At 36.1% G+C, this 114945-nt stretch overlaps 1 protein-coding gene across 1 annotated transcript; it reads right to left on the bottom strand.

Moving 5' to 3' along the window:
• Positions 1-13366: 13366 nt before the first annotated feature.
• On the bottom strand, positions 13367-98717 carry BMT2 (base methyltransferase of 25S rRNA 2 homolog). Its single transcript, XM_027075307.2, has 5 exons — positions 98351-98717; positions 82266-82407; positions 67402-67572; positions 28309-28423; positions 13367-16606 (listed from the first exon to the last, which is right to left on the bottom strand). The coding sequence occupies exons 1-5, from the start codon at positions 98508-98510 to the stop codon at positions 15977-15979; spliced, it is 1218 nt and encodes a 405-aa protein (XP_026931108.1). The 5' UTR covers positions 98511-98717; the 3' UTR covers positions 13367-15976.
• Between the last annotated feature and the right edge of the window lie 16228 nt (positions 98718-114945).

Raw genomic sequence — 114945 nt, 5'->3', positions numbered from 1 at the left:
CTATAACTTTGGCTCATTGCACTTGTGGTATATTACATTTCTGACCATCCTTTTGGGATAGATTCCTAGATAGGTTAACTAATACGAACATTTTTAAGGCTCTTAATTCATACCACTGATTTTCTTACCAGAAAGAAACATTTTGTGGTCCCACTGTCAGTGAGTTAACTACATTTTTGTCAGCAGAGAGCTTTGTCTTTAAATTTTTTTCTTGCTAGTATTTCTTCAAAGTTTTGAAAATAATGCATTTTCATTACATAGATTCTTGTAATCTAAAGATGATGATAAAAAGTCTAGTGCCAATTTGATTCCCATTCTTTTGTAGGTAAATTGTTTTCTCTCTTAGCTTTAGGAAACTATCTTTATCCTAAATCTGAAATTTTGTGTGCTGATGTTTAGGAAAACCCTATATGTTTATTTAGCAATCCTTTTTTTATTGAAGGATTCTAATCATTCTTAAATTCTGGAAAAAGTTCATTATTTTTTTCAGTGTTTCCTTTCTTTCATTTTTTGTCTATTCTCTTATATGGAAACTCCTATTTCTAAGATACATTTGAGCTATATCTAATATTCATGTTTCTTTCATATTTTTTTACATCTTTATTTGTGCTCTTTTCTGGAAGAATTCTTCAGTTTAATTTTACAGCTACTAATTTACTTCTTAAGTGATTTTTAAAAAGTTTTCCTAGGCCTCTGTTTTTTCTTTTTCTTTCTTTCTTTTAAAAAAATCTTTCAAATAATCTGTTATCCTTTAATGATCTCTTTCTTATTTTATGGCATTTTTCTCCTTTGAGGATATTAAACAGACATGTTTTAACTTGTGTTCTGAATGTTCATTTTTCTTAAAAGCTTATTTATTTTGAGAGAGAGAGAGTGGAGAAGGGACAGAGAGAGAGGGAGAAAGAATCCCAAGCAGACTCCACACTGTCAGCACGGAGCCTGACACAGGGCTTGAACCCATGAACTGTGATCATGACCTGCACTGAAATCAAGAGTTGGACATTTAGCCGACTAAGCCGCCCAGGTGCCCCGAATGCTGTTTTTTTTTTAAAGGTTGGCTCCACGCCCAATGTGAGGCTCAAACTCACATCTCAAACTCATGACCTGAGATCAAGAGTCAGATGCTCACACAGATTGAGCCAGTCGGGTGCCCCACAAATGCTTACTTTATTCCATATCACCAGTTTCCAAGTTCTTCCATTTGTTAGATTCATCATCCTTCATGGTGTTGACTTTCTCCAAGTCTTGCTTGGCCCCAGCAGCTTCTTGCTGTGGTTTCAGAGTCTTCCTGGCTTAGACTTTGAGGCTGAAAAAGTTTTCCTTATTTTCTGTACTTAAAGAGGGCTTATAGTTCTCGGGAGACCTTCTAATGTTCAGGGCAACTCTACTTATATTAATGATTTAAAACATATTTCCTATTATTTCTCTGGACTCAGTGTAGGAAGAGGCTATTATTACATATGCTGAATAGGCCTTCTTGAATTTTGTTTTATATTTTCTGAGTATTACTTTATAGGAGATATATTCCATTAAAAAAATTGGCCATCTCACTACATTTTTTAATATTAACCACTTTTTTCTAAAAATAATGATCATTTATTTGCTTTCCATTTGTGATACCTTTTACTTTTGAATCCAGCTTTAAAGTATTGTGTAATAATTTTTGTTTAAGTAAGTGGTGAAAGTAGGTCTTGTTAGCATGTTCCTAACATGAATGGAAACAATTGTAGTATTTTCACTATTAAGCATAATCTTGATGGTTATTTTAAAGGGAATATTTAAAGAACATATTCTTTCATTCTTATTTAACATTGTGTGTTTTATTTCACATATTGGTTTTGAATTCAAATTCTTTTTAAGGGTCTTTTGAGATGTTCATATGATTTTCCTTCATTGATGCACTATGCTATGTTAACCTCTGATGCACTCATATGTTAACCTCATATTGACTACTACTATTTATCTATCTTTATAATTCTGGAATAAATCCTGATTGACCTTTTCGTGAACTATTAAATTCAATATTCAAGATTTTATTTTGGATATTGATATATTTTTTAGTGAGGAGTGTACATGGTTTTGTTTTGTAGTATTATCTTTTTAGGTTTTGGTATAACCTAAATAACCAATAACCAGGTTATTTGGTGTGGAAATCATCTTTTCTTTAAGTTTGAAGGAACTAAATCCTGAAGCATGTGGATCTGGAGGTGGTTTGTTTTTTGAAGGATAATTCTTTGATATCATAACATATTCTATGCTCATTGGTCTTTCAAATTTTTATTCTTTCTTGAGTTTCTTTTAGTAACTGATATGTTTTCAAAATAGGGACCCGTGAATCAAAATTTTCTGTTAGTTTAAAAAGTATCCTCTATCAGTTCATATTTTTAACTTATGGATTTAATTTTTAAGAAGCTATTTGATATCTTTTATTTTTCTGTTCCCCATACACTTTTCCAAAATATCTCATCCGAAATGTTCCACTAGTTTATTGTCCTCTCTGCCTCACTCCTTGGCTTAGCTGTTTGATATTTTTTATGAGAAGCAGTAGAGGGTAGCAGGTAGGACTGAGAGTTCTGGGGCTAGACTGTCTGAGTTGGATTCTATCTGTAATTCTGTCCCATGTGTAAAATGGAAGTAGTATTCACAGGGCTGCTATGAGGATTAAATGAGTTAATATATGTCAAGTATTTGGAACAATGCCGGACACTTAGTAAGTTCTTGGTTGTTAGCCATTTTCATTTTTATACAGATCAGTATAGCCTCTCAGGGCTTCATTCAGTTTTCCCCTTCTCTAATTTTTCAGATCAGCTGCTTAATTAATACCCAGAGCTCAGCACAGTGTCAGAAACCTTGTTAGGAAACAGAGGGAAGGAAGGCTACAAATACTCAAAATATAATATCCTTTCTTTTATCTTTGTCTCATCTAATTATAAAAATAAAGACAAAACAATAATTTTTGACTCTTATAAGTGAAGAAATGTAGTTCAGCTTTGCCTTTCTCCTACTTATCCAATGGTTACTTTCCCACATATCCTAAGAATGTAATAGTTTTCTTTGAATTTTGTAGTCTTTTTATGAAAATTATTTATTCTGTACTTATGTGGATTTATTCCCTTTCAGTGTTCGCTACCTTTCCTTTCATTCCAGAACCCAAATTATATCTGGCTAAGAACTATTTATATACATGGATTTTGAGATGCCACATACAACCTACTGAATGTTAAGTTGCACAGTTACTGCTTACATACTAATATTCTTTAATGTCCTTGTTCCCAGATGATCCTGATTAACTGCTATGTTTGGCAAGCACTTCTCTAGCCAATAGAAAAATGAACTAAACATTTAAGACCAGTGTGGGTAGAGGTGGAGAGGTGGTGGTGTGGTTGACCCAGATCTCTTCTCCCTTCGTTTGAGAGACCAGTGTTCTATTTCTCATCCTATATCTCTTTGCTTTATTTGAATTGTTTTAATAACTAGTCTAGTTCCTCCTGAATAGATTTTTTTCTAAAGTTCACTTTGGTCCTCTTTTCCTCTGCACCCTTAGTTAGATCTTGATGTTAATTTTGACTTCTCTGCAGCTGATTCCCAAGCCTATCCTTAAAGCTCTCCTGAAATCTGGCCACATTTTAAACTTGCCTGAATGCATTCCTCTCAGACCCAACTCCTCTTCTCACCCGTCCCTCATGTATTCTCTCCTCAATAGCCCTGGCTCCATTTTCCTCTGTTTCCATGTCTCTACCACAATTCATGCTGATTTCTTTTGGAAAGGATAATAGCCTCCAGCTTCTGGTTTCTGCCCTTCAGTGCATCTGGGTATCCAGTTAACCTTCGTAGGCCGTCATTCTACTATTACACAATGCTTAGGCTTAAAATCTTTCACTGATTTTCACTATTTTCACTACAGAGTCAAAATCTTTAGCCTGATAACCAAGATCGTCCAAAAACACTGCCTTAACTATGAAACTCTTAATTCCTAATAATTTCTCTTCAGTGCCCTAAACTCTATGAAAATGGAAATATTCCCTAATTGAAAGCCCTTATTTCCCCTTGTGTGTTCCTGTATCACTCCTCTACCTAGAATACTTCTTCCTCAGTTTTACTTGTTCGAATTTTAACTTTTCCTTCCAAGCCCCTTTCAAATACCACTCCCTCTAGGAACCTTCCTTGACTGCCCAAGTGGCGATATTTTTTCCTTTAGATTTCTCCTACATTTTATGTTAGGTGACTAAAGATACCTCTCTTTTTTGTATTTTCCTGTCTTTGTTGTTGTTTTGCTTTAAAATGCACAAACTATACTAATTTGCACAATGCAAACAATTTACGCTATACAGAATAGTATAGTTCAGAAGTTCACTTTCAGTGAGGGCATTGCCAAAGCCACTACTGAGACTGCAAAAAAGCAGTATTACCCTTTGATACACTGTATCCTTCTGAGTCCTGATTTCTCAAGATTCTGGCCATAGATTCTCAAACTGAAATCGCTTAGGAGCTTGTTAAAGATGGCAGGTGTCTGGGCATCAGCCCGGATGTACTGAATCACAATCTCATGGAAGTATCTCCTAGGAAGATGTCCTTTGGTCATTCTTTTTTTTTTTTTTCTTAGTACTTATTCATTTTTGAGAGAGAAAGAGAGAGAGCGAGAGCGAGCGCATGAGCAGGGCAGGGGCAAAGAGAGAAGGGCACACAGGATCCAAAGCAGACTCGGAGCTGATAGCAGTGAGCCTGATCCCCAGCTCGAACGCACTCATGACCTGAGCAAAAGTTGCTTGCTCAACCAACTGAGCCATCCAGGCGCCTCTGGTCATTCTCAATCATACTAAATTTTGTGAATCATTGATCTTACCCTTTTTCCATGAGTATCAGTAGGAGTTCTTATACAAATGTATAATTTTGTCTTTTGGTTGTTATGTTACTTCTGCTGTTATTTGACTTGCTTTTGTGTTTTTAGCAATTATCTTGGCGCTCAAAGATGTGCTCAAGACAGGACACAGAGATTCCTGTGGAGTTTTTGGTTTGTTAAAAAAATTTTAAACAATTGTATGGGATCAATGTACTATGTTTCATGTTGGCTATTTTTCTATTGAAGGACTTTTAGACTTTCTGGTTTTTTGCTTTAGATTTATGCTTCAGTGCAAATGTAAAATTTGCAAACATGATGATATGCTTATGGATTAGAAATTGCTGGATAAAGTACATATTCAGAATGTTTATATTGGTAAATTGTTCACCAAAAGGGCTTTATGAATTTGTAACAAATTTCTACCAGTAGTGAAAGAGAATATTCCTATAGCCATACCCATATCAATAGTTTATATTATCATTCTTTACTTGTCTTAAGCTGATGGATGAAAAATAGTACTTATTATTTTAATTTGTTCTTTTTACTCATTACTAGTAAGTTGAGCCCCTTGTCATTTTATTTTTTCCCTTATGTTAACTGTTCCTCTGTTTTGTTCATATTATCATTTATCGAATTGTCTATTACCAGCACAATCGACTTGTCCATTGTTTCTCTGCTGATTTGAAATGTCACTTTTGTTCTGTACTGAATACCTGTATGTACACTGGAGAGTTTCTGGACTTTATATTCTGCTCTATTAATCTTTTTTGCATCTATGCCATATTATTTATATTATTATTTCTTGTATGTTTTTATATCAATATCTTCTCTATTCTTTTTCTAAAATTTTCTTGCCCGTTTTTCTTATGAAATTTTAATCAGCTTATCAAATCAATACAAAAATCTTATTTGGATTTTGGTTACATTTTCTAAATCTTGATGTCTCCCCAAATCACAGACTTATCTCTGATATTTAGTCTTCCCATCAGGAATCTGGCAGTGTCTGTAGCTAGTTAGTCTTATGTTCTTTGGTAAAGTTTTAGTCTTTTCTTTGTGTAGGTCTCAATATATATATTTTAAATATTTAGTTTATTGCTAAGTATTTTTCCTAGTTTTTTGTGTTGTTGCTTATTTTTGCAACACTGAATGGGATATTTTTTCCATGGTAATAGCTAATTGGTTTTTTGATCATGTATAGGAAAGCTAACCTGCCAAACTTTCTAGTAGTTTTGTCATTTCTCTTACACATTTTAGTCAATGATATGTATAGACAATGGGTTTTATCTCTTCCTCCCCAGTATTAGACCTCACTTATTTATCTCATTTTACTATGTTACGTCTGTACATCAAATAGTCATATTGCAACTATGCATCATTGTTATTCTTTTGCCTTTAATGAAAGGCTTCTAGTGTTTTTTCATTATGAAGTTTTCTATAGGTTTCTGGTAGATTCTTTTGTCATGTTAAGAAGGCTTTCTTTCAACTATTAATCTAAGAGTTTATTTATGAATGGGTGTTGGATTTAATAAACGCTTTTCTTGAGGCACCTGGGTGGCTCAGTCGGTTGAGCACCTGACTTCGGCTCAGGTCATGATCTCATGGTTCATGGGTTCCAGCCCCGTGTCTGGCTCTTTGCTGACAGCTCAGGGCCTGGAGCCTGTTATGGATTCTGTGTCTTGTGCTTTCTCTCTCTGCCCCTTCCCTGCTCATGCTCTGTCTCTCTCTCAAAAATAAATAAACATTAAAAAGATAATAATAGAAAAATAAAAGAAATGCTTTTCTTAGCATCCAGATAATCATTGGTTTTTCTCTTTAATTGGTGAATAGAGTGACTTACATTATTACTTGCCTGAATTCATCCTTGGAAGAAAAATAACTCTTTTTGGTATTACTGTATTGCGTCAATATATGATTTTTAGTTGTTCTTTCCCTCAGTATTTTATTTACTAGTTTTGCATTAATAGTTATAGCTGAAATGGCCTGTGAGGTTGGCAGAATACTGGCTTTCCAAAGATTTCCTGATTCATGAATCCTGTGACTAGACAACCTCACTTGGTAAAAGGAGTTTGCACATGTGCTTTAAGTTAAAGACCTTCTGTTAGGGTGATAATCCTGGGTTATTCTCATTGGCCCATTCTGATCACGAGTCCTTAAAAAGGGGAAAAACTTTTCCAGCTGCAGTTGGAGAGACAGAGGAGGGAGACTCACTCTTGAAGGAGATTCAGAGCTATGCTATGAGCAAGACTTGAGTTGGTTCTAAAGATGGAAGAAGGGAGCTATGAGTCAAGGAATTCAGGTAGTCTTTTGCTGGAAAAGGCAAGGAAATGGAATTTTCCTTCAAGCCTCCAGAGGGAATACAACACCTTGACTTGAGCCCGGTGAGATCCATGTTAGACTTCTGGCCTACAAAACTGTAAGATAATGTTTTATTTTTTAAAACCAGTAAATTTGTGACAATTTGTTATAGCACCAATAGAAAATTAGTATAACTTGTGATTTTGTGTGCTTTCCAAGTTTGAATCAATTCTAGCTCGAAGTTCCCTTTTTCTTTTTAATTCTTTTTTCAATGCTTTGGAATAAATTGTAGAAAAAAACCTTCTCCCAGAAGTTGATAAAACTCACCTGTAATACTCTGGTTCTCGTGCCTTCTTAAAGGAGAAATTATTTGACTCCCTTTTCAATTTCTTTGTGACATCCCTTTTTTTACCATTACAATTTTCGTGTATCTGTTTTGTTTTTCTTACTAGATGGAAGCCTCCTGAAGGCATGATCTGATTTAGCTGGGGATCAGAACTCAATACATAAAAGAATACCTACAACAGTGTAATGCAAACACTTAACATAAGCATATTTTATTCAACTTTGTGACCAGCTTTTGTGGAACTAGCTTCAAAAACATATACTGCTTCAGACATCCACATTGATTAGGCAACTCAGGCTATACATGATAGTTGCTTAATAAATGATGCTTATTATCATGACTATTGAAAGGACTTTATTTAGAATAATGGTACTTTTTAAAAAATGTGTCTTTTCTGTTGCTATTGTTATAGTTTTCTAGACTATTATTGTCAAGTCTCCAATCTGTTCTTTTGTTCAAGGCCTTTGTAATGTCAAACTTTAGTGGATGGATTCAGACAAGTATTCCCATGGAAGAGCTTATATTCATAACTTGGAATGTGATAGAAGCAATAGGAGGTGTGCTTTTGTGGAGCTAGAGAAGTCAGAATTTGAGAAACTGTACTATGTTTCAAGGGTTTTCTTCCCACTTGATGAAACAATCCTAATCTCTTCCTACGCTTAAGTAAAATGGGTTATATTCCTGTTGGAGAAGGTCATCAAAAAAATACGACTGCCAGTTGACCCATGAACAGGGTCTGGGTGATCAGAGACTCTTCCCACATTCCCCTGTCCTTGGAATGTGGGTTCTGCTTGCCTTTCCCGCTCCCAGAGGCTGCTGCAAGGACATAGCCTTGACATAAGGATGTGGTATTGAGAACACCTGAATAATACACATGACTGAACCCAGTTAAGGCCTTTTATAAGCTTTGAAGATGTAATGAGCCAGTGCAGGGATCCATTTGTCTTTCTGCTGCCCACGACAAACCTTATATAGAAGCTCTCTTTGCTTATTAAAACTGCCACCTACCAGGCTGGAGTGGCCTCTTTCTCTGGTCTCTCCCCGCCCTTCACATCCAGGGCCTGTTTCAGATTACATCCAGAAAGCTTTCAAGAGGGTTGTGAACCAATAACGACTTCATATTAACTGTTGTCCTTCATGGAAACTCTTTCATGATTAATAAGATAGCTGAATCAAACATACTGAAGCAGTGGTTACCCATTTGTATTCATCTTTTGGAGAGACAAGACAATCTTGTGTTGAGATTTCTTTTGTAGTTTCCAATGAAATCTTGCAGGGTAGGTTGTAATGGTTTGGGTACCTTTTGTGTCCTTTCCTGGGAATTCGTTTGGGAGAAAATCAAAGATGAGAAAATTGAACACTATTTAACTTAGTATGAGCTGAAGGAGTAGATAGCACGGATTTTCAGTTGGTGGTGATGGTGGAGATGAAATGGTCAGTGTGCATGGAAAGCACAGTATAGTCAGGACGAAGAAAATAGAAACAGGGTTATTGATGGCTGTTTGCTAAAAAAAAATAATAGAAACTACATGTTGTATTATCCTATGTGACAAGATTGTGTTATTTGTTTTACAGATACTTTAGAAATCTATGAGTAACCCTGCAAATGAATTTTGTAGATTAAGAAACAGGTCCTGGGAAAAATTTGCCCAAAATCTCATAGTAGTTACTGGTAGGAACCTATCTGGAAAGTAGTTGGAATAATGTTTCCCTTACATGAATTAAGAAACTGCTGGAGTGCTACATTTCTTGGGGAACCAAAGAGGTCAATAAGTTCAGTCTTCCTTAGATGTAGTAGCTAATGATTGTCTACAAACTTAAATTCTTTCATTGGCAATGAGAGGGAGGTAGGGATTGGATAGCACTGTCAGGGGCATGGTAAGAAAGTAGTATCTGAGGTTAAGATAGAACAAATTTAAATGGATAGGAGTAAGTAGAGGGGAGAAAAATTATATGGCTCCAAATCACTACATATTGATGTAAGTAATATTTAATATAAGCCAATTCAGACTTCTCTAAAGTATAAATTGACCTACATCCTGATTTTGAGAATACATTAATAAAATAACCGAAACAAATCTCCCCATAAGCTTCATGAACTAACCATCAGCCATGGTCCCCTGTCCTCTCCGTTGCATTTTATAAGGTAAGATGAATTCGTTTACAAGTATTTATTGATCACCTGCTTTGTTGCAAGGCACTTTGCTAGGCTGAAGATATAGATGAGGGACTTGCCCATATATACAGACAAGGAAAAAGATAACCTTCAGATAATTAGTTATGCAGAGGCTTTACAGTGATGTGAAGAGACTACTTGATTATGTGGACTGGGAAGGACACCTTGAGGAGGTGACATGTAAGCCAAGATCTTAATAACAAAAATGAACTAGTCCTACAAATCCAATATAAAAGGAAGAAATTCCAGGTAGAGGGACTAGCTGGTGCAAGGATGGGTACAGGATTGTTCTCCAAACCCCAACCCCTCTTCCCCTGGGGCTTTATTATAGAAGGTTAAGGAGAGCAATGTTGGAAGCTGACTTGGAGTGGCGGGAAGGGGCAACATTATTGCCATTTGGCACTTGCATGATGAGGGATAGCCATATTTGAGTAAATTGCATCTAGATTGGTTATGAACATTGTGCCAAAAGGTCATGTGAACAGGTTTCATTGATAGGTACCACCAGATGCTGCCATGCAGTATGCTATTGTGCAATTTTTTGTTGCCTCCTATTAAAGCTAATGCACTTACCTTTTTTTTTTTTTTTTAAGTTACACTGTCAGCCCTGAAGAGCACAACAGGCATCTATTCCTTACAGTACCTAGTCCAGTGTAATAGTGCAGTAATTAGGCCTCAACTAATGAATCTGTATTTGAGTGAATGGTAAAAAAAAAACTTGCCTTTTAATCACTGCTACAAACTGTATCGCTAACTTGAACTAGCTATTTCACAAATAATCCTCATAGTTAGTAAAAGGGACCATAAGGTCCAGTTGATCAGTGAAAATTCATTACTCAAAAACAACTCTATTTCCTAAGTAATACCGTATACAATCTGAAATGAGCTTTTACAAGATCTGAGCTCGCTCTCTTCTAAATTTCACGTTCTTTGGGAAGTGAAATTATAGAAGTTATTATCATCCACCTATATTTGTTCATAATACTATCTCTACACGAGTGATGTTAAAATGTTCCTTTTTTACACTTGAGAACTTTTAGGGAGAAAAACATTTGTTCATTTCATTAAAAAATATCTTTTGACTTTTTGAAGTATAAAATTGATGTTAGCAGTTTTTGTGTGTCCAGTCACTAGCAAAGAGATGATTTATCACCTCCTAACTCCCATTCCATAGCTGCTCATTCCAGCTGGAACCATTCTCCAGGCCACCAGGGTCCCCTGTCTTGGTAATACTTGTGGTTAGACAAGCTCCAAAAGATCACCTTTCCTGTCGAAATGTTTTCTTCTTACTCTGAAATTCCCAGGTCCTTATTGTTTCCACAGTAATCTCTTTGGAATGTTAATCTGTGCTAATGCTTCAGTGAGTTTAGAAAACATAAGGGTCCGTTTTTATAGCCAAGCCATACAGAGCCCCTCTTTTGTCTCAGGTCTGTTTCCTTAAGCATCTTTTTTCTTGCAGGAAGGCTCCAGGAATTTGGTCTGCCTACCTCTCCTCTTCCCAGAAATCATCCATCTACCTTATTTCCAGGGAATGGTTCATCCATCCTTGCCTTTGACACATTAATTCTTGGATTCCTAATGAAAAGGCCTATGGCAGTTGGGAGACTGGTCCTTTTTGCTGACTTTATTTTTTACATTTAACCTGTCTCTGTAGACTCTGTCATCCAGTCATGTGTTACAGGAGTTTGAAGAACTAAATACTGGCCTTGGCCATGTTTGTATCCTTCTTCCTGGGTACAACAGGCGTAGCTAAAGTGTAGCATTAGCTGTAGAAAGGATTCGTAGATGTAGGTGTAGGGAACAAATATAAAGGACTTAAATGTGGATTCTGCAATAGCTTTATAAAAAATGTGTCCACAAATCATTTTAGTCTTCTAGATACCTGATCTCTCCACACCAGCTGAGAGAACTATAGAATATTAGGCACTACTAAAGGATTTACTTGTTTGTGACTGCCTTCAGTAGTTCAGACCTATACACAATTAAAGAATGCAAGTATATTCGCCTGGCTTTTTTCCCTAAAGAGCTGCATATAGGCCTGGGTTTAGGAAATACTATTGGCATTGTCTTTTGAGCAAGGCTCAGTACCATTTTTTATGGTTTACATGGGCATTCTAATCTAGTAATAGTAACAAGTTTGTTTTATAGCCCTCTAATTATTTATAACAAATTCAAGAAACAAATCTGCAGCCAGTATCTATGACCGAATTCTTTGGATTTTACTTTAATTTAGGAAACAAATATGTATGATCTTGGTACTACCAAAGGATCCAATCTTAGAAATAGTTAAAATCTATGACAAAATAGTTGTCAATGTTTCTGATTACTATAAACATCAGTGACATTAATAACCAATGTTTTATATTGGAAAAAGCAGAATAGCTTTCTATTCATTGAACAAGTGTTACGGAAATACAAAGTAAGTCGAACACTGCTGATGTTGACCAAAAGTTACCACTCAACAGTGCCAGATGTAAATAGATTTCTAGTTGAAAAAATGCATATAAAACTACTGAACTCATTGTTAAATTTAGGATAAAACATTCGAATCAAAGTTTAGGATAAAGTCCTCAATTATGTAGCTATGAATTCCTCCAATAAGAAAAATAGGACTTAGAAAACCCAATATTTCCTTCCTTCTATAATATTTAGAATTCCTTAATGAAATTGTTAGCTATTGTAGCTTTTTTATGGAGTATTGTGTAACATAGGCCACCACTAATAATCTTGGGGAACTTTTCATTGGTAGTGGATTGTGGATATGAAATTTTTATTGTGAACCATCATGGAGGTTACTGAAGTTAAATATCAAATTTTCATAATATGAACATTCTTTGTAAAAACATTGTGTTTTGGACTAGTAAGAAAATTTTGTCTCCACCTTTGCTATCATCTAACAATTTCTAACACCTAAAAGGAACCAAATGTTAGTGTGTGGGCCCTTGAAGAGGAATACCGTTGTAGCACTGTGCTCAGAAAAATGTGGGGAAATGAAGTAAAAGCTAGATTCACCCCCCCCCTTTTTTTTACCTGCCTTTTACCATCAGAAAATTGGTTTGTAGCTTGCACTTTTCTAGAGAGATGAACAATATAGCCCTCTTATCTGCATTGTGTTTGTAACGTGTTATACAGTTGTGTTTAAAACTTTCTTGTATTTTGTCCCATTTTTGGTAAACAAATTAAGGGACTTGAGCAGGGTCAAAGATCTATCAGTAGGCAATCATTCCTAGATGGAGGTATTAACCCCATGTAGAATGCTTTTCTTCTCCATTAGATCATAAATTCCACAGAAACAGGGGACTGTGACCAACCCAATCCTGATGTTTCCTCAGCATACTGTGTAGTAGACTTCAAACATTTGTTCCATAAAGAACTGTTTGATCTCATGAGAAAGCCATTTGCTGCACTAAAATAACTAATACACTTCTTTCTCATATAATCATTAATTTTCAAGGAAAGTAGACATAAAATGAACTAGAATTTATGCTTGTTAATACTTGTTTGTCATGTATTGTCATGCTGCTTATCAATCTGGTAGTCAATTGACTTTCTGGATCTTTTATGGAATTAAGAAATTTGGGTAGATGAATGCAGCTGGAAAATTGCAGATGTGATTCAGATTCTAAACTGCATCCCAATTCCAAAATCATTTAGTAAGATGGGTCAAAGACCACAAAATTTTCCGGTTACAAGCAGTACACAATGAATATTAGAAAATTTAAAATTTTTAATAAATGTGCTTTGTTCACAAAAAGTGAAAAAATACAACAAACACAAACATACATTTTTCAGGTATGCCACCTCCCACTGTTTGGCAACTATGATATAAACCACTTTTGATCTAGTCATGATCCTGAAGAATCTAACCAAATGATCATTTATTGTTGAAACTCCAAATTCTTTTGGAGACTCCTGTTGTGAGACAGGAGACCCCTTAAAACTTGTATCCAAATGAAATCATTCTTGGGAGTACCAATACAGTATTAGAAGGCTCTGTTAACGTCTCCTGTCATTACATATACAATCTGGCAGCAAGCCGCAGGACTGCTTATATTTTAACACTTAAACGTTAATTGGCTTTGGTGGAAAATGTATTAGTTTAAATTCTGTACCAACCTAATTTGAAGCTGAATTTACAGTAACAAATGATATTTATAAATCCAAACAAATTTATACTAAGTGGGAGTAGGTTTTATAAACAGACTTTTCTTTAAAGTACTACTTAAAATACATCATGCACACTTTGGAGCATAAGCAGAATCAACATCTGTAAACAATCAGAGGAATTTATAGCACCAACATTTTAGCTGTAACACAAAGGCTGACTCCAAGGTCATACTTACACCAGCCTCTCAAAACCAATGTTGTCATTTACTTTCAAAGCACTTTAATGAGATACATTGTTTTCTTTGCCCTTACCATAGTATTTAGCCAAACCAAAGGAAATGGGCAGTATGGTAAAAGAGGTACTACCAAAACACAGTTTTGTGTTACCTTAACGCTGTTTTTTTTTTTCCTTCTTTTGTGGGAGCTACAAGATATGACTCATAGTGCTTAATTGGAAAGAAAATTCAATCCTAATTATTGACTCTTAAGCTATTGAGAGTAAATGAAACATTTCATGTTATTTCTCGCATATTTGAGTAATCGATATTACATTTAGTCAACTGACCTTTGTAGGTTAATTACAATCCTGTAACTTTCATTAATTTAGAATGTGAAATTTAATTTGAAATATTGGGCATATATACGCAATCATTTATATCTTAAAGGGTAAATTTTGTATTTCTAAATAAAGTTTGACATTAAAAGTTAACTACGGCAACTCACAATAAGCACAAAACGTCAGTTTTACCAAAGAAGTGCAGTTTATGAAATTTAGGATCAACTATTGAAAATGCAAGTTTCCTTTAAAAACACACACACACACACACACACACACACACATACACACACACACACACAACATTAACCATGAATTCTGAAACTGTGATATTTCAGTGCAAAAACCTCAGTATGAGGTAATTTTAATGTATCAACCACTTGAAAAAAAATCCACACAGTGGCACTCTTAAAAATGATAGTTTACATGACAAATGCTGGCTGACAAGACAATGTGGACTAAATGTTCTCAGCTATTTAAACTAATCTTGTCTTGTTTGGACATAATCTTCTCCTTAATCACTTGCTTCTGATTCAGAAACACAGAAAGTCACTTATTGTGGAAAGGGAAAATTCCCACAGCCAACTAATGGTTTACGTATTCAAAGAAAATTTTCTGCTAGAATTCTGATAGAAATTAGAATACCGAAAGGTCAAAAACCATGTTATGAGCTCACTAACAGAGGGTTAATGTAGAATTTTTCTATGTAATTCCAGGCTAGTAGTGCAGCACACCTCCTTAATGGAAAGGTGAGGACCCTAACATGGCTGGTCTAGACAGAACATAAACTCTGACAAGTGCAAACCCTTTCACCAAGGTGTTTCAGGTCAGGATTGAGTATTGTCCCTTGCTTAAATAGAAAATTCTGGAAATGAAACCTAAATTTAAAAAAGAGTGAATTCTCACAGTTAGATACACTTAACACCAAGGCCTAAATCAATATGAAAGATATGAACATTCTACTTTGGCAATGGTGTTTATTGTCTTGTACTAATGGATTTAGAATACTTGGGGGATTAGAAATACTTGGGGGACTAGAAAGATTAGAAATCTTTCCCCAAGTGTCTGCTGCCAAATGAGCAAAAGAGAGAGAGAAAAAAAAGATGAATTCTAAAAAGTTGAAGAAATGCTGGTCATCAGACAAAACTGAACAGAAAATGGCTTTCTGTAACAGATAACAATTTAGCTAGAAAAGAGAGTAAGTGCATCACAAAACAACTAAGCCAATCTATCTGTGTCACATTTAACTTGTGAGTCATCAAAGTGCAAGCTACAGCTTTCTACATATCTTTTCTCATTGCAATGGTTTAAAGTCAACACTGAAAAGATTAAAAAAGGGAAAATACATAGCAAGTTACGCTTCATTTTTCACAATAGCACTAAAGAAAAAAAGGTACCTTTCTATGATATCTTAGTGCTAAATGCTAAAGTAACAGTGGTTTCTGCTATGACAGGAGTCACTCTGCATGAAACTTTAAGCTTTCTATATAAGAATAAATTTTAAAATCCAGAAGTAGAAAAAAATAGCAAACTCTGTAAACCTTTGCATTTTTTCTATGCAAACCAGGTTTTAAGTACTGAGTTCGTGTTAGTATTTCTGATTAGTGTAAGCAATTAGTTTAGGAGTCTGGACTGAAAGGGCCTTTTACTTTGATATTAACTTAAAAGTAATATGGGATCTTCTAGCTCATAGAAAGGAATAGAGCTGGCTTGACTTTCTCCAGAATCTGAGTCATATGGAGCATCAGGGAGCTCTGTGAAACCATATGCTAGTTGTTCATCTTCTATATCTGATCGAACGTAGCAGGAAGGGTTAGAATATTCCTCCTCTTCTATACTGTTGAAATCTTGAGGAATATATAACATTCCTGGGTAGTTCCTACTAACCAAGTCAGTTGTGGTCTTTAGGGAGATTTTTCTGAATGCCATCAAATGCATATGTGAAAACTTTGAATACTTGAAACGTTTAAAGCCCAGGGACTCTATAGCAATCTTCCAGCTTTTCATCATCATAGCATGACGGTTCTGATGGGAGGAATCAGGTGTGATGATAAGCAATAAACCATTTAACACTAACAGTTCATGGGCTTTCTTGCAGCAAATCCATCGTTGGTAAGGTGATGGAAAATAAGAAAGAAGGAGAGAGAAAACAACCACATGGAAAAGTTCTCCAGGAAGAGAATCAATAGGGTTTTTCAGCTGCTTTAAAAAGGCATCTATAGCATCCTGTGCAAGCTGGAGTGGCTGCTGAAGCTGCAAGTTCAGGAAGTCACATTTATATACACTCTGCAGAAAGGGAAAAAAGGACTCATTAAGAATTTGAAAATTACTTCCATCCTATTACACAGATTTTACAACGAACTATTTCACAGCATTTCTACATAATCCAACCTTTACTTTTGAACCTTTCCCTTCTAAATTATTCCACTTGTACAGACACTGAACCTAAACTTTTACTCACAATAATCTTGAAGAGTAATCAAGCCTGGAGAACTTGTATTCATCATTAAAAAACTAAATATTTCTGTTGAACAATTTGAAATTTAATTTGCGTAAGAGTTTACAGGAATGATTTATCTAAACTTAATCATATTTACATTCACTTCAACATTTACAGTTATCAAAAAACAGGTCAATGTAAAAACTTTAAACAAGAAATACCATGAAATAAAGATGAATCAAGGACATCAAAGAGGATAATAAAAGAAAGGGGCATTATAAGTTGGTAAAAGAAGAACACCAAAACTTTTGAAATAATGAAACATGTCATTGAAACCATTAGCTATCTTAAAAGTAATTTTAATTATTACATTTATTCTATCAAAAAGTTAATACCTGGTTTAAAACAACACATTAAAATTAACTTCAATGACCATGGGAAACACCACAACTAAGGGAATAAACAGCACTACATAATTTGCTGAATACTACAACTCCATGAAAATGACCCAGAATAAAAATTTAAAATTAGATAAAAATTAGTTGCCCTTTTCATAGAATAGTTTAGTGCCTTATTCTTGCTAGTAGCTGGACAAGCCGGTCATGTATGTGCACTACAGATTAGGCAAAGTGAGATGTAAAGTTCTATTACACAGAAAAAGATGTATGTTTTTCTTCGATTTGCTATTTACTGAAGTATAACTGATGTACAAACAAGTATTAACTGATGCACAAGCATATTTAAAAGGTACTCATTGATAAGTTTTTGACATTTAAACATTCATGAAACCATTCCACAATTAAGTTAATGAATAGACCTAACACCTCCTGAAAGCTTCCTCATGAGCCTTTATAATCCCTGCCTTGTACCCTTCCTGTTCTTCTTCACCACTAGGCAATCATTCATGTGATTTCTATCACTATAGTTTGTATTTCATAGAATTTTATATAAATGGAATAAGACACAATAATGTATTGTTGATTTGTCTCGCTTCTTTCACCTAGTACGATTTTCTTGAGATTCATCCACTGTTTTACATGTATTGACAGTTCTTTAATTGCTGTAAGGTATGCTACTGCATTAAGAATATATCACAGTTTGTTCACATACTGTTTATGTACATCTGGGCTATTTCTAACTTTTGGCTATTCTAACTTAAGCTGCTACGAATATTCCTGTTTGACTTTCAATGGACATGCTTTCATTTCTCTGGAGTAAGTATCCAGGAAAGGCGTGGCTGGATCATATACTAGTAGGTGTATGTTTAACTTTTAAAGAAACTCCAAAACTGTTTTCAAAAGTAGTTAAACAGTTTTTCATTCCCACCAGGAGTGTATGGGAATTCCAGTTCCTCCAAATACTCACCAACACCTGGGATAGCTAGCCTTTTACACTTTAAAATCATTGTAACAGAGGTGTGTAGTGGTATACTGTGGTTTTAACTTGCATTTTCTTAATAGGTAGTGATATTTATCTTCTTTACATGTACTTATTTGCCATCTGGATATCTTCTTTGGTCAAGTGTTTATTTAAATCTTTTGCTCACTTAATAATTGGGTTGCTTTACATTTTAAAAAAACAAACCTGTTTTATTAGTTCTGAGAGTTCTTTATTCTGGACACGAGTTCTTAATCAGATGTAGGACTTGAAAATACTCTCAGGTAAATTCCTAGCAGTGCTATTGTTGGTTCACAGGGTAGATCTATTTTTAATTTTTTGATGAACCTCCACACTGTTTTCCACAGTGACTGCACCAGTCTGCATTCCCACCAACAGTGCAAGAGGGTTCCCGTTTCTCCACATCCTCTCCAGCATCTATAGTCTCCTGACTTGTTCATTTTAGCCACTCTGACTGGCGTGAGGTGATATCTGAGGGTGGTTTTGATTTGTATTTCCCTGATGAGGAGCGATGTTGAGCATCTTCTCATGTGCCTGTTGGCCATCTGGATGTCTTCTTTAGAGAAGTGTCTCTTCGTGTCTTCTGCCCATTTCTTCACTGGACTATTTGTTTTTCAGGTGTGGAGTTTGGTGAGCTCTTTATAGATTTTGGATACTAGCCCTTTGTCCGATATGTCATTTGCGAATATCTTTTCCCATTCCATTGGTTGCCTTTTAGTTTTGTTGATTGTTGTATGGAAACCAATTTGACTATAAATTTCATATTTAAAAAAATACTCTCAGATTGTGACTGTCTTTTATTCTTTTAACAAGGTCTTTGAAGAGGAAACACTTTACATTGTGATGAAGACCAATTTATAATTTATTCCTTAATAATGGACTATTTTTGGTGTCATATCTAAGAAATTTTTCCTGACCCAACATTAGGAAGTTTTTTTTTTCAATGTTTTCTTCTGAAACTTCTATAGCTGTATGTTTCACATTGAAGTACATAATCTGAGTTTATTTTTGTATATGGTGTGAAGTATGGACTAAAGTTTTTTCTTTTGTATATGGATATTCAGTTCTTCCAACCATTTGTTGAAAAGGCTATCTTTTCCATCTGGGTTGAAAATTAGTAGTCCATAAATTTGGTCTTATTTGTGGGCCCTCTCTTATACTTCATTGATACTCTCGACACCAATACTGCAGTGTTTTGATTACTGTACCTTTAAAATTTTGAAGTCAGGTAGTGTTACTCTCAAACACTGTCCTTTTAAAAAGTTGTTTTAGCTATTCTAGGTTCTTTGAATTTCCTCACAAATTTTAGAGTAAGTTTTTCAACTTTTACAAAAAAGCCTGCTAGGATTTTGATCAAGATTGCCCTGAATCTATGAATAGGTATTGAGAAAACTGACGTATTTACAATACTGAGTTCTTCCATGAATAAACATGGTATATTTCTCTGCTTAGGTCTTCTTTAATTTCTCTCAATAATGAACAGTTTTTGGGGGCACTTGGGTGCCTCAGTCAGTTAAGCACCCCACTTTGGCTCAGGTCATGATCTCATAGTTCATGAGTTCGAGCCCCAGGGCTGGCTCTGTGCTGACAACTTGGAGCTTGGAGCCTGCTTCAGATTCTGTGTGTGTCTCTTTCTGCTCCTCCCCCAATCGTTTTCTCTCTTTCAAAATTAAACATTAAAAACATTAAAATAACTTACAGTTTGCAATATATAGGTTTTCTCCCATCTTTTATCAGCTTTATGTGAAATATTTTATATAAATATGTTAAGTATTTCATATTTTTGATGCTATTGTAGATGGTATTATGTTTAATTTTTAATTGATTGTGGCTAGTGTGTGTAGGTGAGTTTGCGTGTGTATACACACAGTTGACTCTTGTATATTGATCTTTTATCTTGAAACTCTGCTAAACTCATTTATTTTACTGGCTTCTCTCTAGATTCCATACAATAATACATGTTCAATGTCATGCATGAATAAATACAGTTTTAGTTCTTTCCAATCTTGATGCCTATTACTGCTTTTTTTTTTTTTTCTGTCTCTATTGCACTGGGTAGAATTTACAGAGAATGCTATATAGAAGTGGCGAAGGTACATATTCTTTCCTTGTTCTAGTGGGGAAAGCATTTTTGTTTTATTATTAAGTATGATGTTAGCTGTAGGTTTTTCAGACAGCCTTTACCAGGGTGACAGAATTCAGCTGAATTCCTTCTGAGGGTTTTCATAAGGAAAGAATGTTTGGATTTTTATCAAATGTTTTTCCTATGTCTATTGAGATCTTTATTAGTGTGCTAAGGTGAAAAAATAGTTTTTTGAAGTTAAACCAATCTTGCAAACAAAACTTGGTCATGATACATTACCTGCTTTGAAATATAGTTGCATTCAACATGCTATAACTTTGTATAGAACACTTTGCATGTATGTTCATAAAGAAAGTCTCTGGCCTTTTAGAAGACGTTGGGTAATATACCATCCATTTCAATTTTACGAAAGAGTTTGTGTAGAATTGGTATTTCTTCCTTACTGTTAGTTGATTTTACCAGTGAAGCGATGTAGGCCTGAAATTTTCTTTTTTGGACAAGTTTGTAACTGTCTATTTAAATTTCTTTAATGCATTTAGGGCCGTTCAGGTTATTTATTTCTTCATGAATAAACTTTGGTAGTATGTCTTGCAGGGAATTTTTCCATTTCATTTAAGTTGTGGAATTTATTGGCATAAAATTGTTAACCATATCTCCTTTTTATCCTCGTAATATTGGTAAAATCAGTAATGATATAACTTCTTTTTCTTAGTATGGCTAGTGGTTTATCTATTTTGTGGTTTATCACTTCTCAAAGTGAAACATACTTCTGTGTGGTTTTAGTGGTTTATCACTTCTCAAAGAGCTAGCTTTTCCTTTTATCAATTTTCCAAGGTGTTTATCTCCAAGTTTTCTATCTCCTTGATTTCTGCTCTGATAACTTGGTTTTTTTTTTCATACTTGGAATTTAGTGAGCCTTTTTTGTCTGTTTCTGGTTGGAAATTTGTTGTCATTGCTTTGAAACCTTTGCTATTTTCTAATAAAGGTGTACAGGGCTATAATTTTCCCCTACGTAGTGCTTCAGTGATTTAGTGACATCATATGCATTCTGATCTCTTAAGTTTTTATTTCTCTTCATTCCAAAATATACTCTAATTTCCCTGATGGGTTCTTCTTTGATGCTGTAATTTTTATATCAATTATTGAGACAGGGGTATTAATACCTCACTATAATTTTATAAATGTCTGTTTCTCCTTGCTATTTTATCAGTTTTTGGTTTATGTATTTAAGCTGTTTTTAGGTACATGAATGTTTAGGATTATTCTGTACTCTTGATGAGTTGACCTTTTTATTATTCTGAAATAACCTCTTTATTGCTGGTAATAATCTTTGCTCTGTCATTTGCTTTGTCTGATTATAATGTAGCCACATGAACTTTCTTTTTGTTTAGCCTCTCAATCTATTTGTATGTTTATAAGTGCATTTTTTAAAGTTTTATTTATTTTGAGATAGAGCTCAGGGGGAAAGGCAGAGAGAGAGAGAGAGGAAGGGAGAGAATCCCAAACAGGCTCTGTACTGCCAGAGCAGAGCCCAATGCAGGGCTTGAACTCACAAACCATGAGATCATGACCTAAGTGGAAATCAAAAGCTGGAGGCTTCAGCAAATGAACCACCCATGCACCCCTGAAGTGCATTTCTTACAGACAGAATATATTTGGCCATTGTTTTTGTTTGCTGTTTCATTTTCTTACTCAATTTGACAGTCTCTGCCTTTTATTAGAGTGTTTTTTTTTTTATCCATTCAGCCAATTGTCTTTTTACTAGAGAAGTTGGTACATTTACATTTGAAGTAATTATTGATAGGTGTGTGCTTATTTCCATTTTGATAATTATTTTCTGGTTTTCTGTAGTTCTACTCTGTTGGTTTCTTCTCTTGCTCTCTTCCTTTGTGGTTTGATGACTTTCTTGGTGGTATGCTTATTTTCCTTTCTCTTTCTCTTTCATATATTTAGTATACATTTTTGTTTTGTGGTTGGTTACTATGAGATTACATATAGCAACTCAGATCTCTAAGAGTCTATTTTAAGCAGACAACTTAAGGTTGATCCCATTGTGAAGCTTAACATGATTACTCATCCCCATGTTTTACATTTTCATACCACATTTTGTATCTTTAAATCTTGTGTGCCCTTTAACTGTTATAATCACACTTATTTATTTTTTTTTACCATTTTTGTCTTTTAATCTTCATACTTTATAAGTGACTAAACTATTATGTTTACTATATGTTAACCTTTCCAGTGAACTTTATTCTTTCATATTTTTAAAATACTAATTAGTGCTCTTTATTTTCAGCTTAAAGAAGTTCTTTTAACATAACTTCAAGGGCCAGGTAAGTGGTGATGAACTCCTTTAGCTTTGTTGGTCTGGAAAACTCCCTTTCTCCTTTTTTTTTTTTTTTTTTTTCCCATTCACACCTAGACATTTACTGTTGATTTTAAATATGCAGTACATACCCAAATGTCCTCAATTATCCCCAAAATGATTTATTTTTTTCATAAGTGGCTCTTTAATCCCCATCACCTATTTTGCCTATCTATCCACCTCCTCTCTGACAACTGTCAGTTCTCTATGGTTAAGAGTCTGTTTCTAGGTTTGGTGCTTTCTCTCTCTTTCTTTTTTTCCTCCTTTGCTCATTTGTTTCTTATTCCACATAAGAGTGAGATCATATGGTACTTGTCTTTCTCTGACTGGTTTATTTTGCATTAGCACTGTCTTTCTCTGACTAGCTCCATGCGCACTGTTGCAAGTGGCAAGATTTCATTTTTTATGGCTAATATTCTATTGTATGTGTGTGTGTGTGTATGTATACACACACACGTACACACACCACTTTGACCATTCACCTATTGATGGACACTTGGGCTGCTTCCACAATTTATTCTGACAGGTGTGAGGTGATAGCTCATTGCAGTTTTGATTTGCCTTGTAAGTGATGTTGAGCATCTTTTGATGTGTCTGTGGGTCATCTGTATGTCTTCTTGGAGAAGTGTTTGTTCATACCTTTTGCACATTTTTTGACTGGGTTATTTTTTGGGTGTTGAGTTGTATAAGTTTTATATTTTGAGTACTAACCATTAATGGAATTTGTCTGTTGCAAAATATCTTCTCCCATTCAGTAGGTTGTCTTTTAGTTTTGTTGATTGTTTCCTTCACTGTGCAGAAGCTTTATATTTTGATGTAGTCCTAATGGTTTATCTTTGGTCTCCTAAGGCAAGAGAAACAAAAGCAATCTAGAAAAATGTTATTATGGCTGATGTCATAAGAGAAATTACTACTTATAGTCTTTTCTAGGACTTAATTATGGTTTCAGGTATCACATTTTGGTTTTTAATCCATTTCGAGTTTATTTTTGTGTATAATGAGAAAGTTGTCTAGTTTTATTCTTTTGCATGTAATTTTCCAATTTTCCAAATGTTATTTGCTGAAGAGAATTTTTTTCCCATTGGATATTCATTCCTTCTTTGTCAAAGAATAATTGACATAATTGTGGGTTTATTTCTAGTTTTTCTATTGTATTCTGTTGATCTGAGTGTCTATGTTTATATGCCAGTACATCACTGTTTGGATTACTACAGCTTTCGACTATAACCTGAAGCTGGAATTGTGATACTTCCAGTTTTATTTTTATTTTTCAAGACTGCGTTAGCTATTCAGGTCTTTTGTGGTTCTGTACAATTTTAGGGGTCTTTGTTCTAGTTCCATGAAAAAATGCTGTTGGTATTTTGACAGGGATTACGTTAAATGTGTAGATTGCTCTTGGTAGTATAGATGTTTAAACAATATTTGCTCTCCCAACGTATGTGTCGTCTCCAATTTTTTTCATCACTGTTGTAATAGTTTCTCCACTTCTGAATGGTAACTTTGCCAGGTAAAGTCCTTGGGTGGCAATATTTTTTCTTTCAGTCCCATGAATATAAAATGCTACACCCATCTGGCCTGCAAAGTTCCTGCTGGAAAATCTGCTTATAGACTTGACTTAAGGGAGTTCATTTGTATGTAGTAAGTTGTTTTTCTCTTGTTGCTTTTAATATTATCTCCTTTTTTCATTCTTTTTCTTTATGCTGCTCTGAATGTGTGAGTTCCACTGCCTTGTCTTCAAGTTGATTGATGCTTCTGCTACTTCTAGTCTCATGTTGAATGCCTGTGGTGTATTTTTTAATTCAGTATTTATATTCTAAAGCTCTGTGACTTCTACTTGGTACCTTCTAATATTTTCCGTCTCTTTGTTGAAATTCTCACTGTGTTAATTCATTCTTCTCCCCAGTTTGGTGAGCATCTTCATGACCATTACTTTACCTGACAATGAATCCAAATTACTTATCTCCATTTCATTAATTTTTTCCTCCTGTACTTGTAACTTGTTTTTTTCCATTTGGAATGTATTCCTCTCTTTCTTCATTTTACTTGACTCTGTTGGTTTCTATATAGCAGATGACACGATAGCCTCTTGAAGCCAGTCTTGAAGGGGTGGTCTTGTTAGGAGATGAAACTTGTTATTCAACCCTGCCTCAGATCTTGGTTGTCTTTCAAACCTTTATGCTTGTCCAAGCAGCCTATTACATTTTTAATAGCTCCCAGTAGTTGAGGATGTGTTAAGACCTGTCAGTGTCTTGGTGGGGGATGATCTCAGCACCTAGATTCAGGCTGACTAGAAGCCAGACCTTCAGGCATCAGGTTTTAAAAATATGCAAATATATACAGTCCTGTGGGACCATAAATGTAAGCCCCCTCTGGCCTTGAGAACCAGGCAATCTGGAGGCATCCCCTGGGTGGCAAAGAGATCAGGGCTCCAGATGAGTGTGTAACGTCTTTTCTGGGTGACAGTAGTGAGGTGGAGCAAGGCAGAGGGGGAATACAAGATGGCATCCTCAGCCTATGTTTCTTGAGAGCAGGTCTGTTTGACATTAAATGTGTGCCAAACCTGAAACAGGTCTCCAGGCTAAAGCCCCAGAAGAAGCAAAGAGGTCTCCTTCACAGAAATATTGGGGAATGTGCTTCAGTCTGCTGTCTGTGCAGTGCTCTCGGGGTGGGAGCCTGCTAACCTGCCAAGAACAATCTCTCCAACTGCCAGGGTCTCATGGGACCCAAGAATGCAAGTCCTCTACCCCCATCCCAGAGCCAGGTGATCAAGGGTGTTCCCCAGGAGGCAGCTGCAAAAACTGGCACAATAGATGTGTGTATAGCTCCCCTCCAGGAGACCATGGCACTTAGCACAGCAGAGACTGAGCTCAAAGACAGTGCCCACCCTCAGAAATCTCTGGAAAGGATTATAGTCAGCCCCATCTTGTGTTTAAATAGAAGTCTGCCACTCAGGCTGCAGTCGTGGTGATTAGCTAATAATCTTCCTTCACAGTAAGACTGAGCTCCTGGGTCTGATGCCTCTTGCTGTACCCTAGGGGTGACAGCTGTTTAGGAACTTTCCTCATTGATAACAGTTCTGTGGGACCCATGAATGTTAAGTTTCACTGGCCACCAGAGCCAGGTGATACAGAGATTTACTCTGACAGTAGTCACAAAAACTGAGGTGCCAGACAGGGAGTATGAGCTCCTTTCTGGGTGATATGGACTATACTATTACATTGCCATGGTACAAGGAACACATGATCCCTTAGCCTACAGAGCCAAGAGGAGATCAAGAGGGCAGAGTATGATAGTATCTATCTCTAGAAGTTACATTTGGTATTTAAAGTATGTTCTGTGTCTCTAAACTTTTTGTACATATAGGATACAGTCATACTGAGCCTATTTTAATGTCCTTGTTTCCTAATTTTAACATCTCTGTCAGTTCAGGGTTGGTCTCTGTTGATTTATCTCCTCGCCATGGGTCCTATGGCTGCCTATTTCTTTATTGGATGTCCAACATGGTGGATTTTTACCTTTCTGGGTGCTGGATGGCATTGTACTGCTATAAATATTCTTGAGCTTTGTTCTGGGATGCAGTTAAATTACCTGGAAACACTTTGATCCTTTGGGGTCTTCTATGATTTGTTAGGTGGGACTAGACCATTATTCAGTCTAAAGCTAATTATTTCCTGGTACTCAGGCAAGACTCTTGTTTGTACTCTACCCAATGCACTGTGATTTTTTAGGTTTCCAGTGTGGCTGATGGAAACAGGTACTATTTCCACCCTATGTGAGTGCCAGGCACTAAAACCTCTACCCTTTTCGAGTGGTACTTAACGTCTCTTGTAGTTTTCTCATTCATGTCACATACTGATCAGTACTCAGCTGAGAACTCAAGGAGGACTCTTGGCCCTCCAGGTCTCTGGAGTTTTCCCTCTGTGCAGCTCTCATATAATTGGTACTCTTTCCTATGAACCCTAGCTGCCTTATTCTCCCCAGGACTCTCAGCTCTGTCTCCACAACTCAGGGAAACATTTGGGCCCTGCTTGGGATTCCTTCTCTGGGTCATGTCCTAGAAACTCTAAAGGCCAAATGATGGTACAATAGTAGGGCTCAAATCATTTATTGTTGTCTCTCACTGATCATTGTCCTTTATTACCTGATATCAAATGACTTGTAAATTATTGTGTGTATTTTGTCCACTTTGTGTTGTTTGAGGTAGGTTACTCCATCTTGACTGGAAGTAAAAGGCCCTTCATCTTAAAATTAGTTATAGCATTCTGGACCTGTGGAAGCCTGATGCTACTACTGAACTTCTGTATAGTTAGTTCTTTTGCCTACCCCAGTGACTTTATAGATAGGGCTATAAACTTTCAACTGTAAACAAATTTAGTATTTAAGCCCAAGGTTTAGAGCAAATGGGTCCCTAAAGGACATCTCTAATGTGTGTCTTGAGGAAAGAAGAAAATCCATGTACAAAGCCCAATATATTTTAACAGTATAGCTCCTGAAGGCACAGGAATTCTCTGCAGTGATAAGCTAAGAACAGCTGTTTTACCATAAAGCAAACATTTGTCCACCTTTCAGAAGTAGAGATAATGGTAAGTTTTATTAGCATTTCTTCATTAAAAATTCAAGAAAAAAATCAAATGAAAGTTGAATCTCCATGCAGGAACTTTTCAATAATAATGGCAACCATCTAGCACTCACTTAGGTAACAGGCACTGTGCTAGGTGTTTTAAATACTTCTTCTCAAGTACATATTACAATGGTGCTATGAAATGTGCTCCATCACTAACTCCACCATACAGATGAGGAAACAGGCTCAGAGATGGAACCCCAGGTTGAACATAAGATTCCATTATTTTGTTCAAGAAGAATTTATGAGTACTTCATGTACTAGGCATTCCTAGGTGCTAGGCATATAGCAGACTGAAAACCAATCCCTAACCCAGTTTACACTGTAACACATACTCTCTTTAAAACATTAAAAATGCAATTTGTGGGGCACGTGGGTGGCTCAGTTGGTTAAGCTTCCGAGTTTGGCTCAGGGCATGATCTTATGGTCTGTGAGTTTGAGCCCCAGGTCGGGCGCTGTGTTGACAGCTCAGAGCTTGGAGCCTATTTCAGATTCTGTGTGTCTCTCTCTGCCCCTCCCTAGCTCTGTCAAAAATAAACATTAAGACTTTTTTTTTAAATTCAATTTGTCAATTTTTGGTGTGTAATGCTTTATCTAAAGTAAAATGGCAAACAACTTATGTCATGAAGAAAAAAATCTATTTTAAAAGTAGAGAAAACAATTTAACTAGTTTCATCTATGTACAAATAGCTGCGATGTAATAAAGTTTTGATGGTCTCCAAAGTCCTTGCTCTGGACATTATTCCATAATGGCTCCATACCACAGTACACTTCAAAAAAGGATAAATACAAAAAGCCCAAACCTTATAGCTACCTGGAAATCTTTGCAATTTATTAGTCTCTTGATTACAAAAACAGACAACCAGGAAACAAAATAAAAGCCAGTATTATTTTAACCAGTACCATATTTGTCAACTAAATGCTCAAAAATTTTCATGGAATACGAATTTGCTTTTGACTAAAAATTTATCAACTTGTGCATAGGAAACATACTTGCTATTTCACTAAAGACATTGCTTTTTCCTTGGTAAGTATATGCGTAAGATCTTCAAGTCTCAAAACAAAATAGAACTATGCATACCTCTACAGCAGGTACAATATCTATGCCAACAGTTAGAAATTCTTCAAACTTCAGAAATGGGTTAAAGCAGCTGCCAACATCAAGTAATCTGATCTTTCCTGAGGTCTGTAGCAACCTAAAAATAGATTATTTTCAGTTTGCCTTTTATAGGATAAAACCAAATATAAGAAAAAAATTCAAACATTTGAGAAAAAGATAAGGTAAATCATTGACTAAGTTTTTGGTCTCAAGATCCTTTTACACATTTAAACATAACTGAGGACCTACAGACCTTTCGTACATGTGGGATGTAGGTACCAATAATACCATATGAAAACTGAATAGTGAAAAAACAGTTCATTTATTTAACATAAGCAATAGGATTTTGAAAATGTATATTATACTCCTTAAATGAAAAATCTAGATTAGAAACATAATAAAAAATGAAGAGATGTTTCACATTTTTTCAAGTCTCTTTAATGCCTGGCATAATAGAAGACAGATGAATTCTCATATGGGCTTTTGTGTTCAGGCTGTTGTAACATCACACACCCTATAGTTTGGAAAACCCTACTTTATACTCATGAGAGAAAGAATAAATAAAGTTAGTATTATTGTAAAAATAATTTTTCACCCACAGAAATCCTCAAGTGTCTAAAATCCCGAGACCACTCTTTGAAAATTGTCCTTACAGATAAAGAATGCCTTCACAAATCAAATATCATTAGTCAATAATAATATCCTTGGACTTCAGTTTAATTTGTCTCTGTAAATTACAAGAGATCAAAGAGGAAATCACAAATCATATTTTTTGAAGGAAAAATTTTAATTGTGTGCTCATGCCCAAAAAATGGTAGAAAAAGAAGGTAAATGAAATCAGAAATAACTATGATACTCATTGCAGGCAACCAACTTTATAACAATCTATGTAGCAGCAATTAAGAATAAAGAAAACAGTGGATTTTTTATTGGACCCAAGCCCACACTTCTAGTGTTCAGACAGTAAAGCAACAATAAAATTAAGCGGGCCACAATATGCCATTTCCAGTGATAATACAATTTCCTTTACAAGATTTATGAGAACATACTGGAAAAATAAAATATAGGAGAATAATTGGGTAAAAATAGAATCTTGGTTTGAAATGTAAGGGTAGACAAAACCTGTACAGGTTCTCTTCCTGACATTTGGCTACCATTTTCCTTTGGATCCACTGGGAGACATTAAACTATTGACAGAAGGTTAAGCTGAAAAAGGTACTAGAAGTCAAAGTAACAAGGTCGACTTTTTTTTTTTCCAGAAAAGGAATGCAAGAACTAGGGATTACATTTTTTTACCAAGAGCTTCATGTCCTAACATTTTATAGAAATGACCATACTCACCATTTCACAGAGTACATGGCAGTGTATAGCAACATAAAAACAATATGAACTAATTAAAATATTTTTGTCAATAAATTTTAAAAACTCATGAAGAAGAGCTATAAGGGTCTAAGGTTATAATAGGAAGTTAACTGAAGAGGCCCTTCATTTTCTGTATCTGTAGAAAAACTCAATACTTCTGACAATGACCTCCAGATGAATGTTAGTTCTTGAAAGGAATAGCTAGCAACTCAACCAGTTAAAAGAGCTGCTCATAGGGCTCAAGAGGTAATTTCATGTACTACAGCCACTCAGGAAACAAATTAGTATGTAGTTTGGGTGATGCATAGAACACAAAAAATGTGTAAAGTTGAGAATTCAGTTTGGTAATACTTGAAATAGTGCAATACATTAGGTTTAAGGAAGTAAGGCCAGTAAACTCCTGTGGCACAGGTTCCAAGCTGCTAAACAGAGCAAAAGATCCAGTAGATAGTGGCCACAGAAATACCTGGTATTTAGCTGACGTTTGTTGCTAAATTGATAAAAACTTGAATACCCAAATCATAACAAGTTAGAATAAATGAAAATCTATAACAATAGTAACATTATATATACAGTATTAGATAACCCTAGCCTCAAGATTATAGGGACTAAGAACAAGAGTTCTGAAATCAGAGAGATTAAGATCAAAACCAGATTCTGCCCTTGACATGTGTAATATGGGGACACACTAATGGGGTACCCACACTAATGAGTTATTTCCAAGATTAAATGAGATCACACATTTGTAATACTTGACCAACATTTGCCACATGGCAAGTGCTCAAAAAGTGGTAAATATTGTTAGCTGTTAATGCCACAGATGGAATTTTTTGTGGCTCATCCACTAGTGATCTTCCTGAACATAGTAAAAGTAGAATTTTCCTCATATTAAATTATGTAATAGTTGGTTCTGGTAAACTGGATAGCAAAACATTTCTGATAGTCTCTTAAAAAGTGCTTCTTGTAAATTAAATTTTCTATCTGGATGGAGTATTCTAAATCATTCAAGTTAATTCAACATTATGATAACAACCACCAATAGCAGTACCATGGACTTATTAATTATCAGTACACTCTAAGTTCATTTCAAATTCTTTGGTTTAGCTCCTTAATTTTTTATTTGCATCAAGCATATTTACAGTTTAAATAATCACAAAGTCAACATCCAAGTAATTACCATCCAGGTCAAGAAATAAAATATTGCCTACACCCTGGAAGCATGACACTCCCTGATGACATCCCTCAGCCCTTCATGTAATGGTAGCCACTATGTTGATTTTCATGGTAATCATACTCTTCATTTTCTTTTACAGTCTTAACCTATGGCCACAGGCCTAAATAATATAGTTTTGTACTACACATTTGCTTATGTGACATTCTTCTTTCTTGCATAAATGTTTTTAAAAGTTTCATGCTTCATTGCTGGTTACATAAAGGAGGTCCATACTGTGACATGTGGTAATTAAAATGTTAGAGGTTAAAGACTGAGAAAAGAAGCAAGAGAGAAACAAAAAGTTATATATAATGGAAACCCCATAAGGCAATCCTTATATTCAAACAACTGAAAGGAAAAAACCTGCAATGAAGAATACTCTTTCCAGCATGATTATCATTCAAAATTGAAGGAGAAAGAAAGTCTCCCAAACAAAAGTTAAAGGAGTTTATCACCACTAAACTACCCTTATAAGAAATGTTAAAGGGAATACTTTAAATGGAAAAGAAGAGGCCATAAGAAGAAAATTATCAATAAAAATATGTAAAATACGGCAACATATATATAAAATGTGGTGGGGGGTAGTAAAAAGTTCTTTTAAAATGTGTTCTAACTTAAGTGAGTTCTTTTAAAATGTGTTCTAACTTAAGTGACCATTAACTTAAGACTGTTCAACACTTAGGATGCTTTATATGAACCTTACGGTAACCACAAACCCAAAATCTATGATAGTTACACAAAAAATAAAGGGAAAAAAATCAAGAATACTACAGAAAGTCTTCAGTCACAAAAAGACCAAGAGAAGAAGAAGGGAACAGAGAGAACTAGAAATACCAGGAAAAAATTAACTAAATGACAATAAGGAGACACCTATCAATAATAATTACTTTAAATGTAAATGGTCTAAATGCATCAACTGAAAGATAAAGGATGGTGGAATGGAGAAAAAACAAGATGTATCTATACGCTGCCCTCAGGAGACTCACTTTAGATTTACACACAGACTGAAAGTGAAAGGATAAGAAGAGAAATTCCATGCAAATGGAAGCAAGGTGGGGAGGGGGGGGAGGGGAAGGCCATGGTACCAATACTTGTATTAGACAAAGTAGACCTTAAAACAGAGACTAACAAAACACAAAGGTACTATCTAATGATAAAGGGGTCAATCCAACAACTGGATGTAGCAATTGTAATTATCTATGCTCTCAACATTGGAGGACCTAAAGACATAAAGCAAATATGAAGATATAAATGGAAAAACTGAGAATAATATAGTAACAATAGGACTTTAACACCCTACCTACACCAATGGATACATCAAACAGGCAGAAAATCAACAAAAAAAACCTCTTTGAGTAACACATGAGACCAAATGAACTTAACAGATAAACATAGACCACTTCATCTAAAAACAACAGAATAATCATTCTTTTCAAGTATACAGGAAACATTCTCCAGGACAGATCATGTGTTGGGCCATAATGCAAGACTCAATAAATTTAACATTGAAATCATATCATGCATCTTTTGTGACCACAAAGGTATGAAACTAGAAATCAATCACAAGAAAAAAACTGGAAAAAAAACCCAAGTGGAGATTAAACAACATGCTACTAAAACAGCCAATGAGTTGATAAAGAAATCAAAGGTATATGGAGCAAAATGAAAACAAGAATACAATGGTTCATAATCTGGATACAGGGAAAGCAGTTCTAAAAGGACATTTAGAGTGACACAGGTATACCACAAGAAACAATCTAACCTTTTACCTAAAGAAACTAGAAAAAGAACAAAGGCCAAGGTTAGTAAAAGGAAGGAAATAATAAAGATTGGAGCAGAAATAAATTAAAGAGACCCAACAAAAGAAAACCTCAATAAAACCAAGAGGTGATTCTTTGAAAAGATAAATGAAGTTGATTAACCTTCAGACAGACTTACCAGGAAAAAGAGGATTCAAATAAATCAGAAATGAAAGAGAAACAAAAGACAATATTAGGAAAATTTTATGTCAAAAACCGGACAACTTACAAAAAAAATGGATAAATTCCTAGAAATACACAATCTTCCAAAACTGAATCAGCAAGACATAGAAAATCTGAATACATTGATTGCTAGTAACAAAATTCAGTCAGCAATAAAAAAAAAAAAACCTCCCAATAAACAAAAGTCAAGGACTATGTGGATTCACAAGTGAAGTAAGTCTACCATTATTTGAAGAAAAATTAATATCTATTCCTCTTCAAGTAGTCCAAAAACCTGAGGAGGAAGAAAGATTCCCAAATTCATTCTACAAGGCCAGAATTACCAAAGACACTACAAAAACAGAAAACTATAGGCCAACATTCTTGATAAACAGCTGCAAATATCCTTAACAGAATATTAGCAAATCTTTGCATTCAACAATCCATTAAAAGGATCATTCACCATGATCAAGTGGGAAGTACTCCAGGGATGCAAGGATGCTCCAATGTCAGCAAATCAACATAATACAGAGCATCAACAAAAAGGATAAAAATCTTATCTCAATAGATGCAGAAAAAGCATCTGACAAAATTCAACATCTGTTAGTGATAAAAACTCTCAAAAAAGTCAGTTTAGAGGGAAAAACCTCAACATAATAAAGGTCATATATGAAAAACCCAGAGCTAACATCATATTCAATGGTAGAAAAAAATGAAAGCCTTTCCTCTAAGATCAAGAAGGAGACAAGGATGTCTACTCTCACCACTTTTATTCAACATAGTACTGGAAGTCCCAGCCACGGCAATCACACAGGGAAAAGAAATAAAAAGCATCCAAATTGGTAAGGAAGAAGCAAAACTCTCATTATTTGCAGATGACATGACAGTATAAATAAAAAACCCTGAATACTATATCAAAGAACTACTAGAATAAATGAATTCAGTAAAGTTTCAGGATACAAAATTAATACACAGAAATTGGTTATGTTTCTTACACTATTAATAAAAGAGCAGAAAAACTATCCCATTTACCATCACAACAAAAACTATAAAATACCTAGAAATAAACTTAACCAAGTAGGGGAAAGACCTGTCCTCTGAAAACTATAAAACAATGATGAAAGAAACTGAAGATAAAACAGATCAATGGAAAGATACTCCATAACCATGGAAGAATACTGCTAAAACATCCATACTACCCAAAGCAATCCCAAATTCAGTGCAACCCCTATCAAAATACTAAAAGCATTTTTCAAACTAGAACAAAAAATACTAAATTTGTATGGAACCACAAAAGACCCTGAATCACCAAAACAATCTTGAGAAGGAAGAAAAAGCTGAAGGTATCATAATCCCAGATTTCAAGATATACTACAAAGCTGTAGTAATCAAACAGTATGCTACTGGCACAAAATCAGACAATAGATCAATGTAAGAAAAAAGAGTTCAGAAATCAACTCAACCCGAGCTTAAATGGTCAATTAATCTACAACAAAGCAAAAAATATACAATGGAAAAAGACCATCTCATTAAGAAATGTTTGGAAAACTAGACAGCTACATGCAAAAGAATAGAACTGGACAACTTTCTGACACCATACACAAAAATAAACTCAAAATTAATTAAAGACTAAAATGTGAGACATGAAACCATAAAACTCTCCAAAGGAAACCTGGCCAGTAAACTCTTTAACATTGGTCCAAGCAATATTTTTGTAGATACATCTCCTCAAGCATACAACTCAACACCAAAAAACAAATAATCCAATTAAAAAACGGGCAGAGGATCTGAAGAGACATTTTTCCAAAGAAGACATACAGATGACCAAAAGACATCTGGAAGATGCTCAACATCACTAATTAGAGAAATGCAAATCAAAACCACAGTGAGCTATTATTAACACCTGTCAAAATGGCTAGAATCAAAAAAACAAGAAATAACAAGTGTTGGCAAGGATGTGGAGAAAAAAGGAACCCTTGTGCACTGCTGGTGGGAATGCAGACTGGTGTAGCCTTGTGGAAAACAGTAAGGAAATTCCTCAAAAAATTAAAAATAGAGCTACCATATGATCCAGTAGTTCCACTGCTGAGTATTTACCCAAATATGAAAATAATTTTTTGAAAAGAAAAATGCACCCCTATGTTTATTGCAGCATTATGTACAGTAGCCAAAATACGGAAGCAACCCGTTTCCCGTTTCCATTGGTAGATAAATGGATAAAGATGTGGCGTGTATACACACACACACACACACACACACACACACACACACACACACACACACAGAGGAATATTACTCAGCCATAAAAAAGATTGAAACCTTGCCATTTGTGACACTATGGAAGGACCCAGAGGGTATTAAGCTAAGTGAAGTAAGCCAGACAGAGAAGGATGAATTCCACATGATTTCACTTATATGTGGAATCTAAAAAGCAAATGAATAAACGAAAACAGAAATGGACCCATAAATACAGAGAGCAAACTGATGGTTGTCAGAGAAGGCAGGGGGAATGGGTAAAATGAGTGAAATGGCAGTGGGGATACAGAGGCTTCCAGTTATGGAATGAATAAGTCACAGGGATAAGAAGCTATAGCGTGGGGAATACAGTCAATGGTATTGTGATAGCATTGCATGGTGACAGATGGTAGGCATATTTGCGATCATAGCATAAGGTATAAAGTTGTCAAATCACTATGCTATACACCTGAAACTAAAGTAACACTGTGTGTCAGGTATATTTAAAAAAAAATGAATATACTCTAAAATTTCCAACATTTTAAAAGATTTATTTTATTTTTTTTATTTCACACAGAGAGAGAGAGCCCGAGAGTGGGGGAGGGGGCAGAGGGGAGAGGGAGAGAGACAGAGAGAGATAGAGACAGAGAGAGGGAGAGAGAGAATCTTTTTTTTTTTTTTTTAAGTTTATTCTCAAGTTAGTTAACATACAGTGTAGTCTTGGCTTCAGGAGTAGAATCCAGTGATTCATCACTTACATGTAACACCCAGGACTCATCCCAAAAAGTGTCCTCCTTAATGCTTATCACCCATTTTCCCCACCCCCCCATTCCCATCAACCCTCAGTTTATTCTTTGTATTTAACAGTCTCTTATTGCCTCCAGAGAGAGAGAAAGAGAGGGAGAGAGAGACAGAGGGAGAGAGACAGAGGGAGAGAGAGGGAGAGAAAGGGAGAATATCTTAAAGAGGCTCCACACTCAGTGCAGAGTCTGAGGCAGGGCTCAATCCCATGACCCTGGGATCATGATCCAAGCAGAAATCAAGTCAGACACTCAACCCACTGAGCCACCCAGGCACCCCTCAACATTTGTTTTTAAAGTTTATTTTGAGAGTGTGCAGGTATGCACGAGCAGGGGAGGGACAGAGAGAGAGAGGGAGAGAGAGAATCCCAAGCAGGCTCGGAAATGACACTCGGCTCAATCCCATAAACTGCGAGATCATGGGCTGAGCCACTCAGGCTCCCCTACTTAGTTTTTACTCTGAACTGTTTATTTTTCTTATATTACATATGAAGATTTTTGAGCAAAGGTATTTATTTTTGCTTCTGTCCAGCAACCAGGTGTACCACCAGTGTAGGGCCACTTTCAATTAAATAAATTTAGGGTCTGAAGATTTTTGGATTACCCTAGGGATGTAAATTTGGACTATGAGTATGCTTTGGAGGGATGTCCTGTAGTTTCAACTTGCTGGGGCCTGTCACACTCTGGGCGAATGGGGTAGATTTACTCTGGATCACCCTTAAACTGAGAAAGCAGCTATTTGGAGCTTTAACTGTATCACTGGAGCATGAAAACCAAAGTTTAAGTTTGCCAGTTTGGACAAACACTCTCAGGACAAAGGCAACGTTGAGCTCTGATAACTTCTGGGTTCCTGTCAGAATTAGCATTTTGGCTTTATCAGTTCTTTGACATTTTTAAGATTTACCCAACATGTAAAAAAAAAAAATGTTTCCAAGGTTGAGAGATTAATTACAATATCCAGGTAGCCATACTCTATAACTTTTAAAGTAGAATATACGAACAGATAAAATTAGTATAAGTGGTTGGCATAAAATCAGCTTGTGAGAGCCAACAGTTATAAAAGATACTTCAATGAACACAAGTAATATTTCATTATTATTAATGGATATGACAGTACTATAATATGTGAAACCATCAGGTGTGCTAAGGGCAAAAGTAGGCTCTGAATAATCTATTAAATGACTGAAGTTTCTTCACCAAAAAAGGCTAGACAGCCAACCTTAAGTGATCTTAACTGACAGACTTTACTTACTTATATGTTAGTATGTACAATACATATAATATGGGAACTTCAGAATCGATTGTTCCTTAAATAATTAAAATATATTAAATAAAAAAACTACACTATTGTGCTAGCTGTAATAACACAAGTTCTAAGAACTCCCTGGAAATGCATGCTTATTGTTACTAAATAATGTTTTCAAATAAATATTAACTTCTCTACAAAAAAATATTTATGAATTTAACATTATTTATGTTGAATTTCAGTGACTATTCAAATAATCCAATTATTGAATGAATATGAGTTTTGAAAGGAAGAATCTAACCTCACACAACCCTGTGTAGTTTCTTTCTCTAAGTCAGAGATTCTAAAATACTTTCTGGATCATAAATCCCTTTAGCAATCTGGTGAAGTATATGGATACCTTTTCAAAATAATGCTTTAAATAAATAAAATAAACTGAAATACAAAGGAATACAATAAAATTACACACTGAAACATGTTTATCAAAATACTTAAAAGACTGATATAGTAACATGTTTCTTAAGCAAAATTAAATAATGAGGATGTAGCAGTGAATCTAATAACTATGGTAACTTTAAAGTAATGAGAATCAACATTCTGAGGTATATATGGTAACTGTAACACCCAGATCTTTAATTTTTATGAGTGAAAATGTCATATGGGTTTAGCTGCCCATATTAATAGAAGAAAACTACTAAATTTTAATTATAAGTGACTGAAAATAAAGACGAATTTTTTTCTCCTTCAAGTCCAATTATCCTTCTGAATTCTACTTAGGGACTAAATAAACCCACCTAAGGGTTAAGTGTGAAATAAATTAAGCCTGGAAAGGTTCATTTCATTTATCAGATGACACACTGAAAGAAAATTATTTTGAAGGAGTGGAGTACTTCCTTTCTAGAAAATGCATGGTGATTATGAGCTAAATTTGTAACTCCCATCTAACAAGTATACAGGAATTCTCAGTAGGTTAACCTCGCCTACACTTCCACATTATTCCTTATTCATTTGATTTACCTCAATCATTCTTTCATATTTTAAAAACATTTTTGTAAGGCACTATCCTTTTTGGATTATGGGCATTCTAGAAATGTTCTGCAAACACAATAGTTAAAACACCAAAAACAGATAAATGACAGATTTGCAGTTTTCTCTTAAATCACTAATTAAAATTTTACCACAAGAGAAACAGACAATTCTTCCATGTTAATAGTATGTATAGCTACCCCTGTTCTAAGAATTACCCTTAATAAATTCTTATGGGATCACTAATCACATGGTCCAAAATAAATCAATCTTTTAAGCACTACTTTTACATCAGGTAATTTTTATTGATAAAGACTAAATACTGATATCCCTATTTCTGATACCACTATATCTGAAGCACCAATACTTCCAAATTCAACAACAAGCATTATTACTAGGTTGGCAAATTTTCATAGTATAAATTTATTTGGAGGAAAGCCCTTTTTATTTCCAAGTTAAGTGGTGGTTAATGTGGTGGTTAAATATCTAGAATTTGAAAAATTGGCCTAACCAAAGAAAGAATAAGTCACTTAACAAAAGAGATACTTAAACAGTATAACAAGATAAGATTTTATTTTATTTTTTTCTGTATTTACCAATGGAATTACTCTCCCTCACTGAAGCTGAAGGATCTGGAAATTCCAGTATCTTAGCATCCAAACTATACTTCAGGGTACCTTTTACACACAGAATATAAAAAATAAAACAGAACAATTTTGCCAGATGATTATGTTCTAATTTTTGATGTGAAAATATGGGGATTGTCAACCTAAAACCTCAAGTTTTAATATCAGACAGAATAAATTTTGGAATGCAATTTTAAAAAGTTTATATTAAACAGCCGTAATCATAAATACATTGTGAAGACCATTTAATATTAATTTAAAAATTTAAAATTACTTAAGAGATTGCAAAACTTTCACACACACACAAAAAGCCAAGGACCTTTGGTTTCATTTAAAAAACAGCTTTAAATGTTTACACATCTATAATATGACAAACTTTTAATAAACACCTATTGTACCAGTGTGCCTCTGGTTAAGAACATGAGATAACAAGTTGAGTAAGAGCCAAGGAATTCAGTGCAATGAAGAAGACACATGCAAATATATAGCAAAATATAATGCAACAACTGCATTCTAGAGGAGTGTACAAATGTTATAAAAGTAAAAGAACACTGGTGAAAAAGAAGGGGAAACCCTGCTGGGACCTGCAGGATCAACAGACTTTTCTCAGGAGAAAATGGGGAGAGAGTAGAGAATAAGTAAAAGGATGGATGACTGTCATCCTACTCAGAAAGTATGGCAAATACAAAGGTTTTTGTTTGTTTGTTTGTTTGTTTGTTTTGAGAGAGAGCGTGCACAAGCAGTGGAGGGGCAGAGAGAGAAGGGGGAACACAGAATCTGAAGCAGGCTCCAGACTCTGAGCGACCAGTGCAGAGTCTGACATGGAGCTTGAACCCACCAACTGTGAGATCATGACCTGAGCCAAAGGCAGACACTTGACTGAGCCACCCAGGCACCCCTGGTATGTTTCTAAGTAAGTACAGATTTTCCACAGAATCTCAAATTCAAAGTGCCTGTAGAAATGTCTTCTGATTTCATTGTATTTAGTTATCTTTTTAAGTCCACAGTGTTAACTTTTGTTTCTTATGCTTTTAACACTGTTTTAAAACTCACTTTGATTTTTAAAAATAAGCAAACAAAAAAAATAAGCCTCTTATCACGTTTCATAGAAAAAGATAAGAAATATCTGAAATGGCTCTTTCCTAGATTTATCCAAGACGTAAAAATTAAATACCACCTCCATGAATAAGCACATATATGTATATGGCAGTATTTTTCAAACTGATATATGTTTTAATATAGCAATCACTGTATTGTTTACCCAGACAGAGAAGTTACTAATAACAGCACATTCCATATTGTGTTGTATAAAAATTACATGAATTAACTACACATCATAGATGAAGACAAAGAGTAAAGAGGTAACAGTATCACTAGAGGAACAAATGGTAGACTAGAGGAAACACAAGAAGGAATCAGCAACTTGGAGAAAAGAGTCATGGAAAACAAGCTGAAAAGGACAGAGGAAAAAAATAATAAAAAAAGGAGAAAGACTCAGGGAACTAAGCAACACCATCAAACATAATAACATTTGCATTACAGGGATCCCAGAAGGAGAAAAAAAAGAGAAAAGGGGGCAGAAAATTTATTTGAAAAACTAGTAAATAAAAACTTCCTGAAACTGGTTAAAGGAAACAGAAATCCAGTCTAGGAGGCACAGAAAGCCCCCAATAAAATCAACTCAGGGAGGTGGTCCATATCAAGACACATGGTAATTAAAATGGGAGAAAGCAGTGATAAAGAGAGAATTTTAAAAGCAGCAAGAGAAAAAAAACAAAAAAAACAAAAAAAACCCAAACAGCTACATACATACAAGGGAAACCGCCTAAGGCTGTTAGCTCATTTTTCAGCAGAAACTTTGAAGGCCCGAAGGAGCAATGATATACTCAGAGTGCTGAAAGGAAAAAAAAACCTGCAGCCAACAATACTCTAATACTCTATCCAGCAAGACTTACATTCAGAATGGAAGGAGAGATGGAGTTTCCTAGACAGACAAATATTTAAGGAGTTCATGACCACTACACCAGCCCTACAAGTGTTAAAGAGGACTTTCTGAGTGGAAAGGAAACACTATAAGTAGAAGTAAGAAAAGTTAAGAAGCATGAAAGCAATACAAATCAGTATATTTTTAAAGTGTTTTTTCTTTTCTTTTTTAATAGTTTCATTTATTTTTGAGAGAGAGCACGAGTAGGGGAGGGGTAGAGAGGGAGACACAGAATCCAAGCAGGCTCCAGGCTCCAAGCTGTCAGCACAGAGCCCGACACAGGGGTCAAACTCGTGAACCGTGAGATGAAGACCTGAGCCAAAGTCAGATGCTTACTGACTGAGCCACAGGCACCCTTAAAGTGTTTTTTCCTTAAGTTTATTTATTGAGAGTGAGGGAACAAACACATGCAAGTGGGGAAGGGCAGAAAGAGAGAGAGACAGAATCCTAAGCAGGCTCTGCACTGACAGTGATGTGAGGCTCGAACTCATGAATCATGAGATCATGACCTGAGCAGAGATCAAGAGTCAGACTCTTAACTGACTAAGCCATCCAGGTGCCCCCCCCCCCATAAGTTATTATTATTTATAAAAATCAGTCAAGGAATTCACAAAGTAAAAGGATACAAAGTAGGGCACCATATACTTAAAACATATGTGTGAGGGGGTAAGGAAGGAATAGGTTCAAATTTAAGTGACCAACAACTTAATATAGACTACTGTATGCAGATATTATATATTAACGTAATGGTAAACACAAATCAAAAACAAGTAATAGACAAGGAAGGAATACAAGTATATCACTAAAGAAAAGCATAAAAAAACAGAAAAGAGCAAGAAGCAGAGAACTACAAAAACAATCATAAAATAGGTAACAAAATGGCAATAAGTACATACCTATCAATAATTACTCTGAATGTAAATGGACTAAATGCTCCAATCAAAAGACAGAGGGTGACAGAATGGATAAAAAAGCAAGACCAATCTATTACTGCCTATAAGAGACTCACTTCAGACCTTAAGACACATGTAGACCAAAGCAAAGGGATGGAAAAGACACATGTAGACCAAAGCAAAGGGATGGAAAAGCATTTATCATGCAAATGGAAGTGAAAGAAAGCCAGGGTAGCAATATCTATATTGGACAAAATAGACTTTAAAACACAGACTGTAACAAGAGATTACCAAAAAAAAAAAAAAAAAAAAAAGAAGAAGAAGAAAGAAGAAAGAAAAGACACTATATAACCAAAGGGAACGATCCAATAAGAAGACATAACAATTGTATATATTTACGCACCCAACATAAAAGCGCCCAAATAAATAAAAGCATCTAATAACAAATATAAAGAAAGTAATCAAAAGTAATACAATAATAGTAGGGTACTTTAACACCCCACTTACATCAATGGACAGATCATCCAAACAGAAAATCAACAAGGAAACACTGGCTTTGAATGATACATTGGACTAGAAGGATCTAACAGATATACTCAAAACATTCCATCCTAAAACAGCAGAATACACACTTCAACTGCACATGGAATATTCTCCAGAACAGAGCACACGTTAGGCCACAAAACAAGTCTCAACAAATTCAAAAAGAACTGAAGTCATACCATGTATGTTTTCTGACCACAAGCCATGAAACTAGATATCACAACAAAAAACTCAAGAAAGAATACAAATAGAGAAGTTAAATACCATGCTACTGAACAATGAATGGATTAACCAAAAATTCAAAGAAGAAATAAAAAAGTACACAGGTACAAATGAAAATGAAAACACAACACTCCAAAATCTTTGGGATGTAGCAAAAGCTCTCCTGAAAGGGAAATGTATAGCAATACAGGCTTACCTCAAAAAGCAAGAAAAATATCAAACAATCTACCCTTACACCTAAAGGAGCTGGACAAGAACAAAACCCAAAACCAGTGAAAGAAAGGAAATAATAAAGATTAGAGCAGAAATAAACAAAATATGAACCAAAAAAAGAATAGATCAATGAAACCAGGACCTGGTTCTTTGGAAACATAAACCTCTGGCCAGATTCATTAAAAAAAAAAAAAAAAAAGAAACAAAAAAGAAAAAAGACTCAAATCAGAAATAAAAAAGAAGAAACTACTGACATCACAGAAATACAAACAATTTTAAGATTATAAAAAATTATATGCCAACAAACTGGACAACCTAGAAGAAATGGATCAATTCCTAGAAACATATAACCTCCTAAAACTGAATCACAAAGAAATGGAAAATTTGAACTGATTATCAATAGTAAAATTGAATCAGTAAATCAAAAAACACCAACAAACTAAAGTCCAGGATCAGATGGCTTCACAGGTGAATTCTATAAAAGAAGAGTTAATACCTATTATTCTTCTCAAACTACTGCAAAAAAAATTGAAGAGAAGGAAGCTTCCAAATTCATTCTATGAAGCCATCATTACCCTGATGCCAAAACCAGATAGAGACATTACAAAAAAAGAAAACTATACGCCAGTATCTCTGATGAGCACAGATGCAAAAATCCTTGACAAAATATTAACAAAATGAATCCAACAAAACATTAAAAATCATTCACTATGATCAAGTGGGATTTATTCCTGTGATGCAAGAGTGGTTCAATATTCACAAATCAATCAATAAGATATATCACATCAACAACAGAAAGGGTAAAAAACATATGATCATTTCAATAGATACAGAAAAAACATCTGACAAAGTATAATACTGATTCATGATAAAAACCCTGAACAAAGGGGGATTGGAGGCAACATACCTACATATAATAAAGGCCACCTATGAAAAACCCACAGCAAACACCATACTGAATGGTATGTTCACTTTTATTCAACATACTACTGGAAGTTCCAGCCACAACAATCACACTAGAAAAGGGAATAAAAGGCATCCAAATTGATAAGGAAGAAGTAGAACTTGCACTATTTGCAGATGACATACTATACACAAAAAACCATAAAGACTCCACTAAAAAAACTATTAGAACTGATAAATATAAGGTTGCAGGACATAAAGTCAACGTATAGAAATCTGTTGCATTTCTATACACTAATAAAGAAGTAGGAGAAAGAGAAATTAAGAAAACAATCCCATTTACAATTGCACCAAAGATAATACCTAGAGATAAACCTAACCAAGGAGGGGAAAGACCTATACTATGAAAATTATAAAACATGGATGAAAGAAAATTGAAGATGACTCAAAGGGAATTCCATGCTCATGGATTAGAAGAGCAAATGTTGTTTAGATGTCCAACTATCCAAAGCAATCTACATATTTAATGCAATCTCTATTAAAATACCACAGCATTTTTCACAGAACTAGAACAAAGCACCTTAAAATTAAATGAAACCACAAAGACCGCAAATAGCCAAAATAATCTTGAAAACAACGGGGGCAAAGCTGGAAGTATCACAATTCCAGACTTCATGTTACATTACAAAGTTGTACTAATCAAAACTGTATGGTACTGGCACAAGCAGATTAATGGAACAGAACAGAAAATCTACAAACAAACCCACAATTATATGGTTAATTAATGTTTGACAAAGCAGGAAAGAATATCCCATGGGAAAAAGTCTCTTCAGCAAATGGTGTTGGGAAAACTGGACAGCTACATGCAAAAGAATGAAACCAGATCACTTTCTGGTTTCACCATACACTAGATCTGAAACCATAAAAATCCTAGAAAAGAGCACAGGCAGTAATTTCTCTGACATTAGCCATAGCAACTTTTTTCTAGATAGGTCCTCTGAAGCAAGGGAAATAAAAGCAAAAATAAAGTATTAGAACTACATCAAAATAAAAAGCTTCTGCAGAGCAAAGGAAACAAACAACAAAGCTAAAAGGCAATCTATGGAATGGGAGAAGATATTTGCAAATGACATATCCAATAAAGGGTTAGTATCCAAAATATATAAAGAATTTATACAACCCAACACCCAAAAATCAAATAGCCCATTTAAAAATGGGCAGAAGACATGAACAGATGTTTCTCCAAAGAAGACAAAGAAGATGGCCAACAGATACATACAAAGATGCTCAACATCACTTATCATCAGGAAAATGCAAATCAAAACTACAATGAGATACTACCTCACACCTGTCAGAATGGCTAAAATAAAAAATACAAATGTATTGTCAACATAAGTGTTGACAAGGATGTGGAGAAAAAGAACCCTTGTCACACTGCTGGTAGGAATGCAAACGGAACAGCCACTGTGGAAAATAGTAGGGAAGTTCTTTAAAAATTAAAAAGCAGAACTACCATATGATCCAGTAATTCCACTGAATATGAAACACTAATTTGAAAAGACCCCTATTTTTATTGCAGCTTTACAACAGCCAACATATGAAAGCAACCAAAGTGTCCATAATAGATAAATGGATAAAGAAGATGTGGTGTATATATACAACATTTCACAGGCAAAAAACAAAAACAATGAAATCTTGCCATTAGTGACAAGATGCACGGATCTAGAGTATAGTGCTCAGCAAAATAAGTCAGAGAAATACCATATGATTTCACTTCTATGTGGATTTTAAGTAACAAAATGAACAAAGAAAAAAGAAAGCAACACATTCTTTTAACTATACAGAATAAGTTGATGGTTGCCAGCAGGGAGGTGGGTGGGAAGATGAGTGAAATAGGTGAAGGGAATTAAGAGTACACATCATGATGAGCACTGAGTAATGTATCCAAGTGTTGAATAACTACACTATACATCTGAAACTAATATAACACAGTATGTTAACTGTACTTGAGTTAAAAGAAAAAAAAAGAAAAAAGAAAAAAAAGAACAGTATCAAAAGTCTGGTATAATAAAAAAGAATCTGCAAACAGATAACCAACAGAACACCACCTTTACTCATGTTTTACTAACAAATGACCTTAGGAATTTTAGTTATTATTTTTGCATCTCAGTTTTCTTATGTAAAATGAAAGCGTTGTAGTAGATGACCTTCAAAGGCCATTCTAAACTTCAGATCAGTTCTTGAGAGAATAAAGTACCACTCTCTTGCCTGAATAAAATCGTCTATATCAACCTCCAGCTGGAAGTAATTAAATGAACAAAAATTAAGACTTATTAGAAAAAAAATTACTACCTAGTGAATTTTATTTAAGGGCCAAATTTTATAAACATCTATCAGATTATATATCTAATGGCAGCAAAGCTCTAAGGAGCTGCCTTTTCAATATGCCAGATACAGGATATAAACTGGCATAACTATGGCACTGTTAGATCCAAAGATAATAAACCAAAGGCTGTTACTGCGTCAACATGGAGACAGAACAGAAAGGGACTCTCACTTAGGAGACAAGGGCCTCCATGCTCTCTACCAGTAGTTTCTTATCTTTTTGAGTAATGGATTTGTCTGAGTATCTGATGAAATCCATGGCTCCCCACCCCTCTACAACCAACACACATATGACACTCAAAGCACATTTTGATACAATTCAGTGTAGTTCATAGGCTCCACTTGGATCATCTGAGTTTCCATACACAGGCAGTGATAATGAAGACAAGGGTTTATAGAATCACTACCTTGATCTGGTATAGTTTAGTTGCAAGGAACAGAAAACCATTAAACTAAGTAAAATGCAGATTTACTTTAAATATGAAAAGATATCTTATGGAATTCCATTTTAAGGAGCACAGGTGGTCTTCATGAGAGAGAAAAGTTACCAAACACATACTTACCTGCCTCCTTTCTTTCCAGAAAGCTGCCTCAGTTGCCTATAAAAAAATTTCTGGACTCCCAACAGCTCAAGTACACAGTCCTATATCCCTGGATCATATTATTAAAGTATAATTAGTTCTTACTTCTATGTAACAGGTCAAGAGGTTATTAGGAATCAAAGAACTTATTAAAGGACAACTTATTTTCAACAACTGAAATACTGTTAGACTGGTTTCTATTTTCAGCATATCTATACTACCTCTTTTCATTTACATTCTGTCAGGCAATTAAACACTGATTAGAAAACAAAATCTGGCTAAAAAACTTACCTGTTACACATCCTCTACATCTTAATGCTGCTTTGAAATGTTCATTTACATTCCTCAGTAAATTACCATTTTTTGGTTTCTTTATAAAAATGTATACAGGGAATCTAAAAATGTCATTATTTGAAAACATTTTTAGAACTCAAGAATACACAGTTTAACTTTATTTGATAGTTTTTCCTTCTTTACACAACAGAAAAGTGTTAAGAAAAATCTTAATATATGCAGAATGGTATAGCATGTTCAAATAGCTTCCTATTTAAATTTTCTGTGTTTTTTATTCAATATGGTCTTTGTTCTCTTTTCCAAAAACAGTTACAGTACAAGATCATATTTCTTTACTCCTTCCCCCTCAAGTCCCACCTTGCTTGGTTAAGTAGTTTAATAAGGAAATACAGGATTTTATTTCCTACATAATTTTCTCTCTGGCATGCTGCCTGTATCAATAACAGCATCTTAAACTTCTCAAGACATATTAAGAGGGAGATGTAAACTCTTAAGTAAAATTTTTTATTCATTACCTAAGAGAACCTGGCAATATTTACCCAAGTGTGTAGTTTACAACAGTGGTTTTCACAAAGTGCCTTCTACAGAGCTGCAGGTTTTTCTAGAGTCCAATCAAAGGACAACAAAGGCAGACATGGGAGAAACTGGGAGGCTACAACTTCGATAAGACCATGAAATGTTTCTTCTAAAAAAAAGTTTCTATGGTTAAAATGGTTGAAGTCAATGATCAAGGCATTATTCACCCTGCTGGTTTCAAGTAGGGGAAGGGTAAAAATAGATTTCTATCTCCTATCTTTTTGAGGGAAAAACACAAGATGAAAATGACTTAGAGTTAATGTATAAATAACTATCATGCCTTGAATTCATGAGTCAAAAATATATGAAGTTTTCTAAAGCCAACTTTTAGAGCTTATAGTTGACAAATAAATACTAAATACCCTGGATCACATGAGAATCATTAATTCCAACTGTCTTTTGTCTCAATCATTTCAAGAAACAGCAGAAAAAGTAGACAAAATAGACAACTTCTGACTCTGATCAGAAAATCATTTATTTAGCGACACATTCTTACCACTTACTATTAAAAAATGTATTGGAGGGAGATTAAGTGTGGTGAGTAAAAGTTGTTTACGGTCTAAATAATCTGCACTAAATAGATGAAGTTGAGCATTAACAAGGAAAAGAGAAAACAAGTGTCATTGGCTCATGGAGTTAATAATTAAAGGGATGGTTTTTCCCAAAGTATATTTCATGAAATAGTCTTCCACAGTGTGCCTTTGTCAATATGTTAGTGAATGGGGGAAATATATTCTTTTTAGAGTACAGGCATTTAACTGTATAGTAACTCTATAATTAACAAAGTCAATTTAATTTATTTCAATGTTTTCCCAAATTTATTTTGTTGACAAACTCCCTTTTGAATTATGTATTACCTATTTCACAGAACTTCTCTGGGAAACTTTTGAGCCTGGAGACAGGAGTATAGAATTTTCATGGGAATGACATGCAGATCTAGTTTCTAAGCAAAACATCTAAAAAAACCTGAACAGATAACCCAGAAACTCCTTATACAGAGATCAGAGAGGGGTAGAAAGACTGACGTGAAAAGCTCTCAGCCATGGCTTCACAGGAATGTCCAGATTCCTGCTCTTACTGACAACTTTGTGTTGCCATCATGGTGATCATTGTAATCATGTAACAATGGCCACTACACATCAGTGAAGTTCTTATGAGTAGGTACTTTTACGTATAAATGAAAAAAATGATATAAATGAGGGAAATGCTAAAAGTAAACTAAAAGTCAATTAATATTAACCCACACTAGCAAAAAAAAAAAAAAAAACATACACAAACAAATAATACACCTAAAGTTGTAGACTGTGGGGTGCTGGGGTGACGTGGTTGATTGGGCTTCTGACTTGATTTCGGCTCATGTGATGATGTCACAGTTGTGTGACTGAGCCCCATGTTGGGCTCCCCCATGCTGGACGTGCAGCCTGCTTAATATTCTCTCTCTCTCCCTCTCCCCCACTCTTTCTTTCTAAAAAACAAAGTTGCAGACTGCAAAAATTATAAAAAATATTATTTTGTACTTAATGAGATCAAAATAGAGTTTATATACATGACTGTCACACTAATGACAAAGGAAAATGATAAAATTTCTGAGCTGTGCTGGTCTATATATGGTGTCTTTTGTGATTTAGAGAAAAGGTAACCTTCAAATAAAAAAATATTAAGATAATATATTACTTCACAAATTAAACAACTGAATGCAGTGGCCCAGCCTGACTGCCCAGAGACACTTTCCAGAGCCCGAGAGAAGAAACTAGGCTGAGAAAATATGTGCAAACACCTGCACACGCTGCTAGTAACCTATTCTAACCTCTGTGGCACCTCTAATGAGATGAGCTGCTCAGTGTCAGAGTGGGAGGTGAGCAAACCCTGGGCCTCCAGAGCAAGTGGGAAAGGGAGGTTACCCCTGGGATGCCTGGTATGGATGGGATAAAACAAGCAATGCTATCTATAAGTGTGTGGGTATTATAAATTTTAAGGATAATATGACAGAAGGTATCAAGCAAGAATTTGATGAATTATAATACATCTCTTAAAAACAAAGACCATAGCAGATACTATATTTACCCTGCCAGTGAATGTGTATATACACACACACACACACACACACACACACTTGCGAGCACCAATGTAAAAACATATATGCAAATGAAAGGTAACAGTAATTTTGAGATGGTAAAATCATTAAAGAACTGCAGACTTAAAAATTATTGTAGACATTTAAAACAAAGCCTGAAGTTCCCATTTTTAATTTTTTTTTTTTACATTTATTTATTTTTGAGAGACAGAGAGAGACAGAGCACAAGTGGGGGAGGGGCAAAGGGCGAATGAGACACAGAATAGGAAGCAGGCTCCAGGCTCTGAGCTGTCAGCACAGAGCCCGATGCAGGCCTCAAACTCACAAACAGTGAGATTACGACCTGAGCCAAAGTCAGATGCTTAACTGATTGAGCCACCCAGGCACCCCTGAAGTTCCCATTTTTAAATGTTTAAAACTGTAATACTTCTTACATTATTTATTTGTTTAAAAATCCTTTTTCCAGTTATAGCAAAGATAAATTTTTGATGAGATGTTAATAACCATGAATTTCAAATTAATGAGGTTTTATTATATGTTAGAGATTTACTTCTGAAAGCTCATACACTTTAATGAAACATTCATAAGTATTTTCTTCGAGCATTAACAACTAAGGCTATTTGTAAAGGACATCCATTACAGTGTTCCTAAAACTGGAGAAAATATAAAATCATCTGTCTGTAGAAGAAGCCAGTATAAGAATTTCTATTGATCTGTGATTTTTATTTCTATAATAACAAATTAAACTTTACTGATACATGAACTGACACGGACACTCTGTGATGATTATTTTTATGTGTTACCTTGACTAGGCCATGGTACCCAGGTATTTGGTTAAACACTAGTCTAGAGATCATTGGAAGTTAGTTTTACAGATGGCATTATCATTTAAATTGGCAGACTGAGTAAAGCACGTTACTCTCTGTACAGTAAGCTGAAGGCCTTAATAGAAAAAGACCCAGGGGCACCTGGGTGGCTCAGTCGGTTAGGCGTCCTGGGCGTCTAGGTCTAGATTTTTTCGCCTCAGGTCATGATCTACTGGTTGATGAGATTGAGCTCTGCATCAGGCTCTATGCTGGCAATGCGGAGCCTGCTTGGGATTCTCTCCTTCTCTTTCTGCCCACCCCCCCACTCCAGCCTTCCCTGCACGCTTACATGCTCTCTCATAGTAAATAAACTTAAAGAAAAAAAAAAAAAAAGACCAAGGTTACCTGAAGAAGAGGAAATTCTGCCTCTAGATTGCCTGTAGACTCAAGCTGCAACATCACCTCTTACATGGACTATCCTATAGGTTTTGGACTTGCTAGCCCCCACAACCACAGAGGCCAATTCCTTAAATTCTCTCTCTCTATATATACACCCACACACTCTGTTCCTCTGGAAAACTCTAATACACAGCCCCTCAGAGTCTGTGTTTAGTGATCAAGTTTCCTATGGTTGTGTAGGATTGAGGGATGAAAAGGAGTTCCACAACATGGAGGAATTACAGTAGCACATCTCTACTATTTGTTGGCTAGCAGCATACCACAACACACAGAGTTTCCTTGCTCCCAGGTAAGTGAACAGACTGAATTACTACTTTTAAACTAAGCCCCATGAAAGAGTGCCTTATTAAAATTCCTGGCAAAGAAACTAAAGATTGAAGATAATGTAAAAATGCAAATACAAGGGAAATACAAAAAAATCCCAACAGATCTGATATTTGTATCTTAATAAAAATACTTTTTAGCTATACTAAAGCAAAAAATGACTATATCAGTTCTGGCAAAAAGTTGGAAAAATTCAAAATTATAAAGTTAACTGAAATGCAGATTTATATTAACTAATGACCCTGTTCTAAGTGATTGTGTCTTGAGATATCAGTTAACATCACAGGGAAGCTATTATAATTAAGATATTTTAAAATACTGTTTGTTTCAACTATTTCATCTGTTATTATTTATGACAAACAACTTATTGACAGTCTCCACTTCAGTACTTTTTAATGACTCACAACTTTGTGATTCTTTAAGGGCAAGGATCTGGTGCCTGAGTAAGAATGTGTTTTTTATGTAATGGAAATCTTTTGAGAGTTATTATAGTTTTATCTATCTTCTTAAAAATGACTTAATGAACACAGTCTTTTCTTGACAATAGGGCCACTCATCATGATTATCAATAATTTTTATAGATGTATAAGACTGCCCCTACAATAAATATGCCTATGTTTCTGGAATTAGTGATTGCTTTTTACTTGGTCTTTTCTCCCACTATAACATTTTGTTATTATCTGACTCTTCTTCTGTCTTCTTATTTAAGGTCTCTAATCTGTTATGCTTTAAAAATTCTCCACTTCCTTTTTTGTTTCTTCCTTTTCACTGTTGTGTATGAGGCCCTAGTTATATGGCAATTACTTAAACCGACCTCATCCTTATTCAAGGTGTTTAAATACAAGTTGGCTAAAACTGGATATATTTTCTTATATTAACAAAGGTAAGGAGTCCGGTGGTACAAAGATATTAGATTACTGATGTTTTCTGAAGGTATGAAGCCCTCCCTCCCATCTCCTTTAAAAAAAATTTTTTTAATGTTTATTCACTTTTGAGAGACAGAGAGAGACAGAGCATGAATGGAGGAGGGGCAGAGAGAGAGGTGGGGACACAGAATCCGAAGCCGGCTCCAGGCTCTGAATGCTCAGCACAGAGCCCGACACGGGGCTCAAACCCACAAACCGTGAGATCATAACCTGAGCCGAAGTTGGGCGCTCAACTGACTGAACCATCCAGGTGCCTCCCTCCCACCTCCTTTTTAAAACCTCTGTCTACTTCTAACATTTTAATTGTTTTTCTTCTTGGGATCATCTATAATCTGTTGCATTTATGGCTCCATCCTACTCTAAATACTTTGGGCCAACATTATCTTAATGATACAGAGAAGTGAAAAGATATTCTAGGGATAAAAAGAAAACAAAGGAAACAGAATACTGTTAACACCTGAGTAACACAGGTGTTAGGAGTACTAACCCCCCCTGGAAGTTGGAAATCCACATATAACTTTGGACTCTCCCTAAACTTAACTACTAATAGCCTACTGTTGACCAGAGCCTTAATGATAAAATCAACAGTCAATTAACACATACTTTGCGTATGTATTAGATACTGTATTCTTATAATAAAGTAAGCTATAGAAAATGTAATTAAGGAAAATCATAAAGAAAATACATTTATCATACTGTAAGTATTTATCAAAAGCAAATCTGCATATAAGTGGACCAATGCAGTGCAAACTTACATTGTTCAAGGGTCAACTGTACTATTAATTTTCCATTTCTAACTTCCATTCTCCATTTCAATTAAGTCATTTCTATGTTCTAAAGTCAGAGTTTAATTAACCATGGGATTGGTACTATTGGAGGGTTTGGTTAAAATTAATTCTACAGTCCATTCTAACAGAGAATTCATTCATTCGCTGATTTACTAAGCTCCTTTATATGTAAGGTTACTGTGCTAGGCCCCAGAATTATAGCAGAGAATGAAAGAGTTGCAATATCTGTGCTCATGAAGTTTGTATACACTAACTAGTACAACAGTTTGCAAAATTACAGCAGTGAGAAAAATTATGGGCCAGTAACTAAGTAAACAATTTAATGCTTTTAGAATTCTCTGACACTTTAAGTTCTCATCCACTGTCCAACCTGGCCTTAGACACAGGTTCTCTTGTGACTTTATGACAGAGTGGATTAATTTACTTGAATTCTGTGAATCCTGTCAAACTAAAGACTTTCCCAGGTTTTCATGTTTGTTTCTACCTTTGAGAATATGTATTCAGATCAACCTAGAGTTAATCTATAATGGTACTGAGATCTTGGGAGAAATAGGCTTTTCCTCTTACCTGGTTCTTATTAAAAAAAATTTTTTTTAATATTTATTTTTGAGAGCGAGAGAGACAGAGTGCAAGTGGGCAAGGGGCAGAGAGCAAGGGAGTCACAATCTGAAGCAGGCTCCAGGCTCTGAGCTGTCAGCACAGAGTCCGACGTGGGGCTAAAACTCATGGACCGTGAGACCATGACCTGAACCAAAGTTGGACACTTAACAGTCTGAGCCACCCAGGTGCCCCAAATGGTTCTTAAAGTAAATAAACATTGCCTAGAAACGCTTAGTGACTGAATGAGGTAGAAAATGTCATTTTGAAATACCTGACTATTCTATACTCACATTTATAGCTTAAAAGTTCTATGCGGTGACCTTTATCACTGCTACTTCAGACAAAAATTAACACATGTAACTACATCTTTCAAGTCTAAAAACTACTTTGGAAAACTGAGGTGGGCAAGAATCCAAGGTTCTTTGATAACTTACATATTTCAAACAGGTTTCCTTCCACCTGAAGTTCACATTTCTCTCTCAAGTTCTTAAGGCCATGCTCTTAATTTTAAAATATTCTCCAGAAGTAAAGCAATTACCCTCAAACATTTTACATTAGATTATTCAATAGTTTCCACATTTTTTCTTTCATTTATTCAAATATACACTGAGTATTTATGTGCCAGGTATTTCATGGGTGTCAATGACAAACAAGCCAAAGTTGTTATCCTTAAATTTACACAGCTGGAATATAATTTTGGTAATAGCTATATAATGAAAATGTTTTACGAATTATTTTCACATATCTTCCTATAAGTACTGCTGAACTGAAGAATGGGAAACATATGCAATAGAATATATAGTACTACATGAAGAATACCACTTCAACAAGGAAATCATTCAGAATTCTGTGCAACACTGTGGCTAATCTAAAAGAGAAGCCAGCTCTGACCGGCAGATCCACAGGTAGGTAGTCTCCCAAGGCCAAGTGAAGCAGAGAATGGAGAGAGCCAGAGAAGGAAGGGAATGAGCTCAAATGGTCAGCCACCTGTGGCTACAACAGCAGCTGCCTGGTGAAACAGAAGAGGTCAAGAAAGGAATGGGTTGAAACCTAAGAAGAAGCAGGCTTTCATACTGATTATAGAATTTCAGCTCTTATTGTATCTCTTTAAATAGCAGCTTCCCCATAAACTTCATGGTAGAAGGTTTAGGAAGCCAAAAGACACTAACCCTATTCTTTCTTCTAGGTCTCAAACAAGAGATCCTGCCCAGACAGGAGTACTAGCTATCAGAAGAGTTGTAAAATTCCTTTCTTTGTTTTACAGTTAACAGCAACCTTCAAATTTATCCATACATTTTTCCCCCTCCAAACCATGGCTTTCAAACAATGTTACAATTATACTTTCTCAAAAGAATGAAATTATAAGTAAAGTAGGGAGACTGTTAATAACACTAAATGAAGGTATCTAAAATCTGGTATTCATGTTTCCCCCCACATATGCCATTGTCAATTAAATCCAATTTACTGCACGTCCATTATTTTAAACATAGTGGGAAAATTAAAATGCCAGTGATAAGGAACTAAGTTATCAGTCTTAGTACAACTGAGACAAAGATAAAATTCATTAAGCCTGCTTAGTGAATTTTTAACCTCTCAATTTTATATCAACTGGATATATAATTGAGAAGCTAAAATTAAACTGTATACTCAATTTTATAATTATTAAAGAACATGTGTAACATACTAGAAATGTATTGTCACTAATTCTGCTTAAAAGCATGAGGTATAATTAAGAATTTTCTTTTTTAAGAGAACAGGAATAAAAACCCTCTTCTAACTGTCCAACTCTTATATGATTTCATTTGACTCATTTTTCAGGAATTCTATATGGATTAAAAAGAACTACCTGTATAAAAGAGGTTATATAGGTCTATAGGCATAATGCCACTTAGTACACTGGGAGTCTAAGTAAAATTAATCTGTTCCACATATTTTTCCTTGCTACTGTAATATGATTTCCATGTGTCAAAACTTTTTTTGAATAATACTCCTGGATGGGAAAATGATAAAACATGGCACAATGATTCTCAAAAGCACAAGATCTTTTTTTTCCTGCACTCAACAAAAAAGAACTTTGTTTAAATTGAAATGCAAACAAATCCATTAGTTTGACTATTAATATTTAAAAGCAAAACTTTGAAAATTATGATTTTGCTGTAAGAACACCTTACACTTGCAAACTAATGCATTTACTATTAAGCAACCATGAGTAACAAATACAAACGTATGCAGTTGAAGAATTAAATGTAAACTAAACCACCTAGTACTTTTACATATTTATCACCTTTAGTATTATGCTATGTTTTTTTTTAAATCTTACCTTTATTCTTCTATTTTCCATGTTACCTGGCACAAAGAACTAGAAATACAGTAACACTCAGCATGTATTTTTTTGAATGACTAGAAATATACCTGCTCAGGTGTTCTGATTGCTGAGGCCACATGATGTGTCACTCCACTGTATTTCTTTGACTTTCACTTACAGATTTTCAGACTGAATGTCTGTGTTCAATTCCAACAGTCTTTCTCTCTTCTGTTTGCTTGTTCTTCTAAGCCATGAAAAAAAATTACCCAATTCTCTCACTTCTTGGGAGAAGTGAAGTCATCAGCTAAGTCATGATGTCTATTTACTTATCTTTTTTGTCTACTGTCTAAATCTATCCCTTCTTACTGTATATTTCTAATGAAGCTATGGTTATATGGTGGGCTCTGTGTTTAATAGGTAGGATCATCATATAGTATATAGTCCAAACTTGGACACTTCTGAAATAAAAGGAAGCACTATTAATAAGCATAAACCAGCACTGTACAAGACAAACCAGGGCACAAGGTCACCCTACTGATAGGCAGGGTAACAAAGTAAAATTTATAGTACAAATTAATGGTCAAACATTCCACCAGTTAAACTATGTCTTAACTGACTTTCCCTTTTATTTAAAAACATTTTTTTAATAATTATTATTTTTTGTGAGACAGAGTGCGAGCAGGGGAGGGGCACAGACAGAGGGAGACACAGAATTGGAAGCAGACTCCAGGCTCTGAGCTGGGGCTCGAATTCACGAACTGTGAGATAATGATCTGAGCTGAAGTCGGAAGCTCAACTGACTGAGCCACGCAGGCACCCCTGACTTTCTCGTTTAATAACTGAGTATGATTCTTCATTGTCTTGGTTAGATGTATCCATCTATGTTCAGTATACTCTAGCATGAAATGTATCTAGATTTATCTAAAATCTCTGAAAACTGGTATTATATGTATTGCATCTCTACTAAAAATCTGCACAGGACTATCCTTAATCATGACAGTTACTACAGCAATATTTTGATACTTCCATATCAAAATACTGTGATGAAGAAGGAGTTATATTTATCAAAATGCAAGTGATTTAATTTTTAAAAAAAGGCAAAACATAAATAGCATCACTCTCCAACACCCCATATAAAATTAGTAACTGTTCTCTGAAGTTTAATACCAAGAAACCAAGTTATCCTAATTAACTAGACAGGATGGCAATAACTAAAGGAAAATCTATTCTCTGAGTATGATTAGTAATTTTAAGACACTAAGGGAAAAAATTATGGACGAGAAAGACTTATATACAAATGATGGGAAATAAGAGCAGAGCCTTTAAGAAAAGTATTTCTTTTGGAGAAGTACTAAATAGGAGGTTATTTATTAAGAAAGTGATCCTTCTAAAGATAAGAAGGAGGTGATGATTAAAGTTGTAGCACTAAAAACATGATTTATTCTTTAACCCACCCAACTACACACATACACACACACCCAAACACACACACTTCTCTTCCTTGGCTTTAGCCAAGTGCTACTCTTCTCCATTCCCCAATTTTGTTAATGCTGTTGTATTCACATTAAAAATAAATGCAGTTGAGTTCTTATTTCAGTGATGCAAGATAATAAAAAATTTACTCTGTAGACTTAAGGTACAAAATGTGTATTGTGTCACTTGGGTAGAAATGATCTGAATTTCCCTAAAGATACCCTATTTTAACCCTTCTACTTGCTTTCACGCTTCTCTTAGAGTATCATTACTCTATTATAAACTTCCAATGAAAAATCCTCTTAATCAGCATCCTATTGATGGTTATTCTTCTCAATTCTTATGTTCACTGGAGCTTCCTTTTCATTCCTGTTATATGTGAGCATTCCCTAAAGTTCCATAATTAAGGTTTTCCTCTCTTCTCTTTTTACTCTACCATCTTTCTCCAGACTGATTCTGGTGATATTCTGTATACCCAAATGGCACTGTGTCATTCCACCAATCAAAAAAATCCCAATTGCAGATTAGACTTCTACATCTATTTCCTGATTTCTGAACTCCTTTCTTACCTTTAGATTCACATTTTCAACAATATGCAAGATAATAATAATCAACACGTGCTTGCTGAATTCATTAATTTAATGGAATACTTATTGGGGGCCTAATGTGTGTTTGACACTATGCTAGGAGCTGAGTTATCCACAAAGCAGTGTGGATGTTATTTTCAGAGTTTACAGTGTGGTCTAAGAGGAAAGAAACCATGAACAGAATCAGGGAAATACAATGTGTTAGAGCAGGGGTTTCAAAGTTTTAGTCTCAGAACCCCTTTGCACTCTTAAAATTACTGAAGACCCCAAAGAATCATTGTTAATGTGTGTTATAATTATTGATATTAACCATATTAGAAACTATAGCTGACAATTTTAAAAATTATTCATAAAAATAGCAACAATAAAATCATTTATACTTATTTTTAAAAAAACAACCAATTTCCTAAAAAAATTTAGTGAGAAGTGTTTTCCTTTCCTTTTTTTTACAAGTTTCTAATGTTTGGCTGGAAAGAAAATAGCTGGATCATCATCATGACATCATGGTTTTATTTTAGTATGCAGCAAAAGCACTTTTTGTTTACTTCTCATCACATGGTATGTTAAACAGACGATTTGCGATGACTGCTCAGAAGTTGTTTCATAAGATTTATAACTTTTACTGCTTCATCAATGACAATCTTTTTTTTTTTCTTAAAGTTTATTTATTTTTGGGAGAGAGGGCGCAAGCAGGGGAGGGGCACAGAGAATCCCAAGCAGGCTCTGTATTTTTCAGAACAGAGCCTGATGTGGGGCTCAATCTCAGGAACCATGAGATCAGGACTTGAGCTGAAGTAAAGAGTCTGACTCTTAACTGACTGAGCCACCCAGGTGCACCCACCCCTCCATGACAGTCTTAAGTGAAAGTGGCCTTTTTTGAAATTGTGAGTGCACAGTAAAGAATACAATGACTATTAATATAGTTTGGTGCCAATGTTTTGATTTGTGCTAAGGTGTCAGCAGTTTTATCCACCATTGCTTTTGGACTGTCAGTACAAATGACCACAGGAAAAAAAGCAAGTATATTAATGTGGAAATACTTTGAATTCACAGCTCTTCCCAAAAAGCCTCAGAGACTCCTAGAGATCCATGGACCATACTTTCAGACCTGCTCTATTAGAGGACTACGTGGCTTTGTTGACGATATCAAGTCAGTCTAGGAGTAAAGGAAGTTCTTCCTGAGAAAGCTGGATGTTTAAGATTGTAAGGGGTGCCTGGGTGGCTCAGATGGTTAAGCATCCAACTTTGGCTCAGGTCACATTTCGTGGTTTTTGAGATTGAGCACCATGTCAATCTCTGTGCTCACAGCTCAGAGCCTGGAGCCTGCTTTGGATTCTGTGTGTGTGTCCCTCTCTCAGCCCCTCCCCCCTTGTGCTCTGTATCTGTCTCTCAAAAAAAAAAAAAAAAAAAAAATAAATAAATGTTAAAAAAATTTAAGAAAAAATACTATAAGAATAAACAGTAAATTATTCAGGTGATAGGCATGAATGAAAGGTTGTGAGACAATTTCTAGGTGGAAGGAATAACAACAGGGCAGGAGCTGGAACTCTACATGAATAAAAGGGAGATTGCTATTATTTAGTTGTAGAGTTAAAAAGAAAAAGTACTGAGAAATGAGGGAGATAAAAGTCAATCAAGAAGGATTTTTTATGTCACAATAGCAGTTTGAACTTTATCTCAAGGGAAAAGGGAAATCACTGAAAAATTTTAAGTAAGAGAGTTGGTATTATCAGATATGTGTCTTCAACACAATTCTCATGTTGTACTGTGGAGAATGGATTGGAATAAAACTGCAAGTAGGAGACTACTGCAATAACCCTGCTAAGAGATGACGGTAGAGATAAGAGGGCGACATAATACTGAGAGCTTAGATACTGAGAGTATCTAAGATACTTAGAACTGAGAGTAAGACTTGGTGACTAACCACATGTGGGAAGTCAGAGAAGGGAAGGAGTCAAGAACACATCTTAAAGTTTCTGGCTTGGGCATACAGATACGTTTAATGAAACAGTGGGCACTGGAAGAGGAACAGATTTTGGTGGTTCAGAGAGCAGGAAAGGGGAGAAAACTAGCTCAGTCATGGTATCTCACAGGCACAAACACAGAGATGTCTAGTATGTAACTAGATATATGATGTTCAGGTAAGAGATCTGAAGTGGAGATACAGATTTGGAATCATCGGCATACATATGTTAACCAAAGCTATGGGAGTAAATTAAGCTTTCATGGCAGGATATGCTAAGTGTGGAGAGCCCCAGGACCAGCACTTAAGAGACAGGCAGAGAAAGGGAATGTATTGCTTGCTAAGAGAAAGGCACAAGTAAATGCACTGGTAAGACGACATGTTCTTACAGCACATGAATTAAGATGAAAACTAAGTTTATTTATTTTGAAAGAGACAGAGAGAGAAAGAGAATCGTAAGTAGGCTCCATGCTGTCAGCCCAGAGCCTGATGCAGAGCTCAAACTCACAAACTGTGAGGTCATGACCTTAGTCGAAATCAAGAGTTGGACACCACCTCCTGAGCAACCCAGGCACCCCATGAAGACTTCATTTTTGAAAGATAACATTGCAGTGATAAGGAGAAGTTATATGGAAGAAGTTAATTGTCAATAACCACCAAATTACCATTAAGACTCATAAGTACATAATGACAGCACATGCCTGACACTCCCATAAAATGAGTAACATTCATTGATATTTGTTTCAGGAAGGGTTTTAGGTAATTCATTAGAAAATACTAATTTGCTAGTTAAAAAATGAAAACTCCATTTCCTAAATTATCTTTCTTAAATTTCACATGTAAATCTCATTAGCTTTATATATTTTTATTAGATCACATTAGATTCAATTCCAGTTACTAAAATAATAACTTGTTTTAGATAGATGCTAATGTTTAATAGCTGAAAACACACAGTATACAGAACTACATTAAGAATCTTATAAACTAAGGTTAACAGAAATGCTATATGTTTGAATATATGCTATATGTGAATGCTATATGTTTGAATGCTATATGTTTTAGTAAGGAAGGAAGCACATTTACTTTAAGAATCTCTCCAGACAGAATTTATTTTGATAGAAAACATTTTGTAGTCATCATTTTCTTTTACATACAGTCAGGTTATAGAATTCTAGATCATGGTATTCTCATGATGATTTGTCAACTGAACTATTATCCAAATAATGTTTTGAATTGATATAATCCTCACTACTTTCATTCTCAACATCTAGTACTTTGGATCATTATCTGAAAGCTCAGAGCTTTGGGGATTTTATACATAGCTCTTCCCACTTTTTTTTCAAATAGCTATAAGTTTATAGAGTATTATTTTTATAAAGAAAAGGAGACCCAGGATTGTTAGATGTTTTCTCAATCCATGATAGATGAAGTACAGAAAGTATAATGGCAGCATGTGTGCCATGTTTCTGCTATGTCAAATACTAGAATGTCATGGAGTGAATGTTATTTTCCTGATTTAATATGACTTTCTTTTATTTTGTAAATTTCCTTTCCCTGGTGTTTTATTTTATGTATCTGTTAGAAATGCATATTAACAATGGGATGTCATTTTATTCCATCACATTAACAGAGAATTAAAAAAATAAAAATACTCCATGCTCATAAGTCTTGGCAACACAGACACTCATACTGCCAGAAGTAATGGATTTAGTATTATTTTTCTGGAAAGTCATTCAGTAATATGTACAACCACCTTGAGTCACTTGTACTCTTAACCCAGCAATTCATTCCCGGGAATTCATCCCCAAAGCATAACAATTTAAGCACAAAAAGATGCTTAATTCTGAGATAAAATGTAAGAAAGAAAACCTAAATGTTCAACAAAAGAATAATGTATATAAAACAAGATTCTTTATACCATATTAGCCTTCAAAAAAGGGCATTTGAGTTCTTACAAAGTCTACATTATTGAGCCCTCTCGGTTTCTTTCCTTTGAGCAATAAAGTAGTACTGAAGAAAAACCATCTCAAAACGACTTCACACAATGTAACTTCACATAAAACCAAGCTACATTATGGGGGGGGGGGCAAAAAATTTAGTACAGCTTTCGTAATTATACACCGAAATACAGTTTTACAATTTTAATTGGTAGATGTTTTCTTATAAAGATCATATTAAAAAGCAACATCATCAACTAGAGGAGTTCTCCAGTTTCCTTCTCACCTTAGGTTTGTTTCCATTACAAGCCAACTAAAGCATAACTTAGCCCCCAAATACAGATAATAATACGGTCAATATTTAATCATGTTTTATACAGTCAGTCAGGAACACGTCAGTTTCACTTCAGAACGGATAATGGGAAATTTGGTTCAACATCTTAAACTACATTCTGCCAGCCTCACAGCATGAATTAGGAAGTGTTCCTTCTGATTCTACCTTCTGGAACAGACAGCAGAGAAGTGGTATCAGTTTTTTCCTTAAATGTTTGGTAGATTTCACCAGTGAAACTAACTGGGCCTTGTGCTCTGTGTTTTGGAAGGCTGTTCATTATTGATTCAACTTCTTTAATACATATACAGACTTATTCCGATTATCTATTTCCCCTTGTGTGAGTTTTGGTAGACTGTGTCTTTCAAGGAATTGGTCCATTTTATCTAAATTATCAAATCTGTGGGCACAGGTTATTCATAATATTCATAATATTATCCTTTTACTGTCCATGAGATCAGTAGTGATGGCTGCTCTTTTATTTCTGATATTAGTAATTTGTGTTTCTCCTTCTTGTTTTTCTTGGTTAGCTTGGTCTGAGGTTTATCAATTTTATTAATGTTCAAAGAAACCAGCTTTCAGTTTCACTGATTTTCTCAACCACTTTCCTATTCTCAATTTCACTGACTTCTGCTGTAATTTTCTTTACCTCTGCTTACTCTGGATCTATTTTGTTCTTGTTTTGCTAGTTTCCTGAGGTAGAAACTTAGAGAACTGATTTTAATCTTTTTAAAAAAAATATATGTACTCAATATTATAAATTTCCCTCCAAGCCCCGCTTTCACCACATGCCATGAATTTGCTAGGATGCATTTTCATTTTCATTTGGTATACAATATTTTGAAATTTTCTAATTTCTAATTAGAAATGTGTTATTTATCAATGTTTTGGTATTTTCTGGCTCTCTTTCTGCTACTACAGTCTGAGAAAATACTTTCCATGATGGTCTACCTTTTAAAATTTGTTAAGGTGTTTTATGGCCCAGAATATGGTCTATTTGATGAATGTTCTCAAAAAATATAAATACTTTTAAAAGGCAGCAAAGTAAGTACTTATTTTGTATCAATTACAAGTATATATGTACAAGATAAAAGACAGTTGGGACATAGCTACCTTAGGAGGAATGGGTGTTAACTGGGACTTGGGATAAAATTTCCAGCAATCACATTATATCCAGATTAAAAAAGTATCACATCTCAAATTTGAGATATAGAGGACTTAAAACGGGGCTCTAGCAGTAACAAACATTTGGTTTTCATGAAATATAAGTACAAAAAAACAGGTATTTTTGCTACATTAGTCCTTGTTATCTGCACCTAGAAATCACAATGATCTGAATACATATTTTGAGATGAGACTGAGAAAAAGAACCCTTGCTATCTAAACTTGCTTTCCAAAGTCAGAAGCCAAATAGATTTGGATGGTAAAGGATGTGTATCTTTCCATATAGTAATAACTATAAATAAATAAACATTTGACTTTTGAATATTTCATCTACCTGTCTGAGAGAAAGAAAGAAAAAGAGAGAGGAGAGGAAAGGAGATGAGACGAGACTATGATTCATTCTGGGAAAACAGAGTATTATTTTGTATTCAGAATCATTTTATATTTGCACATATACAGTGGCAGATTTTTGTGTGAAACATAATGCAGAATGAGTGTTTTAATAGCATGGGAAGAGCAGTTTGCAAAATTCTTTATACTACATGGTCTCTATTGTGTAAAAAACAATGTCTATGAAAAAGACTGGAAAGAAATGTGCCTAAATGTAACTGGGATTGAGCAATAATTCTTCTACATCTGTAACATTCATTACATGCAAATTTACATGTGATCTTATTTCATTTGTAGTTAAGAGAAATATTAAATAGGGACTTTAATATAATAAGTACTTTAATAGAGTTATTTATAAAGAAGGTTTAATATTAGTACCGAAGAGTATCAATTCTGGGAAGTTCAAGTTAAATTCAGGAAGGGGAGATGCTTCAAATATAGCCTAATATAATAGAGCAATAGTTTATCAGAAAGAGGATACACTGTACTTGCAACCAGAAATTGAGACCAAGCATGTACCACGAGGGGAATTTAAACAGTTCCATATGACTAGAATAAAGGCTGCAAAAATGGTAAGAGAAGCAGGAAGAGTAATGTCTACATACACATATTGGGGCCAGATGGTATATAACAGAGTTCAGTTTTTAGAATAAAGAAAGTCTAAGCCTAGCCATGCTAGTTAACTCATTTCAATGTTTAATTTCAATACTAAGTAAATCCTGACCTATAACAATCATATTTGGATACTTTCTTTAAAATACTTAAAACCAAACTAATTTCTCTCCATTAAAATTAAACCAGAGACAGGAATTTCTGGACTTTGCCAGGGTAGAGCTGGCAAATCTACTCCTCAAGAAACAACTATAAAACTGGACACAATCATCAAAAACAACCGTTTTGGGACTCAAACAAAGGCAAACAAGTTGGAGAATGTTTATTCGTGAGAACCAACTGATCCTAGGTTAAGAACAATGAGGATTTGTGGTGCTCTTTCCTGAAACCACTCTTCTCACCCTCACCCCTTGCTCAGCTGGTGTGGAAGTTCTTCAAGAATAGGGCTGGCTGTGAAAAAGAGCAGCTTCACAGCTGAAAGGAGCTAACTTTATTGGAACAAAGGGTAAAAAACCCACACAGAGCACCGTCAGTAAAAGTAGAAAACAAACAGAAAGTCAGCAGGTATGCTAGCCTCAGGTTGCAGTTTTGGTTGGGCTGAGCTGCAGACTGGAGAACTTGTCAGAAATTTAACCCAAAAAATCCTGGAAATGAGAAAGGCATAGAGGTGCTAGGTAAGGTCTCCACATAGTCTTGACTGACCTGGAGGCTAAGTGAACATGCACAGGAGACCCAAGAGGGTCTGATGGAAAATAAATGGTGAGGCACACTTGAAAACTGCCTAAGTGTTAAAAGCACTCCCCAATCAACACACATCCACTGGGAGAGGGTGGAGGAGGCCTAACTGGCTTGAGGCACTGGAGTATAACCTGTGCTATCAATGATCACTAAGCTAAGCAGACAGACTCTAGGAAACCAGCCTAAAAAATAAAAATAACAATACTAGGCAAACTGCAAGGAAAGCAGATCCCACAGATTCAGCCCAGGCAAACTAGTAAAAAACTACCACCACCACTACCGCCGCCCCCTCCTTGAGGGAAAATCCAAACCAAGAGTTTCCACAATATGTTATCAAAAATATATTGGGTGGTTTTTAACAAAAAATTACTAGATATACAAAGAAAAACCGGAAAGTGTGGTCCATGCTCAAGAAAAACAGCATTAAATAAAAAATGACTGAGTGAGCTCAAATGCTGGAGCAAAGTCTTCAAATTGGCTATTATAAAAATGTTCCACGAATTAAAAGAAAACATGTTAAAAGAGTTAAAGGAAAATATGCTGACAGTGACTCAACAAATAAGGAAATCTCAACAGTAAAATAGAGACTATAAAAAAGAACCATATAGTGGGGCGGCTGGGTAGCTCAGTCAGTAAAGCATCCAACTCTTAATCTCAGGATCATGAGGTCAAGCCCCACACTGGGCATGGAGCCTACTTATTTAAAAAAAAAAAAAAAAGAACCATACAGAAATTCTAGGATTGATATGTTCTATATGTACCTGTCTTTGATAGCGGTATAACTATATATTTTTTTTACAATGTCATCATTTTAAAAATATTCAAGAATGTTCATAACACCTGAGTTGCAGGATGTTTAGTAAGTCACTAAGCTTTGTAAGCTTTATAGTAATCCTTGAAAAGAAGATGCTTCATCCTTTCCTACTGAACTAATCAAAAGTATGTTAAATTTTAAATAAAACTGCTTATAGTATTTTCAACATTATGTAAAATCAAAGTAACCAGCGGTAATGCTATGTTTGATATCTACTACATATTTAAATGGTTAAGAGGTTGATTTAATTTTATTTTCATGGTTAGCTTTCAGTGTCTATCAAAAATGTTTCTAGAATTATTCAAGTTCAGTATTTTCAAGAAATTAATAAAGTATTACTTGATACTACAAATCTGTTCTGGTACTAAGGTGTATAAATAATTTTAATACTACTAATAATTAATTGGATTATAATACTTGTGTGTGTGTATATTATGTATACATATATATATATTTAATCATAAAAAAGAATGAAATTCTGCCATTTGTTATAACATGGATGGACCTTGAGGCCATTTGGCTAAGTGAAATAAGTCAGGGACAGAAAGACAAATACTGTATGATCTGATTTATATATGGAATCTAAGAAAACCAAACCCATAGAAACAGAGATGTGACTGGTAGTCAGAAATGGCAGTAGGGGGTGGGGTAGAGAAATTGAGTTAAAGATACAAACTTCCAGTTATAAGAAGTTAAGGGGATGTAAGGTACAACATGATGATTATAGTTAACAACACTGTACTATATATTTCAAAGGTGCCAAGAGAATGAATCTTAAAAGTTCTCATCATAGTCAGAGAAAGACAAAAATCATATGACTTCACTCATATGAGGACTTTAAGAGATAAAACAGATGAACATAAAGGAAGGGAAACAAAAATAATATAAACACAGGGAGGGGAACAAAACAGAAGAGACTCATAAATATGGAGAACAAACTGAGGGTTATGGGAGGGATTGTGGGAAGGGGGATGGGCTAAATGGGTGAGGGGCACTAAGGAATCTACTCCTGAAATCATTGTTGCACTATATGCTAACTAATTTGGATGTAAATTTAAAAAAATAAAAAATAAAACAAGTAAACAAAAAGAATTTAAAAAGTTCTCATCACAAGAAAAAAAATTGTAACTGTGAGGTGATGGATGTTAACCAAACTTGTAATCATTTCAAAATATTTACACATATCAAATCATGTTGTATACCTTAAACTTACACAATGTTATAGCTCAATTAAACTGGAAACATATTCATGTATTTATTAAATAAAATTTGTACCTATGCACACATAAACTACTGGTAGGCAAATTTTCACATCAACAATAGAATAATGGCAATTGGTTCCATTAATAATCTTCCATTATTCCTTGTGATTTTTCAGTTAAGAGACAGCCACTTTAAATTAAACATAGTTTAAAATGGATTTTGCTGTTTTGATTCTTTTATTACCATAAGAATAATTATTACAACATTTAAGAAACAATTCTTTCTTATGTTTCCTGAACACAATCTGCTATAGAACCATTAGTTTTCCTGATATCCCTTAAAATTTTATGCTAGTTTTCTACCTACTAATATTATAAATCTGCATTTTTCAGCCTAATCTATTATCAGGGGAGCAAGCAAACAGCCCACTACTTTTTGTAAATCATTACACTATTTTACATTATTAATAGAGCTATCCAGGATGACGTTAGTAATTGAAATAGAAAAACTGTACTTACTCAGTTATAAATTCAGGGTTTGTAAAGCTGAGGTTGGTTAAATGACCTTCAAGTTTAGAAGACTCATGTGTACTTAAGGCTGGAGTGGTCTTAGTGGCGAGTACAGCTCTTTTTTCATCCTTTTCAAGTGCTTTTCTCTTTCCACCATTTTGGAAATATTCTCTGCATACACTACAAAGCAAAATGAAGTTATATTTTAAAATACTAGGCAGGAATATAAAATAAAATGGAAAAACATTAGCCTTTATTATTCAAAACGGGAAACTTTCAATTACAAATTCTTACTGTGAAAACGTCACACAGAGGTAAGTTTGAGTACCTGTAGCACTGCACATACAATAAAGCATAATCACAGATTATATTTAACAAGTAAAAAGTATGTTTTCAAGGGTACAGATGTGCCTATATGTTTTGCTGAACTGCATTCTTTTATTTATTTTTTTTTTAATTTTTTTTTTTCAACATTTATTTATTTTTGGGACAGAGAGAGACAGAGCATGAACGGGGGAGGGGCAGACAGAGAGGGAGACACAGAATCGGAAACAGGCTCCAGGCTCCGAGCCATCAGCCCAGAGCCCGACGCGGGGCTCGAACTCCCGGACCGCGAGATCGTGACCTGGCTGAAGTCGGACGCTTAACCGACTGCGCCACCCAGGCGCCCCGCTGAACTGCATTCTTAACTATAACTTACGTTTCTCTAGAAAATCTTAGGTAACTCTGCTATTCAGTGACAGCATACAAAAAGACCAGTCGTTACAGTTAATTCTGAGCCAGGTCTGCTGGTAGCAGACAGATACCCCAATAGTTGTTTCTTAGATCCCTGTTGGTTTATGAAAACTAAGTGAGGATGTCAACATATTAAGAAGTATTGATATTCTTATTTGCTCTGAGGGAAGGGAATACAAATCTAGTTCAGGTAAAAATGGTACTGTATCATATAGGTAAACATTTACAGAACAGAAGTTTGAACATTAAGGTGGTTTTTGTAACACCTGGAAATTATTCTTATCCATCAAGAGACCGTTCCTGTTTGTCTGAATTCTTACAGTAGTAAAATGCAGATTTTTTGAAGATGTTTCATTTTAAGCTCATATAGTTTAGAACAGATCAGGTTGCCATCCAGCACCAGAAACTGATGACTGACATAATCTTATAAACAATTTTCTTCAAACCGAATACAATTTTAGAGTAGTAGGACACCATGCCTGGGTATATAACAGGAAAAACTAACATAAACCATAGAATCAACTCAAGTATTTATTAGCTATTAAAGCCAGGAATCTTAAGGTAAAGAAAGGCTAACAAGACCTAGTTCAGGCCCTTGAGCTTACAATGTGATAGCTTACATGTGAAAATAAATGATACAATAATTACCAAGCTACTTGAAGGAGGAGGGAATCTAAACAAATTTTCTTTTTAGATTCTTACAAAACATTATTAGTACATATAGCTCATACTTTGAACAAAGCTAAACTATTTTTCTCCATAGACTCTGCTTGGTGAATTTCCAGAAACATATGGCAAGAGAAGAATTGAAGAATTAACTTAAAACTGATTTCTGCGGGGTGCCTGGGTGGCTCAGTTGGTTAAGCGGCTGACTTCAGCTCAGGTCATGATCTCACGGTCCGTGAGTTCGAGCCCCACGTCGGGCTCTATGCTGACAATTCAGAGCCTGGAGCCTGTTTCAGATTCTATGTCTCCCTCTCTCTGACCCTCCCCCATTCATGCTCTGTCTCTGTCTCAAAAATAAATAAACGTTAAAAAAAAAATTTTTTTTAAACTGATTTCTGCAAGTAGAACTATGATCTAAGGGAACAATGCCCATCTCTCCTCATATTTACAGTATGCTATTAGTTCAACTTCACTTTTTCTTAGTAATTACTATTAAGACTTCTTAAAAAAAAAGATTTCTTTAATTTTCCTATGTAGATTTAGTTTTAATTCTTACATATAGGAGTTGAAACCCATTCTTCATAAATCAATTATTTATTAAGTATTAAGAATACAGAGCCCCCATGTGCCAGGCACATCTGTGATGAGAAAACAAATTGGAGAAGGGATTGCTGCTCTCAAGGAGCTCAGATTAGTGAATAAGACAACAACTATACAATAATAAAGAAAATACAACTGATAAAGATAATATACAGCTGATAACCCAATCAATCTAGAGTCAGTAATATATGCTGACTTTAGAAATATAAGTAGGAATAATCAAGGAAGAATGCTAGGTGGGAGGTGAGTGCTTTTCTGGCAGAGTAGCATGAGCAAAGGCACAGTAGATAAACACAGCAAGGATCCTGCAGAGATGGACATCCATTCAAGATATGTGAAACGTAAGGTGCCGAGAAGAAAACAGATGGATGGACTCACAGGTAAAAAGATCCTGAGGCCAACACAAATATAGTGGGGAAAGGTGGCTAGGTGACACTGGAGTGATAAGCAAGCCTCAGATCCCACAAGACTCCAAGGCCAATGTAAAGATGTGGTATTTAGAAATCTAATCTAATGACAGTAGTTTAGTGATTTCCTGGGGCTGGGGCTAATTACAAAAGTGTACAAAAAGTAAATGCCACCAAAAAGGAGAGCCTTGAAAAGATATTGCTTCTGGGGGAGAAAGGAGGCACTTTGAAAAAAATGGAGGTATCTCTGGAGGTTTGGTGATAAAAGGAAAAAATTAAGCAATTAAGGATAATGAGCCTACTAAGATGTTATAAACTATATATTAAAAAATGTTAAGTCAGACCAAAAGAGGACAATATATATTAAAGGCACTTTACTTTTGTATTTGTGGCAAACAAGGTTCTTCAGAATTAAAGAATCAAGTAAGCCACCCAAACCCCTACAGACACTCCAACAGAATAGATAAACCCATAAAATAAATGCTCAATGAATACAGAAACCAAACAAGGTTCTAATAGAAGGGAAGAGAAAAACAATTAAAACCAGTGGATGAAAATTATCAAAAACATAGACTCAAAAACAGCTATAAAAGAGAAAAAAACTGTAACATTTTGGTATTAATTATATATAATAAAGCAACTGCAGATATGAAAGAACATTTCAAATTTGAAATTAAAAAGCTGAGAACAAAAAGGAATGAATTATGGAGAGATATTCCATGAAAATAGATAGGAAGATGCAATATTGCCACAATGTCAGTTCTTCCCAAACTGATCTATAGAGTCTGTACAATCCCAATGAAAATCAAGCCAAATTATTTGGTGGAGACCAACAAACTAATTCTAAAGTTTATATGGAGAGGCAAAAGACCCAAATAGCCAACACATTTCTGAAGAAGAACAAAATTGGAGGACTGACCACTATTGGACTTACTTTATATAGTGGATCAGAACAGGGTGGTGCTGATGACAGAAGAGACAACTAGACACATGGAACAAAACATCCCAGTAGACCCACACAGATATACTCAAATGATTTTTCAATAAAAGAGCAAAGGCAATATAATGGAGTAAAGATGGTCTTTTCACCAAATGGTGCTGGAACGACAACTACATACCAGAAAAATGAACCTAAACAGACATCACACCTTTCACAACACTTAAAATGGACTATAGACATAAATGTAAAACACGAAACTATAAAACTCTTGAAGAGTCTTATAAACTTCCTAGGAGAAAATCTAGGTGACCTTGGGCTTGGCAGTGACTCTTTGGATGCAACACCAAAGTCAAGATCCATCAAAGAAAGAATTGAGAAGCTGGACTTAATTACAATAAAAAAATGCTCTGCAAAAGAGAATGGGAGAGAATGAGAAGAGAGTGAGAAGACAGACATGGACTGGGAGAAATATTTGCAAAAGACTTATCTGATGAAGGAACTGTTATCTGAAATATACAAAGAATTCTGAAAACTTAATGGAAAACAAACAACCCAGTTTAAAAATGGGCAAAAGAAATGGATAACTCACCAAAGAAGATATACAGACAGCAAATAAGCTTATGGAATATGCTCCAGGTCATGTATCATTAGGGAAATGCAAATTAAAATAGCAACACGACACTACTACACACTAATAACATCAACACTACCAACTGCTGGTGAGCATGTGGAGCAACAAGAACTCTTCATTCATTGTTGGTGGGAATACAAAATGATAAAATCACTTTGGAGACAATTTGGCCGTTTCCTACAAAATTAACTCTACTTTTACCATACAATCCAGCAATCACACTCCTTGGTATTTGCGCGCGCGCGCGCACACACACACACACACACACACACACACACAAATAAAAACTCACTTCAACACAAAAGCCTGCACATGGATGCTTACAGCAGTTTTAGTCATAACTGCCAAAATTTGGAAGCAATAAGTTGTCCTGCAGCAGGTGAATAAAGAAAGAAATTGTGGTACATCCAGACAATAGATTCTTACTCAGTGCTAAAAAGAAATGAGCTACCAAGCCATGAAAAGACATGGAGGAAACTTAAATGCCTATTAAGTGAAAGCTGTCAATATAAAAAGATTATATACTATGATTCCAACTCTATGACGTTCTAGAAAAGGCAAAACTATGGAAAGAGTAAAAGAGTCTGTGACTGGGGAAGAAGGGATGTGCAAGCAAAGCAGAGGATTTTTAGGGCAAGGAAGCCATCTGTATGATACTATAATGGTGAATATTTGTCATTATATATTTGTCAAAACCCACAGAATATACACCACCAAAAACAAATCCTAATGTAAGCTATGGACTTTAAATGATAATGATGTGTCAAAGAAATTCATCAATTACAATATAATGTACCATTCTGGGTGGATGTTGACAGGGAGGATACTGGGCATGTGTGTGGGCAGGGTGTTTATGGGAACTGTACTTTCTGCTCAATATTACTATGAACGTAAAACTGCACCAAAAAAATAAATCTACTTGAAAGGGAAAAAAACCCAGGTCAGAACAGTTATCACGTGTCTCCTGATGTAATACACTGAGAAGGACACAATATCACCTAAGTAATATTCTTGCTAATATGCTTCATTTAAATCTAATCAGAGGGGTGCCTGGGTGGCTCAGTCTTTTGAGCGACCGACTTCGGCTCAGGTCATGATCTCACGGTTTGTGAGTTTGAGCCTCGCGTCGGGCTCTGTGCTGACAGTTCAGAGCCTGGAGCCTGCTTCTGATTCTGTCTTCCTCTCTCTCTGTCCCTCCCCCACTCATGCTCTGTCTCTCTCTGTCTCAGAAATAAATAAAAAACATTAAAAAAAATCTAATCAGAAAAAAACCATACAAATCCAAATTGAGAGTCTATAAACCTTTATAAGATGTCTGTGTCATAAAAGAAAAAAAAAAGGAGAGAGAGAGAGAGATTCACAGGAGTCAAATCATATTTGTTTTTCTCTGACCAACTTGTTTCACTTAACTACAGAGAACAAACTGTGGGTAGCTGGAGGGGAGGTGAGCAGGGTAATGGGCTAAATGGGTTATAGGCATTAAGGAGGGCAGTTGTGATGAGCACTGTGTGTTACATGTAAGTGATGAATCAGTAAATTCTACTACTGAAACTAACATTACACTCTATGTTAACTAACTAGAATTTAAATAAAAACTTCAACTAAAGAGAAAGCTAGAGAATTTACCTCAACTAAGTGCAATGATAAACCTTGAAATATTTAGGAATGAAAGTCTTGTGATTTCTGCAACTGACTACCAAATGGTTCAGTAGAGAGGGAAAGGGGAGAGAAGGGGTGCGGGGGGGGGGGAGAAAATGGAAAGAAGATACAAAATAAGACTAAAATAGAGAAACATTTTTTTTCAGAAGCTGAAGGAAAGAAAGTGTGAGTCAACGATTTTTATCCAGCCAAGCTGCACATTTTGTAACAAAACTACAGAAAAACAGCTTTTTGTATGTAAGAACTTAGGGAACATCATAGTTGCAAGCTGGTTTTAAAGGATTTACTAGAAGATGAAGTTCATCCATGAGATGGCTGAGAAATGTTGATGAAGAGGCTAGTTAGTAATGAATGAAAAGCATTAAATGAATAAAAAAAGGAAAACTTTATAATGCTGAAGACCACAATTTCCATAGATATAACAGTTATGAATATTTATGTGACATTTATCATAGCAGCCATCTTCACTAAGCAGAAACTCCATGGGATTCATGGAGAAACAGACACAACTAACAATAGAGAACTTTAATACATGACTCAATCAAGTGAATGGATATTAGGTAAGGTTAGAGAAACCAAAAAGAGTATAATGAGGTTTATCTTATTTACATAACAAACTCTGCTCTCTAAAGAGTATAAATTCTTTTCAAGTGCACATGGAATATTCACAAAACTACCATATACATATACTATGTCATGAAGAAAACCACAGTTAAGAGCCACAGAAAAACAGATAAAAATCATCCTATTACAACACAATAAAAGTATAACAGAATAAAACAAAAAAATCCCTTTCAACTGGAAATTTAAATCCATTAATATATTCACATATATATTCATAAATTTAAGGAGGAAACTCATACACATTTCCACAGATGCTGAAAGGACATTCAACACAATTCAACACCTATTCCTAAAAAAAAAAAAACAAACAAAACAATACACTCAGTAAAATAGGAATTGGTGAACACTTCCTAAAAGTAAAATTATGCATATATATCAGCCAAAAAGCCAGCCACGTTTTTAACGGGAACACAATGCACACATTGCTAAATGAATAAGACACAGCTATGTAACAGACAAGAGAAAAAGTATTAGTCAAAAAAAAAAAAAAAAAAAGAAAGAAAGAAAAATAAAAAAAAACTGGAAAGAAAGAAAAATGTATATTCACAGATGAGTTTACCTAGACAACCCAAAAGAATCAATCATAAACCAATACCAATAGATGTAAAAATACAAAAATCAAAAGCCTCCATATATATGTGCATATACAAACAATAGCATATCTGAATATATAACAGAAGTGAAGGTTACATTTACAACAGATCAAAATGATAAAACACCTAGGAATAAATGTAACAAGAAAATGCACATATTCAGAAAACCAGTATTCAGAAAACCTTAAAACACTACTGAACAACTCAAAAGGAGACTGGAACAAATAGAAAAATACATATCTTTTTCATGGGCATGATGATTCAACATTACAAAGATGTCAGTTTTCTCCAGTTATTAAAAAATTTAATGAAATCCCAATAAAAATACAAAGTTTTGCAAGTTTAGTTAGACCAGTTGGTTCTAAAATACACATAAAAAAGAAAAAAAAAGGAAAGAACCAAGAAAACCCTGAGAAAGGAAGAGCAGTGGTGGCGCAGGGGAAGATGTTACAGAATAACATAGATTAAATGATATAGACAATGAAACATAACAAAGTCCTAAAAAAGAACCAACCATAGCATATAGTTGGCTAACATGGCATATAAGTGTCATGCCAAATCACTGTAGAAAAGGTGGTGCTTTTCATAAATGATGCTGGAGAAACGGGAATTATATTGGGGGAAAAGTTAGATCCATACTTCCCAACAAACACTAGACTGAATTCCAAATAGGTCAGAGATCTAAATGTAGAAAATGATATCATTCAAGTACTATAAGAAAACTAGTGAGTAAATGAGTGAATTACTATTAGGAATTCTTACAGTCTGGGAATCAGGAAAGCTTTTCTAAGGTAAGAGAAATCTGGAAGCAATAAAAGAGATACATATGTGATTACGTAAAAACAAAGATTTCTACATGGCAAACCAAAAACCTGCATGGCAAAAGGTATTAATGAAGACAAAGGGCACATATCTGTAAGTCATAAAAAGCTATAAAAAATCAAGATAAAAGGAACCAAAACCAGTGGAAATAAAGTGTCAAAAACACGAACATAATTCACAAGGGGCAAATAATTTTTAAATATATAAAAACATACTCAACCTCACTCACAAGAGAAACATAAATTAAAACCACACAGAGATATCAGTTCCCACCTTATCAAACTGGCAAAACTTCTAAAGGTAGGTGAGACTGTGAAGAGATAGGTATTGTTTTTTGTTGACGGAACTACAAAATGATAAAACCTCTAAAGAGGGTGATTTGACAAAATCTAACAAAATCACATATACGTTTACTCTTCTACTCTGCAATTGCACATCCAGGAATCTACAAAGATACAATGCCAAATGTACAAAATGAATATGCACAAGGTTATCCATTACAGCACTATTTTTAACAGGAAAGACTTGTAAATAACTTACGAAAATGAAGAGGGTATCTATTTACTTGCAGTTGGTCAATTCATGTTGTCAACTTGACTGGGCCAAGGGGTACCTAGATATCTGGTCAAACATTCTGAGTGATTCTGTGAGGATGGTTCTGAATGAGAGTAACATTTAAATAAGTAAACTGAGTAAAGCAGACTGTCCTTCATAATAGGGGTGGGCCTCATCCAATCACTTGAAGGTCTGCATAGAACAAAAAGGCTGACCCTCCTCCCTAGAGTATGAAAGACTCCTCCTGCTTGACTGCCTTTGAACAGGGACACTGATTTTTTTCTTGCCTTCAGACAAACTGAAACATCAGCTCTTCCTAGGCCTCAAGCCTGCCAGTTTTAGGACTGGAACTACACCACTGATTCTCCTGTGTCTCTAGCATGTCAACTCACCACTGCATATCTTAAGATTTATCAGCCTCCATATACACAGGAACCCATTCTATGAAGAACCCTGACTAATACAACAGTGATCTCCATGACATATTAAGTAAAGAAGAAGGGTATAAAACAGCATATACCATATCCCATTTGAATACAGATAATGGGTGGTTATGTACGTGTATGTGAATTTGGTTAATTCTGCAAAAAACAAACAAAAAAAACAACAACAAAATAATGTTACCTGAAAATAATTTGTTACTTGGATAAAACAAGTAACAAATGAAGAAATTGGAAGGGAACCTTTTTTGAATACACCTTTTTATAAAGTCTTGACTTCTGAACCATGCAAATGTTTTATATTCTTACAAAATAAAATAGGGGGGGAAACCCATAAAACTGAAAGTGAACATAACCATATACAAAAGAACTATTTCAAGTAACTTTTAAACACAGTATCCTGACCCTTAGTGGTTTATGTTCTAAAGACAGAAGAACTACAAAGATATTTTAAACTTCATCCAGTTAGTTTTACTGCTAGGTAAAGTTTAGAAGTAAAATTGACATTGTAGTTTTCAAACTATTTTATGTGAACTGTAGGACAAAGCAAATGTATTAATGTTATTCAGAACTAAGTCCTTTAGCAGCACATCTAGTGCCCAGATCTTAATTTAATTTCTAAATGCCATTTCTCACTAAAAGAAACAGGCCCTATGAAGAAATAGTTTGATTCTAAGTCTTGGGTGGCAAAACTAAAGGGTTATTTTGTACTACATAGTAACAAAGTGCTCAAAAGTGATTTCAGAACACAGAAGCCAGCTATATATGGAATATGGAATAATTTGAACATACTCCCCCTCAAAAAAAAACAAAGACTGATGGAAAGAATGAATAAATAACAATGCAGGAGGCTACTGTGATATAAAAACCCCCAAACCAAAAAACATACTTATCACAATTGGAATTACTACACCAATTCCTTATTGTTAAGAATTGATGACTAAACAGAAAGAATTAGGGATATGTATATGTTTATTTCTACCCAGCCTTTCTGACGAACATGTAATCATTCCCTGTTCATAAAGAAAAGGTTTTATTTACAGAAGCTAATAAATAAAAAGAATGATACAAGTTGAAAAAATCATTCTGTGGGGCACCTGCGTGGCTCAGTCGATTTAAGCGCCAGACTTCGGCTCTGCTCTTGATCTCATGGTTTGTGAGCCCTGGGTCAGGCTCTGGGCTGACAGCTCAGAGCCTGGAGCCTGCTTCAGATTCTGTGTCTCACTTTCTCTCCATCCATCCCCACTCGCACCCTGTCTGTCTCCCTCCCTCTCTCTCTCTCTCTCTCTCTCTCTCTCTCTCTCTCTCTCTCAAAAATAAGTAAACATTAAAAAAATTTTTAAAAAATCACTCTGCAATCCCAAATGAAATAGTTTATTTAATAAACAGAAGTAAACCTGTTAGCTGACAGACTGTCAGGAGACAGGATTGTTCCACAAGCCAAAATGTCCCTCTACATATTACTTGCTAATTGCAAAGGGAAAATATAAGTTTACAATGGAAGGACCACCTACACCAAATGGCAAAATTTAGCAGGTAACCCGACAATAAGAACTTGCTAATGCAATGCAGTAAGTGTGCAGTTTCACCTAACAGATATTCTGTCAAAAATAATGTTACCTGATTCAACACTTTAGATCAGTTTATAAGAAATAAAGGACACTGGAAAAGTAGATAAATGGCTCCATGAGAAAACAATCAAATAAATCCAAAATACAGGACACAAAACTAGTTTTGGATTAGGATACAGAAAATCACAAAGGGCCCCTGGTTATGCTGTAGCTATGGGGGAAAAAGAACTATACACTCTAAAAAACAATATATTAAAAAGAAATCAAGAGAGCTGAGGATACAAAAGGTATAAAGGAACTAAAGAAAGGCCTAGATGAGAAGAGATCACAGGCACTTTGTACATTTGTTGAAAAGGTGTATAGGCAGCAAAGGATCGTGTCTTCCAGGGTAGAAGGATTTTGTTTGATTAAAGGGAAACCAGCAGAGCTTTTAATGGTTGCTTAGAATGGTGTGACAGACTGGAATCTTTAAGAAACCCAAATGCAAAGATTGTTCTCCCTGTTCTATTCCTGCATCCCACCCCCACCCCCCTCCATAGGTCTTGATTTTCAAATATGAAAAAGGCAAGGCAAGTACTAGAGGCTTGGAGTGGGACTAAAAAGCAGAGAAAATTCTTTGCAGTCTTCTGTGGACCTAGGTCCCAGAGTCTTGCTAGAGGACTGTGCCTGTAATATACATAAAACAGGACTCACCCTCAAAGCATTTGAAGACACAGGTGAAATGCAACTATGTAATTCAACTTCAACTCAGTTTAACCCCTGATGGATCAAAGTGTGTCCCTGTCTCACTGGCTGCCTGTTAGAGGGAAAAAACAAAACAAAACAAAACAAAAAGCATGCCCTTTCTAGGAAAAACTAATATTATGTCAGTCTCTTCTAAACATAATGCCGGGCGCCTGGGTGGCTCAGTCGGTTGAGCATCCGACTTGAGCTCAGGTCATGATCTCGCGGTCCGTGAGTTCGAGCCCCGCGTCAGGCTCTGGGCTGATGGCTCAGAGCCTGTAGCCTGCTTCCGATTCTGTGTCTCCTTCTCTCTCTGCCCCTCCCCCGTTCATGCTCTCTCTCTGTCTCAAAAATAAATAAATGTTAAAAAAAAAAATTTAAACATAATGCTAGTATATATTTTTAAAAATTACCAGACATATAATGAAGCAGGAAAAAAAATGATCCATAATCAAAAGAAAAAACAGCCAAAAGAAACAGATCTTGATAAACCATATATTGGAATAAGCAAACAAGGACTTTATAACAATTACCATAAGTATTTTTTTTTAAGTTTATTTGAGAGAGTGTGCACAAGGGTGAGGAGCAGAGAAGGAGAGAGAACATCATGAACCGTGAGCTCCTGACCTAAGTAGTTGGATGTCTAACCTACTGAGCCATCCAGGCAACCCTATAAATCTTTCTAATTCAGAAAAAGATGAAATTTAAGAGAACTTTAAGAGAAAAATTAAATAATCTAAAGATGAGCCAAGTAATTATACAAAAATTGAGAAAAATGGTTATCTTGAAAATCTCTCTTGGTAACTGACAGAACAAAAAGCCAAAAAGAAAAATCAGTAAGGACATACAGATTATTTGAACAGTGCTATTAACCACCTTGAATCAAAAACCACAAAATATAGAATGTGGGATATTTTTCAAATAAACTCATTTCTCAAAAAAACTAAATGTTGTGGGAAACAAAACCAAGAACCTAAAGAAATGCAACCACCAAATGCAATGCATGAGACCTAATTTGATTAAAAAAAAAAAATTACAAGCACATTTTGGGGACAATAAAAAAAATCTGAATTTTTGAACTAAGTATTTTAGGAAATGAGGAAATTACTGTTAATTATCTTAATGTGATGATGGTATTATGCTTATGCTGAAGAATGTCCTTATTCTTAGGAGATGTGTGGGAATGAAATATCATGTTATCTGCAATTTACTTGCAAATCCAGGAAACTGTGTTTGTTTCTCTGTGTGTACAAAGAGTTAGAAAAAGCAAATATTTTTATTAATCATACAGCTATGCCTTTGTGTTATGTTTTTAGTATTTCATGCTATAAATCAAATTTAATTATTTTTTGAAGGAAATCATACGTGGAATTCTTCAAGCTAAACAGCCAACAAAATCTTAGCAGGGTAATGTCAGTAAGCCTTACCTTACATACCAAATTCTTATGAAGTTTTAAGTATAACTAACTGAACAGAAACTTCTGTCAAACTCTTTTAAAAGCCCACTTTAGCTCTCAAAGTACTACTGCTTTCTTAGAATTGTCAATAGAGAAAGGAATTATATAAACTCAAGTTAAAATTATAGATAAATCAAGTTTCAAAATTCAAAACTGTTTTGTAGCCTTTTCTCTCAAGCTAGTTTTAAGTTTAAAGTAAAGACATTATAAAACTCCTCATGGGATTACTTTCCATAGTAAATTTATTTTACAATATTTGCCACTGTTCTTTTCCTACAGTTTGACCTAAATTCTTACGAATGTTCCCTTTCAGCAGTTTGACTTAAAAATGACCTTTTCAAACACATGTAGATACAATAACTATTGATAGCAACCACACATCTAAGGAAAAAGAAGAGAGAAGTGTGAGCACAGATTATTTACGGAAGGTATAAGCAAATGCTCCTATGAGAATATCACACATCAAAGTCCATTTAAGAAGCAGTCTGAGAGCTTGCCTGGTATACCCGAATACTAATTTTAAAGCAGTGCTGCTAAAAGCCAAGAATGATGGTCTTAAATAGAGATGGTGCTGATTTCCTGATTGGATTATGTCATTACTCCATGTTACAAGGGAAATAACTGGTTCAGTAATACATTTCATTTTGCATTTCTTAGCTTGAGGGAGAAAATGTATATTTTCTAAAAGAGAGATTTTCTCTCTAGAACCAAGCAGAGAACACCAAACATTTAAGTTCCAAGAATCTTATTTCCTATTGTTCTGGCTCCTTTCTTTCTCCAACTCCACAATTCTTGGGGTCCGCAGTCTACTGATAACACCTTTTCACTCCTCCTCACTCACCTCATATTTTCAACTCCCTACTTATGTATCACTATAATCACTACAACATACAATTTCCCTTCCCCTTCTCTTGAGTCATTATACTCACTTGAGCATTAATTTTATTATACTGTTCTGTCCGTTCACTTTCTCACTCTCTAAGAAAACTGCCTCACTATAACTTTGCACCTTGATTATCACATTAGCTTCCTAACTGATTTCCTGATTTACATACTCCCCTTCCTATAGTCTATCTTAACACAGTAATTAATTCTTAAGAATTCTTGACACACTTTAAAGGTTAATAAAATCCTGTTACTCTTCTTCTTAAAACATCCAGTGACTCATCTCACAGAATAAAAGCCAATGTCTTTAACCATGGTTTACGAGACCCTACGAAATCTAGCTGGTCAGTATCTTATTTTCTACCACTCTTCTTCTCATGTTTCGCTCTAGCCACATTAGTCTCCTTGCTGTTTCAAAAACATGTCAGCACAGTCCTACCTCAAGGCCCCTGGACTTGCTAGGGCTTGTTGTCTCACTTCTTTAATGTTTTTTACATGCATCATTTCTGGGAGGCCTACCCTGTCTACCATACTTAAAATTGTTTTATTTTTCCTTGCTTTGTTTTTCTCATGAGACTTACCATTATCTGACCCAGCATACCTTTAATTTATGTAATGTTTCTTGCCTCTAACCCTCATGAGCATGTAACCTCCATGAAAGCATGGATTTTGTTTGGCTGACTGTTGTACTCCCAGTGCCTGTGATGTGACTAGTACACTGTGGACAATTATTAAAAATTATTAAATGAATAAATAAAATAACTAAATTAAATATGCATTTTTCTCTGGATTATTTGTTGAATGAATGAAATATGCATTATAACATAACTTTTAAATGAGATTAAAACAGAAATTTTGGATAAAAAATAACTGCAATGAAATATAAACCAGAAATTATCATAAATTCATTGTCCATGCAGAAAGATAATGTTTTGTTTTCTGAGAATTCATTTATAAATTCAATCAATACATATATCCGTTCTAATAATTTTACTACCTTGAGAGAAATGACCAAGAGTATTTCATTTTGATGTCTTAAATGTATACAATGAGAAAATAAGCATTATCCAAAGTAAATTTAAGTGCTGGAATACTCTGAATTATATATCCAAAATTCAGGATTTTGACACTTTTAAGAGGTTTTCAAATTTTAAAATACAGAAAATCACATTTACTTGAATCCAAATATGGAGAATTATAAAAAGAAATTTCTATACTATAACTTATCAATGAAGTTAAGTGTTAAAACTCATATTTTAAATGTATTGATGTTTAAGTATATTTGATGCATTTAAAGCTATACTTTTATTTTTATTTTTTAAAGCTACAATTTTGAAAGGCTGAAACAAAACTTCAAGTTATGTCAAAGAAAAACATTTTGATTAAAAAGGGATGAATGATATAAACTTAGAGAAAGTGTGGCAAGGGGGAGAAGTTATTTAAAAAAATAATCTGTTTTAAAACAGTCCTATTTTGGTACAGTAAATTATACAAAGCATTACTTGGATTTCAGACTTTAAACGATATAGTAGAAACCAAAAATGTTAGTTCATAAAAACACTCACCTACAACACCATTCAATACGACCTTCGCCCTCACAAGTTTTTGCCCAATGGTTATCTGCCAAATTTTTCATTGCAACAGCATATTCACAAAGTGTTTCCTCATCCTCACAATGTTCTCGCCAGATCTTATCAAAATCTCCCACTAAAAAACAAGGGAAAAGACGAATTAAGTTAACTTCACTTACAAATGTCTCAGGCTTTTAAAAGTTTCTGCGTAATCTAAAATTACTTAAAGATGAATATAAGCAAAATTATAAAGTCAAGTTGCATCAAGTTTAAACTAGAATTTTAAAAGCTCCTTTATGCAAATAGATATATCATTTTAACTATGATGATTTGATAATCAAATAAATTTTCACCAATTTAAACAGATGGATTTGTGAAGCTGAATGAAACTAACACACATAAGTAGGAGTTATCAGTTTATAAACCAAAAACACACTGGTAGGGGACAATTATGGCTGGGTATTCAAACATTAATTATCCTGGTACCCTTGGGCAATTTGACCTTGCGGCACAAAGTTACTTAAGCCTGCTTCTTGCCTGTTATTTTCTTGGATCTCTACATACTGATCAGTTTCCTATATTAAAAAGGGGTATGGGTGCCTGGGTGGCTCAGTCGGTTGGGCCGAGTTAAACTCAGGTCATAATCTAACAGCTCGTGGGTTCAAGCCCTGCGTCAGGCTCTGTGCGGACAGCTCAGAACCTGAGACTGCTTTGGATTCTGTGTCTTCCTCTTTCTCTTCACCTCCCTCATTCATACTCTGTCTCTTTCTCTCTCTCTCAAAAATAAGCAAATCAATCAATAAAAAAAGGGTTGATAGGTGAGATGGCACCATAAATTACCAAGCAAGATAAATATTTTTATTTCTTCACTTGGATGTGTTCTAGGCATATTGTATTTTAAAAAATTATAATTATAGGGCAAAAATGTTGCTAGAGAAACTACCTTAGAAGCCTCTCTGAAGTTTTAAGTCTTTACAAAATGTTCTGAATAAACATTATAAGCTGACTATATATATACATTTTAAGTTTATTTATTTATTTTGAGAGAGAGCGAGAGCAAGCATGAGCAGGGGAGGGGCAGAGAGAGAGAGGGAGAGAATCCCAAGCAGGCTCCATGCTGTCAGCACAGAGCCCGATGTGGAGCTTGAACTCACAAACTGTGAGATTGTGACCTGAGCCAAAACCAAGAGATGGATGCTTGGCCGACTGAACCACCCAGGCACCTCATAAGCTGAGTATATTACTGAGCCACGATATTACTTCTGGCTACTACGGGTTTTTTTTTGTTTTTGTTTTGTTTTTTGAGAGAGAGAAAGACAGCAAGCAGAGGTGGGACTCGATTTCACAACTGTGATATCATGACCTGAGTCAAAATCAAGAGTTGGATGCTTAACCTACTGAGCCATCTAAGCACCCCTTGCTACTATTGTTTTAAAAACATTAAATAAGTTCTCACTTTTAATATGAAATCTGAAACAGCAATATGAGTTCCAATAAAGAATGGTATGAGGATGCTATGCCAAATAGATGACATTAACATAATTGTAAGGGTAAAAGAGTAAACAAAAATTATCAAAGTAGCTTCACTCAATGTCCTTAGTGGTAAGATTTAGGTTCTCTTGCTTCATGTTCAAATGTAGGCAATTGTTTGGCAGAATAGGCTGAAAAATATAAATAAAACAACCAAATTTGAAGATAATCATTCTACCCAAATTCTCTCCAGAGGTGAGACTATGAGATTCTAGTATTTAAGAAGTGTTTTTTTTAACAAAGAAAAAATAATTATAAGTTTAAATATATCAAGACTTAGTCAAAATTTGAAACACTTTAAGCACAGTCCAACAAGGACTGAGTTGAAAATCAAACTATTAGCCCTCTAGTTTGACCAAATTAAGAAATAGCAAGAAAGGTACAAACATGCCCGTACACACACTGTTAAAAAGGTGTATATATCACAGTCTCCTTCTAGGTCTGAATACCAACTGTAAACCCCAAAGGAATGAAAAGTTCTCTTCTTGGGGGTTATGTTCTTATAGAACAATATTTTCATTAACTGGTAATATTTGTGAGGTGATGAGAGCTTTCAATTTGTTATATAGTAGATTGGCAATAACTGTCCACTAAAAACAAGCAGGCAAATTTATTTCCCAAATTCTCAAAGAAAAACTTCTCAGTATTAGCAACATCTTTCAGATGTAGTTATTTACCAACTCTCTAAATAGAACTACAGGAAGTAAAGCCTTTAAAACAAATATTTTGATTGATACATTAAAAAAACTTTTTTTGCTGTTTATTTATTTCGGGGGGGGGGGGACAGAACATGAGCAGGGGAGGGGCAGAGGGGCAGAGAGACAGAGGGAGACACAGAATCTGAAGCAGGCTCCAGGCTCTGAGCTGTCAGCACAGAGCCTGACACGGGGCTCAAACCCATGAACTGTGAGATCATGACCTGAGCCCAAGTCAGACGCTTAACCGACTGAGCCACCCAGGCACCCCATTTAATGATACCTTTTAATTTAAATTTTTAAAGATTTTTAAATTTATTTTTGAGAAAAAGTGAGAGAGACAGCGCAAGCAGGGGAGGGGCAGAGAGAGAGAGGGAGACACAGAATCCCAAGACAGGCTCCAGGCTCTGAGCTGTCAGCACAGAGCCCGTCGCAGGGCTCGAACTCACAAACTGCAAACTGCGAAATCATGACCCAAGCCAAAATTGGATGCTCAATGAGCCACCCAGGTGCCCCCAGATTTCCTTTCTGTACAACTTTTCAGTTTAGATTCTACAGAAGATACAATGTAGGGAAAAGACCTGGGTTTTTGGGAAAGCAGTTTATTTGGGAGAGAATCCTAGGAGACAGGAGTGGAGGGAATAGGGAGAATGAACCTAGGAAGGAAAAAGTGGTAATACAGAGGGCATTATTGAGTTTGCTCCTAGGAATAAGAGAAGCATACAGAAAGCCTCTGGAACTGGGCACCTAAAAGACAGGAGGCAAGGATGTTTTATGCATCAGCTACAATCCCCAATTAACTGAGAGTTGTTAAGAACCTGCACTTTTAGTTTTCATTTAGGCACTGAATAAGGGGATATCCTTAATGGGTTCCAGCAGTGTTGGAGAAAGGTGCAGAGCAGAAAAGAAAGCAGCACTCATTTAAAGTGGGACTTTGTAAGGGCTGGGTTCCTCTAAGCTCACAGGGTTTGCCCACCACAGCTGAAGACCAAGGTAAGGTATATGGGACACCAAAGGCATCTACTACAAATCTATGTCACTGTACACTGTGAAATTCAATTTACTTTACAATTATTTTATTAGCTATGAGATGCAAAGATAACTGTTTATACACAGAAACCTACTGCCCTTCAGCTTTTAAGAAGACCTGTAGTTTTGCACATTTAACAAAATTTTGTTCCAATATTATCAATTTCTTGTAGAATTTTAAACCTTACTATCTGCTCCAATGAAGTTTAGAGGAAGGATTCAAATTTTGTCTGCAAGCCTATTGAACTCAAACTGTCTGCAGAAAACTTTCAACTTGATGTCTTCATTAACATTTAAGTCTCTAAACTCTCCCCAAGTATGCTGATACTCAAACAGATGTGTGTTTAGTAAAGTGTAGTAGTACACTTATATATAACTGAGATTAAACAACACAATTGTATATATTCTATATTCTTCATTCTTTCATTGGATTTGCTGGAAAACAAAACAAAACAAAACAAAACCTATTTCAAATGCTACCCAGAATAACAAAGCTAATGAGCTAGCACAGGCATCAAAGAAAGGAAAGAAGATATGTAACAAGATGCTCTAAGATAAGAATGTGCTGTGTTCCCCATATCCTATGTAAGGTATTCTGGACCCAGAACTTTTAAATCATGTATTTATTCAACAAGAATGTATAAAACCCTGTCTATTAGGAATACACTATGTTAAATGGTGGTTGCAAAGTTGAACAAAAACATAGCCTCCAGTTATGAGAAAATTCTACTTTCTAGAATACCCTTGAAAGTTTATTAAAGTATTGTTTAAATAAAGTCATCAAACAAAAATAGAATGGGTAAATTTAGTTCTTTTTTTTTCATAATAGCCCATTCTTTGTTTTTAGAATATTAAAATAATGGTATTTTTCCTTGAAGCAAAATATTTTCAAAATAATTTATGATTTGGATCCTAAAAGCCAAAACCAATTAAGGGTGACCAGTGCCCAGTATACATATTCAGAATTCTTCTGCTAACTTGGTCAAATTGCATACATAAAAAATATGTTAAAACTTGATTCTAAGAATTTTTGGTTATCATTTAGTTATTAGGTCAACCAATATTTAAAAGACTATCTTATTTAAAAGAATAATATTTTTTCATTACCAAAAGGCAAATCAGGAACTACGAACTTCCTGAGGTCTACATCAAAGATCCAGTCAACAGAACCAGAAATGCTTAAGTATTTAAGCTCAATCAGAGCTCTCAATGAATTAATAGTCTTTTTTAAATTTTTTGTTTTTTAATATAATTTATTGTCAAATTGGCTTACATACAACACCCAGCGCTCATCCCAACAATTTGTCTTTATTTTAAGTTTATTTATTTATTTATTTTTGAGAGAGACAGGGACAACGTGAGCAGGGGAGGGGCAGAGACAGAAAGGAAGAGAGAGAATCCCAGATTCCACACTGTCAGCAAAGACCCCAACACAGTGCTCAAACTCATGAAACCACGAGATCATGACCTGAGCCAATCCCGAAAGTCCAGCCCTCAACCTACCGAGCCACCCAGGCACCCCTAATAATTAATCTTATAATTATTTTACAATGATATTGGCATTTGTGATGACTCAAAATCACTGTGATTAATATCTATTTTTTTGCCTACTTGTTACAGACATCCTATGAAAATGTGAATGTATCTTTAAAAAAAAGGAAGAGAGTGAAGGAGAGGTAAATCTACAATAAATATATACATTTCATTTTGCACAAATACAGAGAAATCAAAAATTATTTTTAGAAAGCACAATTAAAAATATATATATGTCCTCCAGTTTAACTTGAAATTAATAGTTAATGAACATTTTATGGTCAAACTAAAATAAATTTAGAGAAGAAATCAGTAATCTTTTGTTCAAATACATAGTTTTAAAGATCAACTTAAAACTCTGCTTTGTCTAGGGGCGCCTGGGTGGCTCAGTCGGTTAAGCGTCCGACTTCAGCTCAGGTCATGATCTCGCGGTCCGCGAGTTCGAGCTCCGCGTGGGCTATGGGCCGATGGCTCACAGCCTGGAGCCTGCTTCCGATTCTGTGTCTCCCTCTCTCTCTGCCCCTCCCCCGTTCATGCTCTGTCTCTCTGTCTCAAAAATAAACGTTAAAAAAAAAAATTAAAAAAAACCAAAAAGCTCTGCTTTATCTAAAAGATAAAGTCATCAATTTGTCTTACAAAATTCTAGAACAAAGTTCATATTAACATGACTTCTATTTATTATATTCTCCTTATATTTAAAATTTTTAAACATTAATTTTAAAAAACTAACTAATAAGGGTGCTGGGTGGCTCAGTCAGTTAAACGTCAGATTTGGGCTCAGTCATGATCTCACAGTTTCCTTGAGTTGGAGCCCTGCATCCCACTCTGTGCTGACAGCCCATAGCCTGCTTCAGATCCTCCCTCTCTCTGCCCTTCCCCGACTTGGACGTGTGTGTGTGTGTGTGTGTGTGTGTGTGTGTGTGTGTGTGTTCTCTCAAAAATAAATAAATAAACTTAAAAAAACTAATTAATAATTTAAAACACAAGTGATGCCAACTTAGGTTGCCAAACCAAGTTCAATAATAGAAATCAGTGAGCCAAGTTATTTTGAAGACTGGTTCTAATATCAAGACAATATCCTAATTATTGACTAAATTCACCTCCACAAACATTATATGTCACAACTAAAGAAAAATACAAGCTACTACTTCCTATGAGAAGCCAGTAACAACTAAATAGGAAAAAAATTAATAGCACATTAATTCATTAGTTCAAAAGACATTTTGATTTAGAACTTATATAAACTATCGAGATTAGTCATGGTGCCCCATTAATGGGAGAGAAAATGTTTGAATTTTCACCATGCTCAAAAGATACAGGAAACCCCAAAATTACAAATTAAATTATGCACAGAGTAAAATTCAAACTACAGTTGACAACTGTCAACAGATAGTAGTGATGAAAAAGAAGTACAATTTGAATACTTCAAAAGAGCGTTCTCAAAAATAAGTTATAAGAGGCTTAGAAAAACAATAGATTCAAAGTCAATTTTCCAGAAATTTTAACCACTGTTTTAAGCAGATATAGATCTACGTGTATGTGTGTGTATATATGTATATATACATACACACATGATTTATTTATATATATATTTTTTACACTATTGTCTAAAGCAAAATTGCAGCTTGAAGTGCAGTCAACTCCATTAAACTCTTTGATAACAGTCCATCTATCTTTTGGGAAAAGTCCTAGCTTTTTTAGGAAAAGTTCTCGGGTGGCTCAGTTGGTTGAGCATCCGACTTCAGCTTAGGTCATGATCATACAGTTCGTGGGTTAGAGCCCCGCGTCGGGCTCTGTGCTGACAGCTCAAAGCCTGGAGCCTGCTTCGAATTCTGTGTCTCCCTCTCTCTCTGTTCCTCTTCTGCTCACTCTCTCTCTCTCTCTCTCTCAAAAATAAATAAGCATTAAAACATTTTTTAAAAAAAGGCAAAGCCCTAAACTCAAGGAGAAATTACTGGTAACAACACTAAATAGATGAGTTATTTTTATGTGAAAAAAAATGACTAGATGGTGCTAAAGTGAATACATTTTTACATGCCACAACCATCTGATATTTACAACTACGTTAGAAATAATATTATTTTCTCAATCACTCCTAATTTCACTTTAAAAAGATAAGAAGCACAGAAGAACTTTAATTAGGTATAAATCTGAGGCCAATTTAAAACAAGAATAGCTTGTCATTATTCTTAGTGGTTCACCCTTGTGAGCCATGATACCAAAGATTCACATTGCATTATTGTGGTTCTCACATGGCAGACAAAAGAGAAGACATCACATGATTCCATGTACATAAAACTCTAAAAAAAAAAAAAAAAAGCAGACAAATTTACAGTGAGAAAAGATCAGTGGACCTGGAAGAGAGAGAGAGAGAGAGAAAGAGAGAGAGAGAGAGAGAGAGAGAGACGTGACTACAAACAAGCATGAGGAAATTTGGGAGACAACAAAAACATCCTAAATGTTGATTACAGTAATGTTTCATAGGTGTACACATCTGTCAAAATCCACTGAATTACACACTTCAAATGTGTGCAGTTTATTGTGCATAAATTGTACCTCAGTAAGTTTCATCTAAAAAAATTATGTGCCATGAACACAGTAAAAGTTACAAAATTTAAAAAAAATGTATTTTATTAAACCTGAGGGCCATTTCTTTAAAAAAATCAAAACCAATTTACTTTGAGTATCAAAACTAATCTTGAACTTTTAGAAATTCAGAACTAAAAATTTATTTGATTTTTACTTAGGTATATTACCAAATACGGGCAGTAAGACACATTACCTATAAATGATCAGATTACCAAATTCGTGTTCGAAGAACCTTTCAAGATCATTTCCTCTAACATGAGGTAAACAGATAAAGTCATGACCAAATGGAAACAAGTTCAACAGCCATTCTAAGGCTAACAAAGTGTTTAGGACCAGACTGTTTCACAAATAGAGTTAAAGGAGCTTCTCAGCATTCTTGAGCACCTGATATACTGACACACCCAAAGTGGAACAAAACACCCACAGTGTGTGGTGTTGAAGCAGTTCTTGAGATTCAAACACAGGAACCACCTGAAAACCTGCATCTTACACCCAATATGCTATGACTAGTCATTTCTCTGTTAAGGGAAATGATTTTTATTTTTTTATTTTCACATAAAAATAGAAATATAAGAAGCAAGGGGGGGCCAAAAAAACCTTTGTTTTTACAGCCATTCTGACTGAACAAGAGACTACAGAGCAATCTAGGTAGAAATTCCAGGAACCAGCCAATCTTCAATGTTATGGCTGTTAAATGCACCCAGGCAGTGTAGCTAATGGTACACCTCTAGTATTTCTTAAATGATGTATTTAGCACATTTAATGCTTCCTACTATGTTGCACAGACTGTTTTAAGTACTTTACAAATATTAACTCATTTAATTCTGATACCAACCCATTGAGGAAGATATTTTACTCTACCAGATAAGGAAACTGAGGTACAGAGAGATTAAGTAAACTTCTCAAGGGTATACGTCAAACCTAGCAGTCAAGTGCCAAAAGCCATGCTTATAACCACCATACCGCCTTGCCTCTCTTTACAAATTTTTGATTTATGAACTTTCACAGATATGAACAAAGCTTTGACACCAGAGCAAAGTACACTGACTCTACTTGCCACAAACAAATGGTCTTCTGTCAGTCAAATGCAGTTACTTAGTCTCTACAACCGCATTGTTAGATTTCTGGCAGTGGTTTCAACTCTGGCTGCACACTGGAATCAACCAGAAGTTTAATTTAAATGACCTGGAGTGGGAACTGGTCATGTATTTTAATGCTCCCCAAGCAAAGTCACTATACAGCGATGGCTCAAAACCACAGGTCTGTGCAAGACTGTAAACTCAAATGTCTGGTGAAATAATATACAGGTCAGCAAGGCTTGGGGCAACCTGAAGAGTCAAATTTCATTAAAAAACAAAATATTGCATGGATAAAACTCAGTACCTAAAAATACAATTTAGTCAACAGTGTATCCTGTGTTTGGGGCACTCTCTTTTTAGAAACATATTTATGATAAAAGTAGTTAATTCAAAACGTAAAACTCTTTCAATACATCCCCACACACGAGATGAAAAGAATTAAGAAGAGTCAGAATCAATGGAATCAACATCTACTATTTCCTTGTAAAACAACTTTACTGGTATGGGTACAATTACAGAGTTTACTTATTTAGTGTAAACAAAGGACTTACGAACAACCTTCTGAGAACTAATTTCTGTATAAATGAGACTAGGAAATTCTGTATTAATTAGAGGAATTTATGTATAAATGAGAACAGGGTGTACTCAGATGCCCCTTTAAAGGTATGGTGATTAGCCATCTATTCTAAAATAACCCTTGCAATAGGCATCAATATACCCCCACTTAAAGCACAATAAATTAGTGCTGTCTATCAGTGGTTCTCAGATGTTTGGATTTTGCAACTTGTACAAATTTCACCCCCAGAATTTATGAGATTGGTACTGGGATTGCAAAATTTTTAACTATGAAGTTAGAGTATATAAGTAAATATACACTAATACACAAAATTATTACCATCTTCTAATACTAACACAAACAGACACACATTAAAATATCCTTATTAGTTCTCATAATTCTGTGGGCAAAACTTTTTTTTTTAATCTCTGGTTAACACTGGTATGTGGGAATCAGTGGGTAGGGAAAGGGGAGTAGCAAATAAGAAGAGAAAAAGAATTCACAGCATATAGTAAAATAAGGCAAGTTGATGCAACAAATACTTAACAAATGTTAAGGGCAAGGCCCTTTACAATATCTATATTCTCTGCTATCTCAGTTTGACTTATAGAAAAATATGATGTTCATAATGATAGTCTGAACAATTTTTTAAAAAAAATCTCATTTCTATTGAGAGGAAGTGAGTATGCACATGAACGAGGAAGGGGCAGAGAGAGGACAGAGAATCTCAAGCAGGCTCTGCACTGCCAGTGTAGAGCCTGATGCAGGGCTCAAACTGTGAGATCATGACCTGAGCCTTGGACGCTTAACTGACTGCGCCACCCAGGCACCCCTAAAAGGGTAAAATTAATCTAACTACTTAATATAAGAAGACAATAAATTCATTACAAAAAATGTACCCAAAATTTACAATTTAAAAATATGAATGAATATAAAAGATTGAACTCAACTATCTGGAAATATCTATATTAGCTTCTTTCTTTTTGAGTGTGTCTTAAATTTATAAGGCAGGGTGCTTGGAATGCAAAGACAAAAGGCAGAGTCCTACTCAAAGAACGAAGTTTAATGGAAAGACAGGTTAGTGAACTGATAAGTGACAAATACAATAAAGGCAAGCACAACTGTGATATTGGAGCTTAAGGTAGAAAGAGGAGCATTTACTTACATAAAATTGGACACACCTGGTTGTTTTTTAAGATCTGTCCTCATTTATAAATTATCATCACTCTGCTGGGCAGTTCATCTGCCCTCAAACCTCAATTTCCACAAAGAGGGCTTCCAATCCTACACTTGCAAAGGATATATTCCAAACTAAACCCTTACACCATCTCTCTCAACTTGCCTGTCTACTCTGTTCTCTCTGCCCCCATCCCAACATACATACATTTCTAAAATGGATGAAAATGGGTACTTATATTTTCCCAAACAACAAACCTTGACATCATCTCTGACTCTTCCCTTTTACTTTCACTAAAACTGCTCACTCAGACCTTCAAAAAGTCTTTGATATAACTTTCTCTGTTTTCATGATTACTGTTTTTATGCTATTAGTAACTCTAAATCAGATTAGTTTAAGAGTCTCCTAGGTGAAGTCCTTTCTTCCAGATTCCTTCCTACTCTAATCTATAGTACTTTATACTTTAGATCAGCATTCCTTCACTGCTCTGTCCATGATAGAACCTTTGGAGCTTTTAAATAATACAGATGCCTATGTTCCACGAAGTTCCACAGATGATACCAATGCAGAACCAAGGCTAAGATCCACTGCATATGTTATTGTAGTTTTTTTCCACAAAACAATCAAAAGGATCTACACCAACCAAAAGGACCTACTTAATTTTTACTGTACCTTTTGAAATGTAAAAAAAACAAAACAAAACAAAAACAAAACCCCTAAAAACATACCTTACTACAAAGATGAATAAAAATAACAAAACTAAATAGCTAATCTACTATGTGCATCTCAGTGAACTGTTTATCAGTCAATAGTCTCTTAATCTTTTAGTGTTACTACTCATTAAACTCTTTTCATTTTTTTCTCCCTGCTAGAAAGGCAGTTCAAACTCTCCTAGGACAAAGTTAACAAGCCCTTCTGTGCACAGTCTTCACCTTATTTTGCTGACTGAACAAAGATTCTATCACAAAGCAGCACTTTCTAATTCTATATCAGAATGAGAGACTGAAAAAAAATGTAAAGAAAATAGAGTAAAACGTCACTTAAAAAAAGTAAAACAAAGAAAACCTGTTCAAAGTTTCTTGGGGTTAAGGAGTTGGTCAGTATTTTAAAAAAATGTTGAAGGCCATAGAAGAAAAAAAATTAGGAAATTTCAATTAAAGAGTCTATTATCCCAATTTTAAAAACAATTTCAAAACTTTGTTTCAGGAAAAACACTAACATTACATTCATTCTTTCATTTTTAGACCTTTTAGTGTTAGTTTAAAATTATTTCTAATTCAAAGGTTTTTTTCCTCCGTGCCAATTCTCTCGTTTGAGGGGTTTGCTAAAGAATAACAATCACAAATGTACTTTTCAGCCTATTGTAAACTGTTATTCTAGCTCACCCTTTGTCTCCAACTATGAAGAATTTGACTAATCAATAAGAATTAAACATGTAATTTAGACAATTTAGCTGTTCACTCTTAATATGCTGCTCACAACTGTTAATCTTTGTTAATAACGTTTATTTATTTTTGAGACAGAGAGACAGAGCATGAACCGGGGAGGGTCAGAGAGAGAGGGAGACACAGAATCAGAAGCAGGCTCCAGGCTCTGAGCCATCAGCCCAGAGCCCGACGCGGGGCTCGAACTCGCGGACCGCGATATCGTGACCTGAGCCGAAGTCGGACGCTCAACGACTGAGCCACCCAGGCGCTCCATCAATCTTTGAAACAAATTTTTTTTGGACTTAGTCGACAGAACCTTATCTGTGTTCTTTTCTGTTTCAGTGTCAGTAAGAATCTGTCTTGTTATAACTAGTTTTATAATATCATCATTGCTACTAATAACACTGATTTTTTTAAATATAGGAAACTATAATAAAGATCATCCATAACCCCATGACCTTGAGAATACCACTGTTAACAGGTTAATATGTATTTTTACTTTTCTCTGATTGACTCGTAAGCTTCATGGGGTTTATGTAATTAACTATTTAACTTGTTTTGGCATAAAGAATAAGTAAATTCAGAGAGTGAATAAATTGATGAAATTTGCTAAAAGCATTCACAGGTGGGTTAAAAAATCAAAACTAAATGGAACGGAAATGACACTTTTATTTCTAACAACTGCATTCTCTCAGAATGTTTACAAAAATACCTTAAGTTTGGAAAAAGATGCCAAGCATAATAATAATCATCGTAAGAATAGGATTATGGAAAAAAACAATACAAAGACAACTGAAAATATACATGCCTCTACTTCACTTCTCAATTAGGTATGTACTCACCAGGCACATCTGATTAAACACTGAAGTCCCTGTTTGGAAAGCAAAACTAGTTGTTTCTCATTAAGAAGCTGTCTACAACTGTTATGATACATTTAAAATATTTCTAGTTTACATGGATGTCAATTTTTAAAATTCTGTACAGCAAAGACAGAAAACACCTATATCTGCAAGCATGTTTCCATTTATATAAACTCAGTCTAAAAGACTGTCCCTATCTCTAAGGCTGAGACCAGAAACACCCCTTCTCATCACCACTACTGGACATTTCCCTAACATTTCCTCTTGGTAACTACTTAAGACATCAGCATGGCCTAGAACACTGACAATTATCTCCAATTCTCAATGTGTAAAAAACTGCAAAGGATCTCTAAGTGGTGACCAAGGACAAGCAGTAAATGGAGTAGAGAGGGAAAAGCGGTAAAAGAAAGAGTACACTAAATCCACCTGCTAGTCTCTATCATTTTATCCACTACCCCCTCAAACCCCAAGCCTGCTCATCCCCATCAACAAGCATCAGGTAGATAAATGGATTGGGAAGGATGGAGAGAAATCTTTTTCTACCACAGCAGGAAAATCTTACTTTCATTGTTATTCCTGCTTCATTTTCAATTCGAGTATCAGATATAAGGGAAGTGAAAACTACATTATCCAACCCTACGCTTGTTATCCAGTGCTCACTCCTGTCCTTACTGTGAATGTTTTGCCTCCTTCTTCATTCTACCCCCACTTATTTTCTTCCCTGACATCTCTCCCGCTAAAGCCCCATACATCATGTAGTTCCAACTCAGCTAATCATACCCATCCCATGGATTACTCCATTATCATCAGTTTACATCTTTTTTACCTAACACAAATTCTAGGGCTACTTCCTGCCTTCCATTTTCTCTCCCATCCCACCAACATCTGGGGTCACCATTAGGTGTGCAACTGGGAAGAAAAAACTATTATTCCTATAAAATATGTACAGTACTAATGATGAACTATCCAAACTTCAAGCAAGTTGTTTTAATATTTTTGGGATTTGGCACACTCAAGTGTAAAAGGAAGGAACTAGTTTAAATCACCACTCCAAAATCTGGCTGACAAATTTCCAGGCCTCAGTGATAAGGACTGTGAAACTATATATCCAAGATGAAGACAGGAATTTTCCAAAAGGCACCCCCGATGAATCTACTGATCAGTCATATTTGGGAATCCATGATAAATGCTAAGGTGTCTTCTAGTCTAACATTCCAATATTCTAAGCTGAAATTATCACTCCATTTTCTGATAGGAATATTGTTATAAAAGGAGTATAGCTTCCATAGTTATTGGTATTACAGTTACTGATTAAATAAGCCTTTGTAACCTAACCTAGCACCTAAGCGCTATTTATTATTTCATTACCACAGGTGACTTGCAGATGAACTTGCAAAATATGTTTACAGACTGTGGACCACCAGTGTTGTAACAATACTAAAACCTCAAAGGCAAACACTAAAAATTATTTCCTTGGGATTATGTGCATAATTAGACTTTCCCACAGATGGCGTTTTCACAGATTTTTGTTCAATCACAACTAAGATTTGACCTACATGTCAGAAATTAAAGAAGAAAGGGCATGCTCGTTAGGATCTTTTACTTTGCTAGTTCACTGATGGGCCTTTGTGTATCAATGGAATAAAGCCTAGAGAATTCTGGATCACTGATGGAATTCAGGGCATTAAAATGCTAAAAGAACAGTATCACTCAAATATCTACAGCCCATCAGGGCTTCACCTGCCCAGAAGCACACTAGATCATTCATTTATGAACTACACGTATCTATTCTAGCTCTGGTAACTTCCAACTACCAATTCTCATTATGAACAAATATTCCCTTGGTTAATATTCATGTTTAAAGACATGTTTCAATATGTGGGAACTAATCAAGTATAAACAGCACTTAAAGACATGATGACAAACTAGTAGTGTATTGATTTAAGTGAAACCTATTCATTTATGAATAAATGAATATTATAGAAAGGTAAAAATGGAAACAATTATATGCTAGTCATTTTTTCTTTAAAAAGACGTATTTGCTTAAAGTCATACAAAATAGCATGATAAAAGTGTGTCCATTTATTTCATTTCTCCAGTGGATTTTTCCAATCTACAGTGAATGCCATTATGTAAGTGCATTCTCTGAAAATCAAGAATGATGCAATGGTTGCCATGACAACTACTCATTTTATTGAATAAATTGTGGGTTGGGGGTTAAAACATTCTTTTAAAAAACAAATTTCAACATCTTAACTATGATAAATCTCTTTCTATTGCTAGCTACTGAACAGTAACTATAGGCCATCTTTGAGGATGACTATTCAAGCAGTTATTTTAAAAGCTAGGTTTGAGTTGCCAAGGGAAGAAAACTTTGAATTTAAAGTTTGAAAAATGAAACACATTAACTACATCCAAAGGTACAAAAGACACTTTTTAATCTTCTCGAGTAACTGAAAAGTGTTTGTAAATCAAAATTAACATGATGTTACATGCCAGTTCCTTCGATGTCATAATTTTGCGTCTAATCCTAAATTTAAAGAAGTATAAAACACCAGAAGACTGCAGGTTTTCCAGTTTGCAATTCAGCTAAAGTGAGGGCAAGTAGCTTATCCCTCATTTTGATACTCAGAAGAAATTTCTCCTGAGCGTGTGAAAAACCAGAATTTTCAATGCCGATCTTATAAAACAGCTCTGTAAAAAAGCCTGTATTTAAAAACACCAAGGCTAACCGTACACTCCAACTGTAAACACCCCTCAGGCAGAAGCAAGAGCTATTAAAGGCTTCTTCTGCTTAAGATCTTCCATAGGGCTAGGTCCCCAGCGATGGCCAGCTTCACTGGCATCTGTGTCCTTAGGAGGCTTGGCGGTTACATAGACTATTCAAAGCCAAATAGTATTTTGAGAACCTGTCCCAGATCTCTTCCTACCTCACCGAAAAAAAAACACTAAGATCAAGCTTTTGAAGAATGGCGGGAGCGGGGGGCGGGGGTTGAAGGGGATGGATGGCGCCCCTCCCCCTTCTAAAAGGCGAAGTCCAGTCAGCTAGAAAGGCCTGCTGACTTCGCAGCCCTGGAAACCAATGCGAGGAAGCTCCCTCACCGCCTGGCTAAACCCACAGGAGAGGGGTCTTTGAGGGCAGCAAATCGAACGGGCAGGTTAAGCGCGAGGGTGCGAGTGGCAACTCAGGCTTCTTTCAATCTGTCTTCACAAACAGATTTTACCTGCCTTCGTGTTTTACCTTCACCTCTCTCGTGCCTAGCGGCCACCTCTCCTGGGGGTGTGCGCGTCTCTGTGTGTAATGACAACAACCTCAGCACCCCGACTGGGGGCAAGGGATTGGAAGGGGTGGGGATTCAGTTCCTGCACAGCCCTGGAACTCTCCTGAAGGGCCCTAAAAGAAAAAGGGGCGGGAGGAGCGCGCCAGACGCCACTGAAGACTCGACCGAGAAGGGGGCGTCCGGGCCTGGGAGAGCTGCACTGGCAGGGGCTGACGTGCGGCTCCTTCAGGTTGTAATGGTGGCCCCTTGGAGGAGGGGATAGGTGACAAGGGGCTAGGGGCGATGAGGCTTCCCCTCCCCCCTCGCTCAAGCTCGCTGTTTACCTTCCCGGTACTTCTTGCGAAGCCGCCGGTGGACGCTCTTCACCACCCCGGAGAGCTTCTCTTGCTCCAGCTTCCGCTCCTGCTCCCGGGGCGGCGGAGTGCTCGGGGGCCCGGCCCTGTGCCTGCCAGCACTGCTTCGGTCGCCGGCCTCCGGCTCCATGTCGCTGCCGCCGCTGCCGCCGCCGCCCCTCGGGCCCCCGCAGACGCCCGCCTGACGGAGGAGGTGGGGAAGGAGGAGGCAGCAGCGGAGGCAGCAGCCGGAGGAGGCAGAGGAACCGAAGCGTCGGCCTCGGAGGTGGCCCCTTACCCAAACGCACAAGCTGATTGGTGGACTGTGGAGGGCTGGGCGGAAACGGAAAAAGCCAAGGGCCAATTGACGGAGAGCGCTGGCGGCGCACCCGGTTGTTTGGGACCGCAAGCAGCTGGAGGAGGCAGGGCTAGTGGGCTAAGGGAAGCCGAGGCAGTGGGAGCGCTGGGCCCAAAAGCCCCTCTCTGCTCCCCGCCCCTCGCCGGGCTCTGTGCGCAGGCGCTCTCAGCCACGCGCTTGCGCGTCTGAGTTGTAGTTCGGGCTACGTTCTGCTGCCCAGCCTTCTCACGTCTTCCAGCTGTTCATCACAAGTGAATTGTGTTCTAGCGAGAAGCGGTTAGGGTCCTCTACCTGAACCCCTGCTGTACTTTGTCGCTTGTAGATTGTCTTTGGCTCTGGGAAGCGCTTTTGAGATGACTCGACCGCACAGGAATTTTACACTTCGAGGGACCCAAGCAGAGATGCTTTCATTGGCACGAGAAGTCTACCAAGTGGTGACTTAATTCACGGGCCGGCAGTAGTTAATGCCTCTAGTGCCAGAGCTGGGCGAAGGAAATAGGAAATGAGGAAAGGAGAGGCCCAAGAAAATCAATACAAGATAATAGGGTAAAGGGAAAGAAAGATGGAGAACCCACAGCACATGCCCTCAAGAACTTATGTGGGGACCCCAGGTGTCACAGGAAGCCTGCCCTGATTTAATTTGCATCAGAACTGAGTGCTTTTAAAACCGGCTTGGGTGTTCTCCTGTCCTTTAAGTGGGTGGGTTAGTCTGTGGGGAGTGTGCCTAAGTGGGGTTGGCAACCTATACCTTCATAGGGAGTGTGGTTGCTGATCTCTGTCCCAGAAAGGTGAAATGCTGCTCTCCAGGGAGTGGTAGACTGTATTCGTTCTCGAGGTGGTACTGAGGCTGCTGCTCAACAGGCTGAGAGCTCTTATTGGATTGTGTTAGGCTGTAGGGTACCCCTGAACTGAAGTTGTTGGTTACATGATGTTTCTCATAAATTGTTGCAAAAACTTTTTGACCAGTGATTTTACGAATACAAATAAAGCTTGCGTTATGTAACTTTTATATGCCACCTCTGAATAACGAAGACCCTGAAGAGCAAAGCATTGTACACATTCTCCAGAACATAGGAAGAACAGGAAGGGGGTAAATGAACCGAGAAGATTGGTGGAATATAAAGATGGAAGGTGTGTCCCTACCTGCACAGTGAAGAGGCAGATCAAATACAGATGAACTTCAAAATAACTAATTATAATTATGAAATTACACACACATGCCTAATAACTTGAGGATATGGTGGTCTTATCTGAAGTGTTTTCATTTGGGAAGAAAGGGAAGCTTTAAATGACACACTGTTTTGGCTCTTTCCATAATTTAACATATATAGGAGGCAAAAAGAGGTGGAAATATTTAGAAGTTACAACCATAGTGAAGAGGGCATTAAATTTCATTTGTTCTGAATTGTCCTTAAGGAATAAAAAACTCTCCTCCCTGCTACTAGTAGCAAATGAATTTTAAGGTCCTTTTTAAAAGTAAATATGTACACTGAAGGATAATTGGAAAACACAGAAGGGAGTAAAGTAAAATTGCTAAGAGAAAAGATCATAAATGCTCTCTTCACAAAGAAGAAATGGTCACTATGTAATGGGATGGAAATGGTAATTGATTTGGTAGTGGTAATCATTTGCAATCTATAAACATGAAGTCAAGATCTTGTACACCTGATACTTACATAATATTATGTGTCAATTATATCTCAAAAAAGCTGGGGGGGGGAGGGGAGAGTAAAAGTCACCTGGAAACACATCACTGAGAAAGAAAACAACTGTTAACATTTTTTTCTTTGCTTGTGTATCTTTATTTCAAATGGGATATTTCTTGATAGATGTAAGGTAATTTAGTATATGAATAGCCTCTCACTTTAGTAACCAATTACCAGCTATAGTATATTTGTGTTGTTTTTCTGTGTTCCTAATAATGCTGTGATGAACACCCTGGTACACAAATGTTTGTCCATTTCTTTAATCGTACATTTCACTAGGCTAAATTTCTAAAAGTCAAATTTTTGAATCAAAGCGTCAAATATATTGAAGTTTTTAATGTATATTGTCAAATCGCCTTTTCTGAAAGATAGTAGCACTTTATTGTCACCTCCAACAGTGTGTATGTCTATTTCACTGCACCCTTACCGAATATAAGTATTACAATTTACAAAATCATTAATGAGATTTTTTAGAGGTCTTTGTTTTTAAGAAACATGTGGTACTTTTCTGCTGTTTTTTTTTTTTTTATTTTTACCTAGCTATTCTGGTTGGCATAATATTAACATTAAATATTAATATAAGAGCAAGTGAAAGGAACTTATTCAAGACTCTTCACCTGTCACTTTTTAAGCAAATTAAAGAGCTCCATATTTTAAGTTTGTTTTTGGTTTCATGCTTTTTTAAAAATGTTTATTTATTTTTGAAAGAGAGAGAGAGAGAGACAGAGTGTGAGTAGGGGAGGGACAGAGAGAGAGGGAGACATAGAATTCAAAGCAGGCTCCAGGCTCTGGGCTGTCAAGCACAGAACCCGACATGGGGCTTGAACCCATGAATCATGAGATCATGACCTGAGCAGAAGTCCAGTGCTTAACCAACGGGGCCACCCAGGCATCTCAGTTTGATGCTTTCTTGAGAAGCAACTCAAGAAATAGGAATTGGAAAGCTGGATTTTATTCTGAATTTTCATGAGTTCAAATAGGGCTAAGGCCAATATGACCAATACTGACTTTTCTTAAGAGGACTAACCACAGTATGTAAAAGGAAGCATAAAACTTTCCTCTGGTGTGATTAGTAATATTGGAAAAAGTTTTCTCTCTGTTAAGGTAGCAGAAGGATGGTAATGGGATTTTCCATGTAAATAAAATATCTGTCCTAATTGCTGGTAAAGGGATTCTTTGCAGGAAGTATATTTGGTGCCATACTCAACAAACATATCCTATGTGCAGGAAAATATCAGTACCTCCTTTCCCATGTGATGACAGGATTTCACTTACTGTAAATACCTTATTTTTTTAATTCTTTCATTTTTTTAATGCTTTTTTATTTTTGAGAGAGAATGTGCACATGTGCGAGGGAAAAGGGGCAGAGAGAGGGAGAGAGAATCCCAAGCAGGCTCCACACTCAGTGCAAGGCCTGAGGCACTGACCTGAGCAGAAATCAAGAGTATGATGTTTAACCGACTGAACCACCCAGGCACCCCTCTCATGAATATTTTAAATGGCTGTTGGAAAAAGGGATGTTGGAATAAAACAGTATTCAGTGAGCAGGACGAACCAGTCTGGGAGGGAGAGGCATTTCTAATGACTGCACTAAACCCCTAATAACTTTCTCATCCTCATTCTTTGCTTTACCAGACCAACTTTTGTACTCTTCCCCATGCACATTTGGTGCATATAGTAAGCTTCCCATGTCAAAGAACCACTCAGTATAGGAAAAATGTCTTTGGAAAGAAAAATACCTGTCTTGTTTGTTTGCAGTTATATTCTTTATAAGGGAAACAAATTCCTATAGGCAGTAAGAGTCAACATGTAAAAATACATTCTATTTTCAGTGAGAATTAAAAAAATATTAATTGGTAATGAAAAGTAAAATTTTAAAATCCATATCAAAATCTGGGTGACGGCCCCAAGTTACCGAATAAAAGATTCTGGGTATATTTTACATAGTGTAGTTTTCATTATTTACTGAATATTCCTGTAGGTGGGAGAAGACTACACAGAAGAAATTGAGTCTTTAAATTATCTAAAGCATTGATCATTTATTTTTATTCTGTACCCTATTATTATTTACTCCTCTTTGACCTTCTTTATTACCAAATTAGGTTTTATTTTTCCAGTCTTCATTTTAACTGAATTTCTAAAAATTCTATTTCTAGGGGTGCCTGGGTGGTTCAGTGCATTGAGCATCTGACTCTTGATTTCAGCTCAGATCATGATCCAAAGGTTGTGGGATGGAGCCCAATGTCCTCAGCCTGGAGGCTGTTTAAGATTCTCTGTCTCCCTCTGCCCTTCTCCCGCTTGTATTCCTTCTCTCTCTAAAATAAAAAAATATATAACTATAAATATAAATAAAAAATAAAAATTCTATTTCTAAATAGCCATGAGCCAAAGATTTGGCCAGCTTGGAGTGTATCTCTATCTTCCAAAAAGATACATCAAAAAGATACATCAAGTCTCTTTGCACTATTGATGTATACCATTGTACATTTATAAATGTTAGTTTAATATTAATACTTCTATTAATTAAAATAATAGTAGAACTAGCAAGCAAAGAAATATTTTCAGTGATAGATTTCATTCAGTATGGTGGATTACAACTTTAAAATTCCTTCAATTTATTTTAAATAGAATTACTTTCTTAAATAATTTGTTTATAGCTACTAGTCCAATGTCTCCCTGCGTTGTTAACATATCTGCCAACATAAAAATCTTTAAAATAATACAGATTACCCTCTCTTTCTAAAGTCAATATGCAGAATCATGTTAAAACTAGTATTAACTACAGCAAGTGAAAAACATTAATTAATGCCTAACTCCAAAGGCAATGGTAAAATTTACAATATTTTTGTGATATACTAATTAATTAAATTCATTTAATTTTCACAGCAGAACTAATGTAGGAAGATATCTACATAGAAAATGGGAAGTATTTTTCCAGGTGATAGATGTTGTTCTTAAAATGAAGCATAAGACTAAGAGATTTTCTACATCCTGATTTCAACTTTTCATTAAACATCAGAACATTAATCACTTGATTTCTCTAAACTTTATTTTTTCTTCTTCATATGTAAAATGTGATGTTAGATTTGACTAGTGTTTTTCAATTATTTTTTTACCATGACACACAATAATTTTTTTAAGTAATACATTTTACATTGGGGCTCAGGATACTTAAACATATACTATACATATAAATATATACATATAGACACTTACATATCAGGGTAAAATTTCCACCAGACAATACTTCATTGAATACCTTCATTTGCTAAGTGCAATAATACGTGGTGATATTTTCAATTCTATTTTAGTTTTTAAAAATGTGGAGCATACTACATTGATTTTTATGGTCCACTATTGAGTATTGGCCTAAAATTTGGAAAACACCAGCAATTTAAAAGATCCCTTTCAGCCCCCAAACCACTGTAATTCTGTGACTCACTTTACTTTTGAGAACACTTTGTGAGATGTATCTTGCCACACAGAGGCTACTCAGCTCCTTTTGAGCATCATGTTTACATCTGGGAGATTTCCCCCATATATATGCAGGCTCAGATAAAAGACTTAGACTCTGCTAATTATATTCTCTGGGGTGAAAAGTGCACTCAGAAAAGTGCAAAACAATGAAGCAGAAGCTACAAGGAATCTTTTGGTCTGTTGAGGGAGACTGTGGAGGTGTGGGTCTTTTGTTATTACAGCAACTGAAATTCCATCTTTCAATGTCCAACATTTGCCCTGAAAGCCAAGAAACACTGTCAGTGGGGCTGGACCAGGTAGAGTAGTCGCTGGGTCTGACTTAGGTGTTGATCTAGACTGGGTAGTCTCCCAAGTGTGCCCCTTTGGTCTTTCTGGAAATTGGCAGCCACCAATATCCGTTAATAATATTATAGTTTTGATTTTCATTTTTCTGATGATTAGTGATGTTAAGAAGCTTTTCATATATCTGTTGTCCATTTGCATGTCTTCTTAGAGTTTATTTATTTTGAGGGTTGTGGGGGGATAAATAGGGGAGGGGCAGAGAGAAGGAGAAACAGAATCTCAAGCAGGCTTCATGCAATCAGCACAGAGCCCGAACTCACAAACTGTGAGATTATGACCTGAGCCGAGATAAAGAGTGGGAGGCTTAACAAACTGAGCCACCCAGGCGCACCTCTGCCCATTTCTTAACTGCATGTTAGTTTTTTTTTGTTTGTTTGTTTCATTGGATGTTAGTTTTTGTTTTTGTTTTGTTTTGCTATTGAATTATGAGTTCCTTATGTATTTGGATATTAACCCCTCAGCAGATATATGATTTGCAAATATTTGCTCCCATTCCGTCAGTTGTTTTTCAGTTTGTTGATGCTTTCTTTTCTTGTGCAGAACTTAGTTTTGATGTGGTTTGCTTTTGTTCCTTGTGCTTTTGATGCCATATCAAAAGCACTCAGCAGACATCACTGCTGAGACCGAGGTCAAGGAACTTTTTCTTTCTATTTTCTTCCAGGAGTTCTATGGTTTGGGATCTTAAATTTAGGTCTTTGCATCTTGAGTTATTTTCATGAGGGGTCCAATTTTATTCTTTAGCACATGCTTATCCAGCTTTCCCCATACCATTTATTGAAGACTCTTCTTTTCTATTGACTCTTCTTGGCTCCATTGTCAAATATTAGTTGACTATATGTGTGGAAATTTATTACTTGACTCTCAATTCTGTTCCATTGGTATATGTATCTATTTTTATGCCAGTACCATACTGTTTTGATTACTAAAACTTTGTAATATAGCTTGAAAATAGGAAGTGTGATGTCTCTGGTTTTGTTCTTCTTTTTTCAGGATTGCTTTGGCTATTTGAGGTTTTTTGTGGGTCTATTCACATTTAGGCTTGTTTTTTTTTCTATTTCCGTGAAAAGTGTCATTAGAATTTTAATAGAGATTACATTGAATTTCTAGATGGCTTTGGGTAATATGGATATTTTACCAATATTAATACTTCTGATCCCAAAACACAGGATATCTTCCCATTTGTTTGTGTCTTCTTCAGTTTCGTTCATCAAAGTCTTGCAGTTTTCAGTGTACAGATCTTTCACCTCCTTGGTAAAAGTTCCTCCTAAATATTTTATTGTTTTTGAAGCTATTGTGAATGGGATTGATTATCTCTTTTTCAAATGTTTTGTTGTTAGTGTATGGAAACACAACTGCTTTTCTGTATGTTGATTTTGTATCCTTAAAATGTACTGCATTCATTGTTTAGTTGTAGCAGTTTTTTGGTGGGGTCTTTAGAACTTTTTCTGTGTGAAATCATATCATCTGCATTACCATAAAATTGTAATAAATTCAGTATTTCCAATTTATCTAAAGCTTTTGAAAATTACTCAGAATTGAACTTCCAACCTGTTTTCTTTTATTCACTAAAAATGTGCTCAGCCACAGGTCAGAAGACTCAATATTGTTAAGATGTGAGTTCTTCCCACATTGAACCTAAAGATTCAAAGCAATCCCAGTCAAAATTGGAACAAGATACTGTTGGTAGAAATTGACAAGCTGATTCTAAAGCTCATATGACGATACAAAGAAACCAAAAGATCCAAAACAATTTTAAAAATGCAGAACAAAGTTGGAGATTTCAAGATTTAGTATATAGCCACAATAATCAAGACGGTGTGGTACTGACATAAAAATAAACAAGTAGATCAATGGAAGAGGAGAGAACATTCAGAAATAGGCCCACACATGTATAGACAACTGATTTTTTCACAAAATTGCAAAGACATTTAATGGAGAAAAGATAGTCTTCTCAACAAATGATGCTGGAACAATTGGACATCTTTAGGCCAAAAAACAAAACAAAACCCTTCAGCCATGTCTCATGCCATATATGAAAATTGACTCACAATGGAACATAGACCTAAATATAAAACTTAAAACTGTAAAAGTTCTGGAAGAAAACCTTTATGACCTTGGGTTAGGCACATATTTTTTAGATATGACATAAAGTACAGTCCACAATAGAAAAAATTAGTAACTGGGAATTCACAAAAATTAAAATTGCCTGCTCTTTGAAAGACACTGCTAAGGGAATCAAAAAGACAAGCCACTGAGTGGGAGAAAATATTTGAAATCATATGTCTCATAAAGGGCTTGTATCCAGAATATATAAAGAATTCTCAAAACTGAATAATAAGAAAACAAACAACTTTCCTCCTTCACCAAGGGGAACAAGATGTGAAACACTTCCTTAAAAATGATGTGCAGATGGCAAAAAAGCACATGAAAAAGTGCTTAATATCATTAGCCATTAGAGAAAAACAAATTAAAAGTACATGAAATACAACCACACCTATGCCAATGTCTAAAATTTTAAAAATTGGCCATACCAAGTATTTGCTGGAACACAGAGGTAGGAGAACTCCCATACAATGCAGGTACAAATGTTAAGTGGTACAACCACTTTGGAAAACAGTTTGGCAGTTGCTTAAAAAGTTAGACTTATGCCTACCATATGATTCAGCCATCCCACTCCTAAATATTACCCAAGAATTGAGGCTCCTCAGTGGCTCAGTCAGTTAAGTGTCCTACTTTGGCTCAGGTCATGATCTCGCTGTCCTTGAGTTCGAACCCCACGTCGGTCTCTGTGCTGACAGCTCAGAGCCTGGAGCCTGTTGCAGATTCTGTGTCTCCTTCTCTCTCTGACCCTCCCCCGTTCATGCTCTGTCTCCCCCTGTCTCAAAAATAAATAAATGTTAAAAAAATTAAAAAAAAAATTACACAAGAATAATGAAAGAATATATGTGTGTGTATACACATATATTCTGTGTATATATATATATGCATATATATATATATATATACACACACATATTTATATGAATGTTTACAGCAGCTGTATCTGTAACAGCCCCAAATTGGAAACAACTCAAATGCATGTCAACAGATGAGTGATAAACAAATTGTGGCATAGCTATACAATAGAATGCTAGTCAGCAATAATAAGAAATAAACTACTGATTCATGTGACAACATGAATTAATATCAAAATAATTAATGCTGTATGTCAGAAGTCAGACAAAAAACAATACTATACTGTATGACTGTACTTATATAAAACCCTAGAAAACGCAAATTAGTCTATAGTGATAAAATGTAGATAAGTAGGTTATGGGGATGGGGTAAGGAGAAGTGGGTAGGAGGGATTAAAAAAGTGGCATGAGCAACTTTTGAGGATAATGGATGTATATTTATTATCTTGATTTTGGTAATGGTTTTATGAGTCCAAATTTGTCAAAATTTATCAAATGGTTCCCTTTAAATGTGTGCATTTTATTATGTATTTATTATATCTCAATAAACCTGTTGAATATAATAAGTTCGGCATCTATTATATGCCAAAACTTCCACTAGGTATTGTGGCTTCAGTGAGGGAAAAAAAAAAGATATTGTTTATATTTTTATAAAGTTTGCAGTTACTAGTAAGAGGAGGCAGACCAGGGAAATTCTAATTTTTCACTATTTGTAAAATAAAGTAAGTGGAAATTTGATACAGACTGGTTACCTCTTTTGCTACGTAGATCAGCTAAGTGATCAATTTAGTGTGAAAATAGCAAGGACTGTGTGTCAACTGAGAAGATATATAAAAGTGAAAGAGAGAGATAACAAATAATTTTTGAATATTAGTCTCTTATCATGACTCTAAAATAGAAGATAGGCAAATTTTAAATTCTTAATGTGTTGCAATTGCAAATAGTTGGTAGTTATAATAACTGAAAATATTACTTAGATTTTTGTGCTTAATTAATATATGTTGTACTTAATTTTAGAAGAATATATTTTTTAAAGACAATTTCCCATTGGGGTTTCATACCAGTTAAAGAGAACTAGTGCTACAGTAGTTGAAGGGAAATATAATACTTTTTTTGTTTTACTCTCTGATTCACTTCACATGTTTGAGGAAGAGCATCAGATGGAGAAAGGTTTTGTTACTTATTTAAAAATATTTATCTGTCAAGTTGATTTTAGCCTATAATAAATTTGCCAAGTTGATTTTAGCCTATAATAAACTGGCATATGAGACAGTATTTAACTCTTATCAGTTGAAAAAAAAACTACCTGGGGTACCTGGTTGGCTCAGTTGGTAGAGCATGTGACGCTTGATCTCAGGATTGTAGGTTCAAGCCCAACAACGAGTGTAAACATTACTTAAAATTAAAATCTTAAAAAAAAAAAAAAAAACTTCAGTAAGTGACATCATACTGTAAGCAGAGAAATTAAGCAAAGAAAATTTGTGAACTAGATAACCTGAAGGAATATAGCTTAAATGGGATGTTTTGGGCTCCTGTATAGTGATTTTACACATTTTTTTTGTTTCTTCTTTATCACATACCTGCCCCTACCCTCCATCCTTTTCAGCACTTGCATCTTAAAGATATTCCTATCTTTCTTTATTAAAAGATAAATAACATCCAAAGGCACACTTTGAACTTAAAAAATAAATTAATTAACCAGTTATCATATGACAAGGATTTCAAGATAAACATTTATGGGGAAGTGGAAGAGAAGACAAAGTTGGTAATGCGAATAATAGTGAAGCAAGAGGTCCTCACAGGTAAACTTTGCTTATATCATGCTATTAACCTATTTCAAGAAAAAAGGAAGTTATTCTGATAGGAAAAAATTATGTTATAAGATGGCCGACAGGACCGATAGGGGAGTTCAAGTCCCCGCCTGAAGACTCCCCTTCCGGGTTCTTGTTCCTACCCCGCTTGCCCGGCGCGCCAAATTACTACTAATGCGGAAGTCACAGACTATTTTGTCCCCCATGCTTGCGCTGGGGATCAGACCTCTGGAGAGTGTTCTCCTCTGAGCCCGCCGGTGTGAAATAAACCTTCTCCTGCCTTCCAAGATCTCCGAGTGCCGCTTGGTTCTTCCACCAGGTGATCCAGACGAGGTTCTGTTGTTATGCCCAGAATTCGTGATCCCCAAAGACCACCAGGGAGCCGAGTCTGATGCAAAAGCAAAAGAGCCTTTATTTGAGCTAGCTTGAGCTCAATCCCCTACCTGCACCAATGCAGCGGTGAGATACCAGGGAGAGAGAGCGAGTTTCAAAAGCACAAAGGTTTTATTGGGGCCTAGGGGCAGTTGGTGAGGTAATGGCTGTGGCCTCAGCTGATTGGCTGGGGAAGGGTCATGGCCTCGGCTGATTGGCTGGGGAAGGGTCGGAGTCCTGTTACGCAGGTCGCTGGGTGTGTTTTGATCAGGAAGTTTGAACAGGTGAGCGGGAGGTTACTCAAGGGGAGGAGGCGCGGTCTGAGGTTTCCGCGATTTTCCTGGAAAAGGGGTCATGTTGGGGACATAGTCACTCAAGGTGGAGGACACAGAACAAGATGGGGTCGGCCGGCGTAGGCCCGCCCTTTCACTGTAACATTTGGTTCCCTGAACAGGAAACCGCGCCGGCCCATTGTTGCCGCTGGTTTGGAAAAACAGCAAGGTGGTGACCGAGTGAGGAATCGCAACGGAGAAGGCGCGAGCTGTCTGATATTCGGCAGTCTCCTGCTCGGTCGTCTCAGGCCAGCCCCGCTGTGCCATTCCCACTGGACTCGGGAGACTTGGTAGGTGAGGATATGGACCCGACCTCAGATACTGGTAAGGCCTGGCCCCTGACCCGGTCAGACCCACCCTTCAGGGTGAAAGGGGAGCCTGATCACCTCCTGGAGACCTTTTAGAGGTCTCACAGGTAGATTCCTAGGGAGGGAATGTATTAACATCTGGTCTGAGTGCGTGAGTGAATGTGCAGCCCAACCTTGTCCTCCAGTTGGGACTGAATCTGTGGCTTCACGGGCGGGCGCCCCTACGGTCCCCAAAAGCCCACAGAGTCTGAGTGGGCTCATCTGTGATTCCGTGGTGAACGGCACACAGTCTATGGCGGCATCAGAATAGTTTCCGATCATAAGTCACAAAGCTGGGACTGCCATGGCTAAGCGTCACCAAAGTTCCTTCAGGACATGGCCAGACACACATCTGACTGGTCTCCTCATTAGAGGGTGCTCCCCTACCCCTCTGTCTGTTTTTGCCACTCCGTCTCACGGGAACATTTTAAGGGTCAGGACAGAGCAAACCCACAGCTCTCAAAACTATGATCAAGAACTTCAAAAAGGGATTTTCAGGAGACTATGGAATTAAGGCAGGTCAAGGACATTATGTGAGTTGGAATGGCCCACTTCTGGTGTAGGAATGCCCTCTGAGGGAACCTTAGATGTCCCTCTGAGGGAACCTTTGAGGTCCACCGCTTCTGGTGTGTTGTCACCATAGACCCAGGTCACCCTGATCAGTTCCCATATATCAACTCCTGGTTAGAGTTTGCCCAAACCCTTCCCCCTTGGGTGTGATTTACTTGCAATGAACAGGGACAGGCTAGGGTCTTAGTCGCCTTGACAAAGTGGCCCAAGGACAAGTCCACATTCGCCAGTACCAAGAGGCTCTCCTCTGGGGGATCTGAGCAGGGGCTAAGAAGCCCATGAATATTATCATGAGAGGCTATGCGAGGCTTACCGCATTTACACCCCGTTTGATCCCAAGGCACAAGAAAGCCAACAGACGGTAAACACCTCTTTTGTGGCCCAAGCCACTTGGATATCAGAAGGAAGCTCCAAAAACTTGAGGGTTTTGCTGGAATGAACACCACCCAGTTGATTGAGGTTGCTAACAAGGTCTGCATGAACAGGGAGATCACTGCCCAGAGGGAAGCCGAAAAAAAGATGAGAAAAAAGGCCAGCCTCCTTGCCGCTGCTCTGAAGGAAAAGGATGACAAAAAGATGGGGAAGGTCCAGCCGCCAAAAGGGAGGAAGCCCACAACCTCCTTAGCAAGGGACTGCAAGGACAATAGAAAGGACATTGGAAGAATGAATGTCCCAACTGGGGAAAGTCTCAGAAACCCAGCCGATATGCAGAAGAACCCTATGAGGAAAAGACCTTATAGGCCTAGCAGGAATAGATTCAGATTGAGGGGGACTGGGCTCACTTCTTCTTGGCCCCCATGAGCCCATGGTCAAAATGAAAGTAGGGGGCCCAAACCATGACTTTTATGGTCAACACTGGGGCTGAACATTCTGTGGTCACCTGCCCTGTGGTCCCCCTTTAGCGAGAAGACTGCAACCATCCTCAGGGCCACAGGGAAACAGGCAATGCAACAGCCCTTCTGCCAAGCCCTTCAATGCGAACTCGGGGGCCACATGGTACGACATGAGTTCCTCTACCTACCTGAGTGCCCTATCTCTTTCCACAGCCAGGATATACTCTCAAAGCTGGGGGCCCAAATAACCTTTGAGCTAACAGGATGCACCAGCCTCCACTTGGATCCAAGACAAGAAGAATGGAGTCTTTTCTGCGCCCAGGCCCAGCTGAGCCACCCGCCCGATTTCAGGACTGCCTTTCCCACTGTATGGGCCAAGGACAACACCCCCGGACTTGCCCACAATCAGGACTCTGTTATTGTAGAGTTAATCCCAGGGATTCAGCTGCAAAGACAGCAGCAATACCCCTTCCCACAAGCAGGCAACACCCTTCTCTTGCCAGTCAAGAAGCCGGGAGGAGGGTACCGACCAGTTTAAGACATATGAGTTGTCGACAAAGTGACTGTCTCCTTGCACCCAGTGGTCCCGAACCTGTACACCATCCTCAGCCAGATCCCAGGTTCTGCCAGCTGGTTTACCTGCTGAGACTTAAAGGATGCCTTCTTCTGCCTCCACTTGGCCCCGCAGAGCCGACCCTTGTTTGCCTTTGCATGGACTGAACCAGGCCCAGGGCATCAGACTAGGGCCAGAGAGAAGGATGGTCATCCCCTCCTTATCCCAGCCCAAAACTAAGAGGGGTCTACGAGAATACCTGGGGGCTGAGGGATTCTACTGAATCTGGATTCCTGGATTCTCGGCAATAGCAAGACCCCTCTATAATTTCTTGCTAGGGCTAGATCAAGAACCCCCTGTCTGGACAGAAGAGACAAAGGCCGCCTTCCTAGCAATAAATGATATCCTCGGGCAGGCACCAACCCTTGGCCTGCCAGATATAGAGATACTAACCTCTTTGTGCACGGGAAGGGAAAGGTTGCCTTTGGGGTTCTCACACAGATTGTTGGCCCCTGGCAGCAGCCAGTGGCCTACCTGTCAAAAAAACTGGACCCAGTTGCAGCAGGATGGTTGCCATGTCTTAGGGCATTAGCGGCAACAATTCTACTCAATAAAGAGGCAGATAAGCTCTCCCTGGGACAAGAACTGCATGTTAAAGTCCCCCATGCCCTCATAAGAATAATGCCTGATCCGCATCATAGCCCCCACCAGGAGTCCAAAGAATAGGAGCTACCCCCTTTGAGGACCTGGAAATAGACTTCACAGATATCCAGCCACGCCGAGGACTTACATACCTCCAAGTGATAGTCTGTACAAACTCTGGATGGGTTGAAGCCTTCCCAACTAGGAAGGAATGTAGTCAGTCCGATAAAATACTCCTTGCCATCGGATTGGCAGAGGTTGTCCCAGAAAGCCGGGGAAACAGCACTGTTTGTGCTCACCTTCCTTTTATGGATAAGATGTTTTGTTGGTATTGGTTGCCTCTAATCTGGTCCCCATTTGTAAACCTTTAGCCCTAAGGCCCAGGCTAAATGAGCGGTGTTGCTACCGTCCTCCTAGGAGCAGGAATAGCCACAAGGATAGGGACAAGCATAGGAGGCATAGGCTCTTCTGTAGGACTATATCGTAAACTGTCCCGAGAACTCAATGAAGACATGGAACGAGTAGTCAACTCCCTAGTGTCTTTGCAGAGCCAAATAAGTTCCCTGGCAGGAGTTGCCCTCCAGAACAGATGGGCCCTTGACCTCCTCGCTGCCGAGAAAGGGGACATCTGCATCTTCCTCGGAGACCAGTAGGGAGTAGTCACAACCAAAGTCAGAGAACTAAGGGAAAGGACCATCCCATAATAAATAAATATGATGCCCTCTAATACAGCCTAGATCTGTTTAAAGGGGCATCAAAGGAGGGAATGATAGGGAAAAATTGTTACAAGATGGCCGAAAGGACTGATAGGGGAATTTCAGTCCCCACCGGAAGACTCCCCTTCTGGGTTCTTCCTACCCCACTTGCCATGTGTGCCAAATTACTACTCTTGCAGAAGTAACAGACTATAAATCGTCCCCCGTGTTTGTGCTCGGGTCTCAGACCTCTAGAGAGTGATCTCCTCCAAGCCTGCCAGTGTCAAATAAACCTCCTGCCTTCCAAGATCTCCGCGTGCTGCTTGGTTCTTCCGCTGGATGATCCAGACCAGGTTCCGTCTGGAACAATTCACACCAAAATTTTATGATTTAAAACAATGTTAATCATTCATTTGCTCAAAGTTCTGAAACTCAGGCAGGGCTCAGCAATGCAATCAGGTGAGTAACTCAGCCAGTCCTGGAAGACTGCTTCCAAGATGGCCTCAACTCACATTGCTGGCAAGTTCGTCCTGCCTATTTCAGTTGGGAGTTTGGTGCAGATGGCCTCAGCTCTTTACTTGACTTCTCCACATGAGTAGGTTGGGCTTCTTACAATATGGTATGTTCACTTTTTACACGGTGCTAACTTCCCCCAGAACACAAAAGACACTTCCAGGCCTTCTTCCAACCATATTGGTCTAACAAATCTTAAGCAATTCTTCCCTCTCCTTTGGATCATCAAGTTGTCTCTTCTGCCTCTAATACCTTCCCCAGGCCTTTTGCTAACCCACATCTTATACTTCTTCCATGATCCAGCACAAGGAGCACTTCCTTCATGAAAAATTTTCTAATTATTCCATATTGATTTTGTAGCTCTTTCCTTTTTAAATCTGATAGGTCTTACTATCTGTACTGCTCATTTCTCACTGAAAATGTGCTATTTCATATTATCATTTACTTTCCTATGGATAGCATGTCCTGTCTTCTCAACCCATGGTATAGTTCTTGAGGACACAAATCAAGGCCCATATCTCTATGTCAGTGCCCTCCAATCTAGTATGTGCTAAATAAAAGTTGACAGTAAGGACAGTTGAACACTAGGGCATTTTATTCTTTTTTGGAAGATACTATTCCATTTGGAGTGATGTATGTCCTTGAACTTACATAGATCCTTTTAAAAGTATATTTGAGAAGATGTTTACCTATACTACCAAAGAAGAATTTAAATTACTCATTAGGTATAATGAATTCATATCATTTATTTTATTACATTTTTTTTAAATCCACCCCCCCCCCCCTTCATATCTCTTGGTTTTTCTCACTGATCCAGAGAAGTAAAGGTTTTTTAGGACATTCAGCATCAGTGAGGTAAGACTAGAAAATGCAAAGATAAAACTAGTTAGCATGGAAATAATGAGTATAAATGTTTATAAACCTAATTGTCTTCAACTGGAGAGAGAACTACAGGAACTTTAATAGTATTTCTTTTCTGAACCAAATTAGCTCTATCAACACAGACAGAGCTGTGATCGACACTAAATGGTTTTATATTCTACTGCTCTGTATGTTTGCCACTATTATGACTTGGAGAGTA

This window comes from Acinonyx jubatus, chromosome A2 (assembly GCF_027475565.1).
Source record: "Acinonyx jubatus isolate Ajub_Pintada_27869175 chromosome A2, VMU_Ajub_asm_v1.0, whole genome shotgun sequence".
Taxonomy (NCBI): domain Eukaryota; kingdom Metazoa; phylum Chordata; class Mammalia; order Carnivora; family Felidae; genus Acinonyx; species Acinonyx jubatus.
Note: the sequence above shows the minus strand (reverse complement) of the source record. Positions and strands in the feature narration are given on the sequence as shown.

Excerpts from the sequence above, each read along its gene's own strand:
- BMT2 (XM_027075307.2), bottom strand. The coding sequence starts at position 98,510 with ATGGAGCCGGAGGCCGGCGACCGAAGCAGTGCTGGCAGGCACAGGGCC. Across the intron at positions 28,424-67,401 it reads AACCCTGAATTTATAACTGA|GTTGCTACAGACCTCAGGAA; the intron begins GTAAGTACAGTT and ends ATCTATTTTTAG. Across the intron at positions 16,607-28,308 it reads ATATTGTACCTGCTGTAGAG|AGTGTATATAAATGTGACTT; the intron begins GTATGCATAGTT and ends CCCTTTCTGCAG.